At 32.9% G+C, this 118,178-nt stretch overlaps 12 protein-coding genes, 1 non-coding gene and 1 pseudogene across 28 annotated transcripts; 7 read left to right on the top strand and 7 right to left on the bottom strand.

Annotated features, from left to right (window-relative positions):
* Positions 1–12,121: 12,121 nt before the first annotated feature.
* On the top strand, positions 12,122–15,951 carry LOC129321879 (rac-like GTP-binding protein RHO1). The gene is made up of 8 exons (XM_054967821.1): positions 12,122–12,293; positions 12,567–12,744; positions 13,451–13,538; positions 13,624–13,733; positions 13,930–13,993; positions 15,182–15,246; positions 15,355–15,420; positions 15,507–15,951. Exons 2-8 carry the CDS (start codon positions 12,646–12,648, stop codon positions 15,603–15,605), a joined length of 591 nt encoding a protein of 196 aa, XP_054823796.1. The 5' UTR covers positions 12,122–12,293; positions 12,567–12,645; the 3' UTR covers positions 15,606–15,951.
* A 2,289-nt stretch (positions 15,952–18,240) lies between these two features.
* LOC129321877 (GDSL esterase/lipase EXL3-like) lies at positions 18,241–20,339 on the top strand. The gene is made up of 5 exons (XM_054967815.1): positions 18,241–18,652; positions 18,756–18,886; positions 19,135–19,368; positions 19,456–19,711; positions 19,803–20,339. Exons 1-5 carry the CDS (start codon positions 18,367–18,369, stop codon positions 19,994–19,996), a joined length of 1,101 nt encoding a protein of 366 aa, XP_054823790.1. The 5' UTR covers positions 18,241–18,366; the 3' UTR covers positions 19,997–20,339.
* Positions 20,340–20,395: 56 nt separating this feature from the next.
* LOC129321878 (F-box protein At4g35930) lies at positions 20,396–23,113 on the bottom strand. Of its 5 annotated transcripts, none has more exons than XM_054967819.1 (6): positions 22,852–23,110; positions 22,683–22,741; positions 22,071–22,511; positions 21,216–21,290; positions 20,992–21,101; positions 20,396–20,915 (listed from the first exon to the last, which is right to left on the bottom strand). In XM_054967819.1, the coding sequence occupies exons 3-6, from the start codon at positions 22,419–22,421 to the stop codon at positions 20,654–20,656; spliced, it is 798 nt and encodes a 265-aa protein (XP_054823794.1). In that variant the 5' UTR covers positions 22,422–22,511; positions 22,683–22,741; positions 22,852–23,110; the 3' UTR covers positions 20,396–20,653. The 5 variants fall into 5 exon arrangements, with proteins under 5 accessions (XP_054823794.1, XP_054823793.1, XP_054823795.1 ...); XM_054967818.1 differs by having other exon boundaries at positions 22,071–22,500; XM_054967820.1 differs by lacking the exon at positions 22,683–22,741 and having other exon boundaries at positions 22,071–22,500; positions 22,994–23,113.
* A 6,660-nt stretch (positions 23,114–29,773) lies between these two features.
* Positions 29,774–36,892, top strand: LOC129322095 (protein MID1-COMPLEMENTING ACTIVITY 1-like). Of its 7 annotated transcripts, none has more exons than XM_054968144.1 (7): positions 29,776–31,611; positions 31,911–32,311; positions 32,935–33,035; positions 33,958–34,029; positions 35,411–35,517; positions 35,964–36,057; positions 36,648–36,892. In XM_054968144.1, exons 1-7 carry the CDS (start codon positions 31,171–31,173, stop codon positions 36,668–36,670), a joined length of 1,239 nt encoding a protein of 412 aa, XP_054824119.1. In that variant the 5' UTR covers positions 29,776–31,170; the 3' UTR covers positions 36,671–36,892. The 7 variants fall into 7 exon arrangements, with proteins under 7 accessions (XP_054824120.1, XP_054824119.1, XP_054824115.1 ...); XM_054968140.1 differs by lacking the exon at positions 36,648–36,892 and having other exon boundaries at positions 29,776–30,212; positions 30,780–31,611; positions 35,964–36,611; XM_054968143.1 differs by lacking the exon at positions 36,648–36,892 and having other exon boundaries at positions 29,776–30,911; positions 31,196–31,611; positions 35,964–36,611.
* Positions 36,893–40,777: 3,885 nt separating this feature from the next.
* On the top strand, positions 40,778–42,220 carry LOC129323212 (SKP1-like protein 1A). Its single transcript, XM_054969820.1, has 2 exons — positions 40,778–41,187; positions 41,915–42,220. Exons 1-2 carry the CDS (start codon positions 40,900–40,902, stop codon positions 42,086–42,088), a joined length of 462 nt encoding a protein of 153 aa, XP_054825795.1. The 5' UTR covers positions 40,778–40,899; the 3' UTR covers positions 42,089–42,220.
* A 2,272-nt stretch (positions 42,221–44,492) lies between these two features.
* On the top strand, positions 44,493–46,632 carry LOC129322767 (uncharacterized). Its single transcript, XM_054969139.1, has 4 exons — positions 44,493–44,694; positions 44,779–44,833; positions 45,255–45,391; positions 46,219–46,632. Exons 1-3 carry the CDS (start codon positions 44,597–44,599, stop codon positions 45,381–45,383), a joined length of 282 nt encoding a protein of 93 aa, XP_054825114.1. The 5' UTR covers positions 44,493–44,596; the 3' UTR covers positions 45,384–45,391; positions 46,219–46,632.
* A 4,734-nt stretch (positions 46,633–51,366) lies between these two features.
* TRNAE-UUC (transfer RNA glutamic acid (anticodon UUC)) lies at positions 51,367–51,438 on the bottom strand. The gene has a single exon. It is a non-coding gene; the product is annotated as a tRNA-Glu (tRNA).
* Positions 51,439–53,815: 2,377 nt separating this feature from the next.
* LOC129321335 (protein FD) lies at positions 53,816–55,065 on the bottom strand. Of its 2 annotated transcripts, XM_054967077.1 has the most exons (3): positions 54,451–55,065; positions 54,259–54,339; positions 53,816–54,141 (listed from the first exon to the last, which is right to left on the bottom strand). In XM_054967077.1, exons 1-3 carry the CDS (start codon positions 54,907–54,909, stop codon positions 54,073–54,075), a joined length of 609 nt encoding a protein of 202 aa, XP_054823052.1. In that variant the 5' UTR covers positions 54,910–55,065; the 3' UTR covers positions 53,816–54,072. The 2 variants fall into 2 exon arrangements, with proteins under 2 accessions (XP_054823052.1, XP_054823050.1); XM_054967075.1 differs by having other exon boundaries at positions 54,259–55,065.
* A 16,215-nt stretch (positions 55,066–71,280) lies between these two features.
* On the bottom strand, positions 71,281–73,130 carry LOC129321186 (peroxidase 64-like). The gene is made up of 4 exons (XM_054966869.1): positions 72,699–73,130; positions 72,432–72,620; positions 72,015–72,177; positions 71,281–71,925 (listed from the first exon to the last, which is right to left on the bottom strand). The coding sequence occupies exons 1-4, from the start codon at positions 72,900–72,902 to the stop codon at positions 71,531–71,533; spliced, it is 951 nt and encodes a 316-aa protein (XP_054822844.1). The 5' UTR covers positions 72,903–73,130; the 3' UTR covers positions 71,281–71,530.
* Positions 73,131–76,551: 3,421 nt separating this feature from the next.
* LOC129322179 (pre-rRNA-processing protein esf1) lies at positions 76,552–80,957 on the top strand. Of its 2 annotated transcripts, none has more exons than XM_054968297.1 (7): positions 76,552–77,236; positions 77,586–77,657; positions 77,961–78,184; positions 78,909–79,071; positions 79,202–79,336; positions 79,442–80,127; positions 80,435–80,957. In XM_054968297.1, the coding sequence occupies exons 1-7, from the start codon at positions 76,670–76,672 to the stop codon at positions 80,733–80,735; spliced, it is 2,148 nt and encodes a 715-aa protein (XP_054824272.1). In that variant the 5' UTR covers positions 76,552–76,669; the 3' UTR covers positions 80,736–80,957. The 2 variants fall into 2 exon arrangements, with proteins under 2 accessions (XP_054824272.1, XP_054824273.1); XM_054968298.1 differs by having other exon boundaries at positions 76,553–77,236; positions 79,202–79,330.
* A 134-nt stretch (positions 80,958–81,091) lies between these two features.
* LOC129322180 (aspartyl protease family protein 1) lies at positions 81,092–85,175 on the bottom strand. Of its 2 annotated transcripts, none has more exons than XM_054968299.1 (10): positions 84,669–85,175; positions 83,988–84,123; positions 83,128–83,363; positions 82,675–82,899; positions 82,413–82,548; positions 82,249–82,328; positions 82,071–82,170; positions 81,927–81,987; positions 81,565–81,648; positions 81,092–81,470 (listed from the first exon to the last, which is right to left on the bottom strand). In XM_054968299.1, exons 1-10 carry the CDS (start codon positions 84,965–84,967, stop codon positions 81,298–81,300), a joined length of 1,530 nt encoding a protein of 509 aa, XP_054824274.1. In that variant the 5' UTR covers positions 84,968–85,175; the 3' UTR covers positions 81,092–81,297. The 2 variants fall into 2 exon arrangements, with proteins under 2 accessions (XP_054824274.1, XP_054824275.1); XM_054968300.1 differs by having other exon boundaries at positions 81,565–81,636.
* An 8,379-nt stretch (positions 85,176–93,554) lies between these two features.
* LOC129284328 (CSC1-like protein At4g35870) lies at positions 93,555–96,703 on the bottom strand. Of its 2 annotated transcripts, XM_054919756.1 has the most exons (2): positions 95,986–96,703; positions 93,555–95,688 (listed from the first exon to the last, which is right to left on the bottom strand). In XM_054919756.1, the coding sequence occupies exons 1-2, from the start codon at positions 96,389–96,391 to the stop codon at positions 93,977–93,979; spliced, it is 2,118 nt and encodes a 705-aa protein (XP_054775731.1). In that variant the 5' UTR covers positions 96,392–96,703; the 3' UTR covers positions 93,555–93,976. The 2 variants fall into 2 exon arrangements, with proteins under 2 accessions (XP_054775731.1, XP_054775730.1); XM_054919755.1 differs by having other exon boundaries at positions 93,555–96,703.
* Positions 96,704–107,723: 11,020 nt separating this feature from the next.
* On the top strand, positions 107,724–111,526 carry LOC129321805 (protein ALTERED PHOSPHATE STARVATION RESPONSE 1-like). Of its 2 annotated transcripts, none has more exons than XM_054967714.1 (4): positions 107,724–108,621; positions 109,056–109,279; positions 110,103–110,326; positions 110,407–111,526. In XM_054967714.1, exons 1-4 carry the CDS (start codon positions 107,934–107,936, stop codon positions 111,197–111,199), a joined length of 1,929 nt encoding a protein of 642 aa, XP_054823689.1. In that variant the 5' UTR covers positions 107,724–107,933; the 3' UTR covers positions 111,200–111,526. The 2 variants fall into 2 exon arrangements, with proteins under 2 accessions (XP_054823689.1, XP_054823688.1); XM_054967713.1 differs by having other exon boundaries at positions 107,726–108,690.
* Positions 111,527–111,922: 396 nt separating this feature from the next.
* On the bottom strand, positions 111,923–113,972 carry LOC129321951 (probable serine/threonine-protein kinase PBL4; annotated as a pseudogene).
* Between the last annotated feature and the right edge of the window lie 4,206 nt (positions 113,973–118,178).

The raw sequence follows: 118,178 nt of genomic DNA, 5'->3' as shown, positions 1-118,178 counted from the left end.
GCAAAGACATGATCTAATTTTTGATTGAAACCAATAATCCAATTCTTAATATTATCTCTCATGATATCACCACAAGTACTACGCCTATCATTGAGAACAGACCCATTCATCTTTAGCCTAACTGCATCTATCGTTGATTGATGAGGATTATTAGCAAAATGAAAACCTTCACAATGTAGTAAAAGAAGCGTTAATATTCATAATTTAGATTGATTTGCAAATTTTATTTCAAAATTGACATGTTTGAGTTGTTCCTTTTATTTGCATCTCCAACTTTTTGGCACTAAAATAATTTTTTAAGATGGGTGCTTGAATTTCTTTTTTTTTCCCCAAAAAGGCTTAATTATTGGGGGAAAAAATGTGGGAAGCCAACCAACATCTGTGGGACCGTGACTTTGATGGTAGCCAACGAGGGCGATACACTCGAGATGGTTTCGTAATCACACTCAATCAATTATTGGTTTGGATGTATTTCGTGTAAGTCGATGATGCAAGTATTTGCTTCCCAAAATATGTACTTCTTTGATTCTTTCATTTAAACATATTTTTAATTAAATTTTATTTTTTAATAAAATAATTATTTATTTTTAAACTGAGTAAATCATTCTGTATTTATTTTTATTTAATAAGGTGTTTTATATAAAAATAAATATAAAGTGATTTATTTAATAGGAGTATTTTTAAAAAAAATCAATAATTATATCTTAAAAAATTAAAAATATCTTATATTTTTTAATATCAAATCACTCAAAAATATCTTATATTTTTTTAATAGAAGGAGTACAATATTACTCAATCTTGCATGAGCATTTTTTTTAATATTTTTTTGAGACTCCAAAAGCAGAATTTAACTTGTCTTAATTTTTTTTAATACATTCAATGTCATTTGTTGAATTAGAAAACAATTTAATATTTTTTTATATTCTCAATGTCATTTGTTGAATTCGAAAACAATTTAACCCTTCTAAAGTCAAAGTTTCAATTGAGATTTAAATTTTACTTACTGTTTCATCCAGAGTGCAAGGCTAATATCCCAGCTTCATAATAAATCCGCCTCCAATTATTGTATTTATCTCATATAATTCCACCACAACCTTGATGGATGCTTAATTATAAGCAATTACATCATATTAGGTTATATAGAAGCGAAGGACACATGCCATGGCGCTAATGTTGGGAGTCTCTTCTACCCATTTCTCCATATCCAATGACTATAACTTATTTGCACTCATAGAAAACATGATGCTTCAAGTGACACTCGAGATGAATTTGAGTATTGCTTTTAGCATATAGAAACAAGGTCTTAATCGTAAAATTTAAAATTCAAATTTGGTCATGGCCAAATGATGTTCTTATGATGATAAAAACATTAGTCTGTTTATAAATCATCTTATTATTTTGGGAAAGAGTTAATAAAATAATCACTATCATGTTAACTTTATAAAAATAAAATGTACTTGAGAGTGATATTTCAGATACATTATAGAGAATTTGACAATATCATCACTCAACACTTAGGATGAACAGACAACTCACAACCTGTCAAACCTGTTTGTACCCACACAAAAATGGGAGAACCGCATTTGGTGCTCATCACCCCATAGGGTTGATCTAAGCCCTTCAATTTTTTCAAATGATATCTACCATCAATTTAAAATTATTTTAAAAAAATTTTAAATTAAATTTATCTAAATAAAATTATGAAATATTACAATGTTAAATATGAATTGTTTAGAGTATATCTAAATGATCAATTAATTAAAATTATAAAATTTTTAATATTAAATTAAACTTTTTAAATTATACTTGTACTGTCCATAGCGCACCTAGATAGTCAATTTGTAAAAATTAGTAATAAAATATTAAAATGGATCATTTAGATTAAATATGTACTACCCAGATTATTGATAAACAAATTTTTTAAATACTTTTATATTTTTTACACATTTTTTATTTCAATAAATATAAAATAAAAGTAAAAAGCTTAAATTTGGACTATCTAAATTTTATTAGGGGTGATGAGTATTGTAATATTTATTCTCTAATAACATATAAAACAGTCCATATTTAATATCATAATTTTTATAATTCTTATATATTTTATTTTTATAAATATGATATTAAAATATTCAAGAAATAATTTTAAATCAATGACAAGGATTATTTGAAGAGAAATGAAGGGCTCAAATCACTCCACAAGGTGATGAGACCAAATGCATTTCCAAAAATGGATTGGCTAAAACCCACTTATTAAAAGGAAAAAATGGGCAGGCCGAATATATGGGCCAACATGTGTTGATTGTTAACAAGTAGGACAAGTTACATGTTATCTTTCGTGTTGTCCATCCCAACTCGTAATATAGGCCTCTATATACATGTTAAAAAAAAAACATGTGAAGAGGTGAGTAAGAGACAAGAGGTATACGTTGCATGTTTCTTCATCCTTTAGCCTTCCTTAACTCCTTTCACCCTTGATTTGAAAAACCTTATCACCACTTGCTGCCTTGCTCAGTCGCTTTCAAGTCTTGGCCTTTTAATCTTGTGTATCTACTCTCTCATATTCATAATTGTATCACTTACTTGCAATCCTTCTGCTTTGGCCTTTAGTTTGAGTTCATAATTTTAGCAGCAACTCCCCTTTTGACCTTGTCTTCCTCATCTCTCAAGCTTATGGTGTCAAAACTCCTTAGTCGCCATCGAATTTGAACTTCGAAGCTATAAAAACACAAACACATATGCACGCAAACACAGAGTACTATAATAGTCAAATCTTTTAGGAAGCTCAAAAATGTGGCCATGCCTTTTTATCGAGTGTATAGATTTTAACTTGATTTTTAATAGACCTACCCCCTTCACACAATTGCAAGCACTGAAGATTATAATTATGATTGGATGACTATAATATGTAACTAACATTTTAGATCCTTATGTTGATGTTGAAACCTTATATTGAAATATCAGGTAGAACCGAAAGTGTAGAATAGGCCTTGATTGATTTTTTTTAAAAAAAACGTAGCCTTTAAAACGAGCTACTAGCTCAACCCATTTTCAAACAAGCTAAAATGGGCCATGCATAGGTATGGGTTACCTAATCCATTTTGAACAAAGCAAGATGGGTTACAGTCTAGCTCGTCCTATCCGTTGCACATAACATCTCAAAATTTTAACCACTTTTTAGCTAAGCTAAAATAGGTTAATTAAATGAATTCATATAGTGTGTGGCCAAAAGGGTCTAACAATTGTTTTAGGTTGTGATTTTAGCCTTAGATTCAGGTTTGAAGCAAAGTCAAGTTACCCGAATCCTAAAAAGGGAGAAAATTAGAGAAGAATGGGTTTGTATCACATGCTACGGCATTAACTACATTCACTGTGGTGCATGTGTGGCAACTTACAAAAGAAAGGCCTCTCTATGCTATGCACCACGACACATGATCAAAATTTTGCAATCATAAGACTATATCAGAATTTCAAAGAGAGAAAGATACAAAGAGTAAATAAAGAGTTGGGGAATTGCTTTGTTAAAGCTTACAAAATTAAAGGTTTAAGAGTATTTTAAAAACATCAAACACCAGAAGTAAGATCTCTAAGCTCTTTCCTCTCTTCCTCTTCCTTTTTTTTTTAAGATTTAAGCTAGGATTTGTATTAGGATGGTGATTTTCAATCCATAATGATCATAGATTCAAACACATTGACATAAATGGAGTTGATGGGAGTTGTTTAGGTTATTTAAACCTAGTATTAATGACTATAAGTTTGGTGGTTGTAGGGTAATAAATACCCAAAAATTTTCCATTATTGAGGTTGTCAAAGTTGTTTGGATAGCCATTAATAATAGCTTTAAAGTTTAGTAGAACTATTATGAGTCAAAGGAAGCTAATAAACTCTGGGTAGATTTGAATGCAAGAGATTGGAATTTTTAGTAGTTGTGGAAGTCTTGAGTAAATGGTGAAAATTTTCTTAATAGTGATATTAATGATAATTAATATGATTAATTGTAGATTAACCATTTCTTGGCACCAATTGAGCTAATTGAAGCTTTGGAAGTATTGGTTATCGAGGGGTAAAACTTTGATCTCTCAAAGATTTGAGGTAACCGAAAAAAATTCAATTTGTGCATTTTCTTGTTAATTGATTTTATACATGTATAATCATCAATATATATTTATAAATCTTGTAGAATGAAGATGATTGGTTACAAATATCTTCTCCCTCATTAGGTAATATACTTTTAGTATAATGTTAATTATTCTCTCTCATTGGCCCATTAATTTTTATATAATCAATTTAATTTTAATCTAATATTAATATTACTATTTCATTGGTTGATGTGATTAAATATTTTTTCTCATTGGTTAGCATAATTTAATTTATTTTTTCATTTATTTTAAATAATTTTTATCTTTTCATTGGACGGGAGCATTAAATTAAATAAATAAATATCTAAATCTTATAGGATGAAGGTGGTTGGTCACAAATCTCTTCTCTCCCATTAGTCAACATACTTTGGTATAATATTAATTATCCTCTCCAATTAGTTCAATAATTTTTGTATGATCAATTTAATTTTAATCTAATATTAATATGAATACCTCAGTCTCATATGCCTTAATCGATGATTGATCAGCCATTCTCTTAAATGGATTTGTTGTCGATGGTGGAGAGTTGGGCAGTCGGGGTGGAGGAGTTTCACACCTCTTTCCGTCAATATATATCTACAAATCTTGTAGAATGAACATAGTTGGTTACAAATCTCTTCTCTCTCATTAATTAACATACTTTGGTATAATGTTAATTATTTTCTCCTATTGTTCCATTAATTCTTGTATAATCAATTTAATTTTAGTCTAATATTAATATTACTATTTTATTGGTTGATGTGATTGAATGTTTTTTCTCATTGGTTAGCATAATTTAATTTATTTTTATTTTTTAATTGATTTTTATCGTTTCATGAGACGGGAGCATTGAATTAAATTAATAAATAAATATTAAATATCTAAATCTTGTAGGATGAAGGTGATTGGTCACAAATCTCCTCTCTCCTATTAGTCGACATACTTTCGTATAATATATTAATTATCCTCTCCAATTGGTCCGATAATTTTTGTATAATCAATTTAATTTAGTCTAATATTAATATGAATATTACTATTTCATTAATTGACGTGATTAAATATTTTTTCTAATTGGTTGATAGAAATTAATTTATTCTTTTATTTATTTTAATTGATTTTTTTCTTTTTACGGGATTAGAGCATTGAATTCTATTTCAAAACTTCCCTAAGTCATCTACTATGGGAGTATTACCTATGTTGTTTTCCATACTTTCGAGTCTTGCTAGAGAGTTTTTGTTCCCAATATAAAAATATCTTTGTGTCTCTCAATCTCATATGCCTTAATTGATAATTGATCAGTCATTCTCTTAAATGGATTTGTTGTCGATGGTGGAGAGCTAGGTTGTCAGGGTGGAGGAGTTTCACACCTCTTTCTAACCAATGTCGGGGAGAGAAATCTCGTAGCTTTAATTTCATTAGTCAAGAAAATTTGACTCTTATTGCATTGGTTAATAGATTTTAGGCTAAAGTTAATATGAAAATTTTTCTTAATTTATCAATGAGATTTAATTTATTTTTCTATTTCTTATATATTTTCAGTCTACTTTTATGGTAGCATTGATTTAAGAATAATGCCATTTTCAAATTTCTATAATCATTAACATTAACTCCATCCTACCATCTTTCTCCATTTGCTATACTTTCTCATGCCTTTTCAATTTTTCTAATCAATGAGATAATTTTAATTTTCTATTTTTCATGTATTTTTATTGCACTTTCACAAGAGCATTGATTCAAGAGTAGTCCCATTTTCAAATTTCATTAATTGTTAGTATTAACTCCATCCGACTATCCTTCTGCAGTTGCTATACTTTTTCATGCCTTTTCAATTTTCCTAATCAATGAAATTTATTTTTTTTTTCTATTTTTCATGTATTTTCTTGATTTGTTATACTCAATAATAATTAACTCTTATCAACTATAATTCATAAACATTATCTGTAAAAAGGAAAAAATAAAATAAAAGGAAGTTTAAGTTTGATTTGGATCATCAATCTTTATTTTGTGGTCTTGACCCTTCAAACCATACATACTTCAGCATACATTTTGCATTGACAAGGTAAAGCGGTGACTCTTTGTCTTTTCACATAAAGAAGCGAGGCAAAAACGATTTAGCGAACAATACATATTCAATTCTTTCACCATACATACATGCATATATACAAGAAAAAATACATCTCTCCTTCGTGATGAGGAACAAATAAGAGTGTGTTTTCTTATGCATTTTAGGCACAAATCCATTTTGTTCCTTTAGACCTTTTAATATGTATAATATTTCTAAAAGGTTTGATAATTTAAAATATTAGCAATAAATTTTAAATTTAGCTAAAGACAAGATGTGTACAAATGAAATATTCAAAAAGAAAAATAATTAAATAAAGGAACTTTCAAAAATTTAACTATCTTAGATGTGTTAATATCAATTACATCAATGATATTTGTTTTAAATTTTTTAATTTTAACTCGTGCAATGCATGGGAAACTGTCTAGTTTTAATTATAAATTAGGTATAATTTATTGATAATCAATTATTTGGTATTTCTTCTTATCTCTATTACAAGGTGCCTCTAAAATAATTTTATAAAAAAAAATAAACTTATAATTCGAGCCCTTATTTAAATGAAACATTTTTAAATCTGCATTACATTATTTCTTGTAATTAATAAATTTAGATAGGGTATTAATGAAAAAAATGTAATTAATATTTTATCAAGTGTCTTATATTGATAACAAAAAAAAATCTTCCCAAAAAACACCCTATAATAAGAACAAATGAAATATATTTAAAAACACTAGGAGCAAATAATATAGGTTGGGCAACATGGTATGATAAAAGTAAAAACCCACTAATATAGCGTCGAGTGGGGCTGTGCAATGTAAGGTTGCTCTTGCTAATCTATAATCAATTACAAAATCAAGGCAATCACGTGATTAACCTAAGAGGATTGCCAAGTTTTATAAAACCATAAAAATAGGATCTAAGTTTTCAAGTTTTTGAAAGTCTCTAATATATTTTCGTAAGTAAAAAATCAGAGTAAAATATGTTTTATAGAAGCATGTGATACCAATTTTGTACCAAAGCAAAACATCCATTTGAAAGATAACTTTTCACAGTAAACACACAGAGGTGCTCTGACATACTCATAAAGCATCGCGGCATGTCCTTACTGTGCCATGTGTTACAGCACATTACACAGATTATGACAGCATAAGTGCCATCAAATGCAGCTCCTGGAGCAAACTTTTGACTCATCTCATCTTTATTTGATATCTAATTGAGGTGATTTAAATATTTACAAAAAAATTTTAGAGTACTAACTAATAGCATTAGTTTTACTCACATATCATTTCTTATTAAAAAGTTGAACACCCATTTGTAAACTCATTCTTTTCAAACTCAAACAAATCTAAGGTGGTCAATTTTATTTTCAAGTGCCAAAAGCTCACAACAACCCCTAGATCATATTCAAAGAACTTGTGCAACACACCACGATAGTTCAACAACTCATAAATCAAAATTTCAATGCTTAACCTTTTAATCACACAAATAGAAAAGGGAGCCTAACTCTCATAATTTAACATGTAATTCAAATCATCCATGCTTTTATAAAATTCCCTACTTATATTAATATTTCAGCCTTATTTAAACTCTACAAACATGTCATGTACGACTCAGGGTGCCAAAATACACATTCAAAATGACTCCACTATTAGTGCAAGTAATTAAACATTATATAACAACCTAGTTGGCAAATTATTAACAAAATACACATAATTAAATTTATGAGATGTCTACAGTTAGGATTTAACATATCCTAAGTCTTTGGTGCTTTCTCTTGGTCTTGACTTGATCCAAGCCTTATAAATATTGAAGAGAAAGAGATGAATACAACCACTCAATAATTAAAATTAATTTAGCCTATACAAATGCACGTCAAACAATTATAGCGATGCAAGTGGCATGCTTAAATTCACAAATATTCATGTACTCAACCATGCAATCCATCTAGTCTTAAAACCAACAAACATGTGACATGGAAAACTTAGCATACAAGGGTCACAAAATTATCAACTGTCCTTATACAAAATATTGGACCATAATAATACCAACTATATAGCCCAAAATATGATATATGATTAATGTTATTCTTATATCCTTTTAATATCTCTACCGTGAAATCGTTAGGTATATAATGAATTTTGTCCATATAGTCGAACTACCCAAGCCTTTCGCTTGTGAAGAGCTACCTGATCAAGGTTACTGCACTCATTTGTGAATTATAGTTCCCCCATTACTAATAACCATGGGATGTTGTGCCCCTAAGTTAGCCTCTTTATGAACGGACGAAGACCAGACAAGTTCAAGTCCCTTAATGAACAAGCAGGATAATTCCTTAAAGAACAAGCAGAACAAATAAATTAAAAAAAAACCATCAAGTTTCAAATAGCGACCATACTATGTGGATTTCAAATATCTACTTCTCTCTTTAAGGCAAACTTTCACCTCATATAATTATGCAATGCAATTCATGCATATTCTAACATATACATGTACTCAACAAGTTCTTTGCATTCAATTTCTCAAATATTAAATTCATAGCATGCCTAATTGCAAGCACCACGCCCATATAAAGACATACATATCATACTCATCATTTCTCATATTCATACACTCCTAATACAATTAATCATTTTTTAAACTCATATTTCCTTATAAACATGTTCTAGCAGAGCATTAAAACATAATTTCACACAACCAAGTTCAATTTCACAATAAACACTTTGAATATTTATTTTATACCACAATTGCAACCATTCTTATGTTCCAAAAATGTACTCACATTTTCACATCAAACTAGACAGTTTCTCGTGCGTTGCACGAGTTAGAATTAAAAAATTTAAAACAAATATCATTGATGTAATTGATATTAACACATCTAAGATAGTTAAATTTTTGGAAGTTCCTTTATTTAATTATTTTTCTTTTTGAATATTTCATTTGTACACATCTTATCTTTAGCTAAATTTAAAATTTATTGCTAATATTTTAAATTATCAAACCTTTTAGAAATATTATACATATTAAAAGGTCTAAAGGAACAAAATGGATTTGTGCCTAAAATGCATAAGAAAACACACTCTTATTTGTTCCTCATCACGAAGGAGAGATGTATTTTTTCTTGTATATATGCATGTATGTATGGTGAAAGAATTGAATATGTATTGTTCGCTAAATCGTTTCTACCTCGTTTCTTTATGTGAAAAGACAAAGAGTCACCGCTTTATCTTCGTCAATGCAAAATGTATGCTGAAGTATGTATGGTTTGAAGGGTCAAGACCACAAAATAAGGATTGATGATCCGAATCAAATTTAAACTTCCTTTTATTTTATTTTTTTCCTTTTTACAGATAATGTTTATGAATTATAGTTGATGAGAGTTGATTATTATTGAGTATAACAAATCAAGAAAATACATGAAAAATATGAAAAAAAATAAATTTCATTGATTAGGAAAATTGAAAAGGCATGGAAAAGTATAACAACTGCAGAAGGATAGCCGGATGGAGTTAATACTAACAATTAATGAAATTTGAAAATGAGACTACTCTTGAATCAATGCTCTTGTGAAAGTACAATAAAAATACATGAAAAATAGAAAATTAAAATTATATCTCATTGATTAGAAAAATTGAAAAGGCATGAGAAAGTATAGCAAATGGAGAAATATAGTAGGATGGAGTTAATGTTAATGATTATAGAAATTTGAAAATGGCATTATTCTTGAATCAATGCCACCATAAAAGTAGACTAAAAATATATAAGAAATAGAAAAATAAATTAAATCTCATTAATGAATTAAGAAAATTTTTCATATTAACTTTAGCCTAAAATCTATTAACCAATGCAATAAGAGTCAATTTTTCTTGACTAGTGAAATTGAAGCTACGAGATTTCTCTCCCTGACATTGGTCAGAAAGAGGTGTGAAACTCCTCCACCCCGACAACCTAGCTCTCCACCATCGACAACAAATCCATTTAAGAGAATGACTAATCAATTATCGATTAAGGCATATGAGATTGAGAGACATAAAGATATTTTTATATTGGAAACAAAAACTCTCTAGCAAGACTCAAGAGTATGGAAAACAACATAGGTAATACTCCCGTAGTAGATGACTTAGGGAAGTTTTGAAATAGAATTCAATGCTCTAATCCCGTAAAAAGAAAAAAATCAATTAAAATAAATAAAAGAATAAATTAATTTCTATCAACCAATTAGAAAAAATATTTAATCACATCAATTAATGAAATAGTAATATTCATATTAATATTAGACTAAATTAAATTGATTATACAAAAATTATTGGACCAATTGGAGAGGATAATTAATATATTATACCAAAGTATGTCGACTAATAGGAGAGAGGATATTTGTGACCAATCACCTTCATCCTACAAGATTTAGATATTTAATATTTATTTATTAATTTAATTTAATGCTCTCGTCCCATGAAACAATAAAAATCAATTAAAAAATAAAAATAAATTAAATTATGCTAACTAATGAGAAAAAACATTCAATCACATCAACCAATGAAATAGTAACATTAATATTAGACTAAAATTAAATTGATTATACAAAAATTAATGGAACAATAGGAGAGAATAATTAACATTATACCAAAGTATGTTAATCAATGAGAGAGAAGAGATTTGTGACCAACCACCTTCATCCTATAAGATTTATATATTTATTTATTTAATTTAATGCTCCGTCTAGTGAAAAGATAAAAATTATTTAAAATAAATAAAAAAATAAATTAAATTATGCTAACCAATGAGAAAAAATATTTAATCACATCAACTAATAAAATAGTAATATTAATATTAGATTAAAATTAAATTGATTATACAAAAATTAATGGGCCAATGAGAGAGAATAATTAACATTATACCAAAAGTATGTTGACTAATGAGAGAGAAGATATTTGTAATCAATCACCTTCATTATGTTGACTAATGAGAAAGAAGATATTTATAATTAATTATCTTCATTCTACAAGATTTATAGATATATATTGATTGATTGATTGATATATTGGTTCATAACTAAACCGGTTCGACGTTTCATTAGAAGCACAATCATCATCGTCAATCATCAAATATTGAATAGAGTGTGAGTTTGCCCTTGCCAAGCTTCGCTAACTAGTTTTGTCAGTTTTCATATCTTGCCCCAAAAAAATTATCCAATGAAAGTTTGTATAACAAAATCTATGATAAAAACCAATATATGTAATAGGTGAATAATATGACTCGTTAAAAAATTTAAAAATATTTTTTTTATTATACGAAAAGAAAAATATTTTTTTTATTATACGAAAAGACAAACTCTTTAAATTGGGCTTGTTTAATTATATATTAAGAATTAAATCTCAGCCATTTATTTGAAAAACGAGACTTCATATTATTTTATCATGGCGTGCTCCCTTTTAAATTATAAAAGATTTTTAAAAAATATTTTGATTTTAAAATGCGAAATACTTTAAGAAAAATAAAATTTTATTAATAAATTTTTTTAATATTTTTTACAAATAGAATATTAAATTAAAAATATTTTAAAAAATTTGTATTTATATTTTAAAAAAATTATAAAATATATTTAATAAATTTTATTAATATATATATTTTTATTTAAAAGTATGTTATAATTTCAAAAGGAGATAGTAGATAATTTAATGGTGTTCCAAACCTAAAAGCTTGAGTTTCTTCTACAGTTGGCCTTCTCGCAGATTTCGTATGTAAATTAACCGTAACTTTAAACTTTTTATGCACTATTTTGCCGTTATCAAGAAAGTATGCCCTCAGACGACGAAAGGCAATTAAACAAAAGTGAAAATTTTAAAAAGAAAAAAGAAAAAAAAGAAAAGGAAAACTAAGCAAATCCGTGAGCCGAGCAGGAGTCAGGCAGGACAGGACAAGGTCCTACTCTTATCATTGTGGGGAGCCGAATTTGCTCGCGACGAAGTCGTCATATGAAAATTGACAAAAAAAGAAATTTTACAAGTTTAGAAAATCATAAACAAAATAACAATAATAACAGCAATAGAGAGGGGATTGTTGGCGGAGATTGGTTCGCTCAACGAACGCTTCTACGGCAAAATTTCCCGGCCACAGTGGTTTGTTTCTCTCTCTTTCATCTGCATCCGCACACCGCAATGAATAATTCTGTCTTTCTCCATAAGCATTAGGTTTTCCTAATTTCTCCAAAAATTTCCATCGTTTCGTTGCAAGATCCTATCTTCTCCTTATTCTCCACTCTGCATTTTACCATTAGGGTTCGAAAACGTCTAGGCATTCTTTTTGTTTTTCTTTTCTTTTCGTTTATTTATGGAAGGTTGTTCTTTTTCTGCATTTGCGTTTTGCTTCATACGGATGTGTAATTGAAGCAGAAGCTACAGAAGGATAAATCAGAGGGCCGTGTGATCGTGTCCTCAGGCGAAGATCTGAGGCTTTCAATATTCAACAAAAATGAGCGCTTCTAGGTTCATAAAGTGCGTCACTGTTGGGGACGGAGCTGTGGGCAAGACATGTTTGCTAATATCCTATACCAGCAATACCTTCCCCACTGTGAGCTCTTGTTATTTTTTCCTTTGTCTTTTGAGCATGACACCAAAATTTGGGTTTTTGAGGCATTATAATGAGAAACGGGAAGAAGACATAAATTAAATGGTGTTGTTTTGGAAACTTAGTTTGGCAGGAGTAATGAAACAATGAATCCCCCCCCCCCCCCAAAAAAAAAGAAAAGAAAAGAAAAGAAAATCTTTTTCTTCAAACTCAAAGGAGGTATTCTGCTACTTATGTTGCATATAATCTGTTTGGGAGAGGAATGGAGAAGACGACATTGGGTGGTTAATGCGGTATTTTTGTCGTTTTAAGTCCAACATGATTAGCACTCCAAAAGTATTTAATGAATTAATCAAGGTTTGAAAAACCTTGTCTTGACCTGCACGTTAGATTATATCTTGACCTATGTAGCAAGAACACTGCATGAAAGAGTTACGTTTGTGTCAGAGCTAGGCTCAAGTTCTATATCTGTATCAATGTCCATGCATCTTGGGTTTTGACAAATGATCCTTGCCCTTTTATTTGAAAGGAATGAGAATCCATGAAGTGGTGTTTTGATTACCTTTTTAAAGTAGAAGCATATTTTGATGACACACTATAATGGATAATCTGCAAGGTTCGGTGTTGATCTCATATTTGTAAGCTAACTTGAAAAAGGAGAACATTATCATTTTACTTTTTTTTTTTTTTTACATGTGCTCATGAACAGGATTATGTGCCAACTGTTTTCGACAATTTCAGTGCAAATGTGGTTGTCAATGGAAGCACTGTTAATTTGGGTTTGTGGGACACTGCTGGTAATGCTGCATAGTTACTTTTTTTCGCTGCAACTTTTTATTGCTACTTCTTTCTGGATTTTTATTTTATTGTTATGTGGAACAGGGCAAGAAGATTATAACAGATTAAGACCTTTGAGTTACCGTGGTGCTGATGTTTTTATACTGGCTTTCTCTCTCATAAGCAAAGCCAGTTATGAAAATGTTTCCAAAAAGGTACCATGTTCCTCTGTATTTGGGAGTTGAAGCATCATCTGCTAGGTTTTTTCATTGTTTGAATTCTCTCATGCTTATCTATTGGAACATTAATATCACTGGCTTCATTATGATCTGCAATGAACAATATACTGAACTTACTTTTATCTTTTTAATAAGATTATCCAGATTGTTAATTTTTTGGTTTCATTTCCAGTGGATTCCAGAGTTGAAGCATTATGCACCTGGTGTCCCCATAGTTCTGGTTGGCACAAAGCTTGGTGAGTTTATATGAATAGTATGACTTTTTAGTTGCTTCCTTGCAGCTTATAAACTATTAATCTTAGCAGCTCTTTCGGTTATTATGGTTACATACAATTTCTTATTTTTTATTGGTCAACTTCTTGATTAATGTCTTTAGAACTGTCCAATATCAATAACATGGATGATTTATAATGTTTTGTGATGTTCATTTTTCTCCAGTGATGAACTGTTGTATAGGTTCTTACTTGTCAGATGGCAGCTGAGAACTCCTGGTTCTTTTAGTGCCTTTCTACTGGATTTTTTTTCTTTCCATTTATTCCTTGAATAGTTGACGTTGCCAATTTTTGGATTGTTATACCCCTTTTATCCTTCCTCCTAGCATCAGTAACAAATAATTAGACACTTTTAATCACCGAACATGTCAATATTATATTTATTTTCTTTTTATTTTTTTCCTCTTTGTGAGAATAACTAGATTGAACACACTGGGGATTCTAGTGCAATGCTAGAGGTCTCAGCTGTCTTGCTTGACTGTGTAGCTTTTTGGTCTAAGGAGAATTTATCAAATCCAAAATGCTCAGAAGATTGGTATTGCTCAGTTGTGGTTCAGAGGCTGAATTTTCCATTCACTGAAAATGTTTCAGCGTTTGGCTTATACTAATGATGTTTATATCATTCTTCTTCATCTTGTAATTTTTAGGGACTGCAACTTTGATTGCTGTCCTTATGGTGTGTGAATTTACAGATAGCCTTTTAGGCAGTCTTTATATTCAGATGTGTAACAATTTAATTTAAAATATTTTCGTGGTGACTTTCTTATTTGCTTGTGGCTATGGATTCTTTTTGTATGAAGGGAACTTGTGAATAGGGAACGTGGGGTGGAGTTGGAGCCAAACTTGGGTGAGGTTAATGTGTTAAATTGTTGCTCTTCATAAGAGTGCTTTATTTTGCACATTTAAATTTTTATGTAGAGGAATATTTGTTTGCCTTTGTATGGTTTAGTGGAGCGCTAGCTATGGCTTGTCTTAATTTGTGCTGGCTTTTTTTTTTTTTTTGGGGGTAGCATGCACTTTGTTTTATATAAAATAAATTTTAAAATAGAGTTGTGTACTCAAAAAAATTATGAGGACGATTTGGATCATGTGACGTAAAGAGGTTTTACCAGTTATTTAGCTGAGTTGTGTTGAAATTTTTTGCTGCGGCAGACCTTCGGGATGATAAGCAGTTCTTCATAGACCATCCAGGTGCTGTACCAATTACCACGGCTCAGGTAAATATGATTATTGTTGCTTGTTAATGTTGTTTACATTTAGGACATCTCTGGAAGCCTTTTACTCAAAAGGAGAAAAAGAAAAATTGACATTGTATTTCATCCAAGGGAGAAGAGCTTAGGAAGCTTATCAACGCTCCTGCTTACATTGAATGCAGTTCAAAAACCCAGCAGGTATTAGTCGAGTCTGGTATTGACTTTCATCTGACGAGTAAATTTGAATGTCTAAATTTAAAGATTTGCTGTGGACTTCACTGCAGAATGTGAAGGCAGTGTTCGATCAAGCCATAAAAGTTGTTCTTCAACCACCAAAGCAGAAAAAAAAGAAAAATAAAGCGAAGGCTTGTTCCATATTATGATTTACTAGGTGTAAACATTGGACAGCCCTCTCTGTTCCGCCTGTTCCCCTGCCCTTGTTGCTCTTTAATCTTTCATTTTGCAGCCGAGGAAGCGAAAATCTATGTGGGTGTTGGTCTGACGGTGCTCTAGATCTTCTCGGAGCACAAGGTGGTTTTGATTCTTTACTTTCTAGGAATTGCTGTGAACTCTAATTGTCAAATTTACACTTCATTGTTCCCCACCTTTTTCCTTAACTTGCTGTTTTGATTTATGTATTAATAGACTGGGATCTCCCAGTTAGGAGAACAACCTTGTTTGCTTACATACATACATACATACATACATACAATTAATTTATTTGTATTCTGTTGTTGGTTTTAGGAGTAGGGTGGAAATGCTATTTTCTCTTATATTTTTTAGTCACTTGCATTTATCTACGAAGATGAATGGTCTCGACATAAAAGAAAAGGGAAGAGAAAACTACTGAATTTAAGATGAATGATTGGAAAAATGTAAGTTTTAGTTCCTAAAACTTTCCTCACTTATTAATTTGGTTCATATAATTTATTCATTATTAATTACATCTATGTAAGTTTGTAATTATACAAAAGTATTCTTTATGATTTGAATATGACAGTAGGAAAAACGAACATGGTTTACTTTGGGAAAAGTGAGTTTAGATTTTTTTTTACCCCTCACCGTATGGGACATAGAATTTACAAACTCTCTCTTTTAAAAAGTGTGGGGTGCCATTGACCCAAGGGACTCTTAGCTAAAAGAAACATTATATATTTAGTTTTATATTAAGTTTCTTATTTTTAATTAAACTAAAATATGTAGATCTGTTATTGATTATTTATTTTGTAACAAACTTTTGTTATTACAAGTATGAAAACAAAAATACTTAAATAGATTGAGTGTATCACATCATTTATAGCCTGTCCAATAAAAACATGATATTTAAATGGCATGGAATATAAATTGATTATGATATTAATGATAGTTGAAAGAAAAAAGGTAAAAAATCAAATGTGTATTTTGTTATAAAAATAAAATTAATTTAAAAAATGTCGCACGAGATTTTATTTAAATTACTTGAAGCATTTTAATTGGATAAATCACAAATGACGTGATGTACTTGGTCTACTTAGGTATTTCTCATAGCATGAATTACTTGTCTTTATTTAATTGAATAAAAGTTATTGAGTATATAAGGTTAAGTATTTAAGTTTTATTTTTTTCTTCTTATATTGTTTTCAAATCACAAAGTTTACTTTTGTATGATTATAAAACCACAAAGACAAGATTGATAATGAAAGTATGGGGATAAAAAATTTTATTTCATCAAAATGATTTTCTCTCCATGAACTCAAATTTCTCAGTTGTAAATATAAAAAAATATTTGTTGAATTCTTGTATCTCCAAGAAAAATGATAATATATATTTGCATGTTTTGAGTTTAGATAAGTACTACATGATCCCTAATATAAAATGAAGTTAACTAATTCCACACTTATTAAGAAATATTGGGTATAAAATTGAAATTATAAAAGAATGGTAAATTTTTAATTTTATCCTTCTTTACAACTAATAACCATAATAAATTGTTTAAGAATTCAAATCACAATAAATAAATGAAGGGAAAAATTAAAAAAATGATTATTCTAACTTCATCTTTTGTATTATATTAAGGATTAGAGCGAATGCATAGTTGGAATTAAAATCAAATTTAATTATAATTTACCCCAACAAAAGTTCACGTCACATCTGGAGTAAGGGCCTAAGGGGGAGAGGAAAGGGGGGATGGACTTGTAAAGATAGAATAGGAATTGAATTAAAGAAAACTTGGTTGAGTTAAGATTTATTCCTTTCAATTTTATTTATAAATCACTTTTAATATGCTTCATTAAAATAAAAAAAATTAAATTTTATTAATTTTATTTAAAAATTCAATACTTTATTTCTTTTAAATATGTATTTTAAAAATAAAATACTCTAATATTCAATAACCTTTCTAACATTAAATAGAAGTAGAAAAGTAAAGATGGATGCAAAAATTATAGAAGTGACATATAAATAAGATTAAAATAAATATTCTGTCTGTCCTATAAAATAGAACTAAATGGGCATATGGTAAGGATTTCACAAAATTTTTGATTCAAAATCTTTTACAATCAATGCAAAATAAACACAAAAAACATACACAAGATACCATTCTTTTGGGTTGACAAAATATCCACACACTTAAAAAATGAATTTAAATATCTACAGAAAGGTCAAATTTGAGGGTCACTAAATTTAAACAAATATTATTTCAAAATTATTGGAAAACTTTTTTACTTTCTTATTTATATTAATGCATTAGTTTTAATTTTATAAACCATTTGGTGCCCGGATGATAGTATATATGAGTCATAGAGGATATATGAATCACGTTGGAATGAGCAGAGGTTCAATCACGCGAGAGGCAGCATGAAGATTTTGTGATTCAGCCGCTCTGCATGAAATGTTGTCAAATAATTCTCTTTATTTTCCATTAATTAATGAGCAGGCTTTATTTACGGATGAAGAGTGTGTCACATAATACTCGTCAAACATTGGATTTCGTTAGAGTACAATCTTGTGACGGAAAATAGCATTACTAATAGATGCAAATTTACGTTTATTTCTAATGTACAGAGTATCTGAGATAATCCAATAAATTAAGTTCTCCCCCCAAAAAACACTCAGAAGGATCCAAAACAACAGAAGTTCATTTACGTGGTGTCAAGTCACTTTAACATGGATCCTCTATTTCAGAAGCTTCTTTCTCAAATAACTTCAGTCATTCTTTGGTTCTCTGCCGTAGCTATCATCTTTGAACAAAATGGCTCTGCGATGAGTCTGCCAAACAATGAAACTATACCAGCAGTCTTTGCTTTTGGAGACTCCATAGTTGATCCAGGAAACAACAATTACATCAGCACTCTAGTCAAGTGCAATTTCCCACCATACGGTAGAGATTTTGCTGAGGGAAATCGTCCAACTGGGAGGTTTAGCAATGGTTTAGTCCCCTCAGACTTTATAGGTGCTGTGCCATTTGTATTTTTCATTTTTTTAATACCAGTACAGAAACTAATGGATATTTTCTCGCTCATTTTTCTCACACGCTTCTTCTTCTGCTCTCTCAGCTGGAAAATTTGGTGTCAAGAAGCTTTTGCCAGCTTATCTGGATCCAAGCCTGAATCTCCAAGACCTCCTCACCGGTGTGAGCTTCGCCTCTGGTGGTGCTGGATATGACCCTCTCACTGCTGAATTAGCGGTACATGACTAACCCTGCATAACATTTTTTAGGTGTCTGAATTAGTTAGAGTTCGCCCAGAAAATTATGGCATGAAAAGTATAATATCTTAAGCAATTAGTAATGCGATGCTAAGAAGGAAGAAACTCCTTCAAAGTTATCATTTTTTGCAAACATTTGATGACAAGCATCTAAGGAACATGTGTTTTATAGTTTTGTTAAGGATATCATAAACCTTACTTTAGTTGACTTTCTGTTTGTTGGAAAAGGCTGTAGTTCCGTTATCAGATCAGCTGAACATGTTCAAGGAGTACATAAAGAAGATCAAGGATGAGGTTGGGGAAAGCAAAACGGCAATTATAATATCAAAGAGCATATATATAGTCTGCACAGGAAGCGATGACATTGCCAATACTTATGTTCAAACACCAATCAGGCGACTCCAGTATGACATTCCATCATATACAGACTTGATGGCTGCACAAGCATCAAACTTCTTGCAGGTGTGTGCTTTCGTATTCGATCCACTAGACAAAGCTTTATGCTGTATATTATAACGGGGAAAAAAATTAAAAATGAGTGGAAAGCAGGAGCTTTATGGAATAGGTGCTAGAAGAATTGGAGTATTTGGTATAACAGCAATAGGGTGCATGCCGTCACAGAGAACAATTGAAGGAGGCAACCTGAGAGGATGTTCATACAATGCAAACATAGCAGCATTTCTGTTCAACTCCAAGCTCACTTCTGAAATGGGTGCCCTTAACAGGAAGTTTCCAGAATCTAGGCTTGTCTATCTTGATGTTTACAACCCATTGCTTACACTTCTTCAAAACCCATTTATATATGGTAATCCTTCATACTCTTACCTTACCACCAAAAGGTGAGAGTTGCAGATTGTAAACAAGTTGATCCATTGATTACTTTGGTGGCGTTTCAGGTTTTAAAGTGACAAACAAAGGGTGCTGCGGAACAGGATACATAGAGGTAGGCATCTTGTGCAACCCTTACAGCATAAATACGTGTTCAAACTCCTCAGACTACATATTCTGGGACAGCTACCATCCTACAGAGAAGGCGTATCATCTCCTTAGTTCTCTGGTGCTTGAAGATAAAATTAAGGACTTCTTCTAGAAAAAATTTCCACTCTTAATTGAAACCGCTACTTCATTATGGTTTTTGATTTTCTAGCAACTCAGTCTCTCTTTCGTGTTCCCTTACCCAATAACCGAATTATATCCTGAAGCATTTATGCATCTTGACTCGTATTTGGCATTGCAACAAAATGCAACCTCTTGAACAGATATTTATGTAGAAACACTCTCCTATGGAAGTTCTTCAAATTTCAACTTTTTTCTTGGTTACATTTCTAAAAGGTAACGCAATACCTTGAATAAGTTTATGCAAAGTATTCGGCTTCCTTTTGGTGTGAGGAAACATTACGATACGCAGGAAATGCGTGTACTGGAACACAACTGCATTTCATACCAACGTGAAAGAGCAACTAATTGTCCATGCAGAAACTAGCAAATGTTTTGACATACACAAGTATTGATAACATATAAAGTAACCCCACGTCTATTTCATAACCTTCCTCATTTTAGACCTTTGAAATATACACCCCAACCAAAAGGCCACAAAAGAAACTAGGATAAAGCAACTATACACAAATATTGGATTATTGTTATTCTTACTGCTACTGCTTGTAGAAACTAGAGCCAGGGAAACTATACACAGTAGAAAAGCATGAGGCGATGAAAAAGATTTGTATGTATATATAGCAGGATTACATCAGCGAAGTTTATTCTGAGCAACAGCCTGACATAATTCATCCTCATAGAACAGAACTCGATTAGAAGCCAAGCTTTTGGATAGGGGTTTTGGTAAAACTGATGGCATCATACATCGAGAAGGGAATGCTGACTCCTTGAAAAGGACAACTGCAACCTGCCGCATCTCGGAAACTTTTAGGCGAGAAGGTGGTCGTGGTCCATGTCTGGGTGCTTTAGGCGCATGCGGACTTGAAATCTTCATACCCTTCCCATCGCCCTTGCTACAATTGAAGTGCACAATCAGAAACACATGCACAAGAATGCAAGAAAAACTAACTGTAAGCGTTAAATGCCTACCACAGAAAAGGCCAATGCTCAGAGGGACAAGGAGTCGTTGTACATAACATTTCCTGGCGGGAGCGATCTGGGGTGGTATAATTGAAGTGGAATTGCCTTGCAATCAAAACCTTGTATAACACAGAACAGATGATGACCACTGTCAAGATTGCAAACAACCAAACCACTTGTACAGAGCAACCATTCAAGGCAAGAAATACCCAACAGTAGAAAGACAGACTTACTGCTTTTCTAATCCTCTGAGAAACATGGAAGACTGCCTTCAGTTGGTCATGGTGCAAATGGCACAATATTTTGACCTCAAATTGCGAAAGAAAGGGGAGTCAGCGCTACAGATTGAGATAAAAGCACTTGAAAATGGCAATGCATGCACAGGTGACTGCAATAGTCTAATTGGACGAGTAAAATGCCAAACGGAGAAAAAAACGAGATTCACAGTATCTACTAACATCTAGTTTTATAGCTTTGTGTGCAGGGGTATGTCTGTCCATAATCCAATGTAATTTAAACTTATTATCCCTCTTTTCTTTCTCTGTTTTTTCCGGAAAAGGAACAACAAAGGCTGAGTGCACGTGTTCGTGCAGTTTTTTTTCAAGATAGTGCAGCTTTGGTAGGTTAATTAATACCCTAAGCCCCGTCAATATTAATAAATACTGCCATTTAGATTATAACACAATCCTGTGAACTCATTCAACGGTACAACCAGCAAACATAAGTTTACATTCTTAAACACTAAAGAGAAACAGCCAATAAACGAGTCCATCAAAAAGAACGATAATATGAATGACCCCTGCAAATCTTTAAGAAAGGGAGCTGATGATAAGAGCACATATCGCTTCATAGGGCTCCTTAAAAACGGAAACAGGTGATGAATAAGGTATAACGTGCTTTTAAATCCACAAGACAGTCAAACATGACACCCTTTGTAATAATATGCTACCCTTGGTAATAAACAAAATAATGAAGTAAAAATACTCAGGACAGTCAAGCAGGACAAAACACCATATGAAATCGTGATTTTAAAGATATAGATCTACCAGTGCTGAACTTCAAAGAAAGAAAATGTGCATTAACCATACCAATAAATCCATGGGAAGAGACTCAAGCCTTGAATCTGATTGGCAATCTTCAATTCGAGGAGTCTTCGGCGTAGCAGACAAATAATTTTGTTTGGCCAAATTCACAGGTGATAACATCAAAGGGCTTTTATCATGTACTTTGTTTTCAGATGCCACACTATTCTCTGTTTTCCTTGAATGCAAGATCGCCACTCTTTTCTTTCTAAAATTCCTATAAGACTTGACAGTGGACGACTTGTCGGATCGAAGCTGAGCGAGAGCACCTGGTTTCAGATACTTGTTTGAGTTGGGAAATGGTCTGGTTTGTTTACTTCTCTTCCCATCCTTCTCTTGCGGAGACGCTTTCCCCATGCTTTTTACTTTGTACGCCTTGGATTGATGTTGCCCTAACTATAAGACCTTACTCCTCTTAAATTATCATCAACCTATCCTGAAACACAGCTACAAGAAATTGCCTCAACGATGTCAAAGAAACAAACTCGGTAAACCCCAAAAGAAATTCGAAGTAGCTTGCCAAATCATCGCTATTTCAGTAAACCCAGAAGGTAGAGCTCAAATACCAAAAAGAGTAGACGAGATTTACGTGAATAGATATTACAGACTTCGACGAACCTATCAATAAAACGCGAAAGAAGGCGGCAAGTAGAAACCACGAAGAATCCCAATAAAGACTAAATAACAGACAGATTGAAACCAGATCAGAGAACTTCATGGAGAGTGTTTAATTTAAATATTGAAACACGAAATCAATCAGGCACAGAAAAAGCAATCAGGGACGTACCTCAGAGAGTTGATAGCAGAAATTCTAGAGAGAGAAAATATGAATTTGAGGTTGACAGTGACACAGCAAATATGAGGGTCGGGGAGGGGGCTGGAGAGGGGGAAGGAGGAAAGCAATTGGGAAGGTAGGGTTTGCTTTGCACCTTTTTTTGAATTTGCTTCGAGTGCCCGCCAATTTTTCCATGGCCTGTTTCTCTTGAAAACAAATTTCATTGGATTCCTGATTTTTGCCGACCGCGGGAATTTCGATGAATTGGATCGGATACACAACTAATGCATTAATTGTGACTTTTTTTTTTCAGTTAAATTGATTTTCAAAACTAGGGTACGAACAAATAAGAGGGAAATTGAAAGTCGGTGATCTAAGCGGAGAAATACAAAGCAAAATGATATCCAGTATCAATTTCTTAATTAATTGAAGTTAAATCAAAATATATTTTCTCCAATATTGACAAAATTTTAAAATCCAGCCTGATTTTAAATAGAAAGCAAAAATATAATAGTTAATTTTTTTTAATCATAACCCTGGTTAATTGTAATAAATTGTTTCATATTTTAATTTCTATGCCATACTTTGTATCATCATTATTTTTAGTAGAAGACGAAAATAAAAAAAATCATATTTTTTACAAGTTTAAGATATGGATTGTAACTCTTCAAAAATCATGAAATTAGTCAACTGTGTCCTGTAATTAAAATGGGAGAAATTAATAAATTTGTGAAACAAGCGTGACATAACGAAAATGAGAGGTAGGAGGAATGGGAAGCGTGGAATGGATTTGGTAGAGAGCCAAGTGAGGAAGGGGCAAGCGCGTGAGTCAATGAATGCGCAGCTGTAGGAATTGAGACTTTATGGCATCAGCTTTCCCCCGTGAGTTACCGCTCTTGACCACATCCACTGCAGGGACCCTGACGGAACAATTACATGCAAAAACAAAAACAAAAAATAATGCACTGATTTGAATTTAGTAATTATAAATACTGAATAATTATATCATTCGAATTATTAAAATATATATTAATATTTTAGATAAATTTATTCATTCATTAGTTTTGGATAAAGTGTGAATTTAAAATTATTAATTTAAATTTTAATAATTTACAAATACTTAGTACTTGTATTAAAAATAACCATCCAATCCAAATTCAGCATCCAAAAGTCAGAGCTTAAAAAGAGGGAGGAAATGACTTAAGAAATTCCAGATAATATCACTTAAGTTCCCTAGAATTGGATTAACGTGAGTTCAATCCTGAGAGATAGATAAATGTCATTTAAAATTATGAGAGACTTTAGTGAAATTAAAAATTAAAGTACATTTTTAAAGAGCTATTGTTTAAAAGAACGTTGACAACTTACTACCTTCTGCCATGTCAGACTTCAAGTTGTAACCTCGTACCTGCAAGCAAAATCTAGTGTAATTTATCAAATAATATTGCAAAGTATAATCTTGGTAAACTGTAGATCTACGATTCTTTAAACAATAATGGTGGAATCCTTTTTTTTTTTTTCCTTTGAGTTTCTACATATCAGTATCAAATAAGCTTGTTTTGGCCAAACAAAAAGTATCAAATAAGCTTAGTTTTGTGCGCAATAAATTTGGAATTGATTATCTAATTCTTTAAAGTAAAAAATCTTTAAATTACCGGGAAAACAAATTTAAAGGAACCTTGACAAAAATAAGAAACGTTGTTCTATGTGTAACAAATTGATATATCTTATTATTGACATTGACGCTGTTCAATTCATATAGTATTTAGGCACCCATATTTTATTTGTAAGCATTCCCAAAGGTCTAATTTTTAAAAATAAAAAAATTATTAAAATATAACACAAATGAGATTTAATTGGGATCTATTAAATTAAATTCTCGATAAACCTTGTAGCATTTAATTGTATTGTAAAGATATCAACGTAATTCTCCTTGATTTTCACACAATTAGGACCTTAATTAGGTGCAAATAGCACATGTTATAATTCGTTTTATTGTCAACACCATAACCCTCACAGTTTAAAAGTTACAAGAACAAATAAACATTATCATGCATTACAACATTGAAACCACCAAAGGTTTATTAACATCTTCTCTAGAAATATTGCGTATGGCATTTACGTGCCAGTAATAATATACCTAACTTCATTGGCGATCAATGCACGGTATAATTCATATAATTGATTGTCATAAACATACCATCTTGAAAACGATGCACGGAGATTAATTCTAGTTGTAACTATTAAGCTAGCAATACTTCTGAACAAAACTGTGCAGAAACATTACACACACACATATATCAAACTGTTACAACTATAGTTGTAAATTTATGGAAAAAAATGTTCCATAATAACTTGCCTTCGGCACATCTATGCTTGTTTTCCCCCCGAAGAGCCGGGGACAGTGTTGTGCTCTGTGTCGGGCCTAACTACCTTCTTCGTTGTATCAACTGCCACGAACTGCCTTCTACAGATCAATCTATTCACCTCCTCTCTGTTTTCTCTTCTCGTTAAAACACTTATTGCTTTCAAGTCACGCTCTGCTTGTGGCTCAATATAGTTTTATTTACTGAGTTGCACTCAGTATTCAATATGAAGACAGTTGATCGTTTTTTTGCTTTTAATGAGTTAAGTACGAAAAAATGCATGGCATGATAATCCAGGCATTGTTTTTAAATCAGCTGAATCATTCTGGTTCCAAATAAAGCAGGTGAATTATACAAATCTTCAAGTGCAATATCGCGTGAAAAAAAAAAAAAAATCGTTGACTCCAGGATCGGTAACTATATTTGCCAATAAAAGGATACTACTTGGCTTATTACTAATATTCGTCAGGAAAAGATTTGAGGCAATAAATAGAGGAGATAATTATGTTACCTAAATAAATAAATAAAGGAGATAATTAAATTAAGAGAGAGGCATATTTACGAGTGACCCGACTCCTTCAAGTTACCTCTCAACTGAAAAGTGTCCAATCCAATCTGACTAATGAACGGAGGATAACTGGTTCGGGAGTTGCATGAGACAGCGAGCCCACAATCCGATGAGAATGGTGCCATCCTGCAATCAACAACGGAAAATGAAAGCCTCCATTGCCTCGTGCACTCTCTAGCAATACTTTTAAAATCGACCTGAATATTGAATTAAAAAAGTCAAAAATTCATGATTTGAATGATTTAATCGGATTGGATCAATGATCAAACTGATGATGTAATAGTTAAATTATAAAATTATATATTTATATAATAATTTAAATATAAAAAATACATATAAAATTATTATTTAACTTACAAAATTAAATATTTTAAATTTATCATGATTTAACAAGTCATATAATATAACATAATATAAAATGATTAAAAAAATAGTCACTTTTTAAAAGAATTTGATAAAAAAAAGTTTTTTTGAACAGTTAAATTTTTGGAAATCGAATTTGATTTTTGGCTTGGTTTAAAATGACTCAATCCAACTCAATTTTTAAAATAATTTTTTTATAAAAATTAAATTCAAAATTAAACCGATCGACGGTCGAGTCAGTACAATTTGACTTTAAAAACATTGCTCTCTAGCCTCCATTGCCATCGCATTGTGGTAGGCCCCACGCAGTTGCCAACCCGCATCCCGTGAACTGAATTCACAATATTACCCCTCTTTCTTCGTTTAAATCGCGCCCTTGCCATGTTTCACGTCTCCCGTATTATTACTCATTTGTTAGTTATCAATGTAATCTTATTAATCTTGCGTCCCCTTTCGCGAAACTCTACGCGCTTTGTTGTTCAATGCCGGATGAACATGTCTTTGGTGCTATGACGCAGAATCATACAATGTACTGTATCAATCTATCTAATCTTTCTACACGTTTTTCTCTGTGACACAAATTTCTTGTGCGTTTGATTTTTAATTTATTAAAAATTCATTTAGTGAAACTTAATTTAATAAAAATCAATTGTTATAATAATATTTATATTTGAATATATTTTTTAAAAATTTAGTTCAGTTAGCTAAAAATTATTTAAAATATAAATAGTAAAATATACTTTTAAATATTATTCTCTATATTTTTTAAAAAATAAAATGATAAATATTAAAAATATTTTAAACTTTTAATATTTATAAAGATTAAATGAATTTAATAATTTAAAATATTAGTAATAAATTTTAACATATTTTTAATTTTTATAATTTTATTAGTAATATTATAAATGTTAAAAGTTTAAAATATTATAATTTTAATTTTTTAATCTTTAAATATTATAGATATTACTCCCTTCGTCTAAAAATGTAAATCATTTTTAACCTAATTTTACCCCATAATAAAATAGTTACCTACTTTCAAACTAACTGTATCTTTTTATATTTACTCCTATCAAACACCCCACAATAAATATAAAGTCATTATCAATATGGGTACTTTTAAAATAAAATAATAATTATACCTCAAAAGACTTCAAATGTTTTATATTTTTTAACATTTAATTTCTTAAAAATGTCTTATATTTTTAAATAAAAAGAGTAAAGGTTTAAAATATTTTTAATCTTTATAATTTTATTTTTAGAATATAGAGACCAATATTTACTGTTTGTTTGGATATGATGAAAAACTTATTTTTTGGGTCAAAATTGATTTTTGAATTAAAGTTATCCAAAAATCACAATTTTCTCATGATTAATTATTTAAATCAAAATCACGTTTTTGATTAAGATGAGAAAAGTGGCTTCTGGGTTTCAATTATATCATCAAATGTGCTCACTATTTGTCAAAAATTTCATGTGCCATATGTACCCTTCAATCGTATTTTTTGATATCTATCCACCTCCTGCGTTTGAATATGCAATCAATTGTTCTCCTTTTATCTTTCATCACATCTCTATGCCAACGTAGTTGAGTTAACGTGCTCATTTTTTGCAAAAAGTCTGAAGGCAAGCACCATGTCACGGACTGAGAGTCTGGCGCAGCATACGACGCCCGTGCGGCGTCCTAGAGGACCCCATAATCCTCAGGACAAGCCTTACCACATACGGATCGCACTGGTTTCGCTCTGCCATGGGCTCATCAGGGAGGCGGCACCAGCCCCCGACCAGTTGTGCACACAGTCCGAAGACTGAGGCAGAACACTCCCAATGCCAATGTCGCCCCCTTTATCCATATTGTGCGAGGCTAACCAGCAGATCGTTCATTATCTTGGTCTTTACACGGTCACGGAGATATCACCCGTGACATTCTCCCATACCCAATCTAGCACACCCTCGTGCTAGGGGAGAAAGACTCCGCTCAAGGATCGTACGTACAGTACTGCCACAAACACATCAGCTTACTGTTGAGTGGCCACCCGAGTCCTGCACTCTTCGGACCCACTTGCACCTGCGAGCCAACAGGAGTGGAGTCGACAACGGCCAACCTTCCCGCCCGAGTCCCCACTTTTGGACCCACCTTTTCGGAGGCCTTTCTGGAGCAGTGCCGAGGTCGACCAGTCCCAACATGGGACCCCACAGGCACACGACAGTAAAGTACGTCCTGCTCTGATACCACTTTGTCACGGGCTGAGAGTCTGGCGCAACACACGGCGCCCGTGCGGCGTCCTGGAGGACCCCATAATCCTCAGGACAAGCCTTACCACATACGGATCACACTGATTTCGCCCTGCCATGGGCTCATCGGGGAGGCGGCACCAGCCCCCGACCAGTTGTGCACTCAGTCCGAAAACTGAGGCAGAACACCCCCAATGTTAATGTCTCCCCCTTTACCTATATTGTGCGAGGCTAACCAGCGGATCGTTTATTACATTGGTCTTTACACGATCACGGAGATATCATCCGTGACAACTAGCAGTAAATAATAACAACATTAAATTAAATTTAATATTATAATATAATAAAATTTAAAATTTCTATAATTAATCAGGTATAGGTAGGATAACGTTTTGCAATAGGCTATCCCACAGAGCTTCTTTGAACAAAATAATTGATTGTATAGGTAAAATGTTAATATTAATATAATTAAAATTTCTATAATTAGTCAGATATATATGTTAAATAATATATTTTACTTCTTAAATAAATTTTAACAAATTTAATAATAATATATTCAATTTTATCAATAATTTAACTTTGACAAGCAATGTCTTTTTATGGTAATTTGTGTTGCTAAATTTGATTCGTACTAAATCATCTAAACATATTCAATTCTATTAAAATTAATTCTAAAAATACAATATCCAAATAATTTACGTTATAACATAATCAATTATAATAAAAATTAATCATATTAATAAATTATTTTTATAATTAATTATACTCAACTGAAATTCAAATAGACTTTTAAATTGTTAAAACTACAGGGATTGAATTGTAAGAGGTAAAATTTAAAATTGAGTTATGATAGAGTTAAAATTATAAGGATTGAGTTATAATGAATCATAGTTCAAAAATTGAGTTATACCTAAGTCAAAATTATAAAAACAATTAATTTTTTTACAATTTAAACTCACAAGTCATTCTTGGTGGACTAATCATTTTGACTGGTTAAGACCAAGAAAAAATGACAAATGAAGGCTTTGTAAAAAAAATTGGTGTCAAATTAAGAATTCTACTATCAAAACATAAAAAAAAATGAGTATTGAATTTGAAAATATTGATATTAAAAAATTTTAATTTAATATTAATATTCTTACAAGGTTGTTAAATTTTACTTATCATTCTTCCTAAGCCCAACCAAAAACCGATAATGACGACTGCAGTCCCAGATCTATCAATTACGTCCAAGTTGTTCCCACCCCGCATATTTTACATACAAGACAGTCCGTTAAATCAGCCAAGCTTTTATTCACAAAAATGCAATGTTTTTTCCTTCAAGATGATAAACTCAACTTTTTGTTACAGTGCGGAACTCCGCACTCATATAATAAGAAGATGAACAAAAATGCAAACCGGCAGGTGTGAAAGCACTCGTGGTCAACTGGTCATCCCCCAAGAAAGACGCTGTTCATGCATTGCACATCGCTTCCACACCACTATTACTGTCTCGTAGCCTCGTACCGGCGACGCCGTCACGAACCACGGAGATGGACACGGCACGAGTATGAGTGGCACTCTCGTAATTAGAAGAGCGACATAATGGCACTGATGACCTCGGAGCTGGCAACCGCAAGACCCTTGCTCGTGTCTCGTGGAGATGCGACTGCGTGGGAAGCACTTGAGGCCAAACTCTGCGCCGCACTAGAGTAGAGAGAGACAAACAATATCGTAGCTGTGGCCTGTGAGCGAGAAGGGGAAGGGAGAGAAAGGCACTCTGAGTAGCTTTCTGCATTTCTCTGCCCAAATCCTCCAGAGTTCCGCACAGGAGAACGAGTGGAAACTCATTTGCGCAAAGCAATGTCTGTCATTGCCAGAATTTTATTTTTTTCTCTCCCATCTTTACGTCTCTTCTTTCATCATTCTCAGGAACTCAGAACCACAAATATTACATCTGGTGATGCATTATCGGGAGCAGGCTAGAAGTGTCTTTGAGTCTTTTGGGCGTAGTTTGTCTAACTAATCTGCATTCTGAATTGAAGCTTTGACCATTCTTACATGTTTCTGGTTCAGTCACTTTTTTTGTTTTTTGCTTTCATCTTCCCTCCCTTCGAATAATGAAATATAGGAACAGTTGGATAGTGATTTCTGATCCTGGCTTGGTCAAGTGGTTCAGTTATAGAACTTAAACTGAGTGGTTGCGATTTTTAGATTTCTTCATTGACAAAAAATAACAAGATTTAGAAAATGAAACAATTGAATTTCTTAGTCTACGTTTGTTGATTTAGGGCCCAAGTTCCTCTTTTTAACTTTATCTCCTCAGTAGAAAAGCGAGTCAAGAAGCGTCACTGATATCCCCGTGATTTGTTGATTTAGTATTTCCCCTTTCTCTTCTTCACTGCTTTAATTGCATTTGCTACGTTTTGCAGTGCCTCTGTCTCTAAATATCCGAGATCTTGGAAGGAGATGCCATTTCTGAACTCTTCTTTTAGAGGGGAGGCTTCATCCGGCTTAAAATCTCTGACTATTTAGCGGCGTAAAATTTGCTAGTCTTTGGCAGCGTAGGTAGAGCAACACATTGCAAGTATTATACCCAGTAATAGCAATTTTATTCGCTAAGTAGAAGTTAAATGAATCCATATATCTGAATTCTACAACGTTTTCAGACTTTACTTTGTATCCTGAGTTATTATTAGGCATAGATTTTGGTCGGCAAGTTTCTGTCTGAATTCCTTTTTATCTAATCTCCTTTCCCTTCTTATGATGGAAGTTATGGGAAATGAATCACCATTTTTGTAATTTGATGTTGTGGGCTATATTATGTGGTTTTCTTATTTATGTTCAGATAGCATGGCATCTTCATGGGACCATCTTGGGGAAATTGCAAATGTAGTCCAGCTGACGGGCTTGGATGCTGTGCGGTTGATTGGAATGATTGTAAAAGCTGCAAGTACGGCACGGATGCACAAGAAGAACTGCAGGCAGTTTGCACAGCATCTGAAGTTGATTGGGAATTTGCTGGAGCAGCTCAAGATCTCAGAGCTGAAAAAATATCCAGAAACTCGGGAGCCTCTGGAGCAGCTTGAAGATGCTCTAAGAAGGTCTTACGTTTTGGTCAACAGTTGTCAGGACCGGAGCTATCTATATTTGCTGGCCATGGGCTGGAACATTGTTTATCAATTCAGAAAGGCTCAGAATGAAATTGACAGTTACCTACGTCTTGTTCCTCTCATCACTCTGGTGGACAATACTCGTGTCAGGGTATATGCTCTATTTAATTGTGTTCGATCATCAGCTATCACTTGTCATGCATGTTCCTTTTACCAGAAAAAAAGAGGAAAAAGTTTGTGGTTCCTCTTAAAAGTTTGTTATACATGTTCCTTATACATAAATCCAATTTTATGGAATCCAAATTAATCAGAACTTGGTCTTTTCTCTATATCTTTGAGAAGTGTGATGTGTTCAACTTTTCAACTCTATTGCAGCATCTTTGTTTGGTCCATTTTGGTTGCAAATTCTCTCTGAATGACGTTGACAATCTTCTCCTCTGAAATATCCAGGAGAGACTTGAAGCTATTGAGAAGGATCAGCATGAATACACATTGGATGATGAGGAACAAAAGGTGCAGACTGTGATATTAAAACCTGAACCTGACAAAGATGATGCTGTGGTGCTCAAGAAATCTCTTTCCTTTTCTTACCCCAACTTGCCTTTCAATGAAGCACTTAAAAAAGAAAATGAAAAGCTTAAATTAGAGCTACAACGGTCGCAGGCAAATTTGGATATGAATCAGTGTGAAGTCATTCAACGTTTATTGGACGTGACGGAAGCTGCAGCTTACTCTCTTCCCGAGAAGTGTTCCCCTGAAAAGAGTCATAAGAAAACATATGACAATAATGAGAAAGGCCAAGCATCTGATGATAAATATCACACAGAACGTGACACATCTTCAGCGTTAAGGTAATGATCAAGTCCCAACTATATGTGCACTCATGCCACTGATCATGACTGAAAATAAGTATTAATTCCCTCCAGCCCTACTTATAAGGTGCGGAGATCAGATTATTTTTTTACTATAAGTCACATCATTAAATTTTTATTATAAATTTCTCCTTTTACCTTCCATTAAATGTTATTGAGAGAAAATACGTTATTAAAGTATGCATATTTAATAGAAGTAAAGTTAAGAATTTATCAAATTGTTGGACAGAGTTAGTGAGTTTTACAGATTTCCTTTGTTTTGTTAAAATATGTTGGAAGTGATTTATAAATAGGGAAAGTTAAGAATTTATCAAATTGTTGGACAGAGTTAGTGAGTTTTACAGATTTCCTTTGTTTTGTTAAAATATGTTGGAAGTGATTTATAAATAGGGATTAGAGAAATATTAGTTTTAAGCCAGTCACTGCTGACAGCCAGGCAGGCTCAAAATTGGACTTGTAATTTTAACTTAGAGCAGCTTAAACCACCTTAAGTTTTGGGCTTCTCTAATCTCTTCTTTTTCTGGCACATTATTTTATTAATGTCTTCTGTTGCAAACTTAATTTGATTCTCAGACTGATGCTTTTGTATCTGGCACAAGCAGATCTTTAGTTTCAGGAAAGGATCTGCTGCCCACTGAAGGTTCATATCAGCTGGGAGAATGGCACACTGATTTACTTTCTTGTTGTTCTGAACCCTCTCTATGTATGCACTCATCTGCTGTTAATTCTAGTTTCATTGGGCACGGTCATTTACGAAGGAAGCGTGCTATTCAACAATACCAACTAGATAGGCCTCTGCATTCGCATGAATCTTAAGATGGACTGCACTGTTCACATCTTGTGTACAATGCAGCTCTCAATAATTTTGTTTTATATTGAATGGATATTGATGGTTATTAATTTACTGTATGCATTTTGTTGTAAACTGTTTGTGTATTCTTGTAATTCATGCATCTTTAAGAGTTGCATGCTTTACCTTCGGAATATACTTTCAGTCAGAGGTACACTTCCACATAACATCTAATTTCTAATTATTTTGACCGTTTTTCAAGATTTAAGAAGACCCTAAGTGTAAATATTAAAAGGGTTCAGTTTTAGTACTGTGAAGATTTCTTAACACTCCCCTTTTCTGGGTATATTATCTGCTTATCATTAATGGGTAGCATGATTCTGTCAGTTAACATCATTGGTATCTTCTATTTTAATGCCTGCAAGTTATACTTTTGTGTGGGGTTTGGATGAGAGGCTGTTTGACACCTAACTGGATGAAACACGCGGCTGTGCTATTTGGAAAATAGAAGCAACAATTAGAATTCCGGAAGTAGAGCATCTGTGTTGTGCATGAGATACCTGTGTTTAGAACTGTTTTTCCGCAAGATTTGAATGAGAACAGAAGTTTACAGTGGTCATTGTGGGAGCAGGGATTCTCTTTTCTTTTCCTTTGCATGTTAAAGACTGAATTACTATTGTGGAGGAATTGTGTCTTTAAGAAGTAGAGGAAACCAAACTCAAGGGTAGTAGAATGTCATCCATGTGAAATGGATAGGGGTCAACAGTCCAATAGTTTGTGATGTTTCATCCAAGTTGCACGCTGCTTCAAATAGCAAGAGCTTTCTTTTTTGCAGGTATAAAAACTTTCTTCTATCCTTGCGGGACATTTTCAAAGATTGCTACTGTTGCAACAAACAGGCACATATGTAAGTAAGCTAAACATTAATATAATGTCTTTCAGCTTTTGAGTGATGGATATAAATCTGAGATCTGTTTTGTTCGCATGTATTTCTTGCTTTTGCTAAGCTTACAGACAAGGCTATAGAATTCAGTTAGATCAAATCAATCCTGTGGGACGTTGATGTCATTTGGGTTCGACTCAGCTTAGAACAGGGTTTAATTCCACTGCTACTTTCACAGTTTCTATATGAGCTGATATCACAAAGTCGTGATGGAGTAAACATAAAAAAATTATCACATTTCTACTCTACTTCATGATGGTGAAGAGAATGGACGAGCCAAATACCTCTCCTTAATGGCTGTTATAAAATTCATAATCAGAAGGCAAAAATTTACAAACAAGCTACGCTGATGCACCTTGCCTAATGGCAGCAAAAATGAATTTTTTTTAAATAAAAATGAGTACATTTTAATAGTGAGAGAGATATTTAATTCCAAACAATATTATTATGTGAATAATGTTCTAATAAGTCTTTCTTTTCAGATACTAAAAAACAAGTATATATTATTGCTCTAGTTAACAGAAAATTCGGCTAACATTTTTGTCTAATGAAAAAGCAATTGTGAAGATGATACATCAGAAGACAACCTCACGCTGCTTGTAACATAGCAAGGCTAATTTTTGGGATTTAAAAACAGAAAGGGAATTGGACCTTAACTGCTAATTTGCAAAATGGAAGCGACCATAACTATGGAATTCCCAGAAAAAAATCAAAACAAATTGGCAGTTTCATACAAAAAGAAGCCACGTGGTCTTTGAATTGGAGCAGGATTAGAAAGAAGCTTGAAGTGAGATAGGAAGGAAGAAAAGAGAAAACAGCTGACCGAACTACAAAAACCATAATCTGATTTTTCGTGTTCTCCTCTCTTGAAGAAGGTGCTGATGCTGGCCTGAAACCATGCTTTCTATTTCTCCCTCTCTCTCTGTTTCTCATATGGTGCATACAAATCATCACGTAAATTTGCACATTTTGCATGCATCACAAGTATTGCATGGTTGAACACTCAGGTGCTGCGCCACATGCCATTTACCATTATGACCAATGGTGAAATCATCACATCTTACTTTGTGGGTAGCATAATATCAACAATGAAGGGATAACTTGACTTTGTCATATTGTTTTATACTTCTATGCCATAGAAATAAAATTAGAGGCTTTGTTGGGTTATGGAGAATAGACTAAAAATTGAGACCTTTGCTTTAACTTTCAGGATTACGCTAAGACTTATAAATTTTGCACATGTATTCGAATTTGATGCTATTCTCCTTTCTTTCTGGTTCATTTTTTTACAATTGCATCTTTATTTGTGGCTATGCTGCTATAATCTCAGTTTTCTGTTTTTCAGCTTCTGCAGAAGCATGTAATGAGTTGATGGCATATTCATTAGTTTTGTCATGCTGTTGCTATACTTGCTGTATCAGGAGGAAGCTTCGGAAAATGTTGAACATCACAGTAAGACTGATTTCCTTGTGCATGAATATGATCGTCTCTCACAAGCACACCATTTGAGGAATGAACCCATCTGCTCAAAACCCATGTGTTTAGCTTCTTTTAAGACGTGTGTGGTCATGTTTTTTAATTCTAAAAGTGAAGTCTCTGAAACACTGATTTTCTTACGATGGACAATGTGATCATGTTATCACGGGGAGTATCCTAATATCGGTTGGCCGGCTGCTGAAATCATATCACCAACACAGTGCCTTTTCTTTTGTGATTTCTACCAACTCTATTTTTGTTCGGATCCTGATCATCCAATGAAGAAGCTGATTTAAAGGATATAGATAATGTATTTTTGAGGCTTAAATAAGCATCGAAATTAATTACTATTACTACTTACTTGGCTCTGGCATTCTCTGGTCTTTCCAAATATTATGCTGCTTACCAACATGCCTGTGCAGGGTGGCTACGTTGATGATTTTCTATCCCATTTAATGTGCTGCTGCTGCGCCCTTGTCCAAGAATGGAGGGAAGTGGAGATCCGTGGGGTTTGTGGTATGTCCTTCTCGCCCTTCAGCTTGCTATATCATTGTGGGCAATGTCACCACTAGAATTGCTGTGAATTCTGTTAATTCGTACTTTTAAGGATGCCTACCTTGCATGTGCCTTGGTCCCTCGCCTTTCTTTTTCTGAGCCAAACCTGGTGAATGGTCCTCCCTTGGCTTTATTAAGTTTTCTCCCTGTTTCACTGCGAAATTTATTGTTGATTTTCCTTAGCACGAGTTCCTTTAAGTTTCCATTCAGCACTCCAAACGTATACCTTGGTGTAAATCGCATCGCAGGATCTGACAAGACAAGTACAAGCCCTCCACCCCCACAGCATATGGAATCTTGATCTACATATCATTTGTTGTTTAGTGGGATTTGGGCGCATCGCTTTTGTGTAACTCCGTTGACAATTTGACTGACCCAACTCGGCCCTGATCTTAGAATGGCAGATGTTTCTTGTACAGAACTCTTGTAAATAGTATCTACCATAAAATTACAATTATCGTATTATATGGTTGGACAACGCCTTCGTTTGGCAAGAAAACACTTTCTTGTTGAAATTTGATGACTTGTTCTTTTTTCGTTATATCATGCAGATATGAGGTTCGGTCACGATTAATCCCTTGCTTCACTTATCTCAGCTACTTGTGGTCGAAAGCAGAAAGCTTGCTCTTTTTTCTGTTAATTTTATATTTCTTGTGCTGCGCTGACTTTGCCCCGGCGACTTCCCCAACGTTCCGATTTCTGAAATGGTTCTATTCTCTTTTCCGAGCTGCTTTCGTTTATCTTCACTTGTTTTTCTCTACTTTTTCGACCTGAACCCATGCTGAGGATTCTACATACAAATTTTCTTTTTATAAAAATAATATGAAAGTATTTAAATTTTGTTAATAATGGCTTGGTTGAGTGGAAGAAATTTGATTCTTTTTCTAGAAAATTGAAGTTGAGGGTCTAAATTTGTGAATGCAAAAATAAAATAAAATTACGTATAGATTCTATAGGGTAAATTTATTTACAAATTAAATTTTATAAAATTTAAAAGTTATAATCAAATCTCTGGAGACTTGTGTATAATATAAATTTAGATTGCAAAGACAATAATACTCTCATTAAACATATTATATTCCCCCTGTCTCAAATTATCAGATATTTTTAGAGAAGATTCAGCGTCTCAAAATATAAGATACTTTAATAAAAATAAAGTTTCATGAATGATATTTTCTCAATATTATATTTTTCATATATTTTATTTTTTTAATATTCTTTTATTAATGAAATATTAAATAGAGGGTATTTTTTAACGTTTATATTTTTGTCTTGAAAAAGTAAGGTTATAAAGTGTATTTAATGAACTTTATTGGTATGTAAAATTTTGTCTAAAAGTGTCTTATAATTTGAGACGGAAGGAGTATCAATTAAACAATTAATTTACAACTATTTCGTCAACAATTTTCAATTATAATTTTAACTTTTTCTAATAATAATTTTAAATATTCAATAGTTAAATAATTATGCATTAATAACAAAGTTTAACATTAATTTTAATTGTTTACAATTAATTTATTAATAATTTATAACTATAATTTTAATTTTTTATAACTGTAGTTTCACAAATTTAATAGTTAAATTTTTTATATCAGTTTAACCATTACACATGTGAAGTTACAACTATAAAAAATTAAAGTTATAATTATAAATTATAGATAAAATAATTGTAAATTATTTAAATTATATAATATATATATATATTTAATAAAAGTATCATTGTCATTTTACTCTAATTTCAAACTACATTCAAGTTTCAAGAGACTTAATTATAGTTTTTGAACTTCACAAAACTTATTTATAAATAAATTTACTTTATGGGACTTATATGTAATTTCTTCAAAAAAATCACATTTAAAAAATTATCTTAAATCATATTTGATAATATATTTAAGGGTGTTAGCTTATCCTGTTTTCATACGTTGGCAAAAAAAAAAAAAAAAAAAACTTGTTTTAATCCAAAAACAAGTTTGGTAAGATAGCAAAGTTTGACAATATTTTTTTTAAGATAATTTTTTATTATACACATGCACGTGCGTGCGTGCGTGCGTGTATATACACATTCACTTGATTGATTTAACAGACTAAATTTTTAGAAGACAAAATATTTTTATCTACAAATAGATTCATAATGAATGCTCAAATTTGATCAAAGTCAAATTTAGTACAAAGCAAATTATAAACTTGTGACAAACAAATTAAAACAAATTTAAAGGGAAGTTTCCAAAACTGAATTGAACTTAAAAGGCAAATTTATTATAGAACTTTTTTTTTTTTTAAGATGCACCAAATATTTTAAAGTTTTTATTTGAAACAAAATTGTCCTGAAACTTTAAAAAACAGTGGAATGCGACCCATCATCATTAACTCCCACCAAGGTTTATCGTTAAATTGATTTCTTTGACCAATGGACGCCAAGATGCTGAGTTGGACTCTCATCGTCTCCGGCCACTCATCGTCCGTGCCCGCGCAGCTCAACACGCGTGGATTAGCAATGACGAACTGAGCGGCATCGAGGGAGATACAGTGAAGAGAGCCTTGTTGGCGTTGATTCGCTCGTCGTTGCATCAGCAAAGGAGGCGTGTCGACTTTCACCTGTGGCCGAGTATGCTTTTAAACTCTGCTTTCTCGGGGGTCAATCTGAGAGTTCCAAGTTTCGTATGTACCATGATTGAACCTTCTAGCAAATGGGTTGGTTTCATTAATTATTCTCGTGGAGACTTTCTCCTCAAGTTTAGAGAACTTGATTGTTCGCTGAAGTCGGTTATTGGGATTTTTTTTTCTTCGTTAAGCTTGCTTCTTCGAGATCTATGAGTATGCCATTTTCCTTTTCCTCCTTGTATGTTGACGTTTTCCTTGTATATGTTTTGGAATCAGACTCTACTTTATTTGTCTTTTTTCCTGATTATAAACATTTATTCAGTTCAATCGCTGTCACTTTAATCAAATTTGCATATCATTGAAAACATCAGTGCATAATGCTCTCCCTCTTTCTTTCTCTTTAATCTTTTTTTAATTTTTAAGCGACAAATCATATATTCTTCTTTGTGCTCAAAATCGAGATTGGCCTTTTGAAGTAATTTCTGTGACCTCTAACTTTGAGATAATTGGAGAACCTATTCTTTTACAGAACCAATCTAAGATGAATTAAAGCTTTTCTTCGGGCTTTTGGAACCAGCCCCTTTTGTGGGTCTTGGATCGAGCTTCTTTAGAAGGACGGTGCGATGGCCGTCGGAGGAGATCAACTGAAGTCTAGAAGGTTGAAGGAGTTGAGGACGTCGGATTGGACAGGTCATTGTGAGGTGGGGAGATAAAGATGCACGCTGAAGCTGCCGAAGGAGATCGATTGAGGTTAGATTTGGGAGTCAGATGAGTTCTTTCTTTTTTTCCCCCCACGTAAGTCTGCCGCATGTGATTCACTTGCTCAACATATTTAACGGTGAGTTTATATTGTACTGATTTTGAAAGTTTTGGAGTAATATTATTCCCGGTAAAATTTAAGATATAAAACACGTAAAAAAAGTTTTAAAATAAATTTATCCTTTAACCCTTAAATTAATTTCTATATAATATGAACGTAGAAATCCACCTATTAAATGAAAAAATATTTATCTTCAGTAAAAAAATAGGAAAACTGATTTTATCAAAGTGAAAATATCACCAAAGGACTACTGGATGTATTTTATATCAAAAAAAGATATTAAAATTTTAATTTTTCACTTTACCCTTTAGTCCTTAGCTGAAAATAATTTTTTATAAAAAATAACTGAACTATCTTTAAAATTTAAAATAACAAGTATTCACCCCTTATAAATAACATCAAATCTTGATAATAATCAATTCATAATTAATAATAATATATTTAAAATTTAATAAAATTGAAAAATTGACACTACAAGTTTAATGAAATATGTGTTCATTTTTCATAAACAACAAGCTATTTAAATTTTGATAACAATTAATTTGTGATTAATAATAATATATTTAAAGTTTAATGAGATTAAAAATTTGACTACACATATTTAATGGGACAAATGTTAATTTTGCGTAAACATCAGACTATTTAAGTTTTGATAATAATTAATGCATGATTAATAACAACACATTAAAAATGTATCAATATTGAAAAAATAACAATTCAAGTTTAATAGGATAAGCGTTCATATTACATACATAACAAATCATTTGGGCCTTAGCAATAACTAATTTATGATTGATAACAACATATTTAAATTTTAATAAAACTGACAAAATGACAATACAGGCTTAATGGAATAAGTATTCACCTTATATAAATAATAAATAATTTATATTTTAACATCAACCATTTTATGAATGACAGTAACATATTAAGGCCTTAGCGATCAATTTACATATCATTGTTTTTCTTTCATTAATAGAGATAATTAAATTATTTTTTTATGAAACTTTATTTTTTAAATCAAGAATTAAGAGATGCAGTGAAAAATCAGAATCTTAACTCTGGTGGTCATCAATTGATATTGCCCTTTGTCAAATCTGAGATATGAAACGTTTTCGGCCGAAAAAGAGAAAAGATTCATCAATCAAATATGAACACGTGTAAGGCTGGATGTCTTCCTTGGATGAAACAGGAGCCACGAAATCCACCGTCGATAGAATCTTGAAGCTTCTAGTAGCTCTATAAGTATGCAAGCCCGTGCCTTCGAACCCCTTCCCCCCGATCAGAAAATTTCTTTTTCCCGGGATTAGGGTTAGAGATTTGCTTGTTCTCCCTCCCCCTGTAACGACCGCAGAATCTGACCCATTCCATACCTGTCGATCATGTCGAAAAAGATCACCTTGAAGAGCTCCGATGGCGAGCCTTTTGAAGTTGACGAGGCCGTGGCGCTTGAGTCTCAGACCATCAAACACATGATCGAGGATGATTGTGCTGACAGTGGAATCCCCCTTCCAAATGTGACCAGCAAGATCTTGGCTAAGGTCATCGAATACTGCAAGAAGCACGTCGATGTTGCCAATTCTGAGGAGAAAATTACTGAAGGGCAACTTAGGGATTGGGATGCTGATTTCGTCAGGGTTGACCAGGCCACACTCTTCGATCTCATCCTGGTCAGTTAATTTCCCCTTTTGTAATGTTGTGTTGTAGGCTTGGTAGTTTTGTTTGCTGTCGTTTCGGTTCCGGTCCTGTGAGATATAATTTTACAATCATTAGGGTTAAAGTATATTGGAATTGGGGGTTTTTGTGGTATTGATATTATTGGTGATATTCTTTTGGTATTACTTCCCCTCTGAGGGCGGGGTAGTGTAACTAAGCCTTTTCTGCTGTGGAACGCATTTGTTTGCCCTTGATTGACGGATTAGTTTGATGCAGCGCTCCAAGCTAATCTTTTGTGATTACAACGTCGTCTTATTGGTTGAGCTCTTATTTGGTTTTCTGATTGTTCAGCCACTAACAATTGGTTGTGAATATTGGTTTTCGCTTTTTGCCGCTTTCCTCTGTCTGTTCATCTGCGCTATTCTTTTACAGCCAGTGGCAAAACTATTTTTTTAAGTGCCCGAACACTATGTTGTCCGCCTAAGTATTGCAGGAATATTGCATTGATTTCGGTTGTCTATTCAGTTTACATGCCATGCGTATAAAATTGCATGATGGGAGTCCTTAGTTTGGAAGTCCATCTAATTTTTGCCCGTGTACAGAATGTTAATTGAAAAGACTGCGGTTGTGTTTGCTTGTTTGCTTTGTTATAATACTCTTTCAACGTAGTCCTGGTCCAAGTACTTTCAGGCAATGGCTGCTTTAGTTGCATGGTATTCATGACATTTTTCTTTTTTCTAGGCTGCAAATTACTTGAACATCAAGAGCCTGCTGGACCTTACATGCCAGACTGTAGCGGACATGATCAAGGGAAAGACTCCTGAGGAAATTCGCAAGACCTTTAATATTAAGAATGACTTTACTCCGGAGGAGGAGGAGGAAGTTCGGCGTGAAAACCAATGGGCATTTGAATGAGATATCATGTATTGAGCATTCTGAAGTTTCAATAACTTGCTATGTCGGTTTATGTGATATACTTGGTATATTTTGCTGAATCTATGTATCTGGTGACTATTATCTCGTCTCAGACATGTCTTTCTTCTTGAACTGATGTGCATTTTGAATTGTAAATAGCTGAAGATGGGGGTGAGAGGGGCGAGTGTTTTGATTCTGTCATGAAACCAACTGTTCATTTATTCCCGTAAGATTTGGTTCGTGATATTCAGTATCGTATAACACATGGTAATCTGTCCTTCCCTGTGTTCTTGAATCCGTGCTTCGCAATTATTGGATCCAAGTTTCTTTGGCGAGAAAAAAAGGGGTCTTCCGCCGTGCGTGTTCATCATTCATCCGTAACTTGGCTTGGGTAAGTCTTGTCTGCTGTGTGCTGGAGGTGCTTGCCTTTTAGGCGTGTTAAGAGTAACGGTTATGCTTTTAGTTAACGGGTGACATTGCGTGGGGGTTAATCAAACGAGTTTGTGCCAATGCAATGATTAGGTGTTCTTGAGTTAATAAAGTCGTAACGTAGAAGCTGTAGCCATTATCTGTAGCTTAGTGGCTGACGCTTTTGCGCCATTGGCAGACAGGATAAGTGGGATTGGAAATGGGTTTGGTCAAGTAGGTCTAAATTTGTGTGTTGAGCTTGGTTTGAAGTTGAATAAGGTTTTTTTAATGATTTAAGTTTAGTCTATTTTAAATGAAGCTTGGCCTGATCAAAAAGTACTTAATAGCTTATTAAAAAATCTGTATTTTAAATTGGTTTGTATTTTAATTTTAAATGTCTCAAATGTATTTTAAAATTATGATGATGGTATATAATATATAGTTTAATTTTAACAATTATAATATATAATAATTGAAAAGATTTATCAAATACAATACAATATATAACAGAAAAAGAAGAACATTAAAATTAATATATAAGCTTAATATGATTGAAAATATAATAAGAAATAAAAAAATTAATTAATTAAAAATTAACGGTTGAAATTAATGTGCTTGTGGTATATTATTGAGCCTGTAGGTTAAACTTTAAAAAAATAGGTTTAGTTTATCTAGTTAAATAGGCTTAATTAAGGGTTTGAATTTGATCTGAATGTATTTAATAGATAGATTAAGTTAAATTTGAAGTAGGTTAGGTTATAGTAATTTAACCTATTCTCACCCTAAACACGAGAAATAAATGAAGACAGCTCTTCGTGAGGCTTCCGAATATGCTTTCACTATGCGGGAGGGCTGATCTTCCAAGTAAATTCCATTTGAGCTATGCTACTAGTTGAAGTGGAGTCTCTCACTTCCCCTCAAACAATTTTGTTGGTTTATTAAAATCCAATGGTGGTTAAGTTGACAAAATTACATCCTTTAGCACTGGATTCCTTCTGAACGGTGTAAGAATCCCCAACCTGTGTGGAGATATATGTAGATTTATATTTAAAGATCTTAATATAATTTTCAGAGAAACTTTAGATATAACTTTTTTAAAAAAAATAATATAGCAAGTTTTTAATATTTTATTGTATTAATTGTGGTTTGGTAAAACGGAAGAGACCAACATCTCTTAAATAAAGTTTACGTTCGCTGGTCCAAAAAACAAAGTTTATGTTAAGTGCTGTGGGGATAAAAAAATTACACTAATTAAAGCTACCCATTTTGATTTATGTGCAAATATGAGAATTCACTCTAATTATAATATGATAAAATAAATTGGTATTAAAACCTCCGTTTCTTCAATTAAGGATAATTAAAAACACGCACCTAACAAAACATCCCAGTGAACCGACACATGCACACCCATAGGTTCATACGGCATACCCATGGTCTTCGATGTCATGGGAGGGATATAGGCTATGTAGCACAGATACTTTAAAAAAATAAATGTACCTGTATCCGATACGTATCTGATATGATATTTATAGGATATTTTTGCATACGTATCCTATATTCTACCATTTGTGATATAATTTTTTTTCAATAATTTTTTACCATATCACTTAAAAACTTAAAAAAACACATAATATTTTAATTAATTATTATAAATATCTTTATATTACTTTAAAAATTTTTGTTTAAAAATTAAAATACTTATACTTATATCATAAAATGTTGAAATATATATTATAAATATCCCTGTATCTGCATTCTAAAATTTTGAAAATTTTTTGTATTTTCATATCATATCGTATCGAATACTCATATTCATATCTATGCAACCTAGGATATAGGTGCAGCTGCGGCAACATGCCATTGGTATTAAGCCATAAAATAAAAGTGCTGATTTTACTTTGTTAATTTGCCTTCAATGGGCTGAAAGAATAAATTTTAATCCTCCAATACATTGGGCCTTCTCTCTACTGAAAGTCTACAATCCATTTCCGGGTTACCCGTCGGTTTTTGTCCTCCGTGAGCAAAATTTCGGCTCTTATTCATATGTGAGGCGTAGCTGCAGAAAGGGGCGACTCGGGAAGTAGGATAGTTATAGATGAAATGGTGAGGACGAGCAAAGCGCTTCTGCAAAAAGCAGAGCCACTGGCGAAGACCCTAATGGAGATACTGGTTTGTCCTCTCTCAAAGCAACCGTTGAGGTACTCATGGATTCTCATTTACGATGATTTCATTTTTTTGATCACTGGGAAGTTTATCATTTATTTCATTCTCTTGTTGGGTAGGTTCTGTGAACACGCGAATTCCCTAATCAGTGATGCCATCGGCGTTTCCTTTCCTGTGAGTTTTGCGTCCGCTTATTATATTTATTGTTTTGTGCGCTTCGTATTATGCTCTAGATTTTAAAGATTCTTCGAAGAGGTGTGAACTCCAAGTTTGTTTTTATAATGGGAATTTTTTCCAAAGTTGAAATTGAAGATATCAAATGAGCTTGGACTTCGAGGAGCTTCGTCTGGTTTAGTGTGGAAAGTTTAAGGTTTATTTATCTGTTTGTTCTTTCTTTGATGGCTGATATTTCATTCTATACAAGCTTTCGTGGAAGCACTTCGACTACCGTTTGCCCATAATTTTGGGTCTCAAAAAGTGACTATCTTGATGGCCCAAAAAAAAAAATGCAATAATCTCTGTAAATTCAAGAATAGAGCCAGAAATAGGCGAGCCACTTTCGTTGTGATCGATTATATCCCATTTTGTCTGTTAGATAAAAAACGGGATTCCTAGCTTAGTTCCAATGGATGGGAAGATAGTTGAGGAAGAAGATACACCGAAGCCCGAGGATGCTGCCAATTCATCATCAAGAACTGAGGAGAGTCATGGAAGAAATTCTTAAATCGAACTGTATGACATTAGATCTTTGTATTAATTATTAGTTGATATTGGCTGTTCCTATTACTTTCCTTTTATGTCTCTCTCCATTTGATGATCAGCCATCTATTAGCCTGCAGCTAAATCTGAGCGGATAATCCGGAATGGAAAGCTCATGTTTTTCATTCTCCTCTTTATTTTTACCACCGGGGGAAGAATCGGTTTTTAAAAGTGAAGATTTTGTGTTACAAACTGATTGTGTGCTATCAAAAGGTAATCCGGGTCCGGGATATTCATGTATCCCTGATTTTACTTTGTAGAAAAAATGTTGGATTACGCACTGAGTAGTCGTATATATATGTCTATGGGCAAACAACCACACGCTTATAAACATACGAAAGTTCATTACAATTGAGAGAAAAGAAGACTGAAGACAGTTCCATTTGTATCGTACCACATGAGTATAAAAAATGTACTCCAAGTCCTCCGTCCTGATAGAAGGGTCTCTGTCTGTGAGGGATTGGTATGCTTTGCTGAAAGAGTGCTCCAGACCTCGGTCCGTCGCTAATATTAACAAGGGGTAAAATCAAATTTATTTTTGGAGCATGGTAGCTGGAATGTTGTTGCCAAGTCTATTGTTTCATGGTTGTGGATTCCTTTCTGATTTAATTTTGTTAATACGCTGTTATCTTCATGGGGGATAAATCTTGCCTTGAGGACAGTGTGTTTACATAAACGATTCAAAGCTTGCAGGTCTTATTTTTAACTATGTTTTTGACTGGATTGTCAGCCCTACTTCCGAACAAGTATTAGCTTTTTACTATGTTCTAATTCTTACTGATATGTGTTGTTTATACCAGGTTATGATGTTATTCTTATGAGTAACAACTAACAACTCAAGATTGTGCTCGATTGTGAAGATATTTTGCAATTTACTGCAGCAAATCAGTACGTCATTCTTCGTTTGGGTTGCATTGTGCCGGAATAGCGTATGATAGAATTTGATTTTAGCTTGTTTGCAGAAAACTGAGGTTATAATATTTTGTTGTGGTTGGTAAGTTACCGAGTATAGGGACAAGTACACCTATCGGTAAATAAAGCTAAATGGGAAAGAGATATAACATGTTAATAAAAGAATTACACACATTTCTTTTTCTATTTCTATTTTTTGGATGACTTGGTTTACCTATAAATTTGGTATGATAGATTTACCGAGCATAGTTGCAGTGACTTGAAGGGAATCGGCATATTCAGGAATTGAATTTTCTTCTCCACAGATGCGATGTTTAACTTTTTAAACAGGGATGTGTTATATGCCTCGTGGTTATGGCAATTTACGAGCACTTATTGATGAAATTGTGCATAATCCTCGTTTGATGTGAAGAGCATGAAACCAGTTATAAACGTCGTTCAAGACGCGTAGGACTTGCGAGATAGCTTGGCGGTTGGAGAAAAATAAATTTAAAAATGAAGAAAAAGCTACTATTATTATTTATATTTTTGGCGTCAAGAAAAAACTATTATTGTATGGGGGTGTTCGAATAAAATCTGCCCAAGCTGGTTTTTTTTTTTTTTTTGGGAGGGGGGGGGGTGGTGGGTGGGGCGCGCTAGGATTGTGGGGTGCCGAAAACTATTGCATGGACATAGGGGCTCTCCAAGAGAACCATCTGGCGTTGGTTTTGTTGATAAAAGGCCTTCTGAGAAGTGAGAAGCGATGGAATGTTTACGATTTATATTTCTTGCATTATTTCCTGTGAGATTAGTAGTTAATAGATGCAAGTGTCATTTTTGTTATGAAATATAAGGGGAATGTAAGATGAGAGAAATGAACAGAACGAGAGGATTGGAGAGAAATGAATAGTAATATTTATTTTTACATACGTCTCACAAATGTGTAGTACATGATTTTCATTTATAGGCTCCGACTTCGCTCAAGAGTTACAATAAATTAAGTAGTAAAATTAATTTACATCAATATATAATATATAACTTTTTGAATATTAAAAATGAGAAAAACTCCTAAAGCCATTCATTAGAGGTTATAGATTGTGAGATTTGAAAGGTCAAGAGTTAGAAGAGTTTATGAACCTATATGCAATATAATATTTATAACACTCCTTTGGATGTTTATGGATGAATATTGTGCTTCGTTAAATTTTATTAGGAAAAGCTCAATGAGATAAAACCCTAGTGAAGGAAAAAAAAAACACAATATATATTGGAGCTACCTATTAAAAACCTTATCAGAAAAATTCTCTGAGACAAAATTTTGGATATGAAAAAAAAGAGTATAGCATGAACTTCATTTTTCCTAATGATGACGATATCAATTTAATTCCTCCTGATAATAATATCATTTCTTGTTATTGTATCTTAATAGATAATACTAATTTTTTAAATGTGATTGTTGCTAATACTTTTTCAAGCATATCTTCTTTTTAGCCAACTTATGCATGATGCATTTTCATCATACAAATATTCTTTTAACATATTTTTTGGATATGTTGAATTATCGATATATACTCTATTTGTCTAATGTATTGTAGAGATCATAAAAGAACAATTATTTTTAAAAATCATCATGACATATCTTGTATCTGCATGTTCAATCAATCGTGTATTTATAGTAACCTAATTTTGCTTCCAAAATTACAACAAATGAAACATTAACAAAATATATAAATATTATCATAAAATAAATATATGGTGCTTACCATTAAATTCAATATATTTTATAGAAATATTTTCATAAAATATAATGATTTTGAAATCATTGAGATATTCAATAATTTAATTTACAAGTTGAGTAAAATGTGAAATTATACATTCTTTTAAAGCATATACATTGAGTTAATTATACATATTTAGATTATTTTAATCCACTTAACATAATAAATAATTGTCTTAGTCATGCTTCTAGCATTTTTTATCCTTCAAGGATTTTTATGTAAATTTCACTATTTAGTGAATCATATGCATGTTTTATAATGTATAGTAGACACATCATATTTTAATTTCATATAATATTAAATTAATGATATAATAAAAAAAATTCACCACAAGATAACCTATTTGGTCATGATCATTATTAGACCATTGTGAAAATGTTTATATATCTCATGATAATTTTACACTTCAGGTATTTGGATTACAGGTCCATGACTTTTCATATATTTAAAATAAATATAATTTTACTCAAATTGCACCATTTATTTATTTTTTAATTGGCCAATCATCTCTCTATCTACCATCTATACCATATTTGTATATAAGATCCTCATTTGATTACATGATATTATTATTAAAATTGTTGTTGACAACTTTATATTCTCGGTTCCATTTTTTCAATTGTGACATAACGATATAAATCTCTTTATTACTTTCAAATACCTGAACCTCTTCCGAGGTTTTCATAATTAGTTATGTCTTAACTCTCTTTTAGAGTGTCTGCCTCCTTAATATAATCATTTTAATTATATACACCTTCTTTTTCAAGATATTTAAATTTGGAATCAATTGATCTTTCATGCTTCAGGCATGCCTCACTTTCTTTTATAATAATTGGAGCATCTTCAGTTTGAATATGAGATTCAATAATTTTTATTTTTGTCAATATATAATTGCATATGGCATATATCTTGCAATATTTTATGAATGCATTTAATGAACTTCTGATTCATGTTATTATTTGAGAGGATATGATAATAATATATTTCATATATTTTCTTTTTCAGCTATTCTTTTGCTCCCCCTTATATTGAAAAAACTTGGTTAACTAACAATCAACTCATCATATATTATAAGTTTCATAATTTCATTTATTTTCTTTTGAAAACATTCTTTTGTTTCATTTAGAGACAAAGAAGAAGAACGAATTTTCACGTAACATTTATTCCCGAATTTCTTTAAAAATTCATTTATGTGCAATGTGGTGGAATGTTAAAAATAAATATTGCACATTTAAATGTGAAAAATATATGGCTCCTGACTAAAAGTTAATTTTAGTAAGAAAATTTTATTAGCTTAATATGTATAAGTGCTGCAACATGTAACAAAAAATATGCCAATGCTAAAATAAAAATTTTATTCTCATAAGTATTGATCTAGCTTTTTGTGGAGGCTTTAATAAATGATTTTGTTAAATCACTTTGTAGAGTAGGCTTTTCAACTATTTTTCTGATAAGTATATTATTGTAAAGCCTAAGATATAAATTCACTCGAATTATTAATAGAAATTGAATCACATACTTTGGAAATTATGAATTCACTATGATGTTTTATTCAAACAATCTTGCAAACTCCAAGTTGAAAATTAAAAATAATCATACTCGCAACCATTGTATAGATACATTTACCAAATTTATCAAATACTTATATGGTTCATATGCTATGTGAATCGGCCCATATATATGAATTTGATGTAATTCAAAAAATGTGAAGATTCATTCAAAACGATAACTAGTGATATTTTTATAATAATCTATTTGAGAACAAACAACACATACTAATTATCTAATTATTTAATATATACGTTAGCTATTTATGAAGAATCTTTTGGTTCTTTAATGGATTGGATATAAATATATATTGTCAATAATTATTTACATCATATATATCATCCAATATAATCAAACAAGTTATGCCAACAATATATCTATTAACATCAGGAAACTTTTAGTTTATTGTAACATTTTTTAACTAATAATAAAATTTACAATTTCAATGATTTGTGATTGATTTACAATTTCAACATAATATTAATTAGGGATGTTTATTGTGCTTTGAGAGGAAATAAATATATAAGGGGATTTTCATCCAACGTTAACACATATTTGTATTCCAACAATCTCTTCCTTGAATGTTTAAGGTAAGCAAACATATCCTTTTTATTTCTGCCTTTTTCAAATTTTAAAGATATTTATTAACATATAATAACCAAATGATATGCACTTCACTTGGAGGCCAAAGTGCTTTTCAATTTACAAACAACTAAAAAGTCACTTCAATTAAGCTATCATCTCTAGACTCTTGATAAAACGAAGCTCTAACTTAGATATGTGAGTCATATTTTTCATTATGAGAGATAATTGAACAAAATATAAGAGAGATCTAAGATGAGAGAAATGAACAAAACAATGAAGAATTAAAGAGAAAGGAGTAGTAATATTCATTTTTACACAAGTCTCACAAATCTGTAGTACATGTCCTTTATTTATAGCCTTCAACCTCACTCAAGAGTTATAATAGATTGAATAATAAAATTAATTCACATCAATATACAATATATAACCTTTTTGAGTATTGAATATAAGAAAAACTCTTAAAACCATTCATTAGAGAGAGGTTATAGAATGTGAGATATGGAAGGTCAAGAATTGAGAGTTTATGAACATCCATGCAATATAGTATTTATAACAATTCTAATTTTTTTTTGGAATAGAAAATAAAATATATCCTGAACGGTCTAAATAAGAACTAAACGTTGCCTGGGATCTTTATCATCCAATTATAGGGACGTTTAGGTCAACGAAACCTAATCAAAAGCCATATAAAATGGAAAGAGCATTGGATCCCAATAAGAAAGCAAGCGGGATTCAAGTGCAAAAATAACGTAAGCGAATGTTAAATTAAATTGAAGATTGAAAATGGTATTGCATCAGATCCGCTTTAAAGAAACCATGTTAGTTGTCAAAGTACAGGTTTTTCACAGGGCATACCACGACCCCAAGCACCAAAGAGAGGATTGCAAAAAATTTGTTGGGGCATGGACTTAAAGCAGTGGAGATCAGCAGTGATCTTGTGGATGTGATTAATCTTCTTAACAGAGCCACAACCCTGTCACTGTCTCACATCCAGTCCATAGAGAGTGTGGTTGGCATTCGGGTTTGGGCACCATAGTGACCCAACTAGAACATGACTGGATCTGTTTCATAGGTGCATCTAAGAAAGGGGCCGGGCCCACCTGGTTAAGCCCTTGACAATGGGTAAAAAAAACAGAGTCTTTGTCCTTCCGTTGCCGGGAATCGAACCCGGGTCTCCTGGGTGAAAGCCAGATATCCTAACCGCTGGACGACAACGGATCTTGTTGAATTAATGCTACGGCTTAACTAATTTAAATGAAAAGCCATTCTATCATACTATCATTGCTTTTTTTTTTTTTTTTGGGAAAAAACATAACTTTTAATCCTTACATTTTATTCATATTTTGCTATATAGATCTTTATACTTTTTTTAGTGCTTTACATCAGTACACCTTCATTTTTAGTATTCTAAGTCCCTCAATAACTAAAATGATCAAAGTGTAAGCACCTTAAATGAATATAAAACATTAAAAATAAAAATGTAGAGACCTAAAGTATAAAAAAAAAATACAAGAACCTATAACAAAATATGAGCAAAGTGTAGATATCAAAACTTGTTTTTTCTTTTTTTTATTTCTTACAAATATACTCTTAATAAAAGCAATCTTATTTGAAATATAATCAAATATTAAATAATTTCTATCCTTCAACAAAACAATTAATATTTTTATTACAAATAAATATTAAAACATCATTAATTTTGAATATTCATTAAGATCATTTTAAAAAAATCTCATTAACTATTCTTAAAAGATATGAAAATACTTTATATTTTTAAACATGACATTAAATTTGGCAAAAAAAAAAATGGCATCTTCAAAATAAACCTTGTAATTTTGTAGGTGGCAGTATCATTAAAATGCAGGTCTTGATCTTTATAACCCACCCGCGAACCTCTTGCTTGACATGAAAATAACTTAATATCCTCTGTTATAATTCTTCTTTCAACCCCACCCAAAAAAAAAAAAAACGCTACATTTCATTTGAAACTAAGGGGGGAAAAATAAACCCGGGATTGTACTCAGAAGTATAGTATTTTAAAACTAAAAATGATTGTATTTTTCCAAAATTGCTTATATTTTCTTTGATGCTATCATATGCTAAATTTAAAAAAAAATTAAAATGTAAATAACACAATTTCTTTATAAACAAGTATCCAAACTAATAATAGTATACCCAATGTCATTCATCTATGTCATTACTCATTTCATTTAATGGTATGAGATTGATAATATTGATTTGATGATTATGATAAATAAGAATTATAAACTTATTTTCAAAAATATTGAAGTGAATAATTAAATGAATGGATGGGATTTGGTATAAACGAATACATTGAGGAAGGGAATAGAGGGGATTCGAATCCCACAGCTTACATATCTTTTTTTTTTAAAAAAAAAGAGATATTGAGGCCTTTTTTGCCTCTCTTTCTAACAACAGATATTTAAAAACTTGATTGGCTAATTGTTTTCATTTTTCGTTTAAAAAAAATAGAAACAACCTCAAATTGTTTTTGTTTTTTCTTGTTTACAAGATACGCTACATTTAATTATTAAAAATTAAAATTATTATAATCAATTTATATCATTAATCATTATTATTATTAACCACCTATAACTATCACTATTAGTCTATTTTAGAATTCTAAAAATGTTTTAAAATTAACATAACCCAACACATTGTCATTTTATTTTTTAAAAAAGAATAATTTTAAAAATCATATTACAAAATAATTTTTAAAAACAAAAAATAGAAATAGAAAGCAAAGAGGCAATTAACGCTGCATCAGTTATTACTGTCGAATTGCACTGAACAGCCCAGCTCGTGCGTCCGATTAGTTCGACCTGACAGTCCAAAACAGAAAGACTTCTCTCACGCATGGATTGTTTAATTGAGTCCCATCCTGATACTAGTTCAGGAGTTATCATCAAATTTCCAGTACATGAGAACCGATATGCAAATTGACATTTTCTTTAAAAAAAATTGATGAAACAAACTTTAAAAGTTAAAAAAAAATTAATATTGATTTCAACAAAAAATATAATTAAATTCTCACTCATAATTTATAAAAATGCCACAGCCTTTTCGTTTAGATGGAATTTTTAACTGACGAAAAACAGCGACACTCCATAAACTCCTTAGGCTCTTATTAGCTGATCAAATCACTAACACCTGAAGAAAATATCCAGCGACCCTCTATTCATGGGTATTCATTTCCCCGAAATTAAACGCCGACAAGCGAAATTGGGACGTGAAGCCACTCAGTTTTTCCTCACATAAATCGAACACAACACAAAGCGACCCCCTTGATTTTGGAGGGAAAAGGCTTTGCCTATTGGTCAGTAACATTCCGTAAACCAATACTCGTAAATAATTGAAGAAATAAAGAGATGTTAATAGCGATGGCGAAGAAATTTCAGAGCATAGATATCGTCCCATCCTTTATATTTTACGTTGAATCTTATCTGACTAGAGATTGTCTAATTCTTAAACCAGTGATATATATCATTTTTAGCATCGTCATCACTTGCACCACCCGACGTCGATCTTTTTGCACCAAGCAAATCTAGGGAAAAACCAACACGTAAAAGAAACATAACGTCAAATCCTGGAGTATAATTAGCATACTAAGAGCAAGACCACCCATCAAAATAGGCGCCTTCTAGGAAATGCAAAAGCAGCTTCTTTGAACACACCCGCCCGTTACTTACACAAACCACCACAAGTGATGTAACAACCAAACCAAAAATACATTCCCATCATATCTGAAATTCCATCATCGATAGCAGGCATTTACTGTGAAGGGTAGGTCCAGGGAGCAATGAAACGGAGATACGGATAAAGGAATACTCATCAAAACGGAGCAGTAGACGTCCGAAACAGAGGATTCTTCTTTTTCTCGGAGGCCGACGCTTTGGACCACTGGAAGTAATAATAATTAAGGGAAGCAATCACACACCACATTACATTGATTCACGAAAGCAGCCATACAAGAAACGAAAGGCTCGGTTCGAAAAGCGCAACATATAAAGCCCAGACCTCTTGCTGCTGTTTCCTTAGCCTCTCATTTTCTTTGTTCAAGTAGTCGACCTTCTGCTCCAACTCGTTCGTGTAAGCCTGGAGGGAAAACCAAGCACCTTTAAACAAGAGAGACGCATGGATTTCAAAAACAAACATATGTTGAAGATTCATAAATAAAAGCGAGGGAATCAAGAAGGCAGTCTTTTCCTGCTTTCTAGCTCGGGATCTGGCGGCAGATTCCCGGTTCTTAATCATACGCTTGTGGCGCTCACTTCCCGAGCCATCACCGTGGTTATAATGGTGAGGATGGTTGGGATCAGTAAGATCAGATTCAGGAAGGGGCCTCTTATGAGGGAAGGCAGAAACTGAAGGGGAGGAGGGAAAGAGATTGGAAGGAGGAGGAGGAAAAGACGAAAGGACCGGGGGGAGGGAGTGGGCGGCGGGTTGAGGAAGAGGGTCGACGAAGCGGAAGGGAGGGGCGGAGGAGCCGAGGCTGAGGGCGGTGACGAGAGGAGAGGAGGGGGAGAGGGAGGAGGAGGAGATGTCCTGGGAAGAGGGAGAATCGTAGGGAGATCGAGCGAGGAAGTCTTGGAAGATGAAGCGGCGGTAATCGGCGGGGTTGGAGCCTCCGTTGTGGTCGAGATTCAAGTCCCTCCACACCTCTTCCATGCTTTGTGCTTTGGGAGAAGACGAAGGCGACGAAGCAGAAGAAGATTGGAAGGGTATTGTATTGAAATAACATAGCCTTGGGTGGCTAGCCCAGAGATGTCAGGGATAGATGGCGCAAGGGGGTACGGAGGATAGGGAGCGAGGCCTAGAGGTGCTCTTGCTTGATATTTGCACGCACCAGCCTCCCTGGGTGTAAATGGTCACGTCCGACGTGCCTCACTGCTCGTTTAAATTTTAATTTGGTATAATAAATTATAAAAATAATTAATTAAATAATAAATTATAATTATAATTAATTATATTATAACGTAATTTATTTGGATACTGAAATTAATTTTAACTGTATAATTTATTATGAAAGACATTGCTTTAAAAAATTAAATTATTAATAAATTTATATATAATATTATTAAATTTTTTAATTTTATTTAACATAATTATGAATTATTGACAAATTAATATGGCAAAATGAGAACCAAAAGCAGGCATGAATTAGCTTTAAAAAAAATTGATTTTAACATGTTTAATCGATTATGGTAATTATATGCTGTTTGGCTAATTTTGTTTTAAAAATCGACTAAACATCCATTAATCGATTCTGGACGCAAAACAAACAGGCACTAAATGGATCTCTTCCACCTTCTTTTCTTTTCCCCCTTGTAATCTTCCACCACTCTTTTCGTTACATCTCATTTTAAAATTCTGACATTCAGATTATTATTTTTTTCCCTTTTTCTTCTTCTTCTTCTTTTTGTTTTCCAACCCATTTTAATCTGTTCTTTTGACTGGAAAACGGGATCGCGTCTTAATCGCAAAATATCCGCTTGTAGCTTCTCTTTTCATCGTCCATGGCTTATATCATGTCCAAGTTATAGTGGAAGAGTGGTGTATTAAATTTTAAATTAAATTAAATTTTAAAGATTCTACCAGCGGGCCTATTTATTATAAATAAATTATAGTTCGTTATATTTATATTTATATTTTAAATATAACTTGTTTTTAAAAATAAATTTCGAGGCAGTACATCAAAAGATTTTGGTTAACGTGCGAGAAAACCCGCTTAGATTAATTTAGGGAGCGAACATTTTATTGCTGTAAGATGTGTTGAATGGAATGATTGTGACAACAAATTATCAGACTTAAAAAGGTTGGAACTTTTCACTGATCCGTGGAAAAATTCTTGCATTGACACGATCCACTCTATCATTCATATTTTATCCGATAAAGACACACGATGTCTAATGACTGTCCATATAAATTAACTCTGCCAGTAAGAACGTGTGAGAGAAAAAATATAAGAAGCTAAAATGGCAATCCATTCAAACAAATAAGGGAGAACATCAGTTAAGTCTGAAAATACTAAATTAATAATAGTCAGGTCCCAACAAAATTTTTTATGAAATGAATTGTAAATATCATTTTAAATGGTTACAAATAGAAAATTTTGTTTCAATCTAAATGTTCAATTAATATTTAAATATTCATTTACAATTAAAACTCTTAGATTTGTAATTACCATGATCGATGTTTTCAACTAATTTTTTTGAAAAAATTAAAAAGAATTTAACTGTTATCAATTTATAATTTTAAAACTTAACTATTATTTTTTCAAAAAATAAATCCATTGAAAATAGTGACGCATTAAGTGTTATTTTACAGAACAAATACAATATGAGACGTTTTTATTACACAATACAAATGATGTGGCATATTAGATTTATAAAAAATTTCTTGTTTTATTTGACTTAATAATGAAATATGACATGTATTTATTAAATAAAACAGGAATGATTTGACACAGCATGTCTACACAATCTAAATCTATGTTAGTTATGGATGTTGGTTGGAAGGAAGAAAAGGAAAAATGATAAATAAAAATTTTATAAAAATATTAATGTCAAATTAAAATTTTTTTAACAGTGATGTTTTTTAATTTTAATATTCTTTTTATTATATTTCAGTACTAAAATTTTTAATTTAATATTAATGTTTTAATAAGCTTTTTACTTATTATTTTTCCTTAAAAACATAGCATAATAAAAATAAAAATGCAAGTGTTATGGAACTAATATTTAAAAAAAAAAACTAACTCATTAACGTATGTAACTTATTTTCTAATAGAGTGAGAATATTTTTTAAATTTTTTTAACGTGGGACATGACAGCTCTTTTGACTAATCTTTGACACGCCTGTCATGAGTGTGGCCTATCAAAAAGCTCCACCTATTCAGTAAACTCGGGTGTGACTGTAAGTTGTTTTCTCACACGGCCATTATTCAATACATTCGCTTATACAATCAAGGTCTTCTTTAAGTTTCTCGTACGTGGGACGTGACACAGGGCTCAGTCAATGTTGCATTTGGGGACGATTGTAAGCTTGTTCTGTTGTAGTTCGCATTTTTACTTTTTTTTTTTTTTTTGACAGCACATATTGCTATCGAATTAGATGAACAGAGGAACCATGAATGAGATGGTCCATCCACTTATAGGGTGAGTAGAAGAGTTCCCTCGCTGCTCCTCCGTCAACTTTGCGAAGCAAAGAGCAGTTTCGAATGGAGGAAAGCATTGCTGATTTGACTACATGTCACAAAAAGAGATGAGCCAGCCTGCAGACACGTTTCCGAATTTATGATTGACAGATGGATGGCTTTTAAATCGACGTCCCGCAATGGTATTTGAATCCCATAATTCCAATTTGAATGGGGAAGACTCTTAATACGAAAGCAAACTGTAGCCCCTCGAAAAGGCAATATTGAAGTGTGAGCAGTGACGACGTACTTCCATGCATCCACGACTCTGGGCAACCCCCAGCTCCGAAGCTAGAGAACATGTAATCATGAGCCGGGGTTACATTAGGCGGTTCATTTCAATAATGGCAACACGGATCATGATGAGCACGTGTCTTTTCCTTTCCGTGACTTCTTTTAAAAATTCAGAAAAGAAAGCCCTGCAGTTATTGTTAAATAAATTATGGGATGAATGTCATGGATACAAAGCGCCTGTTTAGTTTGTGTTTTTTTTTTTATTTTTAAAAATTACATTTCCCGTTTCGTATCTGTCCTCATTCTTTACCTTTAAAAACTGTTTTATAATACAGTTTTTAAAATTAATTTTCAAATAAAATAAAATAAAAATATGTTTTGTCATGTGAATTAAAAATAATTTTAAAATTAAAAAATAAATTGATATCAATGATTATATGTAGTTAATGAGAGTGATTAATAATAAAAATTAATTAACATAACTATAATTTTTAATAATTAAATGTAGTATATTTTAAAAATAAAAAATAAGACAAGGATAATTTACTTATCCATTCATTAATCTAGATTAAAAGTTCAATTGTATTTACTCATTCATTAATCTTAAATGAAATATAAATTTATAATCATTGGTATAAATTTTAATAATTTAAATAATATAAATATTTAATACTTATATTAAGTATAATTGTTAAATCCAAATCCTCGTATTCCAAATTCGTCGTTTGTTTGTCACGACAATTAATAGTAAAACACAAGATATTAATTCTATTTTTATTATAATCCATGACATTAAAAATAGTCTTTCCGTTTTTTTTGAAATAAAATATTTTAAATTAGAGGTGTATATAGGCTTAGGCTGTCTTTCAACCCCCTATAGACGCGTGGAGTATTGGAACTGGAGCCTGAAAGCTTAGGCGTCCTTCTGCAACTCCCTGGAGACGCAGGGATGTGACAAAAGTAATACTGAAGAGGCGATAACAGGTAGAATATGCACCCTCTTGCAGATGGCCCGATGGGCTACGGGCTCGGTTACATACAAAATGTAATATTTACAAGGTACTCCGTCCCGTCCCATTTATAAATTCTATTTTAAAAAATATATTTAATCTTATTTATAAGTTATAGTACATCTTTTTAAATAATTTTTGAGAGGTATTTTTAAAATTATCCTTTATGAGAGAAAAAAAGTAACAGGACATTTCTTTTTAAATTTATTATATAGGGGCATGTTTAAAATTTTGCTTACTTTTATTCCTTGTACTTTTATTGTATTGATATTAATGAGTTTGGTAGAAATGATTTATAAATAGGACCGCAGGAGTACGTCTTAAAAAATTTATTTAATCTCATTTGTAAATTAATATATGACTCGTTAAATAATACTTAAAACATATTTTTAAAATTATTTTTTATAAAAAAATATGACATTATTTTTAAAATTTTTATATACAGTGTGTATATTTAAAATTTTATATACTTTTATTTTTTTATTTTTGATATTGATATTGATATAAATGATTTATAAAGAGAATTATATGAGTATTATTAATTGCTTTTCTTTAATTTGAGAGAAAATAACAATCAAGGACCTTATTATCAAATTAATATCAGCCAAAGATTAATTAACTTTAAAATTGTAACACAGTCCCTAATATTTGACAAATATTAATTTGTGATGTCAACAAACTAAATTGCCCCTAAAAACCACCTCCCCACCATTGACGGTATCAATCGCCAGACTATTGTTGGACCCTTACTTGCAAAGAGGTGGCTAGAGCCTCGCCAGCGGTTGAAGCTTCAGCATTGGTGATATTTTTATTTAAAAAATATTTGGTTCAGGTGATCAAGAGAGGATTTAATTTCATGACTCTTTAACTATATATGCAATATATATATATATATATATATATATAAGTAGCAAGCTAAGCTTATATCCACTTCTATGTTATAACATATCAATGCATGTTTATTTATGAATTGCAATCGTTATTTACTAATGTTATTTGTTAATTTGACATAGACGATTACAATTTGAGAAGTTTAAAATTTCATGCATTTTACTCATTAAGCATCTAAATGTATTGTTGTTAATCACTAATAGATTATTGTAAAAAGTCAAGTAGAAACTTGTAAAAAATGACTGACACATATAGTTAAACCCATTGTATCAATTTTTTTAACTTGTTAAAATTTGAATAGATTGTTATTAATTTTGAATAAATTATTATAAATATCTAAATGTATACTTGTTGATGAAGGACTTAACACTTGCACAGTTAAGCCCATCTTATATATTTTTATAACTTGTTATATCTCGAATAGAATGTTATTAATTTATAATAATTTATTATTAAAATCCAAATGGATATATGTTAATGAAAGACTGACACATGCAATTATGATCAACAAGTGTCTATTCGAATTTTAACAACAACACATTCTAAACTAATAATAGTTTATCGAGGCCTTAACAAGTTAAAAGAGCATACAGGATGAGTATAATTGTACGTCATAATCTTTTATTAACAAGTATTCATTTCGATTTTAACAATAAATTATTATAAATTAACAACATTCTATTTGAGATTTAACAAGTTAGAAAAATAGATAAGATGGGTTTAATTGTACAAGTATTAGTCATTCATCGATAAATATACATTTAGGTCTTTACAATAATTCATTAAAAATTAATAACAAGCTATTCAAGTTTTAATAAATTTAAAAAATTGATGGGACATGCTTAATTGTACATGTTAGTCCCTCAACAATAATATTTGTCCAGGTTTTGACAACAACTTATTCTTAATTTAACAACAATACATTTAAACTTTTAACAAGCAAATGTATGAAGTTTTATGGCTCCTAATTTATAATTGTCCATATCAGATCAATAAGTAATATTAGCAAAATAACAAGTACCATTTAGAAATTAACAACACACAATTATGTTATAACATGAAAATAGTTAGAAACTTGATTTATTATTTATATTCTTTTTGCCATATATAAGTAAAGGGTTTGGTGAAGGTAGTCAAAGGTTATGAGATCAAACCATCTCTTAATCACTTAAATCAAATATTCCTTGAGAAAAGATGTTGTCAATATTGAAGATTCGGTGATCAGCCATTGGAGATTGAACAATTGTCAGGGGATCTAACAATAGGTGACAATAGGGATATTTTTTTTATACCTCAAGGATAGTTTTGCCTGTAATATAACAAATTAATATCAAGGGGCAGAAGACTATACTTCCTCCATTTAAAAATATAAGATATTTTTAATTTAATTTTATTTTTAATAAAATAGTTACTTATTTTTTAAATTAACTTTATTTTTTTATATTTATCTCTATTAAATATTCTATAATAAATATAAAATTAACATCAATAGAGACACTTAAAAAAAGATAATAATTACATCTCAAAAGATTAAAAATATTTTAAATCTTTTAATATTTAATTTTTAAAAAAATATTTTATATTTTTAAATAACAGGAGTACGTATGATTGGTTTTTAAGTGATATTAATTTCTTTAGTACTATTTTTCCTTAATTTAGTTTCGGGAGCACGAAGAATGCAAGTGTATGTTGTTGATTTTGATAAGAGAGTAGAAAAGAGAGACGTGGCAGTATGAAGGGTGGCAGGAGCAGACTGGTGGAGGGTGGCAGTTGTATTGCCAAATTCCTGCAAACTCCCACTCCCACATCACCCCAGTTTGTGTGCGCTCACTGCTCAGTAGTGACTCATCACCTGACGCCTGCAAACGCAGTAATTGTTTCCAATAAGACAGGGGAGAGGAGTGTCCATCAACAGTTCAACACCAAACCTGGTACTGCCTACTCCCTCCATCCGGAACCTCCCTCGCCGCGTTCTAACGCCAACACTTGGCCAAACCAGCACCCCCCTCTCTTCCTTCTCTTAGTCTTCACGCGTGTCTTTCACGCAGGCATGTTTTCAACGCTTGTGGGCTGTGTTTAGATTAAAATTTGCATGCCTTCAATTAGAATGGAAAAAGCGCAGCCAAGGACAGCTGAAAGATTTTATTTACAGACAAAAATTAAATGATTCTAAAATTACATTCCAGAATCAAAAGATTAAAATTGAAGTTTGATCCTTGTCTGTAAATAAAATCTTTCAATAATCCTTTGCTAGAGATATATGAATATAATGTAATTTATATTTAAATATATTTTTATGATGCAATATTTTGTGGCATTGCGCTATAAGTGCTTTTATCTCCAAATCTGTTTTTTCAACGATTTGTTATTGGGTTAAGATGCTTTTTTCTGTAAGTATTTTTTTTTTTAAAATTGTGGACATTTTATATTAATAAATAAAATATTTTTTAAATTATTTTTTAGGAGAGTAAAAATTTTTATCCATTAATAATCCGTTAATTCTGTGATTTTCTACGTTATGGTATGTTTTTTGGTGTTAATTTATTTTTGAATTTTTTTAAGAGTGTTGAATATCTTAAAATTTCTTTTCTTTACAAATTACTAGATACTTTGAACTAATAAATGAGATTTTTTAAAAATATTTTTTAAAGGAGTAAAAAATTTTCTGTATTAATGTATCACTAATAAATGAAAATTTTTACTCCATTAAAAAATAATTTAAAAAAGAAAGATAGCACATCCAGCGTATTTTTTTTGAAGAAAAAAAAGTTAAACAAGATTTTTAATCTTTCAATAGGCTTTGAAGTGAACACCCTGTAATTTGAGGGTTACCCCAGCACGCCTTTGGATGAACTGGGCGTTCCCCCGATTGCGATTGCGAGATTCTCCATTCTATTGATCCCTAGTTCCACTTCCACATTGATTTTTTCCATCAATCAATTGATTGAGGCCTTCCCTTCTTGTCAAAACAATATTCTTTCAAATATAAAACATTTTTATTTAAATCCAATCTTTTTAATTATTTAATTTTTAATTAATTTTATTTTTTTATATTTATCTTTATTAAATATTTTATAATAAATATAAAGTCATTATTAATAGATATTTTTTTTAAAAAATAATGATTACACTCAAAAAATTAAAAATATCTTATATTTTTTTAACATTAAACTCTTTATAAAATATCTTATATTTTTAAATTAAGGAAGTATTATTGAGTTTTGGTGACGTGACTTCCATAATAATTGCCAATATTATTTCTTGATTATAGCATAAAATACACAAGTGTGACTAAGTTTAAGCCCTCCCCTCCCCACCTCCATTGAGGAGCTGCGTATTTTTTTTTTAAAATAAAAATTATACAGTTATAAAAACATTAAATAAATCTATTTATGAATTTGAATAATTCAAATTTAATATAAATATTCTACATTTAATTTATAAAATTTATAAAAATATTTAATATTTAACATGTGCTCCAAATTTTAATTTATATAAAAATTGATATTAAATTTGGTCATTTATATTAAATTTGTATCATCCAGAAAAATGAACAAACTTTTTAAATTTTTTCACAATTTATATATTTTTTATTTTTAAAACATAAAATAAAAAAGTAAATCTAAACCATCAAAATTAAGCTGAACGATTCACATTATTAAATACGTTATCAACAAACGAATGGATAAGCTACGCTTCTTAAATTCGAGAGTTCGTCATATGGGACTAACTACCGTACTCATCACCTTGATAAACAGAATGATGTAATTTGGATCGTCTTGTTTTTTTAGTCTTGATATTTATTAAAATAAATATTATAAAATTTTAATAAATTTATTTATGATCAATATGGGATTGAATTAATTTGGAATGCTCAAATTTAATATTAAATTTTTTTATGAATTTATTGTGCAAATTTATTTTAGTATTTAAAATTTAAAATTTTTAACTCATTTTCATTAAAAAATATTTTTTAGAAAGTGCTAGTCAAGAGATTATTTTAATTTTCAATATTGTAATTATAAAAAAAGTGTTAAAAATTTAATATCAAATATGATTTGTTTAGAGTATATCTGAATAGTAAAAAAATATAAAAAATTTCAATCTAAAATTAAATATTTCAGATAAAATCTATATCAGATTGATAAAGAGCATATTTATTAAAAGTTTGTAATTTTTTATTTTTATAATTATAAAATAAATACTTTAAATTTTGACAATTCAAATCCCATCATAGGTAATGTAAAATGCATTGGATAGTTACAGATAATCAATCATGCAATTCCAAATCAATGTTTTGAAAACAAAATTACCAGAACACCAATCTTCTCCCAAGCTCCATTTACCCTTCCAAATTCCGTTTTAGCAGAAGCTAGTTTTTTCTCCAATTGAGAATTACTTTCAGAAAATTTTTTCAATGTCATTAAAATTAATTTTAAAAAATATTAATCAAACTTCATCATATTTTTTTAATTAATTTTTTTTATAATCAAATTTTCAAAGTAAAATCTAAACACATCTGTAATGATAGTGGAGTAGCATCGATCATTAACGAGTTTGTTTGCCTTAATTTGTAATTTCAAATTGATCCTAAGGCCCACTAACAACTCCAGAGGAATTCAAACAACTAGTTCGATGATTCGTTTCATCAATGCTCGTTAGTTGTGGAGTTGATGCAAGTAATAAAAAAAATAAGCTATGCATGCATCGAGGAAGAAGAATTGAAAGATATAAATAAAGCTCAACCCATCTCTCTCTGTTTTTTTTTTTTTTGGCATCTAAAATTGGGAAGAGCGAGCTGACCCTCATTGGTTTTCGGCCTAAGATATATCCATGGTCCATCATTACTCAGGAAGCAAAAGTTTATACAAAGAAATGCCAAAAAAGATCAATGAAACTCGCCAAAAAAGAAAAAAAGAAGAAGAGGAAATAAAGCTAAAAGAAAGAAGGAGCTGGAGAGGCATTCCGTTGCTGCTGCACGAGCAACCCGACCATTGAGTAGGATTCAGAATATTATCCACGGAGCCATTAACCACGTTTACTAAAGAGAGACGATATAGACTGAATAACATAGCTGTAGTCTCACTGTAAAAAGGAGAAAAGGCATCTGAGGAAGGTCCCGCGATATCAATATATTGCCCCTGCTTATCAAGAACCATGAAACTAGCACCAGCCTGACTAGTTTTACTATCATAAGCACCATCAAAATTTTTTCTCGCACTACAAACACTCAGCTATCAGCTTCCACACCTCTGGGCATTTATTCTCGGACCATTCCAATTGTCAGCCACCCAGAAGACGTCAAAATTGAGCAAGGTGGATAATACCTTCAAGTTCAAAAAGCTAGGGGGAACCGGGCTCACAGCGCAAACAATAAAAGAATTCCAAGAATTCAGACCGAGACTATACTTAATTCCACGCAACCAAGAAGCAAAATGCATTTTGGGGAGCTTTATTCTATTTTTTTTTCAATCTTTTAAAACTTAATTGTCATTCATTTTTTATTTATTTTTTTAAATTTCTTCTTTATAAATAAGTAGGGAGGATATCCACGTGAAGAATGAATGCACTAAAGCACTGATTTCTGGTACATTGTGAAGTAGGAGTCAAGGGCTGGCCACCCAAAAAAAAAAACAAAAACAAAAAAGAGTAGGAGACTAGGAGGTAGGGGGATCAGGTTTTTTTGTTTTTGTTTTTGTTTTTGTTTTTGGATATAACGTGATCAGTTACCATTGCCTGGCACCGTCATCGCTGGTTTTCTCTAACAAATTCTTTGGGCCAGGTGTGTAGCTAGCTTTGCCTTTCATATTTGGGAATATCAAGTTGATAGGATTCAGGTATTACCCATCTCTGCCAATCAAGGCGTCGTCTTATTTTATCACCCTGTCATTTAAGAGGAGCAAACAAATTTTTCTCAGCATATCGGTAATGACCAATCGAGACATGATCTTTCCAAGATGTTCCAGCAAAGTATAGTTATTGTAAAGAAAAATACCAGAATTTCAACAACTGATGAAGTTTGAAGAGCATCCAATATAATCTGAATATTGCTGGTCAATTCTTTAACCTGTAAAAGATATAAAATATTATAGTCAATTAGTGCACGTCATAAAAATATGCAATATTTATGAAACAAATAGAAGAAGAGATAGGTTCCCCATTAATCAAAACACTAACACTTACACTAAAAATTTATAATAATTAATGAAAATATAATTGATTTGCAGTATCATAACAAAATTAGCTAGTGTCAGCTAGAAAGACAACTTTCTTTTCCAATAAAGAAAATAGTTGGGGGAAAAAAACGAAACAAAGCCCACAAAAAAAAAAAAAAAAAAAGCGTATGCAAACAGCTTGCCTTAGGAAAAGTCGCAATTAGTGTCACCGGAACCCAGCCTTGTTGATCCATTTGTTTCCGTAGGTAAATATCTTTAATCAAGTTATCAAAGCTGCAATAGAAAGATGCAGAGTCAAGTCAAAATAGACGGTAAAGGACAAATAATTGATCAAACATATGGAAATCAATACCTGAAATAGTAATCAATTTGTCTGACAATTTGAACGCATAATTCGGGATCTGCAGCTGGAACGTTAGGCGATATTGATGGCTCAGGATATGCAGTCGGAACGTTGGTAAGATAAGGTGGTATTTGTGGCATATAAGGAACAGGACTAGGGGGCTGTAGAGGGGAATTAGCGGCAGAATATGAAAAATGGGGACCGAATCCTGAAAATGTATATATAGCATAATCAGCACCGAAGCGAATAAATATCATGAAAAGCACACTTTGATACTTGAAAACTTACGTACCAGGGAACCTGTAGGCGCCTCCATAAGGGGGCACAGATGGAGGGAAGTATTGAGAAAATGGATAAGGCGGCGGCGGCAGGGGCCTGATAAATCTGGGAACAGATCTGAGTGGCATATGCATATTCCTACCTTTGAAACTTCTCCTATGAATGTTCCAATCTCGATTCCCATAACTATCTCCACCATGCTGCATATGCCTCCTTTGTGTATTGTGGTTTTTAGAGGAGTTTTGAATCCCAGTTGCACCCGTGGGACCTTCAAATTCACAAGGTTGCTGGTGATTGCCATTAACGTTATGTGAAACGAAATTACTCATCTGGCTACTTGTCATCGGATTATAAGATGGGCTTCCACTACCCTATAAAATAATATGAAGATATTAAAACAAAATGCGTAAAAAAGAAATAAATAAATTAAATAATAGCGGCAAGATGATTATCGGTGTCTAATAGTTCCATCACAAATCACAAGATGCATGAGAAAAAAGAAACCTACGTAGTACTATTCAATTTCGACTTGAAAGTTATCAATAACGAGCTCTCACTTATTGGGATGTTTCCAGGCATTGAAAATTGAACAGAAAACTATCGCCGAAATTAAACCCGAAGTGAAAGAAAAAACCAAACCTGCATGAGAGCTGATCCGTCAATCGAAACATTAGATGATCTTGGAGACAATTTCACCGTAGTTGTGATAGATGAGGCTGATGAAGAAGACGTGTCAACGATGGACACTGTAACGTTAGAGGCTGCCTCGTGAGAGGAAGGGCTTATCAGAACTTCTAGGCCCTTGGCCCCGGTGCGGAGCATAGAGCTAGAATCATGAGCTGGCCACGAAGGGGGTGCAGCTGGTGAACAATCAATGATTGTCACCGGTGTTGACGATGTAGTAACAGAATCACAGGACTTCAAGTCATTATGATCGTCTGCAGATGAAGATTCAACGAGAGTCACCGTTGGCGACAGCGACAGAGATGCGGAGGAATAAGCTGTAACAGGAGCATTAGATTCTTTGACTAAAAATTCTGTGCAGAAAAATTTGGTATCATTTTCAGTGCTGCTGCTATCATTATCAAAGCGAGGGCGAATCGAATGGACGGGCGAGGCTATGTCCATAACGTGCTCACAACAAGAATGGCAAAAAAATGTCAGAAAGAGAACGCAGAAATGTAGTCTTGAAATCTTCACCGAAATTGAAGAACTCCTGAATTCTCGCACCCTCTTTTCCGGATTCACTTGAAGAGGCTTGATTTGATTTCTTAAAACAAGTGACTGGATCGTCACATTATAAATTTAAATTGGTGTTTATTATTATTTTTTAGATATATAATAAGATCATGTAATCTCAGTTTCAGATGAGATTCGGATGCCTAGGGATAATATATTTTTTGAAATTATTTTGATAACAATTCAATTTCAAAATTTTATTTTAATTTACAAATCTAGCTTATATATATATATATATATACATATATAACTAAATTTTAATTCTTGTACAATTCTCATGACTTAAAGATATTGTTATTTTTCAATTTTATATTGGTCAATTCACATAATTCGGGGCCTTTCTGGCCAAAAAATTAATTTAGGGTCTTAATTTTGTACGTTTTATTTAATTTCGTTTTATGTATTAGTGATCTCAAAAATAAATCTTTTCTTTTTGTTTAAATATAACGAGATTTAACTCTTTATATTTTGTAGTTATATTCTATATATAATAAATAAGGCTAACTAAACGAGAAGAATTAATAAAAAAAGTGAATAATAATTAGCTAAAAAATATCATAAAAATTTAAAGTTGCTAAAATATTATCAAGTCGATCGACTGGTAAGAAGTATTTATTATAATTTTTAATTTTAGTACGAAATTAGAATTTTTTGTTATTGCTTTTATTTTTGCCCGGCATGCTGAAGTATTTGTTCAAGATCATTTAGGGAGATATTTATTTAATGACAAGTAAGATACCTAGAATTTAAAATGTCATAAAGATAAATATCAGAGATCTCCACTCTTTTTTTGGCCAAAAGAGATCTTTATTTTTTGAGAAAACTGTGATAAAAAAATATTTTTAACTTTTCAATATTGTATTGGATGCAGTAGTTTTTGTTAAAAAATATATTTTTGCCTTAAAAATTACTTATAATTTCAGTCATATTTTTTTTCTTTAAAAATATTTTTTAAATACGATGGATTGATCATGTGTAGTTTCTAATATCATTTGTAGGACCTTCAAAGACAAATAAAAAATATTAAATATTAATCAATAATTAAAGTGAAAAATAAATATAGTAAAATATCCTCTCATAGATATTATACACAATAAAATATTTTTTATAAAAGGTAGAAAATATATGCAATAAAAAATTACTAACATAAAGTCACCACTGAAAAAAGATTAAACAAGTTAGTAATTAGTCACTGAAAATTCTCTGCAAACACTAAAACTGAATTGAAATACAATAAAATACTCCCTCTGTCTTAAATTAGAAGATAATTTTAGATAAAAAATTTTATATCAGTAAACTTCATTAAATATACTTAATAACCTTATTTTTTCTAAATAAAAATATAAACTTTTAAAATATCAATAATTTAATATATTGAAAAGAGAAGGTATAAAAATTAATTATAGAGAGAAAGGGTAATATTGAAATTAATATATTTAATGAAACCTTAATTTATTCAAAGTGTTTTTATATTTTGGGATGAAAAAACTCTTTTAAAAGTACCCTATAATTTAGGATGAAAGGAGTATATTCAAGCCCTTTATATAGAATAGATTTCAGAATCAAATTGAATTTTTTTTTTGTTGAATGGTCTTAGATAAAGAGCATTCCTCTAAGATAATTCAAGGATATTTAACTTGAAAAAAATAAGATTCAAAATCATACGTTTGTTAGAATTAATTCTACGAGTTTACATTTTTAAACTTGGGGAGTGTATTCATTTTTTGTGTTCAATATTTCAAGAAAATTTTCCACTAAAAAGGAGAAATACAAATTTTGAATGGTGTGCGTTTAATGAAACCGGGATCTTATTTGAGGACATTATGATTGAGAAAATGGCTTTGAATTATGTATTTATGTATCAAATGACATGTTAGATGTTGGAACATGATATCATTTTTAGTCGTAGTCTTCTTGATCTATAAAATTGTAGCATATTCACCGCCAGCCATCTATTCAAATATACAGAGAATAACAACATTAGGTTCTAAAATAATGAGTAGCTAATTGTGCTATATCTACAAAATAGAGAATATTAGACACCAATAATTATTTTGGAACGTAATTAATGATGTCATTCTCTACTGAGGCCTCGTTTGGTATGATTGAATAGTTTTTGATAGAATTGGAATCGAAATTGAAATTAGAATTAGAATCAGAATTGGAATAGAATTGAATTACAAAAATATGTTTGGTATGTCAGAAAAATTAGATGTAATCCTTACATTATTTTTATTTGGTACGTAAGACATGGAAATGAAATTATACTTAAAAGACAAAAATATCCCTATATAGAAATTAAAATAAAACATAATAAAAGCTTAATTGTGTTTCAATTTCCTTATGTATTTTATATGTTAATGAAATATTATATAGATGATAAATATTATATATAAGTAAAATATTTTACAAAAATATTTTAATTTCCTCACATGTTTAGTATATAAATAAAATATTAGATAGATGATAAATATTATATATAAGTAAAATATTTCATAGAAGAAATATTATAAATACATATATCGTATTATATTTTACACATACACACATATATTATAATTGGGTGTGGTCATTTTTGGGTATGGTTAGGGTTATATGTTTTTAGGGCAAAATTGTCTTTCTATAATTTTTATGAGGGTAAAAGTGTTTTAAAAGTCACAATTCTATAGAATTGCCCTTGATTCCATAGCTTTAAATAAAGAATCCAATTCAATCTATTTTCATGGAATTGGGATTTTTGGGAATTATGATTCATGTCTACCAAATATTACTTTATTTAAATTCTTTTTCCAATTCCATTTCCATTTCTACAATTCCAATCTACCAAACATGGCCTGAATCTCTAGTTCAAAATCCTGATCATGACTTCTTATTTTATCTTCTATACATAATTGATGCAGGCAAGTGAATCGAGGATACCAAGAAGCTAGCTATTTTCCATGGAGTGGAAAGGGTAAATATTGTATTTCTGCCACCTCACCTTTTCCTAATTTCATTCAATAGTAGATGTAATGACATTCCATTTATAATCTAAATCACAAGTTTGTAAATCATTTTTTTTATTATAGAGACAGAAAAGAAGGCGATAAAAATTGAAGCAGACCTCTTGCAGAGCCTCAGTTAAACCTCTTATGTGGTAGACACTTGAAAGTTGAATCACGTGTGATGCCACTTTTTACGTGATTCAACTTTTAGGAGTGTTTATGGTGAGAAGCTTCTTCCATCAGGCAGGGAAACTGAGGTCCATCAAGGCAACTCAGGACTGTGAAACTCTTCCACAGAGGCCATTTTTTCATGCCATTTTAATATTTTAATTATAAATGGCACATGTCGAATAGTTCAATAGTCCTTCCTTTTCTATATATAAAAGAAACAATTACTTGTTGTTTTGTTTTTATTTTTAAGCAAAATTAGATATCTTAATAAATATTTATTACAATTTTTTAAAATTATTCTCATAAACTCATAAGCTTCATTCACAAGAAACAATTCATGTAGTTTTATTTTGATTGAATACAATAGTATTTTAGTCCAATTTTTTTTTTCTCTAGATACAATTTTTATCATTAATTGATTTTTTTTAAAAATGTATAATACATTATTTTTTCTTATATATAAAAACGGAAGGAGAATGTGCTAAAAAACAGCATAGTTAAGTATAGAAATGATCATTAAGGGAAAGGGCTTGAGCCTCACGTTATGAAGTTGGGTAAGTGACAAGTCGAATTGAGATGTGAAACATCTCAAGACCATTTTCTAGATTCATTACACAAGATATGCTTGAACTTCATTGCATTGAGAACATACAGTTGTGAGGGAAGACAAGTAATTCTGAAGCCATTTCACAAGACATGCTTTCAACATCATTCTCTTTTTGTGGGAGCTCGTAGTTTAACTTCGGAATTAGACAGAACAGGACTTCCTAATTGACCGCCCTGCAGTCCCTCCTGATCTCTCGCCCGCCATTTAAGCTGCTCATTTTGATCATGGACTTCACAAAAGCCCTGTAAAATGCCTCTTTCGAAGTAGCAAACTCAGAAACCATATTCTCGGTCTCTGTGGCTGTAAGCAGAGCTTGATCAGAAGAAAAGAGGCCCTTCCCTTGGAGAACCAACTCGTAATAAGTATTATCAAAAGTAGTTGCGGAAGGATCCATGGTGATGCCAGCATTCTTTGGCGTATTTTTGACCGGACATATTGATTTTAGCTTTGCCGCAAATGATGGACTCAATGAAGGGTCCACATCGTGTTTGGCATCAAAATTTTGGATTCTGTTCCTGAAGGATGAGCAGTGAGAGAAACCTAAAGTATGTCCGCCTGCACAAGGATCAAAAGACAATATTACTCTAATAAACTGTTTCTGAGGAACCTATTGGGAAGCAGTTTGGGCCCTCTGCTTAACTTACCTGAAAGAGCTACCAAGTCTTCCAATGAAAGGCCTCTCTGAGCGAAGTTATTCTGCAGTTGTGAGATGTTGAAAGTTGGTGCTGGCAGTAGAAAGCTTTCACTGGCCTTCGATATTCTTCCATCCTTTCTTCCTTTGGGAACATCCCAATAAGGACCTCCAGACTGCAGAAAAAAAGTGCTCTCATATTCTTTTATACTGTCAAAGGTTGCATATTCATGATAAATCTTAAAAGGATTTGTACATTAAGCCAATCATAAATGAAGATGTCAGCGTGCCAAAGATGAGATGACTTAAATACCCATGTAACATGAACTATGGCTGTACTCATTAGTGCTTAAGGGCATAATAGTTCCATAGAAATAGTATAACAAGAAGGGGGAAAATTTGTACTCAGCAATTTGTTTTAATTTCTTACCAGAAAAACTGCATCCCTGGCTGCTAGAGCTAGGATATCAGCACAAGAGACTACACCGGGGCATGAAGCTTCTACTGCTTGCTTGGTATTATCAATAACATAGAACGCGTGCAAGGAAATGTTTGGCGGTCCGTCTTTTTCTGCTTTGTGCTTCGCTGTTGAGTTTAGAAGCACTGAGGCGTCACATCCCTTCAGAAAAGAGAGGAAAAAATCAGTTCAAATGATAAAAGTACAAAGGGACGAAGGTGAGGTTTTTTGAATCATTACCCTGATGAAACAATCATGAAAGTGCATTCTAAGAAGTGCAGCAGGAACAGTATTGTCATCAGAAGTGGCCTTCTTCACAGTCTTGGCAACAATTGACTCCAAGTGAGGGCATGTTTTCTCATAGTAGTTTGAGCTCAGAGAAGTCCCTGTTGAAACTAATGAGAAGATGAGAATTAAGCTCAAGAAAGGAGCTATGATAGCCATGCTTGTTACTAATTTCTGCTAATTTAGCTGTAGAGATTAAAGGAACATGTCACTGCTTTTAAAGAGCAAACAGACATTAATTGGTTCTTGTCTCTGGGACTTATTGCAATATACGGTTACTATGTGGTCCCATATGATCGATTTGTTGAGCCTGATTATCAATTGAGGTGTAACCCTGTTGTTTGAGCATTCTCATCCCAAAACTTTTTCTTTAAAATACTAATTGAATCTCAGAACAGTTTGCGTGGGTGCCCGAACTCTCCATCACAACATCAATCTATCGAATATTTAAGTTAAAGTGCATCTTGTTGAATAATTAAGAAGCTTTTCATTTTATAGAACATTTGTGACGGACTTGTGGTGGTTTTGGATGTGTACATGAAGCATAAGACATAATAATAATGAACAGACCAGTTCGGGAGACAATGGTAGTTTGAGAATTAATTAAGAAGTAGCGGTGGTTATAATTGGTGTGATTGATAAAACAATGAATGGTGTGAGAAAGTGGGAAGAGGGGTAGGCCAAGGTCAGATGTGAAATAAAATTATGGCTCCATGATGTACTATTATTATAAGCTAAGGAAGGGCCATTGAATATTGCTTCCCCTCAATCATGACAGGGAATCTCAAGAGCTGTTTGATTTTCATTATCATTTCTTCTTTTCAAAAATCTGTTTTGTAATATAATTTTTAAAATAAAATAAAATAAAAATTTATTTTGTTATATCAATTAAAAAATAGTTTTAGAATTAAAAAATGGACTGATAATGATATTTATAGGTAATTACTAGTGATAGTGAATAATAAAAATTAATTAAGGTAATTATAATTTTTAATAATCAAATTTAATGTATTTTAAAAATAAGAAAAATAAAATAAAAATAATTTAAATTTTTTTCTATTTTTTAAAAAAAATAAAAAATGAAAACAGTTTTAAAAATAATTAAATGAAAAACACTTACCCCGACAAATTTTTAAATTTTTTTGTTTTTAAAAATAAAAAACAGTTTTTAAAAATAAAGAACAAACAAACCCCCAATGCCTTGTATTCAAGGTGGTTGAGGCTGAGCCATTTTCTAGTTGGTATTTTTGTCGCTTAAAATTATTAAAACTTCCATTTCATCGCTTTGTTTGCTTGTGACACTTCAAAACAATTTCGGAGCTTTCATGTTGCTCTTTGACTCACGCGTAGTCGCTTTCATCCCAATAAATAAAATATAATATAACATGACAAGCGGATAATGGACCTCACCTGCATTATATTTGGACTTCATTATTGCCCGCATCCATGTTTAGGGCTTGTTATTACTAGTATATTTGAAACATGGTTTTTTTGAAAAATATGAACATTTGAGGATCTTCAAATTAATTAGGAGATGCCAATGAAAATCAGACAGTGGGATCACTGTAAACAATTTTTTTCCCCTAGATGTGGCAGGAAAATGGGAAAGCAAGCGTTGAACGATCAGGTGCGATACTGGCTTTTTTTGGTTTCGTGAATCTCGTTGGAATCACTTATCACTGAGCTCAGTCTGATTTTTCAACGACGTCACTGAGCTCAATCCGATCTGTACTTTTTTTTTTGGCATTAAAAAAAAAATGTCATGACTTGACCTCGATGAACCAAGTGCAGAACTGAGAGCTTTGGAAAGGATAAAAAATGGAGGAATACTCGTTTTTCATGTCATTATCTTCAAGTTCGTCCCTGTTCCTCGCAAACCCATGTTAGAATTCGCCGTGTAGAAATCAACGAGATCGTGCATGAAGACCCGCCTACAAGGTGCCCGAACGCAGTATTTCATTGCAAAACGCTTTTCATTTCCCTTCTCTTTCATTTTTTGGTTTCCCCTCTAGTTGGCAAGTCATTTTTTCTCCCACAAACTTAGTTTAAAATTTATGCTCTCTTTATACGGGGAGAAAACATGAAAAGGAAATAAAAAATAAATTTTTCCATGTTTAGTTTAAAATTTTCTCGTATTATATTTTGCACCGTAGTTGGCTTATTATATTTGTCAATAATATATCATTGTATATTAGTAATAAATTTCTTATAAATTTTAAATTTTTAATAATAAATTCTTTATATAACAATGTGAGTCAGTCATACTTTTAAATTTTTAAACATTTGATCCCTATTTTTTAGATACAATATTCTTTTCAGCTAGTAGGCTAATTTATCTTTTAATAAATAACAAATGCCAACTTCTTTTCATTTGACTTAAGTACTCTGATTATTATGTTAGACTCTTAATTAAATTATTCTCATCAATACATGCTTGAACAAAACAATCGTTCAACTATCAATGGGAGTTGGGTATAATAAAAGGAATCAGTCCATCATAATATGATGAATCAAAAATCAAATCTCAATTAAGAGAAGTATTCATATTTAATACCTGACCGTACTTTAAATAAAATTGCCTAAAAAATATCTATAAGAAATTAATAAAAAAAAACTATTGTTCAACTTTGATGCCAATTTTACGTGGGGTAGAAAAAACAAAGGGGTAAATGGAGTATTGTGTATTCAAGGTGTGTTTGGTTTTTAATTTACTAAAAATTTATTTAATAAAAGTCAATTTAATAAAAATTAATTATAATAAAATTTGTGTTTGAATATATCTTTTTAAAAGTTAGTTTGATAAATTGAAAGTTGTTTGAATTAATAATGATTTGTACCTTTGAATATACAATGACAAAAAATGATATTGATTTATGATAATTTATAATTTTTATTATGTAAATGTAATATATTATAAATGTTAAAAAATGTGAAAAAAATTTTCTTTTGAATTTTCGATGAGAAAAAGGAACATTGATTAAATTATGCTGTTCTAAATTTTTTTACTCGAACAATTCCATGAAAAAATAATAATAAAATTAACATTATAAAGTTGTTCAGTCTATAAATTACATTTCTAAGGGATGACCAGTTATTTTGCCCATTTTCTTAATTAATTGATTATATTTTTAGTGGATTTAATTAATTGTATTTGACAATAAGAGTTATAAGAAAAAGTTGGAGCCAATATTTTATAAGTAAAATATCATCAGTCATTAAGCATGATTATAGCATTGGTGTAAGCCATTTCTCAAGGGTAGTGAAATAAGAGGAGAAAAGAAAAGAATAGAGATCAAGAAGTACCAAAATGCTAAATGTACATTTAAAAGGCTTTAAATAGTTATATTTTTAAAATTTATTTTCAGCCACTACTTAGGACCTATTTGGATAACACCTCAAAAACATATTTAAATCATATTTGAGATTTGCTTTTGCCAAATTTAATGAAGAGTTAGATCTCCCAGATATATTTTTGTCAAATGTAAATTGAAACTGAAATACACACTTAGAAGTGCTTTTAGAAAGTGTTTTTTAAAAATATTTTATTTAAATAATTTTTAACATTTTAAAAGTAAAATTTTACTTTTTCAAATGTAAAAAGCAAGATATTCAGACGGATCCTGAAATGATTTCCCGTGAACCAAATTTTAGAATTGTGGGCTTGGTTGTGTCGAAGGCCCAAAATCATGGGCCAATATGCATGGGCATGTTACGATTCAGCGGACCAGTATGCTTCGGCCTTGTAGTCAGGTGGACCATTCCATCCTTTTGGTTTGTTTCCACAACTCAAGAAAACGTTCTTTTCCTACGGCGATGCTTCAGCCCCGCCAAAACTAACAACTTTACAGGCGAAAACCCTAGCGTTTTGAAAGCCACGGACATTTCCTCTGTCTGAGCTTCAGCGTGCATACCACTGTTTAACTCACATGGGATCCGAAAAGCGCTTCTTGGAGAGGATGAAGAAGAACAAGAAGCACAAGAAGAACAATCATGATACTTTGAATTCCTCTGCTTCATCTGTTGTGCCAGAAAAGGATGGTGGAGGGAAAGAAACCATCCGCGTCGGCAAGGTCATAGCCGACCCTCGGTTTTCATCTCTGCACACTGACCCTCGGTTCCGAGAGCCTCCGAAGCGCAAAACGAAAGTGGCGATTGACTCGCGATTTGATCGCATCTTCACTGATAAGAGCTTCTTACCGTCTTCTGCTCCAGTGGACAAGAGAGGGAAACTCAGGAAGCAAAATTTGCGGCAGAGTTCGCTTCGCCATTATTATAAAATGGATGAAGAAGGAAACCAGGAAGAGGATGTAGAGGAGGGAAGCGACGAAGAAGACAAGGAGGAAGAAAAAGGACAGAGATTGGTTGAACCTGGGAGGGGGACACCTGCCGAAGAGTCATCTGAATCCGAAGACGAGAACAATGCCTGTGAACTGGGATCCTCTACAGATACAGATGGAGATGAAAGTGCTGATGAGGAGTTGCCTGAGAGGCAGGTATGCTTTTTAGCTTAATTTTGGAATTCTGAACTCTTTTTATAAACAATTGGAAGGCGTTTACGAACGTCACCAACTGTGCCAGTTACGTGTGTACGCGATGAGTTCTTCAAAGAATTCGTGCATAGTTCCTCGGAACTTCGTTATCCTAACTTGACAAAGGGGAAAGGGGTGAGAGTTTGTATGGGACCACTTTCTCTTTTCTTTAAGACGATTAAATAATTGAGGATGTTTACTCAGGATTCTTTGTTGGTTGTGGCTAAACTCTGCAAACTTTGGTTTGTCCCTCAGTTTTTTTTTTAAAATTAATATTTTTGACATTTTCTTTATGGGATTATTCTGTGGACAGGAGGAGGTGCCAGAAATTGACAAAGAAACTCATAGGCTTGCTGTTGTTAATATGGACTGGAGATATGTTAAGGTATGCTGTTAACACTCATCTATGTAATTAATTTTGTTAAAGTGTCCGTTCATTTATTTCATATCCACCCACGGAAAATTTGACTTGTGGAATGAACTTCTTTTGGTTATAAATGAGGCATAAGTCAATGGAAAAGCCGGATCTAACCTAAGTGCGTTAGAACTTCTGTTACCTTTCTTCCAGGGAGGTATCACATGAACAAGATTTTTGGGCTGTTTAAACTGTTGATTGTTTTGCTTAGTTTCTATTTCTAGTTTCCTTTTCTTTCTTTGTTGTCTGAGGTATTTTTTTTCAATACTTCAGGCTGTTGACTTGTACGTATTATTGAGTTCATTTGTTCCACCAAATGGACAAATAAAATCTGTAGCTGTCTACCCATCTGAATTTGGCCTTCAACGTATGAAAGATGAGGAAGTTCATGGCCCTGTTGGCCTCTTTGACGATGAAGCCACTCAAAGTGACCAAGATAGCAGCGATGATGAAATTGACAATGAGAAATTGCGTGCATATGAGAAAAGCAGGATGAGGTAACCAACTTCTAAAGTTAAAATCTCGTGTTTGGAAATCTTGGTTTGATAGTCATAATGGATAAATGAAAAGCATTTTTGCTTTGATTGAGGAAACCTTCTCACTAGTAAAATTTAGCCAGTTTTATTTAAGGTTCTTAGTTTCCTGCTGTTGAACTTAACAGAAGTTTCTGTTTTCTCTTAAGTGGTTAGTACTTTAAGGAGCAGTCTATATTCATATTTGTATGTCCTAAGAATATGTTGCACGGTAATTTTTTATCCTTTACAGGAAGGTAGGGAATGATGAATATAACTAAATTAATACATTCTCATAGCCATACAGCTCCCTTGTGGCAGTTTTCTTTTATGACTAGTTAGCATGGGATCCAGTGTTGCTAATGTTATAATTCATAATCATCTCGTGATTATGTGATGGGGATAAAGGCTAAACAACCAACTTGAGGGTCATTCATATTTGTCATCTACTCTTCCATGTCATGTCTCACATCACGTCATTCATATAATGTCTTTTTGGAGGTTCTGGGTTGTTGTTGAACATTTTACTGATGGTACATGCATGATGTATCAATCATTGATAACTTGTAAAATCAACTTAGCTCTCAAAATTCCAATTTTGGTACTTATCATAGTCATGTGATAGGCATGTTTATCATGTCAGAAGCTCTCTGCCGCACTCTGTTTTCCTCTTGTTTTATGTATCTTGGTTCTTTCCTTGGCCTTCTAGGTACTATTTTGCTGTGGTGGAATGTGACTCAGTTACCACAGCAGACCACATTTACAAAGAATGTGATGGGCTGGAGTTTTTACAATCTTCTAATGCACTTGATTTACGGTTTATTCCTGATTCTATGGAAATCAAAAACTCACCTCTCGATGTTGCAACTGAGGTATTTGTTTTTATTGCCATTTTCTTTTTATTATACACATTGCATTTGTGGAATAAAGTGGGCTATTCAAAACCATATTCTTTGTTGCACAAGCGAAGGTAATTAAAGATTGAGTGTTTTCTCTCCCTAGGCTCCGGCAAACTATGAAGGCAAAGATTTCTATACTCGAGCACTTCAGCACAGTAAAGTGCATCTTTCATGGGATGAGGATGAACCTCTTCGTGCAAAGACCTTAAGACGGAAATTCAACGATGAGCAGGTTACTGTGCGTCATTTATAAGGATATTGTATTGGTCTTTCTATTATGCGCTCTTGTGTTGAATTTGGATTCTTCTTCCCATCAATTTTTCTTTTCTGTACTCTTTGATAGCTAGCTGAGTTGGAATTGACGGAACTATTGGCATCTGATGTGGGTGAAAGTGATGATGAAGATGACATTGAGACAGAGGATCATGCTGAGAAAAAGACTAGGAAACTGGAAAAATATCGTGCTTTACTTGAGTTTGGTGAGGGTTCAGATGGAGATGGTGAAGAAGATGGTCAAGATATGGAGGTAACCTTCAATACTGGTTTGGAAGACATTAGCAAACACATACTGGAAAAGAGAGATAAAAAATCAGAAACAGTTTGGGAAGCATATTTGAGGAAGAGACGTGAGAAAAAGAGGGACTGGAAAAGTAAATCAAAGCATTCATCATCTGATGATGATAATAGTGACACTGATCAAGATACAACGGAGCAAGCAGATGATTTCTTCATGGAGGAGCCTCCCATCAAGAAGAGAAAGGAGGGAAAAAGTAAACAGAAGCACCAAGTTATAGATGGGGCAGAAAAAACAACCAAAGAAGAGCTGGAGTTATTACTTGCTGATGACCAGGGGGCAAATACTGGTCTCAGGGGATATAACTTAAAGTTTAAGATGGCCAAGGGCAAAAGGGCTCAGGAAACTATTGAAGAGGCAAAAATACCAAGCGCTGACCTTGATGATCCACGTTTTGCTGCACTTTTCACTTCACGTGACTATGTTTTGGATCCCACTGAGCCACAATTTAAACGGTATCTACTGTGCAATATTACTTCTACGTTCTTTTAGACAATTTGTTGTCATTGGTTTAAACGGAATGACAGAAGTTCTAGGGTCTGCTCTTTAATATATGGGTGAAAATTAGAATATTCTATGCGTAAGATGTGTCTGTGATTGGTCTTATTTAGCTGGTTGTATTTAACTGATGATTAACTTGTATATAATATTTTCTTTCGTTGATTGCAAAGATTGACTGATCGTGATCTTCTTAATTGGACTTTTCTGGTTGCAAGATCAACTGAATTCTTTCATGCTAACATAGTGTTTTGGCCTTTGCAGGAGTGCAGTTTATGCCAGGCAGAGAGCTCATAAACTGCAGAAAGGAGATATTGACTTTTCGGCAGAAGAGAAGCACGTGAAGCTTTCAAGAGGAATTCAGTTGTCGTCTAATGATGCTGGCGTAAAGAAGGGTGACGAAGAAGGATCAGATGTTTTGCAATCTAAGGAGAAACATGAGCTATCATCATTGGTCAAATCGGTTAAGATGAAGTCAAAGCAGGTACAATTACCTTCATTGGTTCAATCTGCAAAGGGGGATGGCAATTTGCAATTTGGAGGCGTGAAGAAAAGGAATCACTAGGCTTTCTATTAGCCAATCCATATTTAACAATGGAAGTCCTCGTTGGAAATGGAGCGTCCTCTTTTCAGAAGGTAGAATATCACCTGTTCGCAAGGCATCTCTCGCCTGATTTTTTAAATCCACCTTTTGTGATGCAAGCTACATGGACATTTCATCAACCCATTTAAGTTGTTTCGCAAAGATTCGTTGAGGATCTGAAATATGCACCCGCTTTTTACGTTCCCTCGTGAATTCTGGGTGGTCAATTTATAGGGGCATTTCCTTGTACAAGAGGTTCCGTTGTCCTGCTTCTCCTATAACTGTTTGAGGATTTGAATCGGCAAAAAGTAGCGGTCGAAAAAGGGGGAACCGGCAAAAGCTAAAACGTATAAATTCTATTCTATTATATATCAACAAACTGTAAACATTATGTACAAACACATTATTCTAATAATAAGATCTAAAGAATCGGAAGCAATAATGCTTCTCTCCTGTGCTCGACCAGCCTAAATGCCTATAATGCACTTGAAAATTTTAAATAAAACGAATGCCTTTGAATTTAAGATAATACAAAATTGATTTACTAAATAATGGCTAAAAGCGGAAAAAGAACCACTATAAATATGAAAGTAAAAGGGTTTCGATAGGGTGAGCTATTTGACTGGTTAGATGTATCTTCAGGATTCACAGCAAGAGCAGGTGTGGGAGATTTGTTGGTAGGTGATTTGCTGGAGTTGGAATGCACGTCGTCGTAACCTGAGGAGAATCATCTCATTGCAGTTAGCAATTATTAAGGTACATGATTAAAAACAAGCAAAGCTTGGACCCATAAGAGGCAAATCATACTCACAATTGGATTCTTTCCAACCAAGAATCATGTTATCACGATCAAAAACTATGCTGTAACCAGTCATGAAGTTCTCTGCATGAAGATCTAGACATGATAAATGTTGCAGGTTCAAAATTTAATAGAAAACATGAATGTTCTAAGTGTTAATGCTTGAGAAATAACTCCCCGGAAGTTAGATAAATCGCTAATCGTGAAACGTTGGTGTACGATTAGTTTAAACAAACAAGTGATAACCACGACAAATCACACAGAACACATATTGCACGGTATAATAAACTTTAAGTGAAACTTCATGAGCATAAGATTTTATTAGTGACTTTTTTATGGAAAAAGGAAGAAGGTTAGATCAATTAGATACTCACGTCCAATTATATTCACGTCATCACTTTTCACGATGCCAAGGCAATATCCGGCTGGAACATCCTGGAGAGTGGACATCACAAGAATTAGGAGACTGGGAAGAGGCGTCAGATATCAGAATATATTAGTCAGACCTATGTCCTCACCTCATTATACAACACAAGTAGTGGATTAATGACATAGTAATTGTCCCCACCCTTCATAGTAAGATTCAACATGGGAACTTCGAAATTGGTCTGATTTGAACTGCAGTTAATGCGTGAGTCAGTGTGATAATTTGAGAAGACAAAGCAGAGAGAGTTGTTTCGGTATAGAAATAACAACCTTAAATCATAGCAGAACTCAAAGGGGAGATCTTCGCCAGAGCCTGATGAATGTCGGTTTTCTTTAATCATAGAATTGAACTGCAAAATAACAGCAACTGGGTTATATTCAGGACATGAATGGTGGAACAAATAATGCCATTTTGAAGAGTACAAGTTACTCACACTCGTAGTAATTTGTGTATAAGCTGGGTCATTTAGGTATGTAAACGATGTACCAGAGTCAAAAATTGCATAAAACTCAAGATCAGTAGCATTTCCTCCAACAATAATTTGAGTGATGCTGATGTTGTAGGTTGGTCTGTCAAAAGATGTTTCCACGGAAAGAAGCACAACTAGTGTGAAGCTATACATGGTATTCTACTTTCTTAACTGTTGATGTACGTATCAATTTTTTATATCAAAGTACAGAACAATAGGCACTTACTGTGATGCTCTGAGGTTGAATGGTGTTTTTCCTTGGTCTGAGCTGCCATTATCTCCAAACCTGATTCTTCCAACGCCATCAGCTCCAAAACACATGGAAAATGAATTTGAAGTGAGCCCTCCTTTAGCTAAGATGCTTGGAACTGAGATACTCTGCATGCCAAGTCCAAATAGACCATTCGGAGCTGCACCACTCAGGAATGAACCAGTTTGAATCTGACCACATCTGCATCATATGTTAGATGGCGTCCAGGTTAATAATAACGAATGGTATATTGGTAAAGATGAATGAGAATCAGACAACCATAATACTGAAATGCTTTTCAAATATTGATCTTGGAAAATTCGGTATTCTAATGAGTACCCTGCCAAAGGTTTCATGCACAGACTATGATACAAGTATCAACCTTCCCTGAGGAAAAGCTTTTAGCAAATATCCTGTAAAGTTATTTACCCAAAAGTAATACGTGCATCGTCTTCTTGTGTCTGATCATCATCTGTAATCAAGTGCAACACATCCTCTACTAGAACCCCAGAAGATGAAGTTCCATTTGAAAGATATTGAATTTGATATGGACAACTACTGCCAGATGAAGGGCACTGTCTTTGTAGCTCACAGAAGGTGCTGTTGCATAATACATTCTTGCTCGTGGAGGATGCTTCAGGACCATAGATACTAAGATTAATGGTCTGTCAGGTAGAAGAATGAAGGAAATAAATACCACCAAACAGAAAGTTCCACATAATATTTGTTTAAGATTTAAAGCATAAAAGTTGGCAAAATGACCACAATCAAAGTGATATACACATAAGACATAGCCTCCGATAAGTAATCGTGATGCAAACAGAATAAGGACATTTCATGGCAAATCAAACTATAAACTATTATTAAGATGACAAAAGTTAGTCAGGCCACCTTGTGGCTTGAAGCTGTCCGAGCAAAGATGGATATGTTTTTTTTTTTTTTTTAATACTTCTCCGATGTACTAATAATTTAAACTTCAAATTTGTGTTTGAACTAAAACAATGAATTGTATGGTGAAGCTAGAATCAGCTTCGTTTTGATCAGGATATTACAGAGAATCTATTAGTTGAGGTAAAATTTGATAGAGGAAAATTTGTTGCAATCAAAAGCTTAGATTTGATTATTGGTTAGGAACTAGCAAGATATATTTCTGCTTCTCCCTTCTCCCTCCCAAAAAATAACAATTAACTGGAATATGCAACTGCTGCAAAGGAAGGAAAAACCTTAAAAGAAAACATGAAAATAATTGAAAATGAAAGCAAATGACAAAATTGATAGCCACGGTGTACCTGTCCACTTCCAGACTGCAAAGATTGAACACAGCTGGTGCAATTGCACGGTAACCAGAATAAGTCACTTCCCGTATCCAATGCCACAAGAAACGATAAAGCTGGTGTTCCAACAGAAACATTGGCATAATGTAGACTGAAATTCAAAATAGAGGTAAATCATTAGTAACAACATTTTTACTCAAGAAGGATCCCGTTAGTGGTAATAGAATCCGTCGAGCATTCTGTTTAACCATTTTTGTTCCAACTATGATTTTTATAATATACAGTTATTGTAAATACGTCTTACACGTTGGCATGGTATCAAAGAAGCATGGACATTGTGACATTTAATGAAATATTCAAGTATAATCTGATACATAATGAAGCGTTGGTAAGTGTCCTTGTATCGGAGCAGGGTATCGATGCTTCTTTCTTGGCCAATTGAATGGTTACTGTTATTGTTATTATTTTGGCCAAACAGGATATCAACATTAACCCCAAAGAAAAATGTGTAAATCTATCAAATAAAAAATTACTTTTGTCCTATGAAACACTATAGGCCGATTGAGTAACTCGCGGGTATTATCTGAATTTCAAGCTCAATTCTAAATGCAGATGGCCAGATACTATCTAATCCGAAAGGAAAAGGAAAAATTGTGAAAGTGAGGGAGTAAAATTTAGTGGTTGAAGAAGTCGTACTATCCAAAGGAGCTAAGCCGATAAGTTTCATTGCCGTCGGCAAACGTTAGAACCGTCCGATCGCCACCAACCAGTCCACGGCCTCGGAATATGCGGTCTCGGTGGGACATAGCAACATAGTATTCCCGACTTCCCTTCTCTGGCAGGTCCTGAACACCCAGAATTCCCTTAACCGGATCAGAGAACCTGTGGTGGACATCGAACTCGAATGTCCGGACACAGTAACATCTCTGAGAAGCTAAACTCATCACCAAGAACAGTAATCTACATAGCAAACTACGACTAAAAGGATGAGCCATGAGTGGAGGCTGTGTGGAGAACTTTCGCCAGGAAAGAAAATAGCGGGAAATAGCTGAATTTTCCCAGAACCCTCTGCTCAACTGCCTGACACAAAGGCTAGTGCCCGGATGCTTATGCCAGGGGCAGCAAAAATATGCAAGGCCTCGGTCGTTGATGCAAGCGTGAAGAAGTTTGCAGCACGGAGAGAGAGAGAGGGAGGGAGGGAGGGAGGGAGGGAGGAGGGGTACGGGGCTTGATTGGAGGCTATTCATTGTTTACTTGTTTAAACCAGCCTCCTGGCCAGAAGTCCAAGTTTGCGACGATGGGTCCATGGACGTAAGGTGGGTCCCAAGTTTAAATATATTATTCAATTTCAACCTTATTTTTAATTGTATCAGAAGTTTCATTTTTACTAGCTCCTGTTGACAAATTAATTTTAAGAGAATTTTATTATAATTTTTAAAAAATTAATTTGTAAATTAAAACATAATTTTATTTTATTTTATTTTTTAATGAACTAATTTAATTTTATGTTTGAAAAGGACTGCTTGCGAGTTGAGACGAAAAGCCAGCTTTAAATATTTCATTATCCATGACGGAAAGAAATCCCATCAGTATATTTCATATATTAGTCACAGAGAATCTAGAATGCCACGGACCCAGCGCATTCTTTATACTCCCGCAATAAATATATTTGTGATTTAAATTTGAGTCAAGCATTTTATGATTTATTAATAGTACAATTTAAATTTTGTTGTCTATTTTAAGTTAATGATGATTGAATTTGATTGTTCATCACGATTAGCCAAGTGCTTCTAGCTCAATTGACATTATTCGCGCCTCTTCATACAAGGGGTCCTTAGATCAATTCCCTAACTGGATTAGGGGAAATAGTATTAGGTGTGTGCGGGGTATGATATGCTTGTGTGTGGGCCCTCTTCTTTGTGGGGAAGTATCACAATTAAGCTATAATTTAACTTCTTTTGTGTTTAGTAATATTACAATTCATACTATTTATTTTGCTTGAATTATCATATAGATTCAACTGAAAGATTATTATTTTTTCTTTTTTTCTTTTATTTCACTGACATTGTTCTTGTAAATGTTTTCAAACAAAAATCTTTTGAATTTTTTTTTCTCAAGTTAAGATTGAAAATGGATGCAAAAAAATTGAAGAGATTGACCTATTTTGAATCTCATAATTTTAAAAATAAATAACGTTTAATTAAAATTAATGAAAAGATATTGGATAATTCATTTTTTATAGTAAAAGTTACCTAATATTTCTCATAAAATAATTTCTGATTAAATTTACATCTTTATATATAATGAGGTGGAGTACATGTCATTTTCAGTCAAAAACTTGTGGGCCTCACATGGAAGTTAATTTCATTTAAGTCAAAATTAATGAAGGCTACTGTATGTTTCATTTTTAAAAATTAAAAATTTATTTTACATCATCTCATAATATAAACTACCCAATATTTTGAGAAAAAGAGTAGACAGCTAAATTTGTATTTATAGCTATGTTTTTATTAATGGTTTCATCTAATATCAATGGGAAAAGGGAGAGGAGAATTGTCCGTTTGGTTTGAGAGGGCAGAGATTTCAATTGACTCAATTTAAAAAGTTAAAAAAATAATGTTATAAAATTTTAAGAGAACAAAGTCTAAGATAAAAATAAAACGATTTTTTTTTTTGGAATTCAAAATAGTGAAAATTTTCTTATTCTCCTATCCGTTGCCAACAAGTCAAACAATAAACAAATGTGGTATTAGTCTAGGACGTTTACATGCAAATTTATTAGGATAGGACGATCACATTGCAATAGTAATAATTATAATTGAGAAAACTAAAAGTAGGGCTGATGGAGGATTGCAAAATAAAAGGGTGGAGGCGTCAGGGTTGTTGGGCAGGGCCAAGGAGACTGGCGTCATCATCTCTAATTTATATTTAGGGTGTTTTATAATTGATGGATGGCGACCACCTGTCATCGCCGTCAGCTCCGAGCGATGTCGTTTTTAATTTTCAAGTTCAAGGAACGAGCACACGCGGCTACACATTACTGGTAATTAAATTAAGTTAAATTTTAATTAAAATAGTTGAGGAGAAACAAAGCTCACGAGGCCATACCGCGTTACGTGTGGGCTCTTGTGGCCGCGTCTGACTCACCTCAGCCCCGTGGCTCCCCACTCCTCTCAGCTTTCACTTGCGGCTGCGGTCCTGGCCGGCTAGCTTTTCTCATCTTTTGACGTTTTCTTGCTTTCAAGTTTCATCATGTAATTTATGCCCATTTAATAATAGATTAAAGAAATTAAAATAAAAATAAACTAAATTATTTTCTGATAAAATTCAATATTATATAATATAAATGTAAAAATCATTACACATTTCATAAATATCATAAATTATAATTTTTAATTTCATCAACTAAATTACCTTTCCTTTTATAAATGTAATAGATTTATCTACTCTTGATCATTTGTTCTTGTCTTTGTTCTTAATTCATTTTGTTATCATCATTTTGAGCAATCAAACAAGTGCTTAATTTAGTTTCGCGTCCATCAAATATGTCGAATCAAAGTTAGATTCTAAAATAGCTCAATTTTCCTTCATTTTTTAAGCAGTGGTACAAATCAATTTTATACCAACAATTATCAAATCAAATGTGCCAATTATGAATAAAACATTTAAATTTTTAAAGTAACTAAGATTCTTGTTTGAGATTATTGAATTAATATCTGTAACTTATTTTTTAAAAAAAAACTGTCATCAAATATTCTTTGAGACTTAATTATCCTCCTGTCAAAACATAAGAGTGCAGTGTTATTATATGATTAAATAAATTGCAAAACATTACCGCGTTTACCGATGTCAAAAGAGACAAAAATAATCGCCACACACTTACCAGTATTAATTCATTCATCAAAACGTTCAACATAAGCGCGGTTGAATTTTAGGGACATGCTGGCTAGTTAGAAAAAAAAAGTGTGCATGACTTGTTAGTTTCAAACTTTCAATGTGAGGGGTTTGAACTTTGAAGGGTGTGGTTGCGTAGTTAGGACATCGACAAAGTTTGGGATAAGGACGTTGGTTGGTGGGCTCCTACTGTGTTTTCATTTTCAACCCCAAATGTGAACAACGTAAATGAAGGAAAGAGGATGAACCAAAGGCAAGCCCCACCCAATTTTTTCCAAGTCCAGTGTATCCAAGGAGTTGGATCTAATTTAATTTCAATCAAAATTATTAAAAGTTATTAAATTTCATTCTACATATGAAAACTGAAATAAAATTAAAAAATTAACTAAATTAATTTTATTGTTCCAAGTAAAGTTAAACATATATATAACTCATGTAAAGAAAATGAACAATTAATATTGATTGAATTTGTAACTCTCATCAACAACATAATACTTTTATGAATTTGCAACTCTTACTCCACCTACATCAATTGCTCATTTTCTTTATACAAATTGCTCATGTGTCTGGCTTTACTTGTTTATATTTACAATGATATTATGTTGTTAATGAAAGTTAAAAATTTCACCTACGGTAGTTACTCATTTTTTATATATTACTTATTTATTTTGCATATATTAATTATTTATATCACTGGGGACAAAAAGATTATTTTAGTTATCTCTTTAATTTTATTTTAGTTCCCCTTGTGTACAGTAAAATTTTAATGGCTTTGACTGAAATTAAGTTGGATCAAGAGATTCTCACTCAAAGCATCACGCCATGAGGATCTTAAAACAAGAAAATGATAATAAAATCTAAAAAAAAGTGATGATAATTATATCCCTTGCAAAAATTCCTGCAAAATGGGGTATAAAAATTGATTCAAACAATTGTAAAAAAAAAATCCTAATTATAAATTGAAAATTATATTTAGATTGTAACTATGTTATTTTTATTAGAACATCCAAATTTACAATTATTTAAATAAATATTTTAATCTTATTTTTTAAATAAAAATTTACGAGGAACTTAACTATTATCAATTCCTTCTTTAAGAACTTTAATGTCATTCACTATGTTGACGTATTTTTAAAAAGGAGAATGAATAACAATGAAACCCAAAAAAATGAATTAATGATATATAAATTTTTAACAATTTTTTTTAAAAATAACTAACAAATATTTATTCAAATAATTGTAAATTTTTTTGGTCAAAAAATAATTACAAATTTAAATGTTCTAATTACAAATAAAATATTTAAATTTTAAATACCACTCTCAATTTAAATCAAGTTTTACAACCTTTTTTCTAAAAAAAATTTTACCATAATGATCATTGAATTTTTTTTTTTTTGGGCTTTGCTGCCATTTTATTAAAAAACCTTGTGACGTGGCGTAATATGGACCAAGCGATTATTTAACCGCACGATTTGAACATTCTGAAAGCCTGTGCGAGAGAGGCGAAAATGTGAGGATCCGCACCCGTGTATCGAGACCATTATCGTCGTCCACTTTGTGTGGCCCTACAAGAGAGCCACGTTAAGCTCAGTGACCTGTCACCGTGGAAGCTTTTCCCAACTGTGGACTTTTTTATGCTAATGTTCGCTTTCTCCGCAATTTTCATTGTTTATTTTTAGAAGGCCGTTGACGTTTTGGCTGAATGATTCAGATCTTGGAATCCATCATCAAAGCCTTCAACACACACGGCTTTAATTGGCCTCACCTAATTGGCACCTAACTCACTCATCACATTCTGCATCTACCACACAACCAAATGTTGCCGCATCATCGTCCATAATTCACGATTGAATCAGCGCCTATTCACTTCATAATAGTCTTACAATTTTTTGTTACTAATTTATTAAAAAATGGAAAATTACTTATAAGTTCCAAATAAAATATTTATTTACAAGTATCAACTGCCAATAATCGTTGATCGGTCAAAGAAAATATTTTTTGAAAAATATTTTAAAATATTAATATTTTAGTATTTACATATCAAACATTATAGATTTATAGTAAATGTTCAAGATTTTCAAATCAAATTAAATTTACAAGTCAATTTCGTACAATATTAAACTAAATTTTAAAGAAATTTGACTGACGAATCTTAAGATTTTTTTTTTGTAAATCCACTATGTTTGATTTCTAAACATTGAGCTATTAATGCTTTCAAAAAAGCAATTATTTTTTTGACCAGTAGACAATCAATAGCAATCGGTCAACATGGATTAGTGCCAATCAAGAAATGAGTTGAAAGACATTTGTGTTACTCTCTCAAATCTTATTTATAGGGTAGAGATAGAAAATATTTTTTATCTTATTTATAAATCACATCATTAATTTTTATTATGAATTTTTTCATTTAACTTCTATTGAATGTTGAAGAAAAAAAATATGTTGTTAAAATATATATATATATATATATATTTAATAGAAGTAAAGTTAAAAAATTATTAAATTTTTAAATAGAATTAATGAGTTTTAAAATTTTTTTTAATTATGATGAAACATGTTGAAAGTACTTTATAAATATAATTAAAATAGTACTAATATCTCAGAAAGAAAATTAATTACAACCAAATTTAAGAAAGTTGAAAGTATTCTCACAAATTCAAGTTCCCATAATGGGACTAATATGTAATTTTTTCTAAAAATTGCATAGATAAATTTAAAATATAATTGTCATGACAGAGCAAGAGGTTGGTTCGGATCATGCTTAGCATGGAACCGAGGAATGTAGGGTAGTATAGTTTCTTCAAGCTTTCTCTGCAAGTCTTCTGGATCATCATAATTCTTGTGATGAAGCTTTTGTTCCACTGTTTAATACGGCTTCGGTGGACGCAGCCACATTACTTGACCACCCGGTGGACCCATTCCATATTTTCTTCACAAACTCTTGCAATTTAACGCGCAACGCCCAAGAGCCAAGAGGGCCAAGACCCAACAAATTGAAAAAGACGTCCCGCCTTCTCATCTGCTTTCCGAGTTCTGATCTAAAGCAACTTCAACAGGCGGTGGTCCGTAATCACAGCATCCGATTTGGCTTTGCTTTTGTTTTGATTAAATCCGTATACAAACTGGCATACAACAAAGACTATTACATGCATGTATTTATACAGTATAGAAAAATGCCCTTTTTCAAGCATGTATCTTCAACAAGTAGTCCTCGAAGAATTAATCAGTTCAGTTTCTCACTGCTCAGAGGATGAATTCTTGGTTTTGAAAGGCCTGAGTTCCTGTTTCCGAGAATCACATTGGAGAAGATAAATGGGGAAACGAGTTTCATCTGATGAAGAAACTCCAGATCGTGAACCGTTGAGTTCCCTGCTCTGCCCCGCGGCGGGCCTGCGTAACATGGCAAGCACCCGTTACATGCGGCTTCCTTGCCGTATGAGTTCTGCAAAAACCACTGAGAATGATGTTATCTTTCCTGTTCTCTTCTTCAAAATAAGTTATTTGTTTAACCACTAATCTGAACTCTCGTAGAGCCAAACCCGTCGTGGGGATCATGCGAAAAACTTCACTTTCTTCAACAGTGTTCGGCTGATTGTGGCAGGCAAAAAGAATAACAAATCAGAAGCTTCACAAAAGGAAATGTGAAAAATAGAAGTAATTATGTCAAAGTCGTGTTTGTTGCAAGCTGAATCTAAAAGATTAACCTGCTAAATGAGAGAGCCCTTACTTGTGAACCCCACTTCACTGTGGGGTTTTTTTTATGTGAGATTCGTGACATTACATTCTCTTTGTCCAATCTCATTTCTATCTGCACTGGAATCTATAAGGTTGCTCTTCACTGCATGTTTATGCAAATTTATATTATTTCCTCTCTTCTTAGTATCGACGTCACAAGTGGAAGGAGCAAATGATCTCGTGACTTCCAATTCAATTTATTTTTTTCTTTCATTGCAATTGTTTTAGTGAGAAGCAGTGGTTGTGCCGCCAGATCGGCAGCATATCTAAAATAGAATTCCATGAGAGACATGATTAATGGATCAATGGGGCCATACCACAGGACATTAGATTTTAGGCCATGTATAAGGAGGAAAGAGCGTTTAATTTGCTTGGCTGAGATTGGATTGGGGAATGGCATCTAACCAGGCGGCCTTGTTGATCTCCTATTACTTCTCCATTTCGCTTATGCCTTTAATTCATCTTATCCGCGTCAATTCCCGAGTTTCATTATCCTTGAAACCTTTCATTCAGTATTAAATGGGTTTCTTTTTTTTTCTTTCTTCTAATCATAGTCCGTCGGTTTTGATATATGAATCATTCATGTGAAGTGATTGTTGAAATTAGTCATTTAATCTAACTTTAGTGGCACTTTATGTGGGTTGCGGGACACTGGAAAACTTGTTTACGAGCAAGCGCACTAGTTCGATGTGTTTCTTTCATATAGCTTGCCGCGGATCCCGCAACCTCGATTTGCATTCTGTTTCGTTTTTCTAATCCTTCTTTGAGGTGTAGAGAACTGATTGGGTTAACATTTCAGATGTCTGGACCATTTAATGATTGCTGCCCCCTTGGTCGTTCCATTCCCTTTTAACTTAATTTAATTTATTTTATTTTTAAATGCTGCTTCTACGGGCGGGGGCGCTCAGTGTGTACTAGTGCCCATTTATAAGGTCATAAAATAATTGGGCTGTTACCTTTAGCTCGTACAAGAAGATAAATATCGAGACGGCATGACAAATTTTTAAAACCCACTAGCTGATATAGTGTGTGTTTAGTTTTTAATTTATTAAAAATTTATTTAGTGAAAATTTATTTGTTAAAAATTAATTTAATGAAAGTTAGTTATTGTAATAAAATTTATATTTAAATATATTTTTTTAAAAGTCAGTTTGATATACTAAAAATTGTTTAATTTGTGACAGTGAAATGTGCTTTTAAATATACAATTATTAAAAAAAGATATTGATTTATGATGATTTATAATTTTTATTATATAAATATAATATATTTAAAATATTTAAAAAATATGATAAATATTTTAAATAACATAAATTTTGATTTATAATATTAAAAATTTAATTCCTAGTTATTTTTATTTTTTAAAATTTATAATTTTAAAAAATGTGATAGAGATTTATAATTTTTATTATATATTAATGTTAAAAACTAACATGATTAATTATTCAATTTATGATGCTAAAAAATTGATACCTAATTATTATTATATTTTTAATGAATTAACTATTTTTAAAATAAAAAAATAAGAGATTAAACTTGAAATAGCATGATCAAATAACATCTTACTTTTTAAATTTATTTTTTAAAAATTTCAAATAGTTATGTTTTATAAATTTACTTTCAACTACTATTTAAATATATTTTCAGAATGTACTTTTCTGTAAAATATTTTATCCAAACAATTTTTAACTTTTTAAAAATAAAATTTTGTTTTTTGAATATAAAATGAGAAAAAAACCAAACGGGCCCTTAGTCCACAAATCCGTTTGAATTAAGCCTCCTCAATTCAAGTCACATGACGGTTCTTAGCCTAAACCGTTCCTTGCACAGGGAAGCCTATTAATAATAGACAAAGGTGCCTCCAGTAAGCTATATACCAACTTAGCTTGAGGGTAATATTTGACGTAGACACAGCAGAAATAAAGGGTTTAATTTAACAGGAAGCCTAGAAGCTAACACAAATATTGAATGGCCCAATTCATAATTCCTAAATATTAACGTTCAACAAACTGACCAAGCAAACGATTTCTTGAGAATTCAATGACACAGAAAGGAGGATGTCATTTGACACCTAAACTGCAGCAGGAAATGCTATTTGGACAGTGGCAGATCGAAATGCAACGGGTAGGAATAACGATACAAGAGCCCACTATCAGAAGATATGCAGCATGAAGAGCTATTATGGACGAGAGATGGAGATAGAATAAAATGTCATAAACAGGATTACAACAAAATATGAACCACAGCATAAAGAACCTATTTCCATTCTTTTTCTGGGGCTCACCCTTGAACCCTCCACCCCCAAACCCCGTTGAAAAGATAAAGGGGGAAAAACGAAGCTCTGCACAAGTGGAATAGACCTATTAAAGCTTGAGTTACCCATGGTAGCAATCCCAATCAAATCTTGGTTGCGAAAACACTTCATAATCAACGGACCCCTCCACAATGTTGTCAATTGTTTGAATGGACTCCAAGAGAGTTGGTGGAAAACCTTCATTACCAGAAGGCAATATTTTGTACAAGACTAACAGTCCAAGTGTGAATATGGCTTGCAGCTTGGTAGAGTCGCCTTGGACAGAAAAGAATAGAAGCATCGCTAGCAGGAATAAATCAACACAGAAACGCATGATGCACAGGACAGTATCCATTAACCTTCCATCATTGCCAGCAGGAAAACCACGAACTCGATATACGAACAAGAAGTTGTACTTGTCAACCACATATCTATACCCAAAATAAATTGCAGCAACGGGGACCACAATTGGAGCAAAAGAACAGTATACCAGAGTAAGTGCAAATATTGTCAAATTAAATGCATAGTACTGTGCAAAATCAAATTTCTGCTTCGGTGCAGGTGAGCTTCTTCCAGTCATTGGATAGACAAGAAGATCTTGTCCCTCTAGATTATCCCCATTCAGTGTCGGAGTGTCATAAGTAGTTTGAGGCACCAGAGGTCTACGAAGATTATCAATATCCTGATGCTCTAATGGGAATTCTTCACTTTGTTCAGGAACTAACTGAAGCATGTCATTTTTCCGGAATTTTTTAATTTTCCTTTTGATCCAAGGGATAGGAGCCAAAAGATCAAAAGATATACCCAAGAAAGTGCTTGTGATCAGAAATGCAAGAGACGAAAGGCATGACCTTGACAGAAATGATGCACTCATATATTGCTCAATCCTCTTGCAATCTTCTCCATCCAAATAGCACCGGCCCATCTTTAGGATGGTACTCTCCAAGGATGATTCTACTAGACCCCTCAAGAGAATGAGATTAACAAGAAAGAAGCAAACCATCTTCACAAGTGAAGCTCTTTGTTCCCCAGAAACAGTAAGATGGCGTTCAAATTTGGAGAAATAAGAAAGAGCAGATGGGATTACTATATACATGCTTACAAATATGATAACATTGGGCAGGAATTGAAAAACAATGCTTGCAAGCCAGCTAGAACTTTGTACCCAAGCTAACCACAATTGTGCATTATCCATAGCTTCGGCATTAATGATCCTCCCAGCACTCTTAACAGCAGTGATTACAGCAAGGGGAGAACTAAAAAATAACAGCATCAATAATAAGCAAGTATTCACAAATACTCTCCGCAGTTTCAGTGAGAGCTTCGACGTTCCCATATTATTCCAGTAAATGTCAGTTGCCAATGGAGCACGCTCAACTTTCCACTGGTTTCTCCGAAGACGCAATTCAATGAGAGAAAAGAACTTCCCAATACGCCTCCTTTTTTCATTTTGAAAATCCTGGACTGCTTTATTAGCAGTATACACATCTTTAAACATAACAAAGGCAACTCCGGCACTGCGTGCACGACCTTCCTTATAGGCAGCTAATTCAGTCTCCAATCCAGCCCTTAATTCTTGCAATTTTCTTAACCTCTCTTCGTCAGTGTACCCAAATCTAGCCAGAATGTCAGAAAATATGTCCTGCAACCGTTTCCAAGAGCAAACCACCCAACTCCCTAAACCCCAGTAAGTGCCCTGAGCATTTCCATCAACTTCACTATCATCTGGCAAAAGCCGAGAGTCCATTCTTGCCACCAACCATGAAATTTCGTCCCTTACTTTCAACAGCTCCGCTGCCAAATCATCCAAAGCACGCAAATCCATTGGCACAATCAGTTTATAAACCTTCCCTGGATACCTATATTGAAAGTACTCCCGCAATGCAACTCTATCATCTCCTAAATTTTTTGGTAGACCCTGCACCATTATGGTGAATATAGCAGTGGCATTTGCAGTAGGGTCACTAGGATTACCATATCCATCCCTAAATCTAGTAATCCTTAACCTCTCTTCGATAGCGGAAATACCAAAATGAACCAAAACAACAACCATCACCGCAAAAAGAAAATGTATCCAAAGTAGAACCGAACCTTTCTCGATGTGATTGATAGTAGTCTTCGAGAATTGGTCATCCAGCACAGCAGTCCCAGCATAAATATTAAGCGGAAGAATTACCAGTACAGCCAGGCCCGCAATTGACAAAAGAACTGCGCAACTCCCGCCTTCGATCAAAAGAAATTGAGCAGCATCAGCCCCGCAATGGCGAGCAATTTCCCGGACCGTTGCGTGCCAAACGGCGAGAAGCTTGTTGGCAAGAGCAGCAGGCCCTGGCATTCGGTGGTGGTCACTGCGTAGCTTCACAAAGATGAAAATCAATAGGCAGCAGAAGGCCCCAATCGCCGATATGTTCAGCAAGTACTGTATGTTGCCGTACCACGCGCCATACAGGTCCCCATGGTCGCCGGAGGATGGTGGCGGAGGTAGGGACCCCTCCATACCAAATACTGAAGGGTTGATAGCGAACGGCAGAGGCAGGAAGATGCACCTGAAAAAAACCTAGGGTTTTTACAAGCAAAATCTGACGTTCAAGAATCTAAGGTGAATTGATTCCAATTCAAATTGAATTCTGTTCATAGAGCACACAGATTTCGTATTTGCAGAAACAATGATAATGTTATGGCTTCTTCTACGATGAGAATCCGTCGAGGATAGACGAAGCAGAGGAAGACGACTGAGGACATGGATGGAATTCTGGCAGACGACTTAGGACATAGAAGGAATTCTAAATTACTATCAGGGCAAGAATTAGTCGGGTTGGCAAAAGGGGGAAAAAACACAAAAAAAGGATGAGAATTTATCGAGCCCACAGATGTGACATTCGTCCCCCCCCCCCCCCCCAAATTTCTAATTGAAAAAATTACACTTAGCTTTTATATGAAAAGATTTATTATAAAAAAATCTTATAAAATTTTTAAAATACTTTAAAATTTTAATTTTTTTACATTTATAACTTAATTAAAAGTATTTATAATTGGACAATGAATATTTACAAGTTATAAATACCCTTAATTAAATTATAAATGTGTAATATTTAAAATTTAAAAATATTTTATAAATTTTATGAAACATTTTAATAATAAATTATATTTTATAATATCTAGACATAATTTTCTCATTTTAATTTTAATGCCCGTCTAAAAACAAATCTCTTGATATTTTTTTTAAATATTATTTCTTTTTTCAAGGTGAGAAATATTTAGTTGTAACTCAAGAGGCTCATGAATTTTTTTGGTTATTTGTGTATGAAAATGTTTTAAATCGATTCAAATGAATTACACCAAATTAACATGGATTGATCAAAATTGATCTTAAATAAGGATGGGTTTGATTTTTCTTTCAACAAAACTAATTAATTTAATTTGGTTTAAGTTTTTAGTTCTTGAAATCTAAATCAAATCAAACAAAACTTTCTTCAGATTCATTTTACACATCTATTATAAATTTTCTTAAGTTTTGTTTTGTTTATGAAAAAGAAAAGGATAACATGCTTTATTTTTTTGGCAATGGATAACATGCTAATTTAAATCAATTAAATTAATAAATAGCTAGTTTTGGCTTAATTCTTGTAATTCTAATGGATTTGAATTGATTCACTCACTTTACTTGCTTTAAATAACAAACTATATCTAATCAACATTTACAATGACTGAGCAATGTTCATGTTAAATATTTTATTTGTATGTTTTTTTTGTCAGTATTTTCTTTGTTTTTGTTAAGAAAACAAGATATGAATGAAGTGTCAGCATATCCTGTAAAAAATCTATTTCAAATCATGCCTAAGGACATTGTCCTTAAAATCAATTCTGGCATAATTCTCAAAACTCTCCAAAGTTAAGTAGAACCATTTGGTAAAATAAATAAGGTAACATAATAGCAAAAAATCACAAAATAATTCAGGAGAAGCATGAGAAGGGGGAAGAGAGTAGAGTGCCCAAACGCTAAGGACCAATCACCCATTATGTGATCCGCACTACCTTTTATAAGTAAAATCTCGTGAACATTGGGCAGTTATCATTGATTAATGACACCTTAATGCAACTAAAAAATGGTTTCAAAGAATAATGATGTTTAAATTATAGGTTACAAAATAAATAAATTCAACTAATAATTAATATTATTAATCAAAATAAAAATTCCTTTTGAGATATATTAAAAGATTTAAAATATTCAATAATCCCTCACATATTTCAAAAGGAAAATTTTATAACTCTATAAAATAATTTTGCCCAATACTGCTCCTCATCTAAGCCCATTTACTTGCTCAACTTCACACCTAAGTATATATATACTAAGGCCTTTATACCTTTGAGCAATATAGGGTTTTATTTTTTAACACACATACACACAATATCCCCCACGTGTGTCAAAAAAAATTATCATCTAAGTCATTTGCATGGAATGTAATAATTTTGAATCTGGTGTCTTATAGACTATGTATCAAACCTAGACCAATATTGCTTAGTACACAAAAAAGTTAGTGAAGCACGCTTCTATGAACTAACAACTCTTAAGCATATACTAGAGGCATCATCAGTCAGATTATAACCCCATAGTTTTTGCTATTAATGGTGGTTTTGCACTTTGATAGCCATGTGTACGCCTGGCATGTCAACAAATGCTTTAGAGATTTAGCCATAATTTCATAAAAATGGCCCCACTCCACATTCATCTAAATGATTTCATCAAATATATCTACAATGAATACTCTTTCTTTAAGGAATATGAAATCATTACGAGCTTTGATTAGCCTCCCAGCACTACATTCTAACACTTTCTTGTACATCATAGGAAGGGGACAATATTTTTAGTACTAGCAAAACTAACAAATAACTTGTTCTTACCCATATGAACATTCTTCATAGGATTATCAATTACAAAGGTTGGGTTATCATTATTGTTAGTTTTGAATTGGCTTAAGTCTCATTCCCTTTAATGTTCATATAATATGTTCCTTCCCCAAGTGCTTGGTTAACGGATCTATCAAATTTATATCTGATCTTGATCTCACATACTCAATTGAGATAACCCCATTTTTTAGTAGCTACTTTATAATATTATGTATTAATAAGATATGTTTACAATTGTCATTAAAGGTCTTATTTTCAGTCGTAGCTATTGGTAATTGGCTACTACGAATCCTTGACACAATCTATTTCAGTTTTGCTCTCAATATGATATTTGCTAGGAAATTTTTCAACTATTTAGCCTTATTATTAACTAACTTTAAAGTAATAAACTTCGGCTCTCATAATATTTTATTTGACTGCTAATGAATTTTTTCTCATCTAAATATAAAATTTAGTTAACATCATTGTATTATTTTGATATAATGAAAATTCTCTTATCGCATGCCATCTCAGATTCTTCACATCATTTTTGTTAGCAAACAATTGTTCAAACCTTGATATAATTGAAAGATACCATGGCACCTTCGTAAGAGCTTTGTTTTTTCATACCTTGGTGTCTCACATATTGAGTACTTCTTCTCCTCGTTATGTTCTTTCCTGTACAACATACAATCATTTGGGCATGTACGTATTTTCCTAAACTCCATGCCCAGTGGGCATAGAATTTTATTTACCTTGTAGTGACAAATTAGCAACACATTTTTTTATGGAAGCATTAATTTAAACAACTCAAGCATTTCTATGAAATTCTTATCGCTCCACCTAGATCTCGCTTTCAAGTTCACCAATTCCAATACTGCTTTCAACAGACTAAATTTCTCGCACCCTAGATGCAAAGGTGGAAGGTCTCTCTTCTAATGCACAATTAATCCCCAAAATTAAGGCAATAATGTGAATAACCTAAATGAATTATCAAGTTTGTAAAATTTACATAAATACGATCTCAAGTTTTCAAAACTTATAATACTATAAAAAATGTAAAATCATTTTTAAAAAAATAAAATCAGAGCAAAACATGTATACAGAAACATGTATATTATATAAGGTAAGATAATATCAAATTAGAGTCAAAAGAGCAAAAACAAATATTTTAGCAAAATACACTATAGCATAAACTGCAAAAACCATGTTGTCCTGGTAGATTTCCTGGCCAAACTTCCAATACATACCAAATCTTCATCTAATGTTCGATTGAGGTGATCTAGGTATCTGTAGAAAGCTTTCTCTGAGTTTTAGCTATGGCATTGATTTCACATTCAAGTCGTTTCTTAATCAAAAGTTGGATACTAAAAAGAAAATTCACTCTTTTATGCTTTCAAAACACAAATAAGGTGTCTAAAACTCAATTTAAGTGTCAAAAGCCCATACCAACTCTTAAACCACACTCAATGGATTATAATAAACCCGTACAATACATCACAACATTCAAACAACTTCACCACTCAACCCTTTAATCATAAAAATATAAGGGAAATCCAAAATATGTAATTTCACTTGCAAATATACTCACTCCTTACTAATATAAGTATTTTGGCCTTGTAAAAATATATCAACTAAAAAGATATCACAAGCGTTAGGGCCTAAAATACACATTTCAATACTTAATATTCAATAATGCAAGTATAACAAAATATGAACATCCTAGTTGATAATATCATGACAATTATACATTAATCAAAAGTAATTGAGGTATTACAGTAGAAAATTTGATTCCTAAACCTGGTATGTATTTCCCTTGTTTTGATCAGAGCTAGTGCGTATAAAATGTTAAATGAGAGGTGAGTACAATCACTCAATAATTAAGTTTTACCTAATATATACAGTTGCATATCAATTAAAAACAGATGCAATTGACAATAGCACACACATATTTTTTTTCACATATATAACAAACATAACCATGATCATAATAATAACGATCATGTAAGCGGGTATTAAACACATATTGTCATATATTTACCAATTATGCACAATATGGGGTTGCAAAACTAACAACCATGATCCCTTAACACATTCAAGATCACAATAATAACAACCATGTGGCTGAATTAAAATACATGATCAATGCCAACCTTATAACCTCCTATTACCTCCGATATAAAATTGGTGGCTACTTCTATAACACAGGCTAACCCAACCTTACACTTGTGAAGAGCTATCGAACCAGGGTTAACTCACTCACTTATATACCACAGTTCCCTCAATACTAATAACCATAGAGTGTCATACCCTTAAGCTAGCCTTCTAATGAATCGGTAAAAACTAAGTAGGTTTAAGTCCCTCATAGAATAAGTAAGACAATCCTAAATCAACTATGGGATAAATGCTTCCTTCTAATTCCAACAGTCGATGCTAGGGAAAGCTTTTGATTCCAACGGTATACTGCCAATACCATATGGGTTTATCAATCTACTCCTTTCCCTAGGCGAATTCTCACCAGTGATCATGTAATGCACAACTTACACATATTATGCGATCTAATCAACAATTCATCTCATATGAATTCACAAATCTTTACTCACATACTCATCACATTCCATATGTCAATTACCATGTTTTCATCAATTTTCACAATAACATACTATCAAACATAATCATTAATACCGTATATGCATCATGCATAGGGATCTTCATTTCCTAAAATGATTTCACACATGTAAAACACGCATATTATTTACCAACCATTCAACACAACTTTCAAAAATATCAAATCCATATCAAAGAGTTTAAAATATCAATCATATTTTCAAAACAATAATTTCAATTAATAAGTAATTAATATTTAACTACACAAACTAAGTTTCCCTCGGTTATATCAAACCTTTGAGAGGTCAAAGGTTATCCCTCAATCACAACTTGTTTTTTGAGCTAAATTTAAGCTCACCGATGCTTTGTGAGGTTAGTTTATAATTACATTAATACTCATTACTAATAATCATTAAAATCACTACTTTTAACATCTAATTTCATACTTTAATAACAAAATTTATTAACTACAAGATCAACCTCACATCCAATGAATTCCTTAACTCTCATTAATTTTATTTAGCTTTTAACAACTTAAATAATCACTAATATATCATCTAACAACTTAAAATCATCTTCAATGTCATAACTTATTCATTTTCAACTCTCAAATTTCAACACTTTTATCACCGAAAACTCTCAAGTCATGAGTTTAATTACCACATTAGGTTTATTAACTCCTATTAGCTCTAACTAACACTAATAAAATCTTTAATCAACAATAATGGTAGCTACTTACCTCAATCACTACCCTTCATGGCACTTTAGGGCATAATTTTGTCCATAATTGAGAGTCCACTCTCATGGATGCATAAAACCATTATATTTAGGCTTAGATAATTTAAACAACTCTCATTAGTTTCATTTAGACCAATGAATCTGGACCCATAGCTCTAGCTCTAAAAATTATCATCTCCTAACCTTAAATCTTATTTTTAAAACATATAGAGAGAAAAAAAAAGATAAGAAAGACATACTAAGTGAAATCAAGCTCCAATCACTTCTAAAATGCTCAAAAGTTGATGCAGAGAAATCATTCTCTCTATTGCCCTCCCTCTATTTTATGGTGTTTTTCTCTATTTTCGCACTCTTGAAAAGACTGGTTCTGAAAATTATGCTATAGCATAATGCACAATGTGTTAACAATTCAATTTTTCTCTACAATTTAAGTCCAGGAGACCTAATTCACTTTTAAAACCAATTCAAAAGCTAAAACCAAACTCAATAGCCGTCTCTAACTATTCTTAAATTCATTTATATTTAAATTTATAAATTTACCCTTCACTAGTTTAATTAATTAAGGGATAATTTTTGGGATGTTACAAAGATGTTTCTACATCACTGCATATATTATTAGACGCTTGAGATTGCTCAAAAACCTCTTTACCCACATCATAGATCATGTCCTCCAACCAATCAACCATATTATTATCATCATCAATAACAACATTAGCATCCCGTGATTGAGATGTACTTGGCATTGTATTCAATCTTTCACCATGACATGTCCATACTTTATAACTTTTGAGAAACTCCTTACAAAGTAAGTATTTGCATATCTTATCTACACTCAGTGCCTCTCATTCAAATAGTTTTTATAAGGACAATAAAACTTTTCACTATCATCTTCAGCATTGCTTCAAGCAAATTTCAAAAACCCCTTAACCCCATTAACATACTTTAAGCTAGTTCATTTGGCATCTATCCAACTATAATTTATATTTAATTTGTCTTCCTAAAACATGACAAAATTCATAGATTATTACTAAATCATTAGGATAAGGCGAAATGATGAGTTATATATTAAAAAAATAAGAAAAAAGCATGCTAACATAATAATTTTTAATTTAATTTGGAAATTTCTAATTTTTTTGAGAATGTTTTTAAAAGTTAGCTTCCCTTTTGTCTAATAAGTAGGGGGAAGTTGATTTTATATTTTTTTTGGCCTTTTTCATATAGAAGAAGGGAAAAACAATAATTTTGAAAAAATTTTTAGCAGAGTCTCCTTTAAAAGTTAGACTTTTCAGTAAATTTACAATTAAAAATATAAGAAAAATATAATATTATTTAAATAAAATAAAGTCACATACAATGCCTAATGGCCTTGGGCCTCTATTGGCACTCCACCAGCGTGCAAAAAATAAATTAATAATGATGTCACAATAATTTAATTCATAAGAAATAAACTAGCCTAATAAAATTTATATAGGCACAACCCATTTTCTTGTAGTAATTTTTTACAATTTTCAAGTATCTAGATATGACTTTTAAAATGATATTATATCTTATAAATTATCAACCATATAACTTTTAAAAATCCAAACTTCACTTAGGATCTCAATAACTTTTTAAATAAATTCCTTCACAAAAACTCAAGTTTAGATTTATAAATAAATAATACCTAAGCTAGTTCATGCTTCTTGTGGAATTAATAGAGTTACCGGTGCATAATCAAGCAAACCTTCCTAATAAGCATTTTATCAAATACCTTGCAAACATGAATTTTCAAATTTTAATACTGGCCTCTTCTCTTCAACTTTCATCCAATAATTTCTCCCAAACAATTCTTAAATGCTAATGCTTGAATAAATTAATCTTGCTTATACCTCTACCATCCACACATTCGCATAGCATAAAGAAATGGAAAGGAAGAATTGGTTTCATAACAATTAATTCTCATCCACCTGCACAAATTCAGTAAAGACAGGAAAATTTCACAACTTCAACCATTAAAATATCTACGCATAGATTTTACTAGCATAAGAGCTTGAAGCCCTCAAACTTAAATTAGCAATGACAAAGGAGGAAAAGAGAAAGAAGTCATCAATGGAGCAAAAGGAGGATCGTACATAACAAAGACAACAACTATAATGACACAGGGACAAAGGAGGAACGAGGAGGAAGATTCCCACTGCTCACAGCACCAACAACGAATGAATGGGTTAAACCACAAGCAAACACTATTGAACTCTGATGGATAAGCATGCGATAAACAGAGAGGGTGTTGTGAGAAGGAGACGGGCAAGAGTGAGGCCGTAATGTTATTGCCGACATTACCAAACACATAGAACATAAGACATGAATATCATTATGATAATTAGGACTAATTAAATTTCTCATGTGTAGTTATCATAGCAAGGCTTTGAAAGAAATTTAAGAAAAAGGGATCCTAAAAATCCTCTTTTTAAAAAACGTTTGAGTTCAAAGTAGAGTTGGGAATATGGACGGGCCCGACCCTTAAGGGCCTGAGCTTTAAAACCTGATTTTTTATTTTAAACTATTTCTCAAGCTCGGCCCTTATGTGAAGGGTTCAGGGCTTGGCCCTCAAGCCCTTTTTCAAAAAAATAAAAAAATAAAAATAAAAATACAATATTATAAATTAATTAAAATATTTTGAAATTTAAAAAATAAAATTCTCATAATTTTTTAAAAATTAAACAACACACATTTAGAAGTCTAGTAATAAAATTTAAATCTTGGTTAAAAAACAATTCATTTTTTATAAATACACAAACATAATAATTTTAGAAAAATAAAAAATATCAAGAATTTTATACTATACACTGATATTTATTAAATTATATTAAATTAATTTTAGAATAAATTAAAATTAATAATAATATAATACGTGTAGAATTAGGTGAGTAGGTCATTGGTTTCAAATACATGTTTCACCAAACAAAATATAATAATAATAACAACAACAACAACAACAACAACAACAACAACAACAACAACAACAACAACAACAACATAACAAGGCTTGAAGGGCTACCCGAGCCCAAGCTCAAGCCCTTATTTACAGGGCTTATCAGAGCTAAACCCTCAAGCCTGATTACTTTAAAAAAATTATTTTTAAAGCTCGAACCCTTATTTAAACAGGGCTTTCAAGCCCGGCGCTTCAGGCCCAGCTCTTATTCCCGGCTCTAGCTCAAAGCATGGTTAAAAATAAAATATAAGAAATAACAAAAGTAAGAAAAATAAATAACATCTCAAAACAAGTATAGAAAGAGGAAATTTAATCTCCCCTATAGTTGCTCCATCTGTCGAGGGGCATGTCCTATTTATCACATAAAATAAATGAGGTTGAGAGGCTTTATAATAAGAATACAAAAAATTCTGAGCCTTTGGAGCTTTTTTCCTTTCTGCACTCGAACTAGAACTTGAAAAATATTGAAAGAGAGGGATGAGTACAACCATTCAATAACCAAGGTACATCTATCATATACAGTTGCATATTAATTGACAAAATCATATGAATGGGAGTTGAATACTCAATTTCATATATTCATACATACCATATATTACAATTACACCATTATCTTATTCTTAATTTTTCATAATTCCCTTCACAAGACACAGTATCACAATACAGACAATTATGTGAAACAGTCAAAATAACAATAATGGTGCATGTTGCTATAGTAATAATAGCCATGTGACAACAACACATACACAACTACCACAACTTGTCACAAATTTATCAACCATGTGACATGTCGAATAAAAATATGCATAATCGAAACCTCCTTATATTGTCCTTATTTCTTCCAACTAAAATCATGAGCTATAATATCAATAAGGGCCCAGTCTGCATGATTGAACTATTCCAACTCACTAATTGTGAGAAGTGACTTAGCTAAAGATCACAATACTTACTCTTAAACTATGGCTTTCCCCATTCTTAAATCCCTAGAATATCGTGAACATTAAGCTAGTCTCCTTAATAAACATGTGAAGATAGCTGGGTTTAAATCTTTTAACAAACTATAGGACAATTTCTCAATAAACAGTGAGATAAGGCTAGTCTTTGTGCATTGAAAGGCAACCTTATAATACCATATGAATTTTATCTACTTCTCCCCTTAGGCAAACTTCTGTCAAATGATCATGCAATGTCTTATGCTCACGCACACAATTACACATGTTTGTAATTCATGCTAGCAAACTTGAGAGATTTATTATTTTGCTAAGTGATTACAAATGAGGGGTGAAGGGGTATTTATAGACTCCCCTTTCTTCCTAAAAGTTCCCACCTTCTTAATGGACGGTTGGGATTAATTCAATCTAACAGTGTATATTCTATCTATAGATTTCTAGAATGTATAAGAAGAAGATATCCCTATAATAATTTAGATACTTCAAACACTCTCCATACTATTCTAGAGATATTTAGGTCTTTCGAGATTATATTGGCTATTCTAAAAGTTTTTAATGCCTTCTTAATTGTTCTGGATCTCTGCAGTCTCATTTGGATTGCTTCAAAAACTTTTAAAATATTTTAACCTCATAGAAATTTATGACTTTGTTACACATTAGCCTAGTACACTAGGCAGATCTCGGCCAATGACTAGCTAAACACCTCTAATTAATATAAATGTAATTGTATTTTTTTTTAACATGAAAAATGTAACTGTAGTTATTCCTTCACGGGTAAGTAATAAGTTTCTACTAAGCATGTCCCCAAGAGACCAGATCATGAATGAGAAAAATTATAAAAACTGAATTAATGCAGGTAAAATTCAAAGTTCAAAACATTTCAAGTTTTTTTTTTTTTTTTGCCAACAAAAAGATTTCAAGGAAAGATGTATGAATTGAGTTAGCAGACCTGTATAGCCACTCGTCGTGATTCACTGCTATCTTATTGCAGATCTTCACTCGTTGATTGGATAATTAATGTATTTAACTCAGTGAATCAGAGTCCAGAATGATTTTTTATTTGAGTATTTTTAAAAAATTGCATTTTGGTATTTGATTATCTGACACGGGTAACGCTTGTCATGAGCAAAGATCTTTATTATTTATTTATTCCTTTTTTCAAATATAAAGGTAAGGGCATTAGCCTATGAAAAATTAGCAAGGTTCAAATAAAAAGAGTAAGTTTTTACCATATTTGAGTAGGCTCTTTCAAAAAAATGACACATACTCGCCACGCTCACACATAAGGCATAGAACCAGAATCGTCTTCTAAAGAGGCGTGGAGTTGCGTTAAATAAAAAACTCTTGAATGAAAAACAATTTCTGTGGAGAGAAACATTCATAAATTAATAAATTTCGTAAATGCCTTGCATGGCGCGCGAAGGCGTTCGCTTCGTTCCAATAAACCATTAAGTGTATCATGCTTCTAATCTTTTTGCGCGATGTTCTTTTTGACCATTGCCAGTGGAAATATTTAAAAGAAAATAACTGCCGATTTGGTTTCTCTTCGTTCCCGTGAGCCGCGCATTAGGTGGTAAGTTCCATAGATTTTAATTACTAAGATAAATGTGGCTTTTTCCTTCATTTCCTTTCGATCTTGATGTTTCTGTGGGTATCCTCTTTTTGTTTTCTTCTGCTCTTTCGATAAATGCTGGAGTCAAGTGCGTGACTTTAGTGGGTTGCAACTTGCACATTAAGCTCCTAAAAAAAAGATTACTGGTCACTACACGAAGCTCATCAGGAATCTTAAGGGTGCTCTGCTTTCTGTCGTCCAGTTTTGCGAGGGCGTCCTCGCTCATCCTCCATTCCCCATCCTCTGGTTTGAACTGAATAGCTGTTTGAAGAGGATGGGCTGTGCGACCTCAAAGAAGCTGAGCACAGAAGACGACGTCGTGTCCTTCTGCGGAGAAAGGAAATGCCTCGTCAAATTGGCCCTAGTGCGCAGGTATGCATTTGCAGAGGCATACTCAAAGTATAATCAATCTCTCTATTCCATGGCATTGGCCTTAAGGTTGTTCGTGGCCAGACATTCCTCGCCATCTTCTCCGTTTCTCATCACCTACCCTTCCAATCTTACCTCTGGAACTGCAACTCTCATTGACAGTCCTGTGTTTCTTCAACATAAACCATCTGAGCCCCGCCACGAAGGAACCCCAGAAGGCAAAGAATCTGAAGATAGAAGAAACTGCGATGAAAAAGATGAAGAGGTCAGTAACGAAGAGGAACCCTTGTGCGAGCATTTTTATGGTGATGTGGGTGCACCCTCGGCATCCCCAAGGAGAAGTTATCAGTGGGATTTTTTCAACCTGTTTGATGTAAGAGGGTTAACTCAGAACACTGATGAAGGTAGTGAAAGAATGGGACGTGGAAAAGGAGTTATGGATGAGATTAAGGCTACCAGAAACAGGGATGATGCCAAACTGGAAGCACGTGAGAGCGAAAATTTGAGGCAGATTAATAGAGAAATAGATGGGTGGGAACTGTTGGAAGCATTGAAGGATGTAGAGGACCATTTTATGAAAGCTCACAACTCTGGTAAGGTTGTCTCAAGGATGCTTGAGGCTAATAGAGTCCCTTTGCTATCTGGCCTGGACGATATCAAAGGTGAGTTATAATTATATTCTTTCTAGCTCTTCCATCTTGTCTTTTCTTGTGAAATTATCGTAGGTGTTCTGCATTGCATGATCGGGCTGATTAAATAGCCATGAAAAGGGAAAGCAATCAACTTTTCTCTTAGCCTCCTGTAAATTTTTGTATAGTAAAATTTCTCCTCATATAATTGTTTATTTATTTTAAAAAAATTAAACACTCTTTAATTTTAAATAAAAATGTATTTTCCTCACTAATTTGATCACGCCCTGGTAAGGTTGACCAACATTACATATATGTCTATTGCCAATATGAGAAGTTTATTTTTGACCAGCCAATATGAGAAGTTTATGAAAATATTAGTTTCGCAATTGATGCAGAGGGCTCCAGGAAACTGATTCGGTCAATAACATGGAACCGATCCAATTCATTGCATTCTTCCTCCAGTAAGAGTCTGCTGATTTCAAGTTGGCGAAGTTCTTCCTCATCGACAGAACTTGGTGTTGATTCGTGTGATGAATGTGGAGGAATGGGATCTGGCAGCCACGCATCCACAATAGAAAGATTGTATGCTTGGGAGAAGAAACTTTATGAGGAGGTTAAGGTACGTAGAATATGTAAAGATTGGAATTGGAATTTTTATTCTCTTCAATATTCTCTTTGCAAATCCTCTCTTCCCCACTAATCGTGTGTGGATGACTAATATCAGCAGCAAATAATAAAAGTGCAGCCTTGGTTGTTTGGTGTCTCCGTGTAGATGTGACTCCCTCCAATCCTATGAACCTTTTTCAACACTTCGCTTTGGTTCCTATATATAAGAACCCCATCCATTTTGGATACTACATTAATTTTTTCCTCCAAAATAACCCTTAGGTTTGATTTTTTCTAGTATATAGAAGTAAAGGATTACCGTTAATGCTTTTATTCAAGTCTTTCTCTCTCCGAGGGGTTATTAGTTAAGATATCCCATTAAATGCTAGAAGCAGTGGAAGAATAGCACATGAAATTGACACATTATGATACATAACTAATTTTTGTAACTTGTGATATGGTTAAAAGGGTCCTGTATATAGGACCGGAGGGAGTTGTAGTATTAATTTGTCAACAGTTAGGCATGGTTTCTGTAGAAATATATCTATGTACTGGTCGTTCTCCACTATGGTTGCAGGCCAGAAGGATTTTATGCATATTCCACCTAAGGAAAGCTGAGTGGTGTTTTGGAAATGAATCAAACCATATGTAACTATGGACGGAAATGTTTAATCAAATTAGACTGTAAATGTAAACTGCGAGTGTAAAGAGTTATCTGAATTAGCAAAAGTGTGGTAGCCATTAACTTCATTTTGAATGAAATATAATTTCTGCTTCTTAAAGGAAAATAACTTGTTTTGAGTTTTTGAGTTTGATCCTCTTCTTGCTAAGTTCAGGCTGGAGAGGAAATCTGGAAATTATTTGAGAGGAAGCGCTCTCGATTTAGAAATAAAAAAGCTCGCAAAGATTATCTCGAACATGGGGATAAATCTACTGCTGAAGTAATAGAATTACATACCAGTCTACTGGTTTCCGCTCAAGCTGCTGAATCGATTTCAAAGAGAATCCAAAAACTGAAAAAGGAAGAATTGTTACCGCAACTTGTTGAGCTGCTAAATGGGTAAGTCTCAAATTTCTAAGCAAAATCTTTGGAGTTCTAAAATTTCAACCATCATAACCCCATTTCCTTCACCTATGCAGCCTCATGAGGTACTGGAAGATGATGTTGGAATCACATGAAACCCAATACCAAATCTTGAATCAAGTGAGATTCTTTAATTGTCCTGCTTATGGAAATTTTTGCAATAGCTCGCATCGCTTAGCCACAATTGGGCTGGAGGCAGAACTTCACAACTGGCGTACTTGCTTGGCCGCCATTGTTTCTGCAGAGAAGGCATATATTGAGGCTCTTCATGGATGGGTATCTAAGTTCACAGTCAGTGAAGTTGATGAAATCTACTCTTGGGGAATATACTCGACTCTGCCATGTAAGATAAATAAGCCACCAATACTCGAAATATTTCATGACTGGTTGGCTTGGCTGGAGAAAATGCCTGACAAGAAAGTAACCACCGCAATAAAAAGCTTTGGTAAAGAGGTACAGTCTCTCTGGGCTCAACAGGGGAAGGAGCTGAGACAGAAGAGGAAGGTTGATGAACTTGCAAAGGAAGTTGATAGAAGGAGTACTGCTTTTCAAAGGGAGGAATGCAGAATTCTTGGTCCAGGGAAATTTGTACAGGAGGCAGATGTAAATGTGCGTACTCAAATTCAATATTTGTTAAAACAAAAAGATCTTTTGGAGATATATCGGAAGAAGCTAGATGCAGGGAAAGCAAAGCACCAAGTTAGTATGCTAGAGACACAGCATATTACTCTGGAGGCTTTTCAGAGTGATTTCTGTTGTGTTTTAGAGTCGTTGGCTGAGTTTTCAAAGGCTTCTATCGAAGTGTATGCAAGCCTTGTGACATTCAGCGAAAATGCAAAGATGCGTTAGAAGAGAATGGTAGTTAGCGTTGCAACAAGAGATCCGCACTCAATGCTTCAGTTGAAGCCGCCAATTTTGCTAGACTTGGTCTTTTTTTTTGTAGTGTTGCATGTTTCAGTATGGTCAAAATTGAGATACCTCATGGGGTGCGGATCTTAAATAAAGTAACGGCTTAGGAGTTCCAAGTCGAGCGAAGGTCCCTCACAGCAAAAGTTTGATCATATGTATCTAATGAGATGATAATTTTTTTTGCAGCAATATTTTTTGGATTATTATGGGCAAGCAAATAGCTTGAGGCAGTGAATCAATTAAGCCCGTAACTTCTTACTTATAGAAGAGTTTCTATGTCACTACATCACAAAAGCATCAGCTATTGCATCGCAATATTGTGATGCCTTTTTTTACTATTAAACCAACCAAGGATTGCTAAGATACACAGACATGCAATTGTGATTCGAAATCAAGGTGTGAATGAGCTAACTTGAAGAATCATTCAAGTTTGTTAGTTGTTTGCAAAGTACCTCCAGTCCCCGTCAATTCATGTTACTTCTTTTGCAACGCATTTTATTGTTGTTTTAATTAGCACTCGGGAGTAATATATCAATTGTAATAATTAGACTAGTAGAATCAAATATGTGTAATCATAATTGGTATAGAATTAAAATCGTAATGTAGCAATCACTGTTAATTAAAAAGATAGTTCATAAAGGACGACAAAATTCAGTGAAGTTCCTACATTGGCATAGCCTGATCTTCTTGAATTTTCCTCAAAGTATTCACATCAGTGTCAATACTAATACTGTTATTTTCTAGGCATCTTAAATTTGTACTTTCAAAGGATAAGCTGTCCATATCAATGTGGAATTTTTGAAATCCAACACTATTTATACTTAACAAAACTTTGTGATCCATCATAATTTTCTATAGATTTGAGAGTTTCTGATTCTGCTAATTCTTGAGATATGTTAATTGATTTTCTAGAATTTCTTGAAGGCAATTTGCCAATCAAATTATCAGCTGCAGAGAGAGCTTCTTCTAGCTCTTGACACACTTTGAATCATTGTAGGACGATGCTTTGGTGCTTGAGCCCCACATCTTAGGGCAAGTTGGCCCATCTTCAGCATAGCCTTCATGTTGCATGGCTCACACAGTAAATGGGCATCTATGATTTCTTCGATATTACCCTTCTCTAAACTAGGCCTTGCCTGCATTAACCATATTTATTGTAATGGTATAAAAATGTAAGGGGAAAAATGAGATTGTGATTGAAGGGAAAATTGCATGACTTACCCAATCAATAATATGAGAAATATTTTGATTTTTGGTTGTATCAACGGCTGGTCTAGCAGAAATAAGTTGGAGGAGAATGACACCGAAACTATAAACATCGCTGAAAATTGTCAGATGAAAGGTTGAACAATAAGTGGGATCAAGATATTCTGGGGTTCCTTTGATCTGGCTACTGACGTGAGATTGATCACCAGTTGGTCCTGCTTTTATCAACCCAAAATTTGAAACTTTAGCCTCAAACCTTTCCCCTATTAAGATGTTGCTCGGTTTGATGTCACGATGAATTATACTCAGTGTCACCCCTTCATGCAAAAAGGCAATGCCTATAAAAATATCCAGAATTTCAATATCAGACAATTTTTTTGTTAATCAACGATGCATCTATGTTTTTGTTTGAGGAAAAAGAAAGAAAGAAAGAAAAAATAATTGTACCTTTCGCTGCTCCTATTGCTATGTTTAATCTTTGCCTCCAAGTTAAGCTCTTCCCTCTTTCTCCTATGATTCCAAAATGTCATATTCAAATTGTTACTGAAGCCTTTTCTCAGCAGGGATTCATGTTTTCATCCTTGTGTCTTTCCTTACACTTGAATTATCAATAGATTTTATATTCATCTAATTTATCAAGCTGATGTGTACTTACCCATCATGTACTCGAGCAGAGAACCAATAGGCACATACTCATAAACCAGCATTTGGACCCCATCTCCTGCTTAAGGAATGACACGACCGTAAAAGATCTAACTGAGAAATTTCATCATGTATCTTATACTATACCCCGTCATCACTTCTTAGTTCACAGGAAACATACCAGGTTCTTCACAATATCCCACCAAACTAACAAGATTCCTGTGCTTCACTTTGGAAATGAGCCTCACTTCTGCTATAAGGAAAAAGACAAACATGCATATCAGTACTGGTTCAACTTAGGTGGAGTCTGTGTCACTCTGTAGATATGTCATTATCAAATCTAACCATTTCTTAACTCTTCCTTGCCAAGGAATGATTCAACGTGAGCGCTCTTTTAATGGCTAGTTTTCCTTCTAATTCAAGAGTTCCTATATACACTGTTCCAAAGGCACCAGAACCCATCAAGCAATCAGGGCTAAAATTATTTGTAGCCTTCTCTTGTTCGTCCAATTCAAAACGCCTCAACGATATCTTATCATATTTCAAACTCTTTTTATCTTCTGCACCTGCAACATTCAATGCCATCAAGTGAAAAAAATCTAAAATTTAGATCTGAAAGTTTCTGTTTCCTAATTAATTTCGTTCATTGTACTTTTAGCTCACCTTTCGAACCCCTTTTGCATTTAAGTGGAATGGCCTTTCTCTTGAAGAGGCAGTACAGCATTACAACTGCCACTACTGTTAAAATGCCAGAAACAAACCCCATCAACATACCGACTGTACGAGGGTAACTGCTCTTGGAATTAAGTGGCTTTGCCAATTCCGGCGGTGGAGCAGCCAACAAACGGCGGTGCCAATCATCCATTGCTATCTTATTATGGTAATATTTTCCTCTACTAGCTTATATTTCTATACGATCAGTTATAAACTATACTTTTGAATTGTAAATCATTGTGTCCGAAAAGGCAAGTCTTGGTTAACTTGGTCTTGTATTCGGACGGCATATAAGCCAAACTGCCAAAGATCCCCATCACCTGGCGGTGAAAGCGCATAACTAATTATTAATGTATTCTCCATACAAACAAATTAAGTAGCTAAAGATCCAATGTAACCTAGTCATCATTTCCTTAGTTTATAAGATGAGGGATAGACTTGAGGTTGAGGGGTATTTTATTACTACTGAAAGACTAGATTATTGTTTTTTAGCAAACAACAAGATTATTGCTTTTACTGTCTACAAAACATGAATAAACCTGCCGGAAGAGGATATCTTCTATTCCAGGCCTTCTAGATAAGCATGGCCCAAGGTTTGAAATTTAATAAGCAATTGACCCAGTAAGCTTTTCACCCTTCCTCAATAAGTGCATCACGCTTTAAAATGGCAATCTCGTCGTGATCTTTAGCGTCTGTTCTGGCCTAAAGCTTGACAGAAACATGCCACTGACTTTTTCATTCATTATTTATTTTAATGTTTTATAGGATTAATTAATAAGCAGTTCAAGAAAATCGTGGGAAGACAAAATTCGGAGGAATTTAAGACAGTGCCTTTTCAACTGTGAGCATATGGGAGTCTCGACCTTTGGTACATGCATTTATTTCTCTATGCATCCTGTCGATTTCTAGCATGCAATATTAATATAACCTTTGGTCATGAGTGAGGAAATTTCTTATATTATGACTATTACTCTATTAGCATTTACAACCCCTTACCAAATAATGGGGTAAATATCATTCTGATTCAAAAGGCCCTGATCAATGGAGCATCGGTCAATTTTGATGGAGCTAAATAGCACATGCAGGCTCCACTATTACGCTATCAGCATTTACAACCCCTTACCAAATAACATGTTCGTTTGATTTAGTAATTTTCAGCAAAGAGAGAAATTAATTAGAGGCTACTCCGATCATGTTGAAGCCATTAAGCTCATAATTAGAGGCTATAATGATTATCACCCATTCCATGATACTATATCTTATGCTTTTAGTATTTTGAATAGGAATTGTTCTGTGTCCATTTGTTTTGTTTGTACAAACGTTATTAGTGCTGTTCACAATTTAGCTAGGAAGGCTCACTTTGAGGAAAGTTGCTTTTGCATCTTTGATCATTCACCAACTTAACTTGTTGAAGGGGGTGTATGTTGAATGATTTTGGTTCTCTTGTAGTCTGCTGTTAGTTTCTTGTTTGCTTAGATTATGAATGGTATTCAGTTTTACTCAAAATAATAATAATAATAACAACAATAAAAATTAGAGGCTTCTCGAAAAGCCAAAGGGCCAAAGTTTTTTAGCTTTGAAGTTTTCAATCTGATTTATTAATTCAACCCTCGGTCTTGGACTTGTTCCTTCACATGTACGCTACCTGCTCCAGTGACCCGAAAAATAAAAAAATAAAAACCGTGAAAGGAGAATTAACAGGACAGCCAAGGACCTCCATGAACTTCTATTTGAACTTGGATAGGTTCTCATTAAATACTCATGAGTCATAAAATTTAAACCACAAGTAACTCCTGAATTTGGCTTCAGTACACATGTGAAGACATGAACATAACCACTTTTTGCAAAAAGTAAGCGCCCATTAAAAACCTAAGAATAAAACCTTCACAGGGAAGATCAGAACGTTTGTATGAAATCCATGAACTTATGTTGTACAGTTCAAAAAGAACAAAATATCAATATAAAGTGTAATTTTCTGAGTCCATGGCCTTGCGCAAAGTAAGGTCATGTTCTGTATGCTGGATTGACGAAGTGGGACTGGCACTAAGATTGGCTAATACTAATTTTTCATGTTTGGTATGAGGCAATAGGAGATTTAATCCCAATCCCATCTACATGGGATTACCCAGTACCATCACACCCGGCATTGGGAAATCAGTCCCGGAACTACATAATTTCAGACCAAATTGCCCTCTTGTCCATCAGCTATCCTTGCGTCCGTTCTCATCGCCATCCGAGTGAAGCATGAATAGCGTCTGCTCTCCACTCCATGTCTGTTCTCATCGCTGTCCGAGTAAAGCGTGAATAGCATCTGCTCTCCACTTCATGTCCGTTCTCATCGCCGACATCGTGAAAGATCAGATTTGGTGAGCTCGTTTGTGTCGGCATCCCTGGATTTGTTCAGATCTGGTTATGCAAGTTCAGATCTGGTGAGCTTGACCACAACCTCTCTCCCTCCTTGGTCCCGATTTGCTCAACGGCGACCCTCTACCTCCTTGGTCTAGATCTAGCGAGCTCGACAGCAGCGAAGGTAGTGGCTGAGGAGGATGAATAGCTATGTAACTTGGGTCCATCAAAATGATTCCCGCTTTTGAGAAGAATGATGAAGAAGACGAATCTGGTTTCGTCAAAAGCATCCCCACTTTCAGCTAGAATAATGACGATGCTGATGAACCTGGATGGTGGGCACGAGAGGAGAGGACGAAGAAAAAGCAAAAGATTAGGAGAATATTGTCTTTTTGCTATTTTTTGAGATAAACGTGAGTCTAGTTTTTTCTTTTCTTTTTTTTTACTCTTTTATCATATCAAATATAATTTTAAAATTTATTTTTAGTTTTAATCTCATTTTCAATCCTTTAAAAATCAAAGCCACGTAGCAAACAGGGCCTAATGGTAATGGTACGAGAGTCGAGATACGGATTTTCATGAGTACTGCCGTTCCGGTATACGGCTTTCGATGTCTCCGGGTTATTCACTTACTGCGTTTTGTGGCCGAGAATCTTACGGCTTTCGATTTTGATTCACTCAACCCGCCGTACTTTCAATTTTCGAATACGAATAGGGCGGCAGGCTTTCCGTTAATTAATTCTTTTAGTGATTGATTTAAAAGAATAATAACTAACAAACATATAATGCAAAGAAAAGGCATGCAACAAATTTTTTTTTTTTTAGAAAATAAATGTTAGATGAATTTAAAAACTCTAACAGGTCATGAACAGTGCGGCTCATCTTCTAAATAACTCATACCCCACGAGTTTATATTAAGAGAGCTTGTTGATGATTTATGATTATCTGACAAACGTCAACCCATAGACGTGGCAGACGCAGAAAAAGCAGAGAAAGGAGAGGTGAGCGAGATGGGCTTTTCTTAATTTGGAAAGGCCCATCAGTCAAGGCAAGGAGGTGTAAATGTGGGAGGCTGACTGCTAGTCCTGTGCCTCCACTCCACACTATCTCGTGTCAGAAGATAGGTTGGAGCAATATTAGCAGGAGACTATAACGCCTTAAACATTTAATGAAAGAGATAACATACCATCCCTTTGGCAGCGGACAAGGACTGCTTTTATTTCGGTTCATGCAAATTTTAAATGCCAGTTTGTGTTCCCTCGAGTACGCGTCTTTTAACATGGCAGGTGAACAGATAGATGGACAATGCCATCAGTCACTCCCCAACTTGGGTGCCTTCGGCGATCCAATACTTACAGTTCGGCTCCACGGAGGCACGTGCCCCATACGAATTTCTCATCACAGACTACAGATTTCATCATGTGCCAGGATTCTTCATTTTGAAAGAAACGAATTTAATGCTAACTAAACATTTTTTGACACCCGGATCAATTCTGGACGCAACCACATCAATTTTTCATCACATATTTAATCTGAAATTTTAACTAAACATGTGGCATTAATTTCTGGCTTTTCAGCCTCCTGCATGATTTGTGTTCCTTAACCTAAAAGAAAAGTGCAAATGATCAGTCAAGGATATTTGACCTCGCCACGGAGGAATTGATGATCGAATTCTCCTGCCTTTAATCGTTTGACTGGAAAATAACGTTTGAGACCCGTTATCTGGACTTCAGAGATACTGCCTGATTCTTCGGATTTCTTTTCTCCTAAATTTTATCGTTCACACTTTCCCCTCTTTACAACTAGAATGAATGAATCGTTTCGCAATGCCAAATTTCGAAGGGCTTTATTTTACCTAGCATTCTACTATATGTGACTACCAACCCCCTAAAACGTGTTATGTGAAAATCACCTCATTTCTGACGTTTAGTATCAGAACGGGGCAATTCACAAGGCTTTGCTACCGCAGGGAGACATCCAATCTCTGGATCGAGAATAAAGGAGTGTCCTA

This window comes from Prosopis cineraria, unplaced genomic scaffold, assembly GCF_029017545.1.
Source record: "Prosopis cineraria cultivar Desert tree isolate PC_DT_omini unplaced genomic scaffold, ASM2901754v1 PC10, whole genome shotgun sequence".
Classification (NCBI taxonomy): Eukaryota; Viridiplantae; Streptophyta; class Magnoliopsida; order Fabales; family Fabaceae; genus Prosopis; species Prosopis cineraria.
Note: the sequence above shows the minus strand (reverse complement) of the source record. Positions and strands in the feature narration are given on the sequence as shown.

Excerpts from the sequence above, each read along its gene's own strand:
- LOC129321879 (XM_054967821.1), top strand. The coding sequence starts at position 12,646 with ATGAGCGCTTCTAGGTTCATAAAGTGCGTCACTGTTGGGGACGGAGCT. Across the intron at positions 12,745-13,450 it reads CCAGCAATACCTTCCCCACT|GATTATGTGCCAACTGTTTT; the intron begins GTGAGCTCTTGT and ends GCTCATGAACAG. Across the intron at positions 13,994-15,181 it reads TCTGGTTGGCACAAAGCTTG|ACCTTCGGGATGATAAGCAG; the intron begins GTGAGTTTATAT and ends TTGCTGCGGCAG.
- LOC129321877 (XM_054967815.1), top strand. The coding sequence starts at position 18,367 with ATGGATCCTCTATTTCAGAAGCTTCTTTCTCAAATAACTTCAGTCATT. Across the intron at positions 19,369-19,455 it reads AAGCATCAAACTTCTTGCAG|GAGCTTTATGGAATAGGTGC; the intron begins GTGTGTGCTTTC and ends AGTGGAAAGCAG. Across the intron at positions 19,712-19,802 it reads TCAAAACCCATTTATATATG|GTTTTAAAGTGACAAACAAA; the intron begins GTAATCCTTCAT and ends GTGGCGTTTCAG.
- LOC129321878 (XM_054967820.1), bottom strand. The coding sequence starts at position 22,421 with ATGGGGAAAGCGTCTCCGCAAGAGAAGGATGGGAAGAGAAGTAAACAA. Across the intron at positions 21,291-22,070 it reads CTCTTCCCATGGATTTATTG|GTCAAAATATTGTGCCATTT; the intron begins GTATGGTTAATG and ends TCGCAATTTGAG. Across the intron at positions 20,916-20,991 it reads GAGCATTGGCCTTTTCTGTG|CAAGGGCGATGGGAAGGGTA; the intron begins GTAGGCATTTAA and ends CTTCAATTGTAG.
- LOC129322095 (XM_054968145.1), top strand. The coding sequence starts at position 31,171 with ATGTGGTTTTCTTATTTATGTTCAGATAGCATGGCATCTTCATGGGAC. Across the intron at positions 31,612-31,910 it reads TGGACAATACTCGTGTCAGG|GAGAGACTTGAAGCTATTGA; the intron begins GTATATGCTCTA and ends TGAAATATCCAG. Across the intron at positions 35,518-35,963 it reads GGAAAATGTTGAACATCACA|GGTGGCTACGTTGATGATTT; the intron begins GTAAGACTGATT and ends ATGCCTGTGCAG.
- LOC129323212 (XM_054969820.1), top strand. The coding sequence starts at position 40,900 with ATGTCGAAAAAGATCACCTTGAAGAGCTCCGATGGCGAGCCTTTTGAA. Across the intron at positions 41,188-41,914 it reads CACTCTTCGATCTCATCCTG|GCTGCAAATTACTTGAACAT; the intron begins GTCAGTTAATTT and ends TCTTTTTTCTAG.
- LOC129322767 (XM_054969139.1), top strand. The coding sequence starts at position 44,597 with ATGGTGAGGACGAGCAAAGCGCTTCTGCAAAAAGCAGAGCCACTGGCG. Across the intron at positions 44,695-44,778 it reads CTCTCAAAGCAACCGTTGAG|GTTCTGTGAACACGCGAATT; the intron begins GTACTCATGGAT and ends CTTGTTGGGTAG. Across the intron at positions 44,834-45,254 it reads CCATCGGCGTTTCCTTTCCT|ATAAAAAACGGGATTCCTAG; the intron begins GTGAGTTTTGCG and ends TTTGTCTGTTAG.
- LOC129321335 (XM_054967075.1), bottom strand. The coding sequence starts at position 54,909 with ATGGAAGAGGTGTGGAGGGACTTGAATCTCGACCACAACGGAGGCTCC. Across the intron at positions 54,142-54,258 it reads TAAGGAAACAGCAGCAAGAG|TGGTCCAAAGCGTCGGCCTC; the intron begins GTCTGGGCTTTA and ends TATTACTTCCAG.
- LOC129321186 (XM_054966869.1), bottom strand. The coding sequence starts at position 72,902 with ATGGCTATCATAGCTCCTTTCTTGAGCTTAATTCTCATCTTCTCATTA. Across the intron at positions 72,621-72,698 it reads TTCATGATTGTTTCATCAGG|GGATGTGACGCCTCAGTGCT; the intron begins GTAATGATTCAA and ends TCTTTTCTGAAG. Across the intron at positions 72,178-72,431 it reads CCAGGGATGCAGTTTTTCTG|TCTGGAGGTCCTTATTGGGA; the intron begins GTAAGAAATTAA and ends TTTTTTCTGCAG.
- LOC129322179 (XM_054968297.1), top strand. The coding sequence starts at position 76,670 with ATGGGATCCGAAAAGCGCTTCTTGGAGAGGATGAAGAAGAACAAGAAG. Across the intron at positions 77,237-77,585 it reads AGGAGTTGCCTGAGAGGCAG|GAGGAGGTGCCAGAAATTGA; the intron begins GTATGCTTTTTA and ends TTCTGTGGACAG. Across the intron at positions 78,185-78,908 it reads TATGAGAAAAGCAGGATGAG|GTACTATTTTGCTGTGGTGG; the intron begins GTAACCAACTTC and ends TTGGCCTTCTAG.
- LOC129322180 (XM_054968299.1), bottom strand. The coding sequence starts at position 84,967 with ATGGCTCATCCTTTTAGTCGTAGTTTGCTATGTAGATTACTGTTCTTG. Across the intron at positions 82,549-82,674 it reads TTCAACCTCAGAGCATCACA|ACCAACCTACAACATCAGCA; the intron begins GTAAGTGCCTAT and ends ATCTTTTGACAG. Across the intron at positions 81,471-81,564 it reads TGGTTGGAAAGAATCCAATT|GTTACGACGACGTGCATTCC; the intron begins GTGAGTATGATT and ends GATTCTCCTCAG.
- LOC129284328 (XM_054919755.1), bottom strand. The coding sequence starts at position 96,391 with ATGGAGGGGTCCCTACCTCCGCCACCATCCTCCGGCGACCATGGGGAC.
- LOC129321805 (XM_054967713.1), top strand. The coding sequence starts at position 107,934 with ATGGGCTGTGCGACCTCAAAGAAGCTGAGCACAGAAGACGACGTCGTG. Across the intron at positions 109,280-110,102 it reads AACTTTATGAGGAGGTTAAG|GCTGGAGAGGAAATCTGGAA; the intron begins GTACGTAGAATA and ends TGCTAAGTTCAG. Across the intron at positions 110,327-110,406 it reads CTTGTTGAGCTGCTAAATGG|CCTCATGAGGTACTGGAAGA; the intron begins GTAAGTCTCAAA and ends TCACCTATGCAG.